Raw genomic sequence first — 144,179 nt, 5'->3', positions numbered from 1 at the left:
CCCAATACACAGTGCCCCCAATACACAGTAGTCTCCCATACACAGTAGCCCCCAATACACAGTAGCCCCCAATACACAGTAGTCTCCCATACACAGTAGCCCACAATACACAGTGCCCCCAATACACAGTAGCCCCCAATACACAGTAGCCTCCCATACACAGTAGCCCCCAATACACAGTAGCCCCCAATACACAGTAGCCCCCCATACACAGTAGTCTCCCATACACAGTAGCCCACAATACACAGTGCCCCCAATACACAGTAGCCCCCAATACACAGTAGCCTCCCATACACAGTAGCCCCCAATACACAGTAGCCCCCAATACACAGTAGCCCCCCATACACAGTAGTCTCCCATACACAGTAGCCCACAATACACAGTGCCCCCAATACACAGTAGCCCCCAATACACAGTAGCCTCCCATACACAGTAGCCCCCAATACACAGTAGCCCCCAATACACAGTAGCCCCCAATACACAGTAGTCTCCCATACACAGTAGCCCACAATACACAGTGCCCCCAATACACAGTAGCGCCCAATACACAGTAGTCTCCCATACACAGTAGCCCACAATACACAGTAGCCCACAATACACAGTAGTCTCCCATACACAGTAGCCCACAATACACAGTGCCCCCTATACACAGTAGCCCCCAATACACAGTACCCCCTATACACAGTAGCCCACAATACACAGTGCCCCCTATACACAGTTTTCACCCCACCCCGTACCTCCAACCTCCCATAGGCGCTTCGTCGGCTGCTTCGTTATGCCTCTCCTTGCGCTGCGCGACAGGCCCTTTTATAAGGTTGCGCCCCGTGCGTAATGACGTCACACCCACAGGCGCAACCTTATAAAAGGACCTGTCGTGCAGCGCAAGGAGAGGCATAACGAAGCAGCCGACGAAGCGTGAACATCTCCAGCCTGCGGATCCCGCTGTGCTGGATAGTTCCATGAATGTCCCGCAATGCGGGACATTCATGGAACTATCCGGGACAGCGGGACACGCCATAAAAAGCGGGACTGTCCCGCAAAAAGCGGGACAGTTGGGGGGTATGCTTTAGAAGATGGCTTTTCCATAATTCGGAACCTTATGGATAATGGATTTCCAGATAAGGGATCCCATACCTGTACCAAATGTAGCACCACCAATGCACGGACTCATTACAGCTATACACAGAGACTTATGAATTACTGGAAATTGCTGAACATGAATTTAAAAGGTGGAAATACACCAGCCCTCCTATAGTTTGAAACGTTTGCCCTTTTGGCGTTGGTTAATGTTTACAGGCCAGGCTGATAAAATACCAGACAGGTGGCAACATTACCCACTATTACAACAGAATTACCACCACTTCCCCTTTAAACCAGACATGGGGGTTATGTAATAAAAGGTGCTAAGTTGCCCAGGAGCAATAACCCATAGCAACCAAACAGCAAGAAGAAATTACTGATCACCTGTTTTATTGGTTGCTATGGGTTACTGCTCCTGGGCAAACTTGGTGGCTTTTATTACATGTGGGGGATAATAGTATATATTTACCTTGCATGGCTTGATAACAGTTATACTTTATAGGGGTGGAAATTGTAATATCAGAGGTAATATTCACCCTCTCGTAGGTTCATCTCAGAGGCCTGCTGTTCTGTCAGCAAAATGTACTGGAGCAGGGAATCCAGACTCATTGTGATGTCTCCCTATATCTCCTGCCTCTCCTTATAGACTAATGTTCCTCTTCACTGCAACAAAATGTCTGACAGGATTCAGGCCTGGGCCCTCCCACTGGCTTACCTAGGCCTCGTTGCCAGGGCAACACACAGCAAACATCAACAAAACTGCAGGGAAACTGCATATATTGTATATATATATATTTTTTTTTATTGATATAGCATGAATACTTTCACAAAAGAATCAAAAGCTTGTTTTCCCAGTGAATAAATATATAATAGATATTCACTCCTCAGTCAGGAATGGGAGAATGTAACTGTTTGTTTCTTGAGGGAGCTGGGAAAAACTTCCTTCTTCATGTCTATCAATGTCTATCAATAACATTGACATATATGGCGTATGTACAGTGTAAGTATATATATGTCATAATTGCTACCTGCACTGGTGCATTTTTTGACATTGAATAGTTGATGTTGAACTACAACACTGCACCCAGGTCACGGATTTTTGCTTGGTTCGTGCCCTTTGTGCCACATTATATATAGATATATACAAAGACATATGTGTGCGCTGTGATCCCAAACAGTAGCTACTTCGGTTTCCAGTCACATATGATAATGACTTTGTTATATATATATATATATACCGATAAAGGAGCAGCTGAATCCCAGGCACTAAATCTGAGCAGTATTTGTATCATATATAATTCCTAATTGCCTACATTGACATGGCTGGACTGGATTTGATTTAAGGCGCTATTCATTTTCCATATGATGTAGAGCCCTGTAATATCATATCGACGTGTGCATTAAATGCAGAGCAATTTATTTGATATTCACTGCCGTCCTGAGTAAAAGCCGTAGATTGAACGTCCTACTGGAAGGGGCCCTGCCATCGCCCGGCGCTTTATCATTTCCGCCTCAAGGTCACAGTTTGTCTGCAGTCCACAAATTAGTAAGTGGGGTTTTGTGCATCGCTGCCCAGAACGGGGCAACTTCATTCCATGGCTCTGCACCCCCACAAGCCAATACATATACAGTAATATTCAGCATAAGCCCATTAAATGCAATTGAATTGTACAGAAAAAAAAAAAAAAACTTTTAAAAGTAATAGTCCCTTACCCATCCCCTTTTACTGTACTTACATATTTAAATAACCGATCAGTATAATTATACAGGCTGGTCTGATATAAATATTAAGGGATACATTCATAATTCTTTCTTTTGCTTTATTGCCTTTGTTTGCAGTTTCAGCTTTGTCTAATCTGCCATTGTTTTAACCTTCCGAATCCCTCCTATTGTGTTATAATCCTATTACAAGCCCAGCAATCTGTGGCCTGGCACAGGTATAATTACAGCCAGGGGCCCTGCTGCCATGAGATGGGGCATCAGCCCTGAAGTTACCAGCGGTGGCAAAATGCCGCTCCTTGTAACTTAAACAGCTGAAATTCTGCTTTATAAAACGGAATCGACCATGGGGGGTGGTACCGCATAGGCTGCCTCAGGATGGCCGGAATGCCCCTGATTTCAGCAATCAGAATGTCTTTCTCATAGCCTCTATATCATTATACTAAAAAAATGAGACTAGGGGGCACATTTACTAAGACACGAATCTGAACCGAATTGGAAAAATTCCGATTTGAAAACGAACATTTTGCGACTTTTTCGTATTTTTTGCGATTTTTCGGCGTCTTTACGACTTTTTCGTTACCTATACGATTTGTGCGAAAAAACTTGAGTTTTTCGTAGCAATTCCGAAAGTTGCGCAAAATCTGCCGATTTTTTAACGCTACGAAAAATCGCCAGATTTTGCGCAACTTTCGGAATGGCTACGAAAAACTCGCATTTTTTTGCACAAATCGTATTGGTAACGAAAAAGTCGTAAAGACGCCGAAAAAATCGCAAAAAATACGAAAAAGTCGCAAAATACCGATCATTACGAAAAAAACACAATCGGACACATTCAGCCCGTTCGTGGCTTAGTAAATGTGCCCCTAGGTGTTCCCCTGTACTAAGCACAATTAAGTAGGAACAGCTGCCTAAGTTTGCTCATAGCCTGTACAGAGAGATACCATAAAACTATGGCACATAGGGATTCCCCTGTACTAAGCACAATTCAGCAGGAACAGCCCCCTAAGTTTGCTTATAGCCTGTACAAAAAGATACCATAAAACTATGGCACATAGGGATTCCCCTGTACTAAGCACAATTCAGCAGGAACAGCCCCCTAAGTTTGCTCATAGCCTGTACAGAGAGATACCATAAAACTATGGCAGCATAAGGATTCCCCTGTACTAAGCACAATTCAGCAGGAACAGCCCCCTAAGTTTGCTCATAGCCTGTACAGAGAGATACCATAAAACTATGGCACATAGGGATTCCCCTGTACTAAGCACAGGTCAGCAGGAACAGCCCCCTAAGTTTGCCCATAGCCTGTACAGAGAGATACCATAAAACTATGGCACATAGGGATTCCCCTGTACTAAGCACAATTCAGCAGGAACAGCCCCCTAAGTTTGCCCATAGCCTGTACAGAGAGATACCATAAAACTATGGCACATAGGGATTCCCCTGTACTAAGCACAATTCAGCAGGAACAGCCCCCTAAGTTTGCTCATAGCCTGTACAGAGAGATACCATAAAACTATGGCACATAGGGATTCCCCTGTACTAAGCACAATTCAGCAGGAACAGCCCCCTAAGTTTGCCCATAGCCTGTACAGAGAGATACTATAAAACTATGGCACATAGGGATTCCCCTGTACTAAGCACAATTCAGCAGGAACAGCCCCCTAAGTTTGCCCATAGCCTGTACAGAGAGATACCATAAAACCATGGCAGCATAGGGATTCCCCTGTACTAAGCACAGTTAAACAGGAACAGCCGCCTAAGTTTGCTCATTCAAACTTAGGAAGTCAACTTGATTATTAATTTTTTATAGTTTTTAAATTATTTGCCTTACACTTCTACATTTTTCCAGCTTTCAAATCGGGGTCACTGACCCCGACAGCCAAAAACTATTGCTTTGTGCGCTTACAAATGCATTGATATTGTTAGTTTTTATTACTTATCTTACTATTCGGCCCCTCTCCTATTCATATTCCAGTCTTTAATTTAACCCACTGCCTGGTTGCTAAGGTAAACAAGACCCTAGCAACCAGATAGCTACTGAAATTCCAAACTGGAGAGCTGCTGAACAAAAAGTTATGTGACTGAAAAACTGAAAAACCACAAAAAAACAAAAGAATGAAAACCAATTGCAAATTGCCTCAGAATATCAATGTCTACATCATATTAAAAGTTAATTTAAAGGTGAACAACCCCTTTAGTATAACGTGATCAATTTAATGCCAATGCCATCCATAATAACCACAGGACTCATTGCTCTGGTTACAGCCTGGGACTGATGCAATTTGGCTGAATGCGGCTTCAGTTCAGTTGAATGTTGCCGGCAGAGGAATAATTAGCGACTGGGTATCAGACGACTCTGTTAACACAAATTAGTAGATTGGAACTTCTCACATTTTACACTTAATTAAGGCCTAATTATTTTAGTTGATGGTTTTGGATTAAATTCCCCCTCCCATCAGTAGTGAGTCAGTCGCACAGACCGGGGGCAGAGCCGGCACACACAGCACTGGCAGGCAGCACCCCTATAATACAGAGGGATTTCTGCGGATCCAAGTGATTATTATGGGTGGCACTGAGAGCTCGATGGGTGCTGAGCCCTAGGAAATCACAGGGTTTGTCCCAAATCCCCGCAGGGCTGAAAGCAACAGATGGAGGGGATTATGTGGCTTCTCTTGGTGTCGTCTGGTTAGAACTTCCTGGGGGCAATGGATATCCACTTGCACATTAAGCCCCGGTGCTTGTTTATGGTTTTTGTAGCACTTTGCTGCCGGCCTCACACAGATGTTTGAGTAATGGGAGCCGCACTCAGATGGTGGGGTCAGAGCCAGGTTTATATCCACAATGGAATTTAGTTGGACAAATATTACACACAGACAGCAGTATTCTAATACTGGCATTCATTTTTAAGGGTTTTGAATGAATGATATTAAAACTGCTATGTGGTTGCTAGGGCTTAATTTCCCTAACAACGAGACAGCAGTATGGAAGTCAGAATGGGAGATGAATAGCAAAAGGCCTGAATAGAAAGATAAGCAGAAAATAATACAAATAATGATACAAATGGAGTCTCAAAAACCATATGTATTTATGGCTGGGGTCAGTGACCCTGACGACCAAACTTGAAGGCTGATCAATTGAAAACTATAAGGAATGAAGACCAATTGAAATGTCATTTAAACAAAGTCCATCAGTAATGTACTAAACTTTATTTATTCAAGTCAGGGGTCCCTTGGCAGAAGGGGACCCCAAAGTATGAAACTGTGGGATTCAAGCCCCTTGTTGGGGTGGGCTGGTTTGGCTGATTGTGGGTGGGGTTTTGGTATAACAGGGCATGGCTTGGTGAGTTAGAGGCATGACTAATGCTTCCCTGTCCCTTTTATTCTCATTGGGGCCCCATTCTAATTGTTGGCGGGGCCCACAACCCAGGGGACCTAGATGAACGGTGGACTAATAATTGGAGGCTGCTGGGGGGGTAGGGCTATGGTTGCCACCTCTGCCAGCTTGTTTCTCTGGGTAAGGGGTGGGCAGTGACGTCGCAATGCGCAGGGAGGTGTGGCCAATGGCGTTACAGGGCAGGAAAGGGACGGTTTGGTGATGTCACGGGGCAGGGTTATGACGTTGCGATTGGCCGATAGCCGCATCAATCACAGCGAGTCATACCTGGTTTTCCTAATTTAGAAGGCAGGGCAGGCAGTTTTGACCCAGACAGCCCTTCTGAAAACCCAGCCGTTCGGGTCAAAACTGGACAGGTGACAGCCCTAGGTAGGGCTCTCTTAACTAAGGAGTGTGGGGCCCCACAGAATTGAATAAGTCGGTCAACCTGGTTGTAACCTCAAGTAATTACCTTCCATGGGCATAGCTGCAGCTGGAGGGTATATCTTAATGTACAGAATGCCCTAATGCCCTATATATATTAATAATGGGGGTGCAGAGGGGCTCTTGTTGTTGCCCATAACTGCAGCTGGAACAGGAATATTCTCTACTGGCCCTTTAAGAGCAGGGAGATGAGAGGAAGAGATAAAATACACATTAGTTAAGAAATAATTACATTTCTGTCCGTTCATGTTTCCACTTGAGTTTTTATTAGCCAAAGTGCAGAGTTTATCAGGGCGGCTGCTGCTATAATTTCCCACATGCAGGCGGCTGCCCGGCATTAAATAACACACGTGACACCCCAATACCAAGGTGTCGGGGAGATGGAAATCTCAGAGTGATGGCTAATTCATCCAGATAAAGATCCCTTTCAGCTCCACCGGCTCCTCTGGGCTTCAGCTCCTCTAGCAAAATGCTGCAATTCGATTAGAGCAGCGCGGCCGCCATCGCAGGTCTGAAAAAATGCATCCTGCATCTAACCCGCTGCGTAATTGGCCTCTTATTTCTCTCTCTGAGAAGGTCCCTAAAAACCTGAAATGTCTGAACCCTGCAATTTGCTTTCCAAGAGACCTGCAATTATTTTATTTATAGCTGCTGGCATTCTGTTTCTATGGGCCTGTGCCATACGCAATAGGGGGCACCCAGAGCTTACGCTCTTTCCTCTTAGGATTCTGCCTTTTCATTTCTCTCATGATCTCTGAATAATCTCTGTCATAACCTGTGTATAGTGGCCTCTGGGAAGGGACTGGGGCTGTGGGATAGCAGGTATAGTAGGGAGAGATGGTGCCTATAGTAGCAGTGGGATAATAGCCTCTGGGAAGGGACTGGGGCTGTGGGATAGCAGGTATAGTAGGGAGAGATGGTGCCTATAGTAGCAGTGGGGGGATAATAGCCTCTGGGAAGGGACTGGGGCTGTGGGATAGCAGGTATAGTAGGGAGAGATGGTGCCTATAGTAGCAGTGGGGGGATAATAGCCTCTGGGAAGGGACTGGGGCTGTGGGATAGCAGGTATAGTAGGGAGAGATGGTGCCTATAGTAGCAGTGGGGGGATAATAGCCTCTGGGAAGGGACTGGGGCTGTGGGATAGCAGGTATAGTAGGGAGAGATGGTGCCTATAGTAGCAGTGGGGGGATAATAGCCTCTGGGAAGGGACTGGGGCTGTGGGATAGCAGGTATAGTAGGGAGAGATGGTGCCTATAGTAGCAGTGGGGGGATAATAGCCTCTGGGAAGGGACTGGGGCTGTGGGATAGCAGGTATAGTAGGGAGAGATGGTGCCTATAGTAGCAGTGGGGGGATAATAGCCTCTGGGAAGGGACTGGGGCTGTGGATAGCAGGTATAGTAGGGAGAGATGGTGCCTATAGTAGCAGTGGGGGGATAATAGCCTCTGGGAAGGGACTGGGGCTGGGGGATAGCAGGTATAGTAGGGAGAGATGGTGCCTATAGTAGCAGTGGGGGGATAATAGCCTCTGGGAAGGGACTGGGGCTGAGGGAGAGCAGGTATAGTATGGAGAGATGATGCCTATAGTAGCAGTGGGGGGATAATAGCCTCTGGGAAGGGACTGGGGCTGTGGGATAGCAGGTATAGTAGGGAGAGATGGTGCCTATAGTAGCAGTGGGGGGATAATAGCCTCTGGGAAGGGACTGGGGCTGTGGGATAGCAGGTATAGTAGGGAGAGATGGTGCCTATAGTAGGCAGTGGGGGGATAATAGCCTCTGGGAAGGGACTGGGGCTGTGGGATAGCAGGTATAGTAGGGAGAGATGGTGCCTATAGTAGCAGTGGGGGGATAATAGCCTCTGGGAAGGGACTGGGGCTGTGGATAGCAGGTATAGTAGGGAGAGATGGTGCCTATAGTAGCCAGTGGGGGGATAATAGCCTCTGGGAAGGGACTGGGGCTGTGGGATAGCAGGTATAGTAGGGAGAGATAGTGCCTATAGTAGCAGTGGGGGGATAATAGCCTCTGGGAAGGGACTGGGGCTGTGGGATAGCAGGTATAGTAGGGAGAGATGGTGCCTATAGTAGCAGTGGGATAATAGCCTCTGGGAAGGGACTGGGGCTGTGGGAGAGCAGGTATAGTATGGGAGATGGTGCCTATAGTAGCAGTGGGGGATATTAGCCTCTGGGAAGGGACTGGGGCTGTGGGATAGCAGGTATAGTAGGGAGAGATGGTGCCTATAGTAGCAGTGGGGGGATAATAGCCTCTGGGAAGGGACTGGGGCTCTGGGATAGCAGGTATAGTAGGGGAGAGATGGTGCCTATAGTAGCAGTGGGGGGATAATAGCCTCTGGGAAGGGACTGGGGCTGTGGGATAGCAGGTATAGTAGGGAGAGATGGTGCCTATAGTAGCATTGGGGGGATAATAGCCTCTGGGAAGGGACTGGGGCTGTGGGATAGCAGGTATAGTAGGGAGAGATGGTGCCTATAGTAGCAGTGGGGGATAATAGCTCTGGGAGGGACTGGGGCTGTGGATAGCAGGTAAGTAGGGAGAGATGGTGCCTATAGTAGCAGTGGGGGGATAATAGCCTCTGGGAAGGGACTGGGGCTGTGGGATAGCAGGTATAGTAGGGAGAGATGGTGCCTATAGTAGCAGTGGGGGGATAATAGCCTCTGGGAAGGGACTGGGGCTGTGGGATAGCAGGTATAGTAGGGACAGATGGTGCCTATAGTAGCAGTGGGGGGGATAATAGCCAGTGGGATGGGACCCCTAAGATTACCCCATTGTCTGGGGCTCAGGAGTAGAGAGGGTCTGATGAGGCCCTGATTGATGTGGTTTCTTCATGTGACAGACATATCCATGCTTCTTGCATTCCTTTCTGCTTTCCTTTATTTATAGTACAATATCTGGAAGGAAAATGCTTAGTAAGATATATTCCACCCCATCCCTAATATTGCAGAGACCCACAGACTCCTACAATCCCCACTTGAGGGCGCTGTTGGCCAAGCACTGAGCGAGACCCAGTAAGCAAGAGCCCAATCTGCAATAGACGAGCCGCACACAGGGGATGCTATGAATCATTAACCCAAATTAGCAACATGTTCCCCATCAATTAAACCCTGATGTGCCTGTGAGCATCTTTGGGGGAATATGGATAAAAGGGAGATAATGGAGGTCTCCTCTATTTGCCTGTAATGAATTGTCGAGTCTCAGCCGCATAACAGCCCTTCATTTAATAAGTGTGTTAAGTGGATGGAAAAAGAGACTTGTGGAAGTAAATGAAGTGAAGGCGCAATGGGCGGGGCTCGGTGTGGCCCTAGGACCTGACACTAATAACTTTGTAATGGCGCATATAGTGCAATGTCTATAGGTATCCCAGCTGTAACCAGTGGCTAAACTACTCCCACACCCCACCAACAACAACTACACTCAGATTTTTGGACCTAAGTGAGGCCTAATGGCCTCCCCCCCATCCTTCCCACCCGTGTATGTGGGGTGCCGGGACCCAGAGCAACTTGAATTATTCAGTCACTTCACATGGTTACTATATTAGATGGTACTGTGCACAGGCAGAGTATCAGTTACACCCACCGGTAGAACTCACTTATTGGTGAACTTGTCCCTAGCTAATGGATGGACGGGCCACACCACGGGGTCCTAACCCTTCTGCTCTCCTCATTGGAGCCTTTGGTTGCTCTACTGACTACCCAGATCCTGCCTCTCACTCAGGGTCGGACTGGGTCAGCAGAACACAGGGAAACAACCCAATGGGCCCCAGGACCCAAGCCTGCTTCCCTGTGGCACTGCCATAGTTCCCCCCACAAGTACGGTAAAACAAATATGGCATAATGGCTACGGCAGTGGGGAAGGAAGGGGGTTACTTTGAAAGGGGGACCCTTGATGTTGCAACAGAGGCCCTTGAAGTCGGAGCCCCAGTGGGACCCCAGCTCTCCAGCCCGAGGCTGCTCTCATAAGGCACCCCACCTCTGGTGCAATTACCCTTTATAGGGTTGCCAATTGGCCTGTAGGGTTGCTTGATGCCAATGTTATTAATAGGGAAATTAAAAAAAAATAAAGTAAGGGGCAGGTATTTTTTACCCAGGAAATATGGCACCCCTACCTTTATGTAATACAGCAAATACCCTGTAGCCGCAGTATTACCCTTCCCAGTGGGGTAACTATATATACAGCAGACCCCGGGTTTGTCGGGGGGGCAGGGCAGCAGGGGGGCTGTACCTACGTCCCCCCCTCCTCTGCACCTCTCTTAAGTCGGGGCTGGGAGGGGGGACAGGGGAGGAGAGACTGGTCACGCCGGACCCTCTCAAATTTTTCTGCAGGGGGGTCCAGAGCGACCAATTTACTCCCCTTTCCTCCTGCTGAAAAGACAGAATATTTTGGGGAGCATTCAGCCTAGAACCCACCCCACCCCACTGGGATAGGAGCACGGACTCAGCACCATTCCTTAAATTGATAGAGAGATAAAACTTCATTAAACAGAATTCTATAAATTTATAGCGGCTCTAATAAATCTGTAAGGGCTGCAGTTAAGGTCAGAGAAATACAATGGGGGGTTGTCTCCCATGATTTAATGATCACCTCATTATTATGCACCAGGAATGGGATAATGAATCTCCAGCACAGTCCAATGACTCCCCCCCCCACCCCCCCATATCCCTCACCTGCGCGGCTTCATATAAATCAGTCCGGTTCCTTTGATTCCATCACTAACGGGAGTTTTGGGCAATTAAATTATTCAGGCACGGAGGGAAAGTGCGGCACAACCGGTTGCCTAAAGTTTATGGGGCCCCCTAGAACCCTCTGCGCCCCGAGTCCTATAATTATAGTGTTGATACAATAAAGGGCACAAAAACTATTGGGTCACTAGGACTCCACTTTCCCTAGCAACTCGCGATGAGTGAATCTGTCCCATTTCCCTTTGGCAAAAAATTTGAAAATGGCAAAAAATTTCCAAAACACAAAAAAATTCAAAGATTAAAAAGTTGCACACATCAAAAAGGTTGCAAATTTTGCACCACAGCAACATAGGACAGATTCGTTCAACACCAATAGCAACCAGTGGGTTGAAGGGCAGAAGATGCATAGGAGAGGGGTTGTATACAAAGACAAGAATAGGAGGGCAAATATAAAGCTGGAGGGCAAATATAAAACTGCAACTGCCAGAATGTCAGTGGTACTGGTAGAACTAAGGAAAAGGTACTGCAGCACAGTAAGGATGGATACCGGTAACTGCTCAGGAGGAGGGGGGGCTGGAACAAATTATGAACCCAGATCCCCCTCATTATAGTCTCCAATTAAAAGTCCAATATCACCCTTTGCGGTGCAGCATGGCAGGGGGGGGGGATATCACTCCAACTTGCAGCGCAGCAGTAAAGTGTGCCTGAGTCTGAGCTTTCAGAAGGAGCCAGCGCTAAACATTAGAACTGCTTTCAGCTAACCTATTGTTTCTCCTACTCCCATGTAACTGGAGGAGTCCCAAGCCGGACTTGGATTTCTTACTATTGAGTGCTATTCTGATACCTACTGGGAGCTGCTATCTCGCTGATCGGCTGCTGGGGGGGATATCACTCCAACTCGCAGCGCAGCAGTAAAGTGTGAGTGAAGTTTATCAGAGCACAGGTCACATGGCTGTGGCACCCTGGGAAATGAAGAATATGGCTAGCTCCATGGGAAAAACAGATTACAATGCAGGATTCTGCTGGAGGAGCTCTATTAACTGGGACACTGGGGGGGCTCATGTAGCGACAATAGGGAAGCAGAATACATCTGTATGTATAAACCTTGGCACCGGCGCTAATTTTGCACCCTACTGAAATAAAGTGGAGCCCTTTCCCTGTATTTCCCTTTGGCAGCTGAGTGGTTAATGTTCCTTAGGAGCCATCGCTGTAACGTGAGCAAGAAGTGCTGACTAATTAGCGAGCGGCAAGGTTATATTATGCATGGAGCTAATTAGCACGGGGTGGGCCGGATTGGGATGAAGTAGCGCCCGGTGAGCGGATCTTCCCAGCGAGTTCTGGTTCTGTACCGGGGAGCAGAGGAGCGGGTCTCTGGGGGCCCCTGAAGGATTCATCCCTCCCTTGTTTGTTCTCCTTATTAGCCGGGATTTACACCGACTCAGCATCTCGCTCCCTACAGATCCGCTGCCTTTTCTTGCCAATTACAATTTATTTTGGCAACCGGAGAAGTTGCGAGGGCGTACGAGCGTGAAGGGGAATATTTATGGGAGGGGAGACTGCAGACTCTGACTCTTACTCAACTCCCTTGTGCCCCTGCTGCCCTGGGATGGAGCTCAGTGATTGGATAAAACACAACCCCGGGCCCGGGCTGGCAATCTGTGGGTCTGGCAAATCACAGTCCAGACCTGCACAACTCCACTGGCAACCAGACTGGGGTGTGATGGGCCCACTGGGGCTGAAACCACAGCCCCCCCCCCCAACCAACCACCCTATCACTGGGATTGGGTGAGGGCGGTCTGTGGGGGTCTGTGCGGCAATGCTTCGGATCTGGTCTGGGTCGGTGGGGCCCACTGGGTTTTCTCTCCTGGTTCCCACTGGCCCAGTCCGACCCTGACAATGAGTCTGCCCTGTTAGGTGTTTGGGAGGCACCGGCAATATTGCAGCAGTTATTGATGAGTATGGTATTTGGCTGAATATATATATATCTGGGGGTTACGCTTTGCCTATATATTATACAGTTACTGTGTGTATAGGATATGGGGGTTACACCTATATATTATACAGTTACTGTGTGTATAGGATATGGGGGTTACACTGTGCCTATATATTATACAGTTACTGTGTGTATAGGATATGGGGGTTACACTGTGCTTATATATTATACAGTTACTGTGTGTATAGGATATGGGGGTTACACGTGCCTATATATTATACAGTTACTGTGTGTATAGGATATGGGGGTTACACTGTGCTTATATATTATACAGTTACTGTGTGTATAGGATATGGGGGTTACACTGTGCCTATATATTATACAGTTACTGTGTGTATAGGATATGGGGTGTTATATATTATACAGTTACTGTGTGTATAGGATATGGGGGTTACACTGTGCCTATATATTATACAGTTACTGTGTGTATAGGATATGGGGGTTACACTGTGCCTATATATTATACAGTTACTGTGTGTATAGGATATGGGGGTTACACTGTGCCTATATATTATACAGTTACTGTGTGTATAGGATATGGGGTTACACTGTGCCTATATATTATACAGTTACTGTGTGTATAGGATATGGGGGTTACCGTGCCTATATATTATACAGTTACTGTGTGTATAGGATATGGGGGTTACACCGTGCCTATATATTATACAGTTACTGTGTGTATAGGATATGGGGGTTACACTGTGCCTATATATTATACAGTTACTGTGTGTATAGGATATGGGGGTTACACCGTGCCTATATATTATACAGTTACTGTGTGTATATAGTGACAGTTACATGGGGGTTACACTGTGCCTATATATTATACAGTTACTGTGTGTATAGGATATGGGGGTTACACTGTGCCTATATATTATACAGTTACTGTGTGTATAGGATATGGGGGTTACACTGTGCCTATATATTATACAGTTACTGTGTGTATAGGATATGGGGGTTACACTGTGCCTATATACTATACAGGTTATGATATGGGGGTTATGATGATTTTGATGCGCACTTCCCCTTTAATACTGTTGCTGCCACTAATCTTCTTTATTTGCTAAACTGACACAAACCCACACTGTAGATATTTCCGTGTCGGCACAATAATGACTCCAATACCCAGCTCGTTGCAGTCGCGGATGCGGTTCCAGAGCAACGATCTGCCTGTTTCTTGGCTCGCAGACATAACGAAGCGCTCGTCTCAGAAACTCTCACAATCTCCCTTATTGCAGCCATAAATCTTGCGGCAGAGCACTCGCACAGATAGCCTGGTTATTTCAATGGATGAGAAAATGACATCACAAATCAAACATGGCTCCCTCCGGACTTTTGTGGACAACGAGTTAAGGAAGAAAAGGAAGATATTAGAGACTTTCTCTTTCGCACCGGCGGGTCTCTGGACTTAACCCTTCGCTACCCATGGTGCGGTCAGGAAGCCAAATCAACTGACTTTTGGGGCTACGGAGTGTGGGATAAATAATGGGTGCAAAGCACCTTTCCCTGTGTCTAGCACCCATAGGCACAAGTCTTTTAGTATGTTATAGAATGGCCAATTCTGAGCAACTTTTCAATTGGTCTTCATTATTTATAGTTTTTGAATTATTTGCCTTCTTCTTCTAACTCTTTGCAGCTTTCAAATGGGGGTCACTGACCCCGGCAGCCATAAAACGAATGCTCTGTTAAACTATGGTATAACTGTTATTGCTACTTTTTAGTACTTATTTTTCTATTCAAGTCCTCTCCTATTCATATATCAGTCTTTCATTTAAACCACTCCCTGGTTTCTAAGGTAAATTGGATCCTAGAAACCAAATAGCTGCTAAAACTCAAAACAAAAACTGAAATAATTAAAAATAATACAGTACCAAGAGGCACAAACAACCCCCCCCCCAGCCCAATAAATAGTGACTGTCTGTGGTACCTTACAGCCCCCCCTAGCATTCCCAGTACCCAGAGGCACAAACAGCCCCCCCAGCCCAATAAATAGTGACTGTCTGTGGCACCTTACAGCCCCCCTGGCATTCCCAGTACCCAGAGGCACAAACAGCCCCCCAGCCCAATAAATACTGACTGTCTGTGGCACCTTGCAGCCCCCTGGCATTCCCAGTACCCAGAGGCACAAACAGCCCCCCAGCCCAATAAATAGTGACTGTCTGTGGCACCTTACAGCCCCCCTGGCATTCCCAGTACCCAGAGGCACAAACAGCCCCCCCCCAGCCCAATAAATAGTGACTGTCTGTGGTACCTTACAGCCCCCCCTAGCATTCCCAGTACCCAGAGGCACAAACAGCCCCCCCCAGCCCAATAAATAGTGACTGTCTGTGGTACCTTACAGCCCCCCTAGCATTCCCAGTACCCAGAGGCACAAACAGCCCCCCCAGCCCAATAAATACTGACTGTCTGTGGCACCTTGCAGCCCCCTGGCATTCCCAGTACCCAGAGGCACAAACAGCCCCCCCCAGCCCAATAAATAGTGACTGTCTGTGGCACCTTACAGCCCCCTGGCATTCCCAGTACCAGAGGCACAAACAGCCCCCCCCCCAGCCCAATAAATAGTGGACTGTCTGTGGTACCTTACAGCCCCCCCTAGCATTCCCAGTACCCAGAGGCACAAACAGCCCCCCCAGCCCAATAAATAGTGACTGTCTGTGGCACCTTACAGCCCCCTGGCATTCCCAGTACCCAGAGGAACAAACAGCCCCCCCCCAGACCAATAAATAGTGACTGTCTGTGGTACCTTACAGCCCCCCTAGCATTCCCAGTACCCAGAGGCACAAACAGCCCCCCCAGCCCAATAAATACTGACTGTCTGTGGCACCTTGCAGCCCCCCTGGCATTCCCAGTACCCAGAGGCACAAACAGCCCCCCCCCCAGCCCAATAAATAGTGACTGTCTGTGGCACCTTACAGCCCCCCTGGCATTCCCAGTACCCAGAGGCACAAACAGCCCCCCCCCAGCCCAATAAATAGTGACTGTCTGTGGTACCTTACAGCCCCCCCTAGCATTCCCAGTACCCAGAGGCACAAACAGCCCCCCCAGCCCAATAAATAGTGACTGTCTGTGGCACCTTACAGCCCCCCTGGCATTCCCAGTACCCAGAGGCACAAACAGCCCCCCCCCAGCCCAATAAATAGTGACTGTCTGTGGTACCTTACAGCCCCCCCTAGCATTCCCAGTACCCAGAGGCACAAACAGCCCCCCCAGCCCAATAAATAGTGACTGTCTGTGGTACCTTACAGCCCCCCCTAGCATTCCCAGTACCCAGAGGCACAAACAGCCCCCCCAGCCCAATAAATACTGACTGTCTGTGGCACCTTGCAGCCCCCCTGGCATTCCCAGTACCCAGAGGCACAAACAGCCCCCCCCAGCCCAATAAATAGTGACTGTCTGTGGCACCTTACAGCCCCCCTGGCATTCCCAGTACCCAGAGGCACAAACAGCCCCCCCCAGCCCAATAAATAGTGACTGTCTGTGGTACCTTACAGCCCCCCTGGCATTCCCAGTACCCAGTGGCACAAACAGCACCCCCAGCCTAATAAATAGTGACTGTCTGTGGTACCTTACAGCCCCCCTGGCATTCCCAGTACCCAGAGGCACAAACAGCCCCCCCCCAGCCCAATAAATAGTGACTGTCTGTGGTACCTTACAGCCCCCCCTAGCATTCCCAGTACCCAGAGGCACAAACAGCCCCCCCAGCCCAATAAATACTGACTGTCTGTGGCACCTTGCAGCCCCCCTGGCATTCCCAGTACCCAGAGGCACAAACAGCCCCCCCAGCCCAATAAATAGTGACTGTCTGTGGCACCTTACAGCCCCCCTGGCATTCCCAGTACCCAGAGGCACAAACAGCACCCCCAGCCTAATAAATAGTGACTGTCTGTGGTACCTTACAGCCCCCCTGGCATTCCCAGTACCCAGAGGCACAAACAGCCCCCCCCCAGCCCAATAAATAGTGACTGTCTGTGGCACCTTACAGCCCCCCTGGCATTCCCAGTACCCAGAGGCACAAACAGCCCCCCCCCAGCCCAATAAATAGTGACTGTCTGTGGTACCTTACAGCCCCCCCTAGCATTCCCAGTACCCAGAGGCACAAACAGCCCCCCCCCAGCCCAATAAATAGTGACTGTCTGTGACACCTTACAGCCCCCTGGCATTCCCAGTACCCAGAGGCACAAACAGCCCCCCCCCAGCCCAATAAATAGTGACTGTCTGTGGCACCTTACAGCCCCCCTGGCATTCCCAGTACCCAGAGGCACAAACAGCCCCCCCAGCCCAATAAATAGTGACTGTCTGTGGCACCTTACAGCCCCCCTGGCATTCCCAGTACCCAGAGGAACAAACAGCCCCCCCCCAGCCCAATAAATAGTGACTGTCTGTGGCACCTTACAGCAGCCCCTCTGGCATTTGCCAGACCCACAGGTTGCCAGTCCGGGCCCGTTGGGGCCAATGCTGCCACAAAGTGAATCCGGTTGGCTCGGAGCCTGTCTGTCACTTTCTCACATTCCTTTTAAATCTCAATAGAACAAGAGATAAAGGCAGAGGAAACATCCAAGCTGTGGCCCTAAAGCATCTGCTTTCCCAGACACTCTGGGGACCTGGGGGGGCCTACATGTGCGTCTCACCGACCCCCCTGCACTTGTCATGTTCAGAGCAAGCTCCTCCCCCTTGGAAGGGGCCCCCGACCCGCCAGCTCGGCGCTGATACCATAACGCGGTCTGGAGGCTGCATCTGTTTATCTCACCCCCATACCCCGAGCAGGACCGGTACCATATTGCAGGAATAAAATGAATAAATATGAAGTCAAATCAATACCTCCGGGGCCCATTAAAATAAACAAGCCATCTGGATCGGCGGAACATCCGGCGCTGGGAAAGGCGGCGTCGTTCCCTCAACTTCTCGCTTTTCTGTGTCATTTTGGGCGGAAAGTTGATAAAGTAGCCATCTATATATATATATATATTTTTTTCTACAAAGTCCTTTTGTGTGCGGTACTCTGTCTGTCTACTAAATTGTTCGACCAGCACCAAGGGCATTTGCTGTATTTATAGGGTGTGCTCCTCTTTTGTTTTTGTATATATATATTTATATATATATCTCCCATGCTTTATAAACCCCCTGGGCAGCACAGGCCTCGTTTTTATTTCAGGGAAACCAGAGGAAATTGATGAGGGTCGGCCTGTGCGGCTGGAAGAGAAGAACTTCCGTATCATTAAAGGGGATTGATAAACGAGATTAATGACTTCTTACAGCAGCAATAGAACTTTTTAGAACAGTGTTAATTACAGCACTGCTGCCCGGAGATGCCTAGCTAGGATAAGAAAGCTTAGCAGCAGAAAGGCAATATATGAATAAAATGTGGCATAAACCCATTGATCTATAAGAGATACAGCATCTCTAGGGGGAAGAGGGGCACTTTCTTACCCCCCCCAACCGCCGCTACCAGATCAGCTGTTTGTCCGAGCCTGAGGATTAAAGGGTCTCTCTGCTTTCACTAGGGCCCCTGTGATTGTTAAACTGCAGGGGATGATACTAAATACCTTTCTCCATGGGACTGGCATGTACATTCTCTATGGCTGGTCCCCCTCACCCCCCCAGGACACCCACCCCGGCACCCCGGGAACCCAATTAAAAGGAATCAGCTGCTGCAGAACGTCTTGTCAACATCTTATTCAGTCTCTCTTTTTAAATCTTCTCCTCTCTACAGAGTCAGAAGCAGAGATTTGGTTACGGAGGTGTTGATAGGAGATACTGCCCCGGGCTCTGATCATACAGGGGCCACACAGAGCAGTAGCTGGAGGCACAATGAGTGGGGCATAGTTAGGCATAGTATTATAGGGCTGTCACGGTCGGCACCCAATACCAGAACAAGTGCCGAGCACCCTGGTCTCGGCTCGTGCTTCGCCAGTAGCGTGACCGCCTTTGGCTTCGGGAGGAGCCCTCAGCTACTCGGATGCCACCTGGACTTATACGAGAGGTGCAGAGCAGGAGTTCTGGCTAGCAATGGGGCACGACAGTATAAAAGTCTTAAGGCCGATGGTCACGGTACAGAAAAGGATAGGCAAAATACGTGGTCAAACTTGCAGGGTCGAGGCGGGCGGATAACTAGGATCGTCAGGCAGGCAAAGGGTCGAACCGGGTAAACAATCAGACGGATGAGGCAGAAACAGTAGTCGGGAACAGGCACGGATCAGGATACGGAATAATCGGAATCGTCAAAGCCAGGCAGGGTCAAAACAGGAACAAACAGAAGCTTTAAGCACAAATTCAGGCACCAGGAGTAAACCTATCACGGGCAATGAGTAACAAACGAAAAGCCCTTTAAATAATTCAAATTTGGCGCCATTGCGCGCTGACGTCATGCGCATGCGTCATGACGTCATCCGTCAGCGCGCCTGCGCCTTTAACAATGCGGAAGTGCGCGCGCTCGCACACTAAGAAGGAGCCGGCTTAGAGAGAAACCGGCGCGGCGGGCGTCCCCGCCGATGGCAGCGCGGCGGGCGTCCCCGCCGCGCTGGTAAGTTCTTTTTTATTACAAGGGCAGTTTGGTGACAACGTGAGTAATGGAGACAGTAGGACAAGATGGAGGCAGTAGGGCAAGATGGAGACAGTAGGGTAAGGTGGGGGTCAGTAGGGAAAGATGGGGGTCAGTAGGACAAGATGGAGACAGTAGGGCAAGATGGAGGCAGTAGGGCAAGATGGGGGTCAGTAGGACAAGAGGGAAACAGTAGGGCAAGATGGAGGTCAGTAGGGCAAGATGGGGGTCAGTAGGGCAAGATGGAGACAGTAGGGTAAGATTGAGACAGTAGGGCAAGATGGAGACAGTAGGGCAAGATGGGGGTCAGTAGGGAAAGATGGGGGTCAGTAGGACAAGATGGAGACAGTAGGGCAAGATGGAGGCAGTAGGGCAAGATGGGGGTCAGTAGGACAAGAGGGAAACAGTAGAGCAAGATGGAGGTCAGTAGGGCAAGATTGAGACAGTAGGGCAAGATGGAGACAGTAGGGCAAGATGGGGGTCAGTAGGGAAAGATGGGGGTCAGTAGGACAAGATGGAGACAGTAGGGCAAGATGGGGGTCAGTAGGACAAGAGGGAAACAGTAGGGCAAGATGGAGGTCAGTAGGGCAAGATGGAGACAGTAGGGTAAGATGGGGGTCAGTAGGGCAAGATGGAGACAGTAGGGCAAGATGGAGACAGTAGGGTAAGGTGGGGGTCAGTAGGGCAAGATGGAGACAGTAGGGCAAGATGGAGACAGTAGGGCAAGATGGAGGTCAGTAGAACAAGATGGGGGTCAGTAGGACAAGAGGGAAACAGTAGAACAAGATGGAGGTCAGTAGGGCAAGATGGAGACAGTAGGGCAAGATGGAGACAGTAGGGCAAGATGGAAACAGTAGGGCAAGATGGAGACAGTAGGGCAAGATGGAGACAGTAGGGCAAGATGGAGACAGTAGGGCAAGATGGAAACAGTAGGGCAAGATGGAGACAGTAGGGCAAGATGGAGACAGTAGGGCAAGATGGAAACAGTAGGGCAAGATGGAGACAGTAGGGCAAGATGGAAACAGTAGGGCAAGATGGAGACAGTAGGGCAAGAGGGGACAGTAGGGCAAGAGGGGACAGTAGTTCAGAGACCAGTGCTGCCCAAAGACTGCTTTCCCAGACCCTGCCAACCAATAAACATTGCCCCAGTCACCTGTGCCCTTGACAGACTGGCTGTGCCGGTAATAGAAGCCGCCCTGTGTGTGAGGAGATTCCGGAATCCGCCCCCTGGGGGGATAAGAAGGAGTGAATTCCTGGATAGACTTTCACTGTAACATAAAAAACCACCCAAGAACATTTTAGCAACATTTCTCCTCTTTTGTTCCTGTGTTTGGGGACGAATTTGATCTTCTCTGGAGAATCTATTCCAGCTCTGCAGAACAATATTCCCTAAATAGCCCCGGCTGCCCCCCTGCCCTAAAGCCCCGGCTGCCCCCCTGCCCTAAAGCCCCGGGCAGTAACAGTGTAATGGTGCCCATAGATGGGCAGGTTTGAGCTGCTGATTTGAGTCCTTTAGACAATTCAGCAGCTTATCTGCCCATGTATGGGGCCCCCATGGGGAGCCGCCCGATATATGGCCGAAAATCTATTGGACGGGTTTGATTTTCCCATTGGATTGAAGACCAATTATTTTCTATTTTTTTTTTTTTTTTTTCAATTTACCTTGTTTGATTTGCAGCTTTCCAGCTTAGTAAATAAACTGCTGCCTTGTTGCTAGGGTCACTGACCGTAGCAACCATGTATCAGAATGAGAGAGAAGGTATAAACAAAATGATGATCAATTGCAAATAGTAATAACAGCAACATGATAATGATCATGATAAAAATATATTCTCTTAATTAAGCGGCCGTTTGGTTGCCATGGGGTGCTGACCCTAGCAACCAGAATGCATTTTAACTGAATGAATAAATTGAAATTAAAAAAAAATATATATTTCAATAAATTAAACTGAATGTAAAAATAAACTGCACCACGAAATACTGACCAACTGCAATTATGTTACTTGTCTGCAGCATGGTAACGGTTCATTCAATGGGGGGGGCAAGATAAGGGTTGAAATTTTTTTTATGGTTGTCGAACTGCAACTCCCAGCCACTCCTAGGGCTGCAGGGGGTACTACTCCTAGGGGCACAATGGCTGAGGGGGGCCCTGAGAGACACAAAGGTACAATTTGCAGGGGCGGGGCCTCATGGGGGAGTGGGCGTGGTTGTGGCATAATGGGGCGTGTGATTTTCATCTTATTGGAGGGACCCCACCACCCACTGGGGAAGGACCCAACAAACTTACTAGTATGGGGCCCCTACAATTACTTTTGGGGACCTGCCGCACCCCTTTATTAACAGCTCTAGGATGTGAAGTGAAATGAATGTGATTGGCTATATGTGACCCCCCTTGCCCCTCCCATGGGCATTTTGGGCATCATTTTCCCCTCAGCGGACCTGGGTGTGGGCGGGACTATTTTAGTAATTAAACGCAGTCGCTGAATGACTGGGGCAAAATTAATTGCGTTTAATTCTGGCGCAAATTACATATCACAGGGGTCGGGGATTAAAGCTGGATCCGAATAATCTCATTTTATTAAATGAATAAAAGAATATGGTTTAATGTATTTGTTCTACATAGAAGGGACGGAGATCTGAGCCCTACAATTGCCCCGGGGCGGGCAGTACAGGGCACTTCTAACTGCCAGCAGCAATTTCCTTATCTACCTTTTGCATGACTGGCAGTTACATAAAAGACAGTTGCTCCCCTGAAGGCGGGCTCCTATTGGCTGGAGGGGCCACACACAGCCTGACCCCCTTGGTCTTAACCTTGAATTGAATTTGAACCCCTCCAATCAGGAGCACCCGTTTTAGAACCCTTTGCCCCGCCCCCTCCCCCATTAAGGGGTGTCGTGGGGGGTAAGAAACCTATGTCATTGGAAGTTAAATGGCATATTATAGAGTAGTTATTGCCCCCTTAAGCGTAAGTGGAGGCAGCAGGGGGCAATACCGGGCACCTGGCCGTAAAGCATCTGTGTGGGAAAAGCCTAAAGTAAAAACAGCATGGCAGCTCCTCACTGTCTTTTTATCCCATCATTGTTCTTTAATGGCAAATAAAACCGCCCGGACTTGGCTCAGAAGCTGGCCTATTGAGTGCAGAATGCACTGGGGGTTAAAAGTAACCCCCCCCCTCCAACCTGCAGTTATCAGAATAAGTTCCAGCTCTGCAGGATCTCCGAGTCCCAGTACCGACTCCTACAGGCACATACGGACCCCCAATGGCAGTACGGCGGGTACCCGGCCTGTTACACAGTGAATATAGAATTTCTCCTGAGCAAACACAGGGAACATATGGTGCCGCCTCTGGGCAGATGGCGAGGGAGTCGCAGGGGCCGGGGCTCTCTCTGATCTACAGAACTGATGTGTATAATAAGCACCACTCCCTCCCTGGTCCCCTTGCCTTACTGCCCACACAGTACGGGGCATCCCGGCAGCTTGTCATTGAGAAGGTTAAAGGGGAAGTGTCCGCACATAATTGGTAATTTAATATATAAAAGAGCTTTAGCCTAGGGGGGGGGCAGAGGGACTTTGTAACCTATTAGCGCCTTTCTCAGAGCAGGGGCTGCTGGGATTTGTAGTTTTAGTAGTGGGATGGGGAGGGGCGGAGGTGGCCTTGGCAGGTGTGCTTGCACTTTTATACCTGCTGGGACTCTATAGAACAGAGCAAGGGTTTCATGTTCCCTCCACTTCCTTGTGTAACTGTATCTCTCGCACCCCGGATGTGCAGTCACTTTATCCCCGTTACCCCGCCGCACCCTCAGGCTTTTCCTGTTCTGTAATGAATGAACAACCCTAGATCCTCAGGGATTTCTCCTGCTCATTCAGCCAATCAGCTCCTATCTGGGGGGGGGGGCTCTACAGATACACCTGGGGCTCCTCTAATTACAGCTCCCCCACTAACGTTTCTTTTTCTATAGGAATTATTCTCAATCATGTTGGTTATATATATATATATAAATAAATAGGAGACTAATGTATAATGATATTGCTGTTGCCGGGTTTCCCTAATTTCTATAAAGGAGTTTCTGATTTTTTTTAAAATGTATTATTTATTATTTTTTTTAATTTTTTTTTTTGGCGGGGGGCGGAGTTTGGACAGGGCTCTATACAGATAAATACAGGCAATCGCTCCCATTGGTTCCTAATAAATTGCCAACAGGTGATTCAGATGATGAATGGCGGGAAAATTCCCAACATTTAATTGCGCAATGATGGGGCCGCCTGCATACAGACCGACAGAATCGCAGCCTATGACGCCACATGACTTTGGACCCCTCCGCCATGGGACCCCCAGGACTCAGGTAATTATTGGCCTTCTCTGCTTAATAAAACTGCTCGAAATATACATAGAATATAGATCTATCTATCATGTATCTATCTATCTATCTGTGTATGTATGTATCTATGTATGTATCTATGTATGTATCTATGTATGTATCTATCTATCTACTGTATCTATCTATGTATGTATGTATCTCTCTATGTATGTATGTATGTATCTATCTATCTATCTATCTATCTATCTATCTATCTATCTATCTATCTATCTACCTATGTACCTATGTATCTATCTCTCTACCTATGTATCTATCTCTCTACCTATGTATCTATCTCTCTACCTATGTATCTATCTCTACCTATGTATCTATATATATATCTTTCAATTAAAAAACAATCGAGGGTCCAAAGAAATGTGATATATATACACTGTACTTAACTTGGGAACTTAATTGATGAACTCTGCTACAAATACACTTTTTCCAAAGGCCAACCTCCCCTTTAGGAAGTAGAATATACAGTATAAAGCACTGGTTTGGGAATTATTTACATTGTCCCGCACAACAGGATTTTGTTGCCCCCCCAGGAAAAGAATCCGACATTAGTAATTCCCGGCCGGTGCAATACCCGCCCTTGGCCAGTAGGTGGAGCCCCAGAGCCGTAACACTTGCTCCCTGTTGCAGGCGTTTGCGCTCAGTTAGGATCCATTGTGTTGCGGGGCCGCACCTTGGTGCATCTCCCAAATCCCCATGGGGGGGGGGGCTGGGGGCCCTAAACATTCGAATTCATTCGGGAAAACGCGAAGCTTTAACCTTAATCCCTTTTGGGAAAAGAGAAACTCCAGGCACAAAACATATGGAAAGGTCTAAACATTAATCCTAAAAGCCTTTGTACAGAGAGGGGCCGGGAGTCCTTGGGGGGACCCTATCCTATTAGGCTGCTGCGCTGATCTATGAGCCATTTACTGTAATTAAGCGCATACAGGAGGCTGGGATTGGGAGGGGGGGGGGGGTAATGGGAAAGATACAGATCTGCTTCTCGGTTCCAGGGCATCGGTGCCAGTTTGTGCAGCTAATGGGCCGGGTACATAAATGCCCTTTCTATACAGTCACTTTCTCATTCCGCCACATGTACAAACCATGACGCAAAAAAAACAAAAATCATTGAAAATGCCCTTTAAAATGCCAATTACTGTATATCTGTGGCTCCCAAACCGAGGGACTGAACACAAAAAGTCCAACAGCCCCTGGGGAGGCTGCACAGGAACCCCCCCCCCCCTCCCCAGGCTAGTGATGTACCAATGTGGGGTGTTTCTGCTGTACCCTTTACTGTCATTCTGCAGATAGATATGGGAATACTTTCATAATACACTCAATAGGCCACTTAAGGGTTTGTATATATTATACAGTTACTGTGTGTATAGGATATGGGGGTTACGCTGTGCCTATATATTATACAGTTACTGTGTGTATAGGATATGGGGGTTACACTGTGCCTATATATTATACAGTTACTGTGTGTATAGGATATGGGGGTTACGCCTATATATTATACAGTTACTGTGTGTATAGGATATGGGGGTTACGCCGTGCCTATATATTATACAGTTACTGTGTGTATAGGATATGGGGGTTACACTGTGCCTATATATTATACAGTTACTGTGTGTATAGGATATGGGGGTTACACTGTGCCTATATATTATACAGTTACTGTGTGTATAGGATATGGGGGTTACACTGTGCCTATATATTATACAGTTACTGTGTGTATAGGGTATGGGGGTTACACCGTGCCTATATATTATACAGTTACTGTGTGTATAGGATATGGGGGTTACACTGTGCCTATATATTATACAGTTACTGTGTGTATAGGATATGGGGGTTACACCGTGCCTATATATTATACAGTTACTGTGTGTATAGGATATGGGGGTTACACTGTGCCTATATATTATACAGTTACTGTGTGTATAGGATATGGGGGTTACACTGTGCCTATATATTATACAGTTACTGTGTGTATAGGATATGGGGGTTACACCGTGCCTATATATTATACAGTTACTGTGTGTATAGGATATGGGGGTTACACCGTGCCTATATATTATACAGTTACTGTGTGTATAGGATATGGGGGTTACACTGTGCCTATATATTATACAGTTACTGTGTGTATAGGATATGGGGGTTACACTGTGCCTATATATTATACAGTTACTGTGTGTACACAGAGGAACAAATGCAATTAAACCTAGCCCCAGTTATTCCGCAGATGGGTACCAGGCAGCCAGTGCCAGTGAGGGGCAATGCCAGAGCCCAGCTACTCCCTGCACCTCATGGAATAATTAGCCCCAGTAGGGGGTAAGAGGGACACAGTATGGGGAAGAGACAGTAGCTGAGAGGCAGATTCTGCCTGTGTGGGACCGACACCCTGAGTTTATATATAGTCGCTTGAGTGGCCCCTGTGTGTAACTTGCCCCCCACAGTAAGACGAGCCCTACTCTCACTGCCCTTCCACACTGCACCAAACCTCTCCTTGCCCTCTTTGTATCAAAGCCTCAGCCTCCCTCCTCCCCCCCCCCAACCCCAAACCTCCCCCTTCCCTCCCCCTGTGCCTCCTGCCCCTGTCCGGCTCTCACTCCGCACAGAGCTGCGGCTGTCGCTGCCTCGGATCTACGGTCGCTGCTGACTCCGGGCTGACTCGGCTGCTGTCGGTTCCGTGTGGCATCTTCATCCTCTTTGGGTTTTGGTTTCTGCTCTGGGATCCGCTCCCCGACTTGGGCTTTATTTGTTTCTCTGTTGGGATCTGATACCCTGTGCCAGCCTGTGTGCCAGTCTGTGTGCCAGTCTCTGGGTAGTGCTGCCAGGCTGCTCCTGGGTTTGGATTTGACTTCTTTTCCCTGTGGATATGGACTTGCTGGGTTCGGATGATACTCTGGGGATACTTACCGTCTGAGCTGATTTGTGGGGAGAGTGGCACCTAAACCCCCCTTGGCACTAATCCCAGCGCAGCACCATGTTCCATGTTACCCTCTACTTCGTGTTGCCTTTAATGGGTAAGTACCTGTGATTGGCACCGACTGAAGGGCATCTCTGGGTCTGTGTGGGGGTTCGGGCGGGTTGGGGGTAAGTAAAGCTTGTAAGGTCCGTAGCGGGGTTCTGGGCACAGAACTCTGTCTCTTGGCATAAGCTGGGTCAGTGCCCGGCGTGTCTGTGGGTGCCTGTGGGTCAGTACGAGGGGCTTTGTGCCTTATACAGTCTGGGTCGGTTTTGTTGGCTCTGTGGACCAAGCGGATTCGGGTCTTGGTTAGATTATGGGTACAAACTGGGTCAGGTCTCGGTGTTGTCAGAAGTCAGTCAGGTCTAGAGGGACTGTGGGTACTATGGGCACAATGTGGGTTAGGTCTTAGGCTATGGGTACAATCTGGGTCAGGTCTCGGTGAGTCTGTGGGTACAAGCTGGGTTAGGTGGCACTTGTGGGCACAATTGGGGGTGTGACTTGCTGAATATGTCTGGGTGCAAGCTGGTCAGGTCTTGGTAGGACTTTTGGTACAAGCTGGTCAGGTCTCGGAGCGTTTGTGGGTACAAGCTGGGTTAGGTGGCACTGTGGGGGGGCACAAGCTGGGGTATGACTCGGTGAATATCTGTGGGTACAAGCTGGGTTAGGTGGCACTTGTGGGCACAATTGGGGGTGTGACTTGCTGAATGTGTGGGTACAAGCGGGTCAGGTCTTGGTAGGACTTTTGGTACAAGCTGGTCAGGTCTCGGAGCGTTTGTGGGTACAAGCTGGGTTAGGTGGCACTTGTGGGCACAATTGGGGGTGTGACTTGCTGAATGTGTGGGTACAAGCTGGTCAGGTCTCGGAGCGTTTGTGGGTACAAGCTGGGTTAGGTGGCACTGTGGGGGGGCACAAGCTGGGGTATGACTCGGTGAATATCTGTGGGTACAAGCTGGGTTAGGTGGCACTGTGGGGGGGGCACAAGCTGGGGTATGACTCGGTGAATATTGTGGGTACAAGCTGGGTTAGGTGGCACTGTGGGGGGGCACAAGCTGGGGTATGACTCGGTGAATATCTGTGGGTACAAGCGGGTCAGGTCTCGGTGGGACTTTGGGATCACACTGGGAAAGGTACCGTTGGGACTGGTACATGTTCCGTCGGTATCATTGGCACTGTGGGTACAAGCGGGTCAGGTCTCGGTGGGTCTGTGGGTACAAGTTGGGTTAGGTGGCACTGTTGGGGGCACAAGCTGGGGTATGACTTGGTGAATCTGTGGGTACAAGTGGGTCAGGTCTCGGTGGGACTGTGGGTACAAGTGAGTCAGGAGTCGGTACATCGGTGTTTATACTCATACGGAACCGACACTGGATGAGAATCCTTTCAGGACGAGAGTGGGGGTTCTGAGAGTATAACGGGACCGGCTGTATCAGAACAAAGTGTCGGGGATCAGAGTCGGGGATCAGAGTCGGGGATCAGAGTCGGGGATCAGAGTCGGGGATCAGAGTCGGGGATCAGAGTCGGGGATCAGAGTCGGGGATCAGAGTCGGGGATCGAGCGATCGGTACGGGAGATCCACTGAGCGTTAGTACTTTGTATATTCAGGAAATCCATATATTCCCTTTTATAATAAATATGGAACACGTGTTCTACCCGGGGAAATGGCACAACGGGTCCGGGGCAGTTTCTCTGTATTTGCCCCTCCCTGTGGCTCGGCTGCTGGGGCACTGATATTTATTGCCCTTATGTACATAAACATTCATTTGCGCTGCACATCGTACCCGGGCGCAACGCTGTATCCAGCAATGTATCTGTTATGTACTATCAGCGCATAGAATGTAATAACTGGATACAGACTGCGCTGCTACAATGGGACCAGGCACAGGGTCACTGCGTCTCCCCGACCCCCTTATATTAAATACTGAATGTGTAATAAGTACCCAGTTATGTTCCACTGCGCCTATTCGCCCAATAAAGTACATAGCGCAGAGTCCCGTGTTACTGAGGGAGAACTGGCGGTGTGTTCGGTTCTGTGTTACCCGTATCCAACTACTGTGCTACTGTCGCATCAGGCAGACCAGCTACACTTTGACCGTATATACAGTAATAGGTGACTCTATATAGTGTATCCCCTGCGCTAAATTCTCTGTACCAGATACATGCGCTATAAATTGTTATATAGACGCACTCACACTCATCTCTCACTCAGTTTAGTGGGACGTCTGTTCATATTGTGCCTGTTCATCTACGTGCGGTGTGTGTGCACATATAGTTCGCTTAGGTGAGTTAGCATTGGATATCGCGATTAGAGTATTTAGATAGCAGTAGCCAGGCATTATTGGGATGGAGTTGTAGATCCGACATAGTGGACTGTTAGTAGTCCGAGTGCACAGGGATCGTTCGATTTGGAGATCTCACTTTTCACGGTCCCTGCGGAATGTATAGTATGAATGTTGTGGCACTAATTATTGGGTTGCTATAGAGAGTTATAGGGGTCACTATACCCAGTGTATCAGGTACTGGCACTATATATTGTGCTATAGAGTTATAGGGTGCACATAGCGGCTAGCAGTGTAGTGCTGGCATCAGCACATGGCCCGAGTATATATGTGTGTCTAGATCGAGTTATCGAGGTGCTGACTTACGGCAAGTGATATGCTGGGAATACATGGCACTAATATATATTGGTGCTAGTAGCGATTGATGTTATAATAGGGCGGAACAAGTATAAGGCGCGGTGGCAGACTTTGACACGCGACACGATGAGATAACAAGAAGGAGGCAATTAATCCTGTCGGATGCCATTTATGTGAAGATCTGTGCCATTGTACAGAGCACCAGTTTTGTCAGCGCGCAGCTAGATCTTAGTAGTAGATGTATCTAGTGATGGATCGTAATACGACTTGGGATGATTGGTGATCCGGATGCCGTAGCTGTGCAGTATGGACACAGGAAATAGCAGTTGATGACTGATATAAGTAGATCATAAGGCATAAGATTCCGTATGTGAGTTATGGGGTAGAGTGATGATAAGTAGATTGATCAGATCTTTCGATGCTATCACTAGAACTTTTGTAGGATCGATTGATGATTGGTCGAGCAGTCTGATTGGCGATCGGCTGTGCTGAGTCGGATTGTGTATAATTGGCGTGTTCTGCGTGATGTCTTTCTATGTCTTCGCGCGCTAAGTATTAAGCATTGGTGCGTGGATAACGGCTCTCACTCTCTGACGTTGTAGTAAAGATGCCACATGTCGAGACTGCAAGCGCTTATTGTTTGGGTGCAGTGGGACTGGGTGTTGGGTTGGCGCTATGGCACTGCTCCTGGCACTGCACTCGCGCGATGAATATGTCTTGATTACTTATGATCTTGACGGTTATATCTATACCAGCTCTGAGTTATCTCTGTGAGTCGTGAGCTCTCACGCACTGTGTACGAGATACAGGTGGCGCACTATACGAGGTCATGAGATATATATATGTGTGCGGTTCTTCGTTCATAATGTGCTATCTCTACTCTGCTTGTATGCGGAGACGGCGCGTTGGTGTGTTGGATAGGTGGTTAGATATTGATACTTCATTGTGAGATATGCGGAGATATATAGGTGTGGTGGTTAGTAGGTATTATGGTTCAGATGTTCTAGTGGTGTTTGGAGCTCTCTGCCAGAGCTCTCTCTCACAGACTCGATGCAGTAGATCTAGGCACAGTGATAGGGTGGGAGACTACTCTCTCTGTGTGAGTGTGTGTGGCGTGTCTTCGATCAGGATGGTGACTGTTGTACGCACGCGCGTGTAGTAGGACGGATGGACGTCGCGCGCACGTGACCCTGCTGAGTTGACACTGATACTTTGTGACAGCTGATATTATATGTATTATTATATTCCAATGGGTGCGTTTCTTTTGACAGTATGTGGTTGTACTCTGACGTCTACTCTCATGATGCTAGTAGAGACGATCGCGATGAGCTATGCGTGACATAGACGATATGGGTCTTGCTGCTCTCATGATGTGTATGATAGCAGTAGTTGTCGTGATATAGGTCTCAGACTTCTACACATCGGATGACTCATTGTGATGGACGACACCGGACGGGCTGTGCTACGACATATTTGGATCACTGCGAGAGCTGCATCCTATATTGCTGTGCATGTGGTGGATGTGTGACTCTCAGCACATGGTGTGGTGGGATATATCTTATACACACATTGTGTGTGTGAGATCTGCATATCGATTAGGAGAGCTGTGGATATTGGTGTATTTGGCGGATGAGGGCGAGCTCTTACCTAGTATGGCAGGTGATTTGTAAGAGTCATATGAGAGGAGAGATCGCGCTGTGCGATTTCTAGTCTGTATCTCTCTCTGGTATAATGTATGGAGGTGTCGACCTGCAAGTCATATGATCTGCTAGTGCAGTATGTGCGCAGATTGAGAGAATTCTCACCACATTATATAGCAGATGATGACACTGTCTGCTCACTCACCAAGGAAGCTATGGATATGGAGTGTACTCGCTGTGTGTGAGGATTTTGTTATAGGGCTCTCTTCCCCTCCTGTATCTCAGATCTGTGCGATTGCTTGTTTAATATGTTAAGCTGCCTTGTAGAAGTGTAATGCTCTAGTTTGGTAGCAATGTATATACGTACGACTTATAGCTCTGTGTTATATATATAATTATCTTGTACTTCCCTGATAAGGTATATATATATTGGTGGTCGTGTTTGTGCGAGGTCAGGGTGCGTGGTCCTACTCAGTGGGTTCGTGGTGAGATATAGTGGTGCTCACTTATATATATGTGAGCGGGAAGATCCACAGTTTTGTGTGCTCACGCACGCTGTACATAGCAGACTTTCATGTGAGATATGCTCCTCATACTGCGTTGAGTGATTGGTGTGAGATTTCTCGCTCTGGTTTTGTGTAATATTAGTGAGCAGCATGAGGCTATTCTTCAGGTATATATACGTATAGATATATAAGTGTGATGCTCTTGAGGCATGCATAATGTGCATTGATAGATGTTTCACTTGTGTGTGTTTATAATTATTGTGTGAGTTAGCGTTGTATAAGGCACGCGTGTGTTGTAGTGAGAGATCGTTATATACATCACTACTGATTAGATATCTATCGACTCACTCTCTCGTGTGTGTTATTAGTCGCGTGATTGCACGCTCGGATATAATGTGTGATTAGGTCGACCTCTCCTCTCGTTAAGCTTTGTGTGTGGGGTGCTGCTCTCTCTTATATTATATAACATAATCTAGTGTAGAGTCACATTGCGATGTTGCATACTGTCAGCAGCATTAACATATATGCTCAAGTTGATATAATTGATGAGTAGTGATAGACTTCGTGTCTTCTTTGTACTGTGTGTGGGTGTGAGGTGTCGTTATATAGCTCACAGGTCGGATATATATAGATATATACGCGTATATATATTTGCGTGAGTGAGCATATTCTCATCGGATCGATAGTGTGATAGTAGTGTGTGATGATATTAATCTACTCGCACGGTGCTTTGCCTCTCTGATATATAGTGTGTGTGGGGGTGTGATATATCACTTATATATAGTGTGTTCATAGTGGATCTCTCGCTCTATGTACTTCACTCACTCTCTCCGATGCGTGTAATAGGAAGTCTTTTGATATCTTCAGTGAGTGCGCGGCACAGTTGCTCGCGTAAGCAACTACGCGACATTGGATGCTGTATGATAAGCTAGTGTGTGTGTTAGCTAGCTGAGGTACTATAGAGTCTGTAGCTTCCCTGGTTAATGATTGCTATTGGATTTTCGAGGCCTACGCAATGGTGATCTTTGCCAGCGGGTCTGATAATATAGATCTGTGTTGAGTGCGCTTATATATAATGTCAATATGATATATATATATGTGTGCTACATTGTTCTGTCTCTCTGTTGTGAGACTGCGCATATATTATGCTGGCGCTAGCGAGTGAGCTCCTCGCTCTCCGTAGTCATATAGCTTGGTGCTCTCGCTCTCTACTCTCGCTCTACTCTTGACGCTCGTCACGCTCATCGTATTATAGAGTGTTGTTCTACGATACGTAGACGCTCTCATAAGTAGAGTAATACTGATTGCTGTGTGTGCATATATCTGTGAGACTCCTGCTGAAGTCAGCTCATCTTGTATATATATAGTCTTCCGTTATTCTATTATTCGCACTCTACGCACCTCTTATACTGAGTCGTGTAGCAGCTTCGCAGGCGTTCTCACTCACTCTCTCTCACACCTCATGGTGGCGTGACTTGTTGAGACTCTGGTGCGTCATTATCGTGCTGTTTATAGGGCTGTGTGGAGCTATATTAGTGCGCACGACTCTCAGACAGTACTGTGATGTGGTGCGTCTCGCGCGCGCTCTCGTGTTCTCTCACGTATAATAGATTCACACTCGTGCGCTAGTATGTCATACGATTGTGTGAGCAGTGGATGCACGACGCTCGCTGCGCGCTCTCTATATAGATATAGATTTGGATATTTATTAGGTGTGTAGTGGGCACGACTCGCCCTGCTCTCACGAGGATGATGAAAGCGTGTGTGACGAGTTGTGTATGTCAGTGATAGTTCACAGTGAGTTGGAAGATATATATATTATAAATGTAGCGTCGACGGGTGTGGGGATGGTTTGATTGTTGAATATATACCATGTGTGATATGGCGAGGACCCATGTCTTTCCTGATTATATGTACAGATGATATATATGAGCGTACGGACGTACATTGTTTTATCTAGTCTGGATCGAGTCCAGGAGCTCTTATTCACCAATCTCACTCTCTGCTGCCAGCACATTCTCGTAGCTATACAGATGATAACTGGGTTCTCGAATTAATAGTATATATTCTACACCTGGGCAGAGGATTAGTAGTATGCGATGAGAGCGGATGTTTTGTGCTCATCTCAGATACTCACTCCTTATATCGGAGAGTTTATACATTAGAAAGTAGATCATAATACTTCTCGCTAACATTAGAGTGTGCTCGCTCGCACGATAGTGTAAACGGACTGTCAGATATAAAGTAGGCTGCTGGTGATATTATCAGCTTGACTTCGCGTTGTCCGATGACAGTATATATATAGATGTGTACCTTGCGCTTTTCTTTGAAAATTCGCATTAAATACTCACTCACGGATACAGATATATATTCACTTAACTAGTGTATGGTTCAGCAAGCAATACATTTCTTTGCTCCTTTGTTTGATACAATAGTTAACCATTTCGGCCCCATGTTTTCCTTGTCCACCGGGGGTGCTGTTTTTCTTCAATACCAATGGCAGCTCCACCGAGAAGAACAAAACCACTGTAGAGTAGGATAACCCCATGGAGTAAAAGGGAGCTGATTTGTATATATGACTATAAACCAGTCTATTTACCCTTTAAATTCTTTGTTTTAACACTCGGCTACATTAGGGGCTTTCTGAACGGGCTTGGGGGAGCCTATGACCCCCAGACCTGCATAATCCTAGGAAAATAATCCTCATTCTGGGGCAGGTAATGTCGATATGTGTCAGATGATCGTGGTAGCTTGCATAGCGTGTATGTATTTAGCGTACTCCCGCAGATTGTCATAGATTGTGGATGAGCGTAGTACTCTAGCTCACTTACATATCTCCGACTCTCTCTCTCACTCACTGACAGCACGTGTGTGTCGCGCGCTCCACTATGTGCACACAGGTATGGTCTTGCGGGAGTCGGACATCTCTCATCGCGAGATTGTGTGTGGTGTGTGTGGTGAGGAATCAACTGACGTGATTTCGGGTTTTCGCTGGGCAGTGGTAGCAGCAGCGCGCCACTCTCTCGAAGTCTTGTGCGATATACTGAGATGATGTGTGTAGGAGCTGATAGGGTGAATATATAAGAATGTATATATAGTGTGTGCTAGAGAGTGAAGGTGTGTGGTTTAGATTACTGAACTAATCGGATATATTTCTTATGCGCGCTGAGTATATATTGGCGGTGACGTGTCTCGCTGAGACGCGCACTCTCTGCTGCGACTTGTGCTCTATCGTCGTGATGGTACCTGCATTGTTATGTAGAGAGATAGATACTCTCTAAAGATATGTGAGGATTGCATATGCTCCGCTCTCTCACTCGTCAGACACGCGCTAGATTAGTTCTTGCGTGATAGATAATTATGTATATACGTATCTGCAGGACGTATATCAGAGATATATTTAGATGAGAGTTCTCTCTCGCGAATTTGTGTGATATATATATAGAGTGCTCACCAGTGAAGACGGTCTAGCTGAGTCTGAGGATAGCGAACATTGCGTGATCGCGCCTCATATATATATATGACTACATGAGATTAACGATCATTGAGTATATATATTTAGAGAGATAATGTGTGTGTTCTATTACGAGTGCGTATATGTTTGCACGAGTAGTGTGCGACTAGTATTGATGCCTAGTCTCCGCGTAGATAAAGTTAGGCCGTTATATCGGAGGAGATGCATCATATATAGAGTTAGTGAGTTGTTGGAGTGATCTAGCTGTAGGCAAGACGTGGTTATATATATAGTAAGGATATATTGATATTGGCTACAACGTTGCTGACACGCATTACCACGCATGTGAGCAGTTGTGATCGGGTCAGAGAATCAGGTAGAGCTTAGTAGTTAACGGGTGAGTGTGAGTGTGAGTGTATTCGCGTGTGTGGGAGAAGTAGATCGATTAAGTGGATCCCTCAGCCACACTCACTTGATGTTGAGGTCTGTCTAGAATCTCCAGCGCTGGAAGCAGTGTGCAACACACGCCCTGATGGAAACTTACTAGTGTGAAGCGCTCAACGTCGCTGCGTATGACATAAAGATTCACTGTATATGTAGGACTTCAAGACTGTCGCTGCAAGCGGGGAATGAAGAAGGAGAAGAACTGCCTGCGGATCTACTGGAGCATGTACCAGAGCCTGCAAGGTGGGTAACACCGGGCTGCCCAATGGGCCGATTCACTAAATCTATTCTGGCAGTGATCGGCCGATTTATAATGTGTGTTTTTTCTTTTTACAATTTTTTAAAAAAATATATAATTACATTTGCCCCTGTCCCATGATTCTTAGCTCTGTAGGCCTGGGCGCTGTCTGTCTGTTAGTTTCTCAGCAGTATCCGAGCGGTACTGACCCAGTGTGAGATCAGCTGTGCTGCAGTACCGGCTTCTACCGCTTGGTGGTGACTGTAAGCATACCTGTGCATCTGTTACACGGAATGGGTTAGTTCTGCTACACAGGCAGTATGGTCTAATTTCCCCTCTGTCATGTTGGGGTACGGCTTATATATTGTATATTATGGGGGTTACTGTGTGTATAGGATATGGGGGTTACACTGTGCCTATATTTTATACAGTTACTGTGTGTATAGGATATGGGGTTACCTGTGCCTAGCATTATATTGGTGTGGATGTTTCATGATAGATGATGTGCGGATGGTGAGTAATAAGTATTGATCGACGCTCCATAGAAGATATATCATTCGCTCGTTAGTGTGGTCTCTGTGTATTTAGGGATGGTGTGAGATTGTGATATATATTAGGATTACATACTACAGAGGAGCGTTGGTTCACATTGCATAAGGTGATATATGTATGTTCTCGGAGGATAGGATATAGCTATGCTAGATATATATAGTAGTGATTGGCATTCGGTTACGTTATTGATCGCATATATATACGTGTTACTCTGGGCGTGTATATATATCGAGTAAGGGTAGTGCTAGTATATGTATATACAGGTTACGCTGTGTGTATAGGGATATGGGGGTTACCCGTGCCTATATATTATACATGTTACTGTGTGTATAGGATATGGGGGCTTAACACTGTGCCTATAATATATACAGTCTGTGTGTAATAGGATATGGGGGTTAACTGTTGCCTATATATTATACAGTGTACTTGTGTGGTATAGGATTATGGGGGTTCACACGTGCCTATATAATTATACAGTTACTGTGTGTATAAGGAATAATTGGGGTTACACAGTGCCTATATATTAGATACAGTTATGTGTGTATAGGATATGGGGTCAAGTCAAGAACGTACACTGTGCCCATATTTATATTATACAGTTAATAGTGTGTATAGGATAATTAGGGGGTTACACGTGCTATATATTAATAGACAGGTTACTGTGTGTATAGGATATGGGGTTACACGTGCTATATAATTATACAGTACTGTGCGTGTATAAGGATAATGGGGTTACAACGAACGTAACTATATATTTAAGACAGTTAGCTGTGTGTATAGTATATGGGGGTTACACGTGCTATATATTATACAGTTACTGCTGTTGGGTATAGGATACTTGGGGGGGTTAACTGTGCCTATATATTATATCAGTTTACTGTGTGTTAGGATATGGGGGTTTAACTGTTCCTATATATTATATTTACGTCTAATGCGATACGTGTGGGTCTCCGTATGTATTGTTATGAGTGGAATGTATGCTATCACGCCGTGGGCTTTAGATCTGTAGCACTCAGCTCTCCGCTCTCTCGCTCTGCTGCTCTCGCGCTCTGAGTGTACGGCGGCTCTACATCACGGTGATATATATATATATTCATGTCGGTAGTCATTAGTAGCGTCGCTCTCGTGATATGGTAGTGTGAGGGTGTGTGAGTTAGCTCCCGCTCGCTCACTCATTTAATATATACCGGATAGTGACTAGGATATTATGAGTAAGATGTGGCATCACGCGGTGTGACTGACACTCACGCTCTATAGTCATATTTTATAATTTGCATTTTATCGCTCGCTCGTCATAGGGAAATATAGGGGAGGTTTACACGTGCCCTATATATTATACAGTTACTGTGTGTATAGGATATGGGGGTTACATTGCCTATATATTATACAGTTACTGTGTGTTATAGGATATGGTTACACTGTGCCTATACATTTATACAGTTACTGTTGATGTATAGGTCATGTGGGGTTACACCGTGCCTATATATTATACAGTTTACTGTGGTATAGGATTATTGGTTACACCGTGCCTATATATTATACAGTTACTGGTGTATAGGATATGGGGGTTACACCGTGCCTATATATTATACAGTTACTGTGTGTATAGGATATGGGGGTTACACCGTGCCTATATATTATACAGTTACTGTGTGTATAGGATATGGGGGTTACACCGTGCCTATATATTATACAGTTACTGTGTGTATAGGATATGGGGGTTACACTGTGCCTATATATTATACAGTTACTGTGTGTATAGGATATGGGGGTTACGCTGTGCCTATATATTATACAGTTACTGTGTGTATAGGATATGGGGGTTACACTGTGCCTATATATTATACAGTTACTGTGTGTATAGGATATGGGGGTTACACCGTGCCTATATATTATACAGTTACTGTGTGTATAGGATATGGGGGTTACACCGTGCCTATATATTATACAGTTACTGTGTGTATAGGATATGGAGGTTACACTGTGCCTATATATTATACAGTTACTGTGTGTATAGGATATGGGGGTTACGCTGTGCCTATATATTATACAGTTACTGTGTGTATAGGATATGGGGGTTACGCTGTGCCTATATATTATACAGTTACTGTGTGTATAGGATATGGGGGTTACACCGTGCCTATATATTATACAGTTACTGTGTGTATAGGATATGGGGGTTACGCTGTGCCTATATATTATACAGTTACTGTGTGTATAGGATATGGGGTTACGCTGTGCCTATATATTATACAGTACTGTGTGTATAGGATATGGGGGTTACGCTGTGCCTATATATTATACAGTTACTGTGTGTATAGGATATGGGGGGTTACACCGTGCCTATATATTATACAGTTACTGTGTGTATAGGATATGGGGGTTACACTGTGCCTATATATTATACAGTTACTGTGTGTATAGGATATGGGGGTTACGCCGTGCCTATATATTATACAGTTACTGTGTGTATAGGATATGGGGGGTTACGCCGTGCCTATATATTATATAGTTAAAGATTTCCCAACTACACAGACAACAATAATCCCGTTAGACACAGAGAATCACATTCCCCCGACTCTCCCTGTTAATAAAGGAATAGGCTGTGCCCCCCCAGGGCCCCACACATTAATCTTACTGTGTCTGAGTCGGTTCCTAACCCCCAGGCGAGAGCAGTTCTGCATTGGGAGATCATTGTCTTCCCTGTGACCCCCCCTGCTCATACGCCCAGGAGATTCTCATGTTTAATGTTATTGAGAGCGACAGCAGATCAGTCAGACCCCCGGCACATTGTCAGGTTTGTATAAAGTGGGGGCCCCGGGGGGCCGGTGGCCTTGGGGCAAGCTGGGTGCAACTCAAGGCGGCCTTTTGTAACCGATTTTCTAACAATTTGACCTCATAATTCCATTCTGGCATGTGTTGCTTTTCAGCTGCGGGATCCGGGGGTCTGTCTTCTGTCCTTGAACAGATGGCCGTGGGTCTGGTGTTGGCGGCCAGAACTCTCTAAGGGTCCCCTGGGGGGCCCCGACCTTCCTAAACCCATGTCAAATGATTCGCCTGTTAGCAGTTTAGAAGTTAAATAACTAACCCCCCCCCCCTCTAGGTTGGGCCAATAGAATTGTGTCCATATTGATCCTTGCCATTGGTCTTCATTGTTTTTCTGTTAGTTCACCAGTTCTTCAGTTTGGAATTTTAGCAGTTATCTGGTTGCCAGGGTCTTATTTACTCTAGCAACCAGGCAGTGGTTTGAATAAGAGACTGGAATATGAGTAGGCGAAGAACTGAATAGGAAGAAAAGTCATAAAAAGTAACAAAATACAAATGTAACCTCTGAAAGCTAGAAAGAGGCAGAAAAAGCAAGGCAAATAATAACAACAAAAACAATTATACAAAATAAATGAAGACCAATTGCAAAGTTGCTAGGGCGTTCTCTAACATACTAAAGGGGTTATGTAATAAAAAGCACTGTTTGCCCAAGAGCAGTAACCAATATTCTGCCTGCTGATTGGTTGCTATGGGTTACTGCTCTTGGGCAAACATAGTGCCTTTTATTACATAACCTTAAACTACCCTTTTAAACCTTAATAGCACCTGATGGAATTTGCCTCTTTGCCCCACATTTCTGTTTCAAAGAATATAATATATGGAGTAACACATCTTACACCTCTTTAGTGTACAGTGTATATATATATATATATATATCTATATATTGGGGTGTTCAACTTGCCCCATAGATATTTATGAAAGATCTATAAAGCTGTTTACGTGTATATAGAAGCCATAATGCAGACTGGGGCAAATTTACTAACGGGTGCTAAGTTGCATTGACGCATTGCTCCAGGTTACTGCCCCAGCTTGTGTACAGGTATGGGACCCATTATCCATAATGCTCGGGACCTGGGGTTTTCCGGATAAGGGGTCTTTCCGTAATTTGTATCTCCTACCTAAAGTCTGCTAAAAACATTTTTTGTGCTGTTCTGCCCCAATAAGATGTAATTATATCTTAGTTGGGATCAAGTACAGGTACTGTTTTATTATTACAGAGAAAAGGGAATCATTTAACCATTAAATAAACCCAATAGGGCTGTTCTGCCCCAATAAGGGGTAATTATATCTTAGTTGGGATCAAGTACAGGTACTGTTTTATTATTACAGAGAAAAGGGAATCATTTAACCATTAAATAAACCCAATAGGGCTGTTCTGCCCCCAATAAGGGGTAATTATATCTTAGTTGGGATCAAGTACAAGTACTGTTTTATTATTACAGAGAAAAGGGAATCATTTAACCATGAAATAAACCCAATAGGGCTGTTCTGCCCCCAATAAGGGGTAATTATATCTTAGTTGGGATCAAGTACAAGTACTGTTTTATTATTACAGAGAAAAGGGAATCATTTAACCATGAAATAAACCCAATAGGGCTGTTCTGCCCCAATAAGGGGTAATTATATCTTAGTTGGGATCAAGTACAGGTACTGTTTTATTATTACAGAGAAAAGGGAATCATTTAACCATTAAATAAACCCAATAGGGCTGTTCTGCCCCAATAAGGGGTAATTATATCTTAGTTGGGATCAAGTACAGGTACTGTTTTATTATTACAGAGAAAAGGGAATCATTTAACCATTAAATAAACCCAATAGGGCTGTTCTGCCCCCAATAAGGGGTAATTATATCTTAGTTGGGATCAAGTACAGGTACTGTTTTATTATTACAGAGAAAAGGGAATCCTTTTTAAAAATGTGAATTATTTGATTAAAATGGAGTTTATGTCCTTTCCGTAATTCAGAACTTTCTGCATAATGTCCCTCTATCCACTTGCCCCTCCAGTAAAGCTGCTCCATGAAAGAAAACAATTGCCCTAATTAGGGACATTTTTATGGGTTTTTTCTTTTACGCTCATTGATTTTCCCTAACCCCAGAAGAGTAATAAAGGGCCCGATTGACTAAACTGTAACCAAACCAACCTGTAGCCAACGCAGTAGGACTAGTGATACATGAGCAGCCACTACTAACCCCCCACTATAACCAGTTACAACCTTTTACCCATCACCCCTTCTAGGAGGTATTTGGGCAGCTGTTGGGTATTGTCTGATTAAAGGGGAAGAAACCCTGAGATTAAAACAAAGGAAAGTGGCAGACTGAGGGGTTTATGTTGCACAAATCACAAAGGAAGGTGAATGAATAAACAGTTGGAAAGGCTTTTTGACTTGACTTCTATTTATGGGTATACTATGCCTTTAAATATTTGGGTATACTTTCCCTTTAACCGTATATGTCCGTAAACGCTGCCACTGCTTATGTTACACACGGGCACGGAGACGCCAGCGCCACTCGCAGAGAGACAGGAGCCTGCGGGGAATGTTATGACAGTCCCTGAGATCTGTTGCAGCTTCATCCCACGGAAACTCCCCGCAGCCTTACCCTTATTTATGTAGCGCCAGCGAGTTATGACATAGTAGGGTAAACTGCATGGGGGGGGCACATAACTCTTCCCTGGGGTCCCCTGCCAGGAATGGGCCACATTGCAATGAGGGGGGCCTCGAGGGGTGGGTAGGAAGGGGTCATGGAGGCCGGAGAAGGAGCTGTGTGATACTGTGTGTGTAGTAAGGCAATAGTGTGTATAGCACGTGTAGTAAGGCTACAGTGTGTGTATAGCAAGTGTAGTAAGGCAATAGTGTGTGTATAGCAAGTGTAGTAAGGCAATAGTGTGTGTATAGCAAGTGTAGTAAGGCAATAGTGTGTGTGTATAGTAAGTGTAGTAAGGCAATAGTGCGTATAGCACGTGTAGTAAGGCAATAGTGTGTGTATAGCAAGTGTAGTAAGGCAATAGTGTGTATAGTAAATAAGCCAATAGTGTGTGTGTATAGTAAGGCAATAGTATGTGTAGTAAGGCAACAACGTGACTATTTCCCAGTATCGGCTGATAGCCAAAGGCAAAGCTAGGCCCTGACGCTGCTGACCTATAACTCCCAGCACCCTATGGCTGGCAGGGTAGCATTTTTGAAATATTTGGTCTGTTTATATACATATAATCCTCACCTACCCATATCTGGCCTATGGAGTGTAGCAGCTCTCACTATCACAGCAGCCCCCCCCCCCCCCCCCAATGGTTATTGGTCAGTTAACTCCTGCATTGCCACGTGCCAAACGCACTTACAGACCCCTCCAGGCAAGCTGGGCCCCCAACCAACACAGATCTGGGCTCGGCAGAGCCAATAGCAACAACCGAGACATCAAAATCGGGATCTCAAAGGAAACCTCTTCCTATTTATGGGATGGAAATGAGCAGCGCGTCTGTTTCATTGAAGCTGCTCTTGTTTGAAAGGCACCTGGGGGAGGGGAGGGGGGGGGGTCGTTATATCTGACGAGATCGTTATTTCTGATGAGGTCACTCTTCGTTACAGTTGTAGTGGGACCTGGGCTTTGTCCTGTAAAGTTTCCATCCATAAATATATCGGCTCTGGTACTGCCAGTAAGCACCCTGCCCAGTGTTCCCATCAGCCCCTGCCCCAGTGAGCTTACAGTCTAAGGTCCCTATCACATTCCCATCAGCCCCTGCCCCAGTGAGCTTACAATCTAAGGTCCCTATCCCATTCCCATCAGTCCCTGCCCCAGTGAGCTTACAATCTAAGGTCCCTATCCCATTCCCATCAGTCCCTGCCCCAGTGAGCTTACAATCTAAGGTCCCTATCCCATTCCCATCAGTCCCTGCCCCAGTGAGCTTACAATCTAAGGTCCCTATCCCATTCCCATCAGTCCCTGCCCCAGTGAGCTTACAATCTAAGGTCCCTATCCCATTCCCATCAGCCCCTGCCCCAGTGAGCTTACAATCTAAGGTCCCTATCACATTCTCATCAGTCCCTGTCGCAGTGAGCTTACAATCTAAGGTCATAAGAGGGCTGCTGTACTGGTTTTTGTCTACAGCAGCTGTTCTCCTATAGCCACAAACCTTCTAGGTGGCGCTGATCATGTGTTACATGTTTCCGTAATGGGGGCATTGGGGGCCTGGGTTTAACCACTACTCAGATAAAGTAATACGACTACAGAATTCTTTCTTTTCCAAATGGGTGGCGCTGTTCTGCTGTGCTGTCAATAGGGATTTTTGCCCAGTGGTAATGAGCGGTACTGCAGCCCCTCCAGTGATAGTGAATGAACCCCTCGCTGTGTGGCTGTAGATTATGATATTAATATGTACCTACCCTCTGTGTCACCTACAGGCAATGAGCTGCTGGAGGATTCCCCGTATGAACCAGTGAATAACCGACTCTCCGACATCTTCAAAATGGATTCCCTTTTGTCAGGTACGAGAAGCTGATCTGTGTTTGTACAGTGATTATATATTTGATAGCGTTGCCCCTCGACACCAATAAAATCCACAACCTGATTGAGTGAAACTGAGACGCCGCAGACTGTACTGGTTTCTGTGCTGCTGGGTGAAATTTGCAAGAAAAGATATTCTTGGTGTTTTCATGTTGTGCCTTTTTTATTGATTTTATATTTACAGTAGGGGGTACATTATCCCTTATAATACATGAGTGATACTCAGAGTTCCCTGTATAACTCAGCCTGCAGCCTTGTGCCTTTATATGGGGGGCACAGAACCCCTCAGTGACTGCTAATATCCTTATCATTTACAGTAGGGGGTACATTATCCCTTATAATACATGAGTGATACTCAGAGTTCCCTGTATAACTCAGCCTGCAGCCTTGTGCCTTTATATGGGCACAGAACCCCTCAGTGACTGCTAATATCCTTATCATTTACAGTAGGGGGTACATTATCCCTTATAATACATGAGTGATACTCAGATTGTATAAATGGTCACAGAGCTTCAGGCTGAGAGTGTTGGGCAGGGATTCAGGTTCATTTTCCTGCACTGTTGTGCAGAGCCTGTAGGTGGCAGTGTTATTCCCTGCTGAGCTGCCCTGTTGGCGGTTAAATAACCAGTCTCCCTTTCTTCTGTCTGTCTGACTCCCCACTCTCCCCTCTCTCTGCACAAAGAGACTCCCCGTCTGCTCAGATGTCTCTCTTGTTGTGCCAAGTCCTCACTCGCCCGCAGTGCTGTGCAGCAGTTCAGAGGAATATTTCTCTATTTCACCCCCCAAACACCATCCCTTGAGAATAGAGACAGACAGAGAGGGGTGCAACAGGGTGATTGTATCTTGGCAGCCCATTGATCCTCCCATTGGGGGGCATTACACCGATGGCTGCGTCTCCGCACTCCCCGCGTCTCTATGTAAAGAGTGAATCCAATTCCCTTGGAAATGTCCGACCGCTTTCCTGTCCTTCACACAAACATCCGACAGATTGATATAAGGGGGAATATTGCCGAAACAGGGCACAAACGGTAAACGGAGAGGGTGCAGGGGGTTATTAATCCTGGCAGGAGAGAGCGAACTTGCCCTCATTACAAATGGTAACACTACACTACAATTCCCAGCATTCCCTGGCAGCCCCGGCTGGTAGCATTCATTCACAGAGATACTGCCAAAACGTAGATGTTGTTGGTTTCTATAGAAATACATGGCAATAACTGGCCTACTGAGTGCAGCAACGCACAAGTACAATGCTTTTCTCACCCACACAAGTGGCCATTGCAATAATATTAAATAATAAAACTAGACTCAATTCTGGTTGCCAGGGTCAGTGCCCCCGGCAACTAGACGGTATTTCATATTTCAGATCAAAGGGAGGGCGGAGTGACAAATATAAATATATAAAGACTACGTGCAATGGGAATGGGGCCCTTGCGGCTGGCTAAATCTGCCATTGGGCGAGGATTGCCCGGTCCTGTTGATCCTCGGCAGGGGCCCCAGTACTGAGCCAATAGTTATCTGGGAAACCCAACGCGTTGGGCAAAGATCAGATGAGCAAATCTTGGCCTTTAATTTAGTAGGACCCTCATCCTCACAGGAGGTCCCCATTATTGGCCCACTGGGCCCCCAGTTGCCAGAAAATAAATTTATGCCCAAACCCACCCATGATACCCCCCAAACCCCTCACAAGCTTAACCCATAACCCCTTGGGGGGGCTGCATTCTGTACCCCCATGGTGGCAGCCCTGGGGTAAGGGGGTAACTGCCCTTCCAGCCCTACAGCCATGATTTATTGTTTAACCCCTTAATAATTTCGCCTTGTATCCCGCACCCCATTATTTTCCCATGGAAATCCGAGAAAGAGAATAAAATATGGAAATATTCCGCGCTCTCCGTATGGCGAATAAATCTCCGGCAAAGAACCGTTTTTCTTCCCATTTGTGAATTTGTGCCGATGTCAAGCTGCTCTAATAGGATTTGTATGGAGCGCCGAGGCTTAATATTTCATGGGAACTTGCATTTCTCCCAATAATAACCCAAAAAATCCCCATACAGTAACCTGGGGGGGGTGTTACTCTCTATATAAAGCCTGAGCCACATGTGCCCCCCCTGTATGACTAAACTTTGATTTCTGCTATAGGGGTTTTATAGCATTTTATTTGCTGCACTCGATAGGCCAGATCGGTTCTTTTACAGCTGATTGGGGACTGTAGAGATAATCATGTGAACAAGATAGGTCCTTATTGGTCTGTCCCTTTAACTATGCCAATCAGCTAATAGCAGGTCTTTGAAAGCAAACATCTGATTGGTTGCTATGTGCTACAAGACCTGGGCCTTTTGTTGTTGCTTTCTATAGGTTGGTAACATTGTAGCGCAGCATAAAGAATATTCCCCCCTCTCCCATGATATTGCCCTGCTGCCTTCTGACTCGGCCTCGGCCGCCCCCTCCCCATCGGATGCCCCCAGAGATAAGTAATTAATATAATTCATCAGCCCGAGTGTCCCCTGGGCCCCGGTGTCAGGGGGAATCAAGAGGAAAAAATATATGAAGCCTGTTAATCAACCCCCCTCAGTCAGCTGTTTGGGGTGACTTAGAGCTGTCTTTTGGGGTGCTGATCACAATTCAGCAGGAACAGCCCCCTAAGTTTGCTCATAGCCTGTACAGAGAGATACCATAAAACTATGGCACATAGGGATTCCCCTGTACTAAGCACAATTCAGCAGGAACAGCCCCCTAAGTTTGCCCATAGCCTGTACAGAGAGATACCATAAAACTATGGCACATAGGGATTCCCCTGTACTAAGCACAATTCAGCAGGAACAGCCCCCTAAGTTTGCTCATAGCCTGTACAGAGAGATACCATAAAACTATGGCACATAGGGATTCCCCTGTACTAAGCACAATTCAGCAGGAACAGCCCCCTACGTTTGCTCATAGCCTGTACAGGCAGCATATGTTTCTTATTGTATTTACAGTAAGAGAAGCAGCCTTTGCCCCCCAGTCTGGATAATATCATTATAAAGTAATTTAGATAAAGGCACAGAAAGGAGGATCATGGGAAGAGCTGGCGTGGGATTTGTATTTCTTTATTAGATTCCCGCTATTGCGACTCTCCGTGCTGCACAATAATGATCCCCCCCCCCTTCCCGCTTGGGCCCACAAGTTATTTCATTGTTGGTTCCGGCACGACACCCCGGGACTGGGAGCCAGGAAAGTCTCTCTTTGGGTGACAGTAATAGATTCATGGAGTCTACACTACAACTGTCACCCAAGCTGCCTTGGCAAAGGCTTCAAACAGGCGAGCGCAGAGCCCTGCCAGGCGCAGATAAGATAAAGGGCCCCCGGGGGGAGGGGCCCCAATACCTTCCCGTATCGTGTAGCTCCGATGTCTGCCTTCAGCGCCGCGTCTCACCCAATCCTTATTCTGCCTCCTAGGAACACAGCAACCTACCTAGTGCTACCAACCCCTATTTCTGTAGGGAAATGAGAGCAGGGCAGGCAGTAACCCTTCCAACACTTTCCCCTGTCTCTGCCCCTATATATTAGGTACCTACCTAGTGCTACCCACCCCTATTTCTGTAGGGAAAGGAGAGCGGGGCAGGCAGTAACCCTTCCAACACTTTCCCCTGTCTCTGCCCCTATATATTAGGTACCTACCTAGTGCTACCAACCCCTATTTCTGTAGGGAAATGAGAGCAGGGCAGGCAGTAACCCTTCCAACACTTTCCCCTGTCTCTGCCCCTATATATTAGGTACCTACCTAGTGCTACCAACCCCTATTTCTGTAGGGAAAGGAGAGCGGGGCAGGCAGTGCAGTAACCCTCCAACACTTTCCCCTGTCTCTGCCCCTATATATTAGGTACCTACCTAGTGCTACCAACCCCTATTTCTGTAGGGAAATGAGAGCAGGGCAGGCAGTAACCCTTCCAACACTTTCCCCTGTCTCTGCCCCTATGTATTAGGTACCTACCTAGTGCTACCAACCCCTATTTCTGTAGGGAAATGAGAGCAGGGCAGGCAGTAACCCTTCCAACACTTTCCCCTGTCTCTGCCCCTATATATTAGGTACCTACCTAGTGCTACCAACCCCTATTTCTGTAGGGAAAGGAGAGCAGGGCAGGCAGTAACCCTTCCAACACTTTCCCCTGTCTCTGCCCCTATATATTAGGTACCTACCTAGTGCTACCAACCCCTATTTCTGTAGGGAAATGAGAGCAGGGCAGGCAGTAACCCTTCCAACACTTTCCCCTGTCTCTGCCCCTATGTATTAGGTACCTACCTAGTGCTCAATATGCTCAGTATATAAATATACAATATAAAACACAAGAGGGGGTTTAGCTGTGCCAGTTATTACAGTAGAAGGAATCTCAGGCATTTCATACAGAAGCTTCCGGCTGTGGGGAAAGCAGAATACAATCAGTTCTCTTACTGGGAAGGTGGAAAGGGATCTTTCCTGACCAATGAGTTTCCCCAAAACCCCATGGGGGGGTAAATAATTATACACTGTGGTGTATTATACTGCTATATCTACTGAGTTAATGGCTGTGCTGGGAGGGAGAGCAGTATCGGGGAGTAGCACGGGGCAGGGATTGTATCTCAACTGTTATTAGGAGTCACAGTGAGGGAGATGGGGGGCCGTAGGGGGGGCACCAGGAGGATTCTTAATATCAGTGTCCTGAAACTGCCAGGGTGGAGAGAGTAGGAATGACAGCTTCTCCTGCAGGAAAGTATCCATTTATCTAAATTAAATTATTTTACAGCTTGTGTGCCCAGAACATTCCTTCTCTGTATATTTGTATTTATACATATGGGTAGGGGGTGCCATAGTGTTTCCCTTAGACAGTACAGTATGGGGTTACAGCTTATTGTGTGCCCAGAACATTCCTTCTCTGTATATTTGTATTTATACATATGGGTTAGGGGTGCCATAGTGTTTCCCTTAGACAGTACAGTATGGGGGTACAGCTTATTGTGTGCCCAGAACATTCCTTCTCTGTATATTTTGTATTTTATACATATGGGTAGGGGGTGCCATTAGTGTTTCCCTTAGACAGTACAGTATGGGGGTACAGCTTATTGTGTGCCCAGAACATTCCTTCTCTGTATATTGTATTTATACATATGGGTAGGGGTGCCATAGTGTTTCCCTTAGACAGTACAGTATGGGGTACAGCTTATTGTGTGCCCAGAACATTCCTTCTCTGTATATTTGTATTTCATACATATGGTAGGGGGTGCCATAGTGTTTCCCTTAGACAGTACAGTATGGGGTACAGCTTATTGTGTGCCCAGAACATTCCTTCTCTGTATATTTGTATTTATACATATGGTAGGGGGTGCCATAGTGTTTCCCTTAGACAGTACAGTATGGGGGTACAGCTTATTGTGTGCCCAGAACATTCCTTCTCTGTATATTTGTATTTATACATATGGGTAGGGGGTGCCATAGTGTTTCCTTAGACAGTACAGTATGGGGGTACAGCTTATTGTGTGCCCAGAACATTCCCTCTCTGTATATTTGTATTTATACATATGGGTAGGAGGTGCCATAGTGTTTCCCTTAGACAGTACAGTATGGGGGTACAGCTTATTGTGTGCCCAGAACATTCCTTCTCTGTATATTTGTATTTATACAAATGGGTAGGAGGTGCCATACTGATTCCCACAGAGTACAGTATGAGGGTACCCAGCCTGCCCATACAGACAAGCCCACCATTAGCAGTACAAGGGCACAGTGACCTAGCCCCCCATCAGATCAATAACAGTGGGGAGCAGAACTTGCCAGTTATTAGCATTATTCTCACAGGGCAGGTCCAGCTTTGGGTTACACACGGATCTATAATATACATTGGATTTCATGAAGTTCACTTCTCTTGTTTCTGGGTTATGTTGCAGTCTGTGGAGCCGGCGCTGGGCCTGTAAATGCCGAGAAGATATTAAAGTTTCACCATAACTCATAGATTGTAAGTTCTTTGGGACAGGGGCCCCATTCTAAGTCTGTGTGTAATAATTGTCAATGCATTATATATTATATCATCTGATACAATGTAAATGCTTATTTGTGCCCTGGGTACCCCTGGAACTATAGCAGGGTGACTGTTACCCCAATGTTTCTATATATCTGTAACCTTGTTATGGGCTAAGGGGGCCCAGCCTGAAGGCCAGTTAGGGGGGGATTTGGGGTGAGTGCTTATTTGTGCCCTGGGTACCCCTGGAACTATAGCAGGGTGACTGTTACCCAATGTTTCTATATATCTGTAACCTTGTTATGGGCTAAGGGGGCCCAGCCTGAAGGCCAGTTAGGGGGGATTTGGGGTGAGTGCTTATTTGTGCCCTGGGTACCCCTGGAACTATAGCAGGGTGACTGTTACCCCAATGTTTCTATATATCTGTAACCTTGTTATGGGCTAAGGGGGCCCAGCCTGAAGGCCAGTTAGGGGGGGATTTGGGGTGAGTGCTTATTTGTGCCCTGGGTACCCCTGGAACTATAGCGGGGTGACTGTTACCCCAATGTTTCTATATATCTGTAACCTTGTTATGGGCTAAGGGGGCCCAGCCTGAAGGCCAGTTAGGGGGGGATTTGGGGTGAGTGCTTATTTGTGCCCTGGGTACCCCTGGAACTATAGCGGGGTGACTGTTACCCCAATGATTCTATATATCTGTAACCTTGTTATGGGCTAAGGGGGCCCAGCCTGAAGGCCAGTTAGGGGGGATTTGGGGTGAGTGCTTATTTGTGCCCTGGGTACCCCTGGAACTATAGCAGGGTGACTGTTACCCCAATGTTTCTATATATCTGTAACCTTGTTATGGGCTAAGGGGGCCCAGCCTGAAGGCCAGTTAGGGGGGATTTGGGGTGAGTGCTTATTTGTGCCCTGGGTACCCCTGGAACTATAGTGGGGTGACTGTTACCCCAATGTTTCTATATATCTGTAACCTTGTTATGGGCTAAGGGGGCCCAGCCTGAAGGCCAGTTAGGGGGGGATTTGGGGTGAGTGCTTATTTGTGCCCTGGGTACCCCTGGAACTATAGCAGGGTGACTGTTACCCCAATGTTTCTATATATCTGTACCCTTGGTATATAAAGCTGTTGCTATCAGCCAATAGACAGTAACAAGCTGGGACCCTAATTGGTTCCAGGCAGCAGGTTCGGCTTGATGGCTAAAAGGCTTAAATAAGGGAGAGCACCCACAGTTACCACTAAACAAGACTACAGACAGGTATATATAACAGCAATTAATACATAACTTTCAGTCTGCTGGAACCACTCGGTGTAATTGGGTTGTGGTGCCGATCCCTCATACTAATGGCGGCAGCCACAGGCAGGACCCATGAATAAATTAGCACCTCTGGGTCTCTCCTCAATCTGCCGTTATCTAGCGGGTTCCCTGAATAATGCACGCGGGTGGAACCATTCAGCACTGATATATGGAGCAGGCCTGGGTTTTATCGTTTGGTTTACATAATGTTAATAATTAATTCTATTCATTTAAATACAAGACTCGGTTACAGAACCGTACGAGGATGATGTATGTGCCCGGCGCTGGGCGCTCTAATGCTGTACTTATGGGCCAGTGAGTCGGCGCCGCGCGTTGCCAGGAGACTCCAAATGGGCTGGAAATTCATATTTCCTTATGGCTGTTCTGCCTGTGTGAGCGACCTACAGGGATCAGATGGGAGATGCCCAGAGGCCGGGGGCAGTTTGTAGGTGCCAGCACCCCTTATTTTATTTGTTTCTATATATCTGTAACCTTGTTATGGGCTAAGGGGGCCCAGCCTGAAGGCCAGTTAGGGGGGGATTTGGGGTGAGTGCTTATTTGTGCCCTGGGTACCCCTGGAACTATAGCGGGGTGACTGTTACCCCAATGTTTCTATATATCTGTAACCTTGTTATGGGCTAAGGGGGCCCAGCCTGAAGGCCAGTTAGGGGGGGATTTGGGGTGAGTGCTTATTTGTGCCCTGGGTACCCCTGGAACTATAGCGGGGTGACTGTTACCCCAATGTTTCTATATATCTGTAACCTTGTTATGGGCTAAGGGGGCCCAGCCTGAAGGCCAGTTAGGGGGGATTTGGGGTGAGTGCTTATTTCCCCTGGATATTCTCGGGGTTATTGCTGGTACAAGTGTTTCTGTGTATATTACCTTGTTATCGGCTCTGGGAGGTTGTGATAAAATGATGAAGCTGAAAGGGAAATTGAACCAAGAGATTAGGAACAAGCAGTCAGTTGGAGCTTTAGAACAGTCACAGTAGAATTATTAACAGAACCAACCTCCAGGCCCAACAGTAACGGCAGCAGAACCCTCCTATATCTAAAGCTTCATCTATTCAGCTTGTTCTTTCTATTGATTTCTCTCTGTTTCCCGGGGCAGATTTCTCGCTTTCAGTTTGGGTTTTTGCTGAACTAAAGAAGCTGCAGAATAAATGTTTATGGTATGTTTGTATTTAATGATCAATTTATGTAAAAATACCCCAAACTGTGCTATAAGTTTCTGCACAAAATTAACCCATGCTTACCTGTTTATATGGCGCCGTTTGTGGCTGATACGGAGGGAAAGTGACCCTGTGGTTTCTTGTATAATCTGTGCGGAAGGAATACATATCTGCATGAAATGCGTGATGTTCCGGGTATAAGGCACGGCCATGCTGCAATAGCCCTGTTTCTCTAATGTGGGACATCATACGCTGTTTAGGAGTAACCATGAATTGCATTATTATAGGTGCATCTCCTTATTATACATGTAGCACAGGAAGGGGAATTCACCTGGTCGGAAGCAGAGAATTCTGGGGGGCTGAGGGCCAGGACGTTGCTGCTGACTGTTGCCCCTATTTAGAGCCACACCTATGTATCTAGGATTTAGTTTATTCCCTGTTCCTTTTGTCTCTCTCCTTACATCCACTTTCCCTTCTGTCTCTGTGTGATTTTCTTATTTCTCTCCTCTTTATCTTTCTCCTCATTCCACCTTTTCTTCCTTTCTCTTCGCTTTTCATATTCACCTTCTAATTTCTCTTCTCCTCTTCTCTCCGCAGGGACATTTTCTTTTTTTGGTTTCTTACCCTCTTTGCTTTTAACGTTGTCACCATTGGTTTCCCCGTTCTCCTTCTCCCCCATCTTTACTCCCCTCTTATTGGCTCCCCATTTCCTATTTATGTTCCATTGTTTCCTTCTACTCCAATGATCCCCAACCAGTGGCTCAGGGCAACATGTTGCTCCCCAACCCCTTGGATGTTGCTCTCAGTGCCCCCAAACCAGGGAGTTATTTTTGAATTCCTGACTTGGGGGCAAGTTTTGGTTGAATAAAAACAAGATTTCCTACCAAATAAAGCCCCTGTAAGCTGATAGGGTGCATAGAGGCCTCTAATAGCCAATCACAGCCCTTATTTGGCTCCTCCATGAACTTTTATGGTGCTTGTGTTGCTCCCCAAGTCTTTTTACATTTGCCTGTGGCTCCCAAGTAAAGGTTTGGGGTCCCTGTTCTACTCTTATACTGTCTTCCCTCTTCTACTCTCATTTGTTCCCTTTTACATGTCCCCTTTTGTCCTCTCCTTTTTCTCTTTGTATCAACTTTCTTCTTTTCCATTATGTTCTATTTTTCACTTTTTGCTCTTCCACCTCCCATTTCTCTCCTTTTTATCCCTTTCTTCCTCCCACTCTATCCACTTAAAATCAGCCCTGTTTCCCCCCCTCCCTTATTTTGCCCCCCACTTAAGGTGGCCATACACCGGCCAATTAACACTGCCCAACCAGACGAGCAGATCTTTCCACCTACATGCCCACTTTGGGTGGGCAAATTTTGCGAATGTCATCATTTGGCCCTAGGGATTGGATTTCAATGAAGGGGATCAAACAGAAAAATCAAGCCTGATTGACTGACATCTGGCAAATTTTTGGCCAATTATCATATCAGGGAGGCCTGTTGGAGGGCCCATACATGGGCAGATAAGCTGCTAAATGGTCTGATGGACCTCAATCAGCTGCTTAAACCTACCCGTGTATGGGCACCACTAAAGTCAGCAGCCTATTGGCCCCTGTGTGGGGCTAAGTGGCTTAGTGTATATGTGGTTTTTACTTCAGTAATTATATTTTCCTACTGACTTGGTGATTCTCTCTCTGCCCTTGGGCTTTAACTACGCAATTCTCTCATGGCTCCCGTGCAGCTCTTGGCGCATTGGCTGCAGTATTTTTACCCATAGTGATTGTGAATGAGTCCCAGTGTCTCATAGATCTGCTGTGCTCTGCGACTGGGCTCATAACCCAAAGCCTTGGCAGAACAAGTGCGGGTCAACCAGAGCCAACAAACAACCATCGGGTAACGGGAGCCGCCTTATTGCCAAGCGCATCGTTGGAAGTGAGGAAGGAACAGGAAACAGTAATTATTTACTTCATCAGAGCGTTACATGATAGTCCGGAGAGGGAAGGCTGCTTGGTCGGGCCGCTCGCTTACTGATTATAAGCAGCGAGGCAGCTCCTATAGCAGCGCATTCTCTGAAAAGGGAAAATAAGGGCTACTGCTTACTGTGTGCCCAGAACATTCCTTCTCTGTATATTTGTATTTATACATAGGGGTAGGGGGTGCCATAGTGTTTCCCTTAGACAGTACAGTATGGGGGTACAGCTTATTATGTGCCCAGAACATTCCTTCTCTGTATATTTGTATTTATACATATGGGTAGGGGGTGCCATAGTGTTTCCCTTAGACAGTACAGTATGGGGGTACAGCTTATTATGTGCCCAGAACATTCCTTCTCTGTATATTTGTATTTATACATATGGGTAGGGGTGCCATAGTGTTTCCCTTAGACAGTACAGTATGGGGGTACAGCTTATTGTGTGCCCAGAACATTCCTTCTCTATATATTTGTATTTATACATATGGGTAGGGGGTGCCATAGTGTTTCCCTTAGACAGTACAGTATGGGGGTACAGCTTATTGTGTGCCCAGAACATTCCTTCTCTGTATATTTGTATTTATACATATGGGTAGGAGGTGCCATAGTGTTTCCCTTAGACAGTACAGTATGGGGGTACAGATATAACTTTTTAAACAACGTAGCCCCCCCAGGCAATCTAGGGCCTTAGCCCATAGGGCGTAGAGAATAAAAATCCAGCAAACAATGCGGCAGCCCGCGCCTAGCCCCTCCCACGGGGGAATGAGCTCAGTGCGCCCCTCTTGTCTCCGCAATAACTTAACGCCCCCCCTCGCTCCCTTTCTAAGAAATTGCCTGAAACGGCTGGAGAGGGCGGAAGGAGCGGACGAGTTATTTCTGCTTTTATAGTGATTGGCGCTATAGGGGGGCTCCCTGCCTTTCCTGCTGCCTGAATCATCCCAAGGCCCTCGCTCGGCGCAGGTCGCCAGAAATACGCGCGGCCCCCATTTCTATCGCTCCACTTTGTGGAATTAATGATGGCAAAGCAATTTCCCCACAAAGCGTTTCCTATTGGGCTGTCAGCGCAGAGCGATTGCACTTTCCTCCGCAGCATCCGTATTGGCGGCCGCCCAGATTGTATTGTATGGGGAGCGGCGCGTTCAGTTGGGTACGCCGGGAAAGCTGTGCCGGGCATAGAGGGCTCTGTGTCTGTATTGTCACTGTCACAGCAAGAATAACCTGTAAATATCCTGAGCCTGCAGCCCTGTGCCTTTATATGGGCACAGAACCCCTCAGTGACTGCTCATATCCTTATCGTTTACAGTAGGGGGTACATTATCCCTTATAATACATGAGTGATACTCAGAGTTCCCTGTATAACTCAGCCTGCAGCCTTGTGCCTTTATATGGGGGGCACAGAACCCCTCAGTGACTGCTAATATCCTTATCATTTACAGTAGGGGGTACATTATCCCTTATAATACATGAGTGATACTCGGAGTTCCCTGTGTAACTCAGCCTGCAGCCTTGTGCCTTTATATGGGGGGCACAGAACCCCTCAGTGACTGCTAATATCCTTATCATTTACAGTAGGGGGTACATTATCCCTTATAATACATGAGTGATACTCAGAGTTCCCTGTATAACTCAGCCTGCAGCCTTGTGCCTTTATATGGGGGGCACAGAACCCCTCAGTGACTGCTAATATCCTTATTTACAGTAGGGGGTACATTATCACATAGGATGTTCATTAATTTCTGTGTTTCTTCCCCAAGGTACATAGAAATATCAAATAGAAAAGATCCAATTCCACATAAATATCTGATATTATTGAATGATTTGCTGGATCTGGGGATTGTTAGTAGGACACACAGCAGATTCGCCATTCCCTGGGGGCATTGGGTAGGGTGAGGGGAGTATTGCCGAGTCCCAGCACTGATTTATTTCATTGTCAGGGGATATGGAAGGGGGGGGGGGGGGCTGCTTTTAAATCCCCCCATTTCCATGCGCAGACAAACACACGGCAGGAGGGTGTAGCAGCGACAGGGGCTGATTAATTGGTTTCGTGTCAAAGTTGGCAAAAAAAACTTCAGCTCAAGCAAAATAAAGGTCAGGATGCAAATTGCACTGTAGGTTCAGACTGTCAACGAAACTCAAATATAGAGTGTAGTAAATTAACGTGGAAATGCTTAGCTTGATAAATAACATTATAAGCTTCATATTTGTATTTCTGTAATGCTATGAATTGGTATAATATGTTTAGGAGCTGCCATATGGATTCCCATAAACAGTAGGGTCCAAGGGTACAGCTTATTGTGTGCCCAGAACATTCCTTCTCTGTATATTTGTATTTATACATATGGGTAGGAGGTGCCATAGTGTTTCCCTTAGACAGTACAGTATGGGGGTACAGCTTATTGTGTGCCCAGAACATTCCTTCTCTGTATATTTGTATTTATACATATGGGTAGGAGGTGCCATAGTGTTTCCCTTAGACAGTACAGTATGGGGGTACAGCTTATTGTGTGCCCAGAACATTCCCTCTCTGTATATTTGTATTTATACATATGGGTAGGAGGTGCCATAGTGTTTCCCTTAGACAGTACAGTATGGGGTACAGCTTATTGTGTGCCCAGAACATTCCCTCTCTGTATATTTGTATTTATACATATGGGTAGGGGGTGCCATAGTGTTTCCCTTAGACAGTACAGTATGGGGGTACAGCTTATTGTGTGCCCAGAACATTCCCTCTCTGTATATTTGTATTTATACATATGGGTAGGGGGTGCCATAGTGTTTCCCTTAGACAGTACAGTATGGGGGTACAGCTTATTGTGTGCCCAGAACATTCCTTCTCTGTATATTTGTATTTATACATATGGGTAGGAGGTGCCATAGTGTTTCCCTTAGACAGTACAGTATGGGGGTACAGCTTATTGTGTGCCCAGAACATTCCTTCTCTGTATATTTGTATTTATACATATGGGTAGGAGGTGCCATAGTGTTTCCCTTAGACAGTACAGTATGGGGGTACAGCTTATTGTGTGCCCAGAACATTCCTTCTCTGTATATTTGTATTTATACATATGGGTAGGAGGTGCCATAGTGTTTCCCTTAGACAGTACAGTATGGGGGTACAGCTTATTGTGTGCCCAGAACATTCCTTCTCTGTATATTTGTATTTATACATATGGGTAGGAGGTGCCATAGTGTTTCCCTTAGACAGTACAGTATGAAACAATGGAAGGTTCCTTGGCTGGAGGGAAGTACATAGGCCCTTGCTATATAGCTCTGATAAAGGGCTGACAGTTACACATGTGGCCTTTTCACTTCTACAAATGATTTGTTTGGTTTAGTTCCCCTTTAGAATCCTGCCTTTGCTTGCCAAGGGGAGTAACTGTATCTCTTCCGTATTCGGTGGGGGCATAAATGGTCTTTTCACGAAAACAAGGCCGCAGGGAGTTGTAGGTCGGGGTTATTTCAGCGCCTGTCAGCGCACTCCATCCCGCCTGGGACGCGCTTCCCTTACTATTCATTAGTGCGCGGATATTTGCAGTGAGAAAGCGGCGATTCAGCAGATTCCCGCGCTCCTACAGGTAATTACACGGGTGCGATGCTCCCGACTCGCTTAATACTCTGATTCTTATTGCATTATAATTCTGCTGCTGCCTGTACCGGCGAGATGCGCTTGTCTGTGGGTTGTGCCTCAGAGACTGGGGGGTAGTGGGGTGGGATTTTATTTGCGTCCCCCCCAATTAAAGGGTTGGTTCATGTCTAAGTTCAGGATGTTGTTAAATACCCATTTCTAAGCATCTTTTCAATTGGTCTTCATTTATTTTTTTTATAGTTTTTAAATTATTTGCAGCTTTCAAATGGGGGTCACTGACCCCGGCAGCCAAACCCTATTGCTCTGTGAGGCTCCAGTTTTATTGTTGTTGTGACTTTTTGTAACTTTCAAGCCCCTCCCCTATTCATATACCAAATTCTCATTCAAATCACTCCCTGGTTGCTAAGGTAACTTGGAACCTAGCAACCAGATAGCTGCTGGAACTCCAAAGAGCTGCTGAACAAAAATCGACGTAATGAAAAAACTACAAAAAATAAAAAACGAAGACCAATTGCAAATTGTCTCAGAATATCACTCTCTACATCGTACTAAATGTTAAAGGTGACCAACCCCTTCAAGTGGGATCCGTTGGCTTTCTGACTAAAGCGACTCCAGACCAAATGTATGTTGAGACAGAGCTTCCCCTGTTTGTGATAGGACAGGTGACTGGGGCAGTTGGATAAAAGGACACTCGATGTACCTGCTTACAGAGCAAATTTGATGCCATTTTGACATTTCTTTCATCTGTTTACTTTCCTTACTTCCTGTTAGTCATGTGACTTGTTTTTCTCAGTTTGCAGCCTTATTCGATGTTCATCATTCCCATAAAGAGGGGTAACTGGCCACTTCCTCTTGTCACTCTCCAGCTATGGACTACTATTCCCAGCATGCATAGCTAGCCACGGCCAAGGGTAAACTCTTTGTGAGAGGATTTGGCCCCTTTAGCAGCCATCAATATACCTGCCAAGGCCCGGGCTGGCAATACAAAGTTACTAGTAGGATTGCCACCTTTCTGTGACTGATACCAGCCTGCGGGTTGGGTGGGGTGGGACGTGACATCATTTGGGGGCAGGGCTATGACATAAGGGGCAGGAAATCTGTGGGGCTGGGTAGGAGGAAGTGGAGGGGTTGGGGAACTGTGTGGGGTTATGGGCGGAGCAGAGCTGGGCCAATAGTATAGGCCATTACAAATTTACCAGAAAGTACATTGCCAGTATAATGGTAATGGTGGCGCCGACTCATCTGGTGATATAGTGGCTAAGCCGGTTAATGGTGGCGATTTACTTGCCTGAAAAACATGGGCAGATTAATACTGGCATTGGCCTTGGGCTGTGTCCCAGCTGTACCCCGGCCCTGGCTCCCTCCCTGGTCAAGCTCCCCCCTGTACCCCTCTCCCCTGCCTTAGCCCCCGGCCCCTGCCCTAGCCCCCCCTTCTTGGAACTGATTACCCCAAGTTGCCCATAGGGTAGCCCCCACTGAATCTGAATGGAGATCAAATGATTAACCCCAGTCAGTTGGTTCCTCTCATTCCAAGTGTTTATACAGGTATGGGATCCGTTATCCGGAAACCCGATATCCAGAAAGCTCCGAATTACAGAAAGCCCGTCTCCCATAGACTCCATTGTAATAAAATCTGATTTTTAAAATTGATTTCCTTTTTCTCTGTATTGGGTTTATTTAATGGTTAAATGATTCCCTTTTCTTTGTAATAATAAAACAGTACCTGTACTTGATCCCAACTAAGATATAATTACCCCTTATTGGGGGGCAGAACAGCCCTATTGGGTTTATTTAATGGTTAAATGATTCCCTTTTCTCTGTAATAATAAAACAGTACCTGTACTTGATCCCAACTAAGATATAATTACCCCTTATTGGGGGCAGAACAGCCCTATTGGGTTTATTTCATGGTTAAATGATTCCCTTTTCTCTGTAATAATAAAACAGTACCTGTACTTGATCCCAACTAAGATATAATTACCCCTTATTGGGGGCAGAACAGCCCTATTGGGTTTATTTAATGGTTAAATGATTCCCTTTTCTCTGTAATAATAAAACAGTACCTGTACTTGATCCCAACTAAGATATAATTACCCCTTATTGGGGGCAGAACAGCCCTATTGGGCTTATTTAATGGTTAAATGATTCCCTTTTCTCTGTAATAATAAAACAGTACCTGTACTTGATCCCAACTAAGATATAATTACCCCTTATTGGGGCAGAACAGCCCTATTGGGTTTATTTAATGGTTAAATGATTCCCTTTTCTCTGTAATAATAAAACAGTACCTGTACTTGATCCCAACTAAGATATAATTACCCCTTATTGGGGCAGAACAGCCCTATTGGGTTTATTTAATGGTTAAATGATTCCCTTTTCTCTGTAATAATAAAACAGTACCTGTACTTGATCCCAACTAAGATATAATTACCCCTTATTGGGGCAGAACAGCCCTATTGGGTTTATTTAATGGTTAAATGATTCCCTTTTCTCTGTAATAATAAAACAGTACCTGTACTTGATCCCAACTAAGGTATAAATAATCCTTACTGGATGCAAAATAATCCTATTGGGTTTGATTAATGTTTTATGGTTTATGATTTTTTTTTTTTTTTTTTTTAATAGTAGACTTAAGGTATGAAGATCCAAATTATGGAAAGACCCCTTATCCATAACACCCTTGGTCTCGAGCATTCTGGATAATGGGTCCTATACCTGTACTGAAGCCCAGACAGTGCTGAGCATGGAAATTCTTGTACTGGGACCAAACGGTCCTTTGTCGGGTCTGTTCCATATAAAGCTGAGCGTTACTGCCCCACTCTCACCCCGGGCACCGGACTCTGCGCTTGGGTTCTGATGTAGAAATGTGTTCTCTGCCTTCTCAGCGCTGTTATTTACAGATTTAATTAGAGATCTGTTATAGCCACTCATAAATGTGTAATGGGAGTTGTCTTAAATCTCCCTGAGGAATGTGGGAAGTTACTGGTGCGCCCACAATATGTCCCGTGCTGCAACAACCTACGGAATCCTCTCTCCTCATAATATCTCATTACTGAGGGGTTCTGTGCCCCCCATATAAAGGCACAAGGCTGCAGGCTGAGTTATACAGGGAACTCTGAGTATCACTCATGTATTATAAGGGATAATGTACCCCCTACTGTAAATGATAAGGATATTAGCAGTCACTGAGGGGTTCTGTGCCCCCCATATAAAGGCACAAGGCTGCAGGCTGAGTTATACAGGGAACTCTGAGTATCACTCATGTATTATAAGGGATAATGTACCCCCTACTGTAAATGATAAGGATATTAGCAGTCACTGAGGGGTTCTGTGCCCATATAAAGGCACAAGGCTGCAGGCTGAGTTATACAGGGAACTCTGAGTATCACTCATGTATTATAAGGGATAATGTACCCCCTACTGTAAATGATAAGGATATTAGCAGTCACTGAGGGGTTCTGTGCCCATATAAAGGCACAAGGCTGCAGGCTGAGTTATACAGGGAACTCTGAGTATCACTCATGTATTATAAGGGATAATGTACCCCCTACTGTAAATGATAAGGATATTAGCAGTCACTGAGGGGTTCTGTGCCCATATAAAGGCACAAGGCTGCAGGCTGAGTTATACAGGGAACTCTGAGTATCACTCATGTATTATAAGGGATAATGTACCCCCTACTGTAAATGATAAGGATATTAGCAGTCACTGAGGGGTTCTGTGCCCATATAAAGGCACAGGGATGAATTTGTCAACCACAATCTACCAATATTCATGGTATATTTTTATATTTGTCAGATTTTTTCACATCTGTAAGGAAGCACCAGGGGAGATGGAACAGATCCATCAAACTGTTATTACCCTGCTAAACATTGCAGTTGTGGGTAATGGAAGTGCTGACCTACATTTAACCGATCTCTAAATTGACTCTCTAACTCTCGCTATAAGACCCAAAATGCCCCCGTCACCGGGACAAATGGAGACGATTCTAACGAATGGACCCCCCGTGGGTCAGTCCCGTTCATTGGCTCACATAGAATCCATTGCTCAGGGTAAATCTTATGTAATAATGGGGTAATTATCAGGAGTTGGCAGGGGACAGATAATCCTTACTGTAAATAATTTATATATTTCCTTAACTCCCTGTCTAAACCCAATACACGGGGTACAGCCATGTCCGAGAGGGGAGTCACTGAACGAGCCATTGGCACTCAATAAAGCCACATTCTGTTATCCAATCATTGACCAGACTCTGTTGGAGAGATTTCATTGGTCGATCTGTTGAGGATCAATATGGCAGCTTTGTTTTCTTCCCTTCATTTTCCTCCTAAGGGGGCCCTTTAATGCTAATTTTGCCCCAGGGCAATTGCTGCCCGTGTAAGGAATGAAGAAGTAGCTGATATAAGGCTTTTTCTCAATCCCATCATCTGGCTGGAAAAGGTCCCACAGAATCTGGTTTCATTCAAAATATATTCTGGGAATGCACAAACAAACAAACAGCGGCAAATTGTTTATCACATGTTTATAAGGAGAGCCCCCCCCCTTGTACCCCCATATCGGTCCATTCACTTTCCCTGGAGCAACGGCTGCAGATGAGCACCACATGCTGAATAATGAGCTGCTGGAATTCTTGGCCAATGGTCAATTAGTGAGTGTGAGTATAATTAGCCATTAGGCCGAGGCTTCTTTCTCTTCCTTCCCATAAATTCCTCTTCCAACCAGTTTGGGATTTGCTTCACCCCCACTTCCAAGTAGTTGACCTTGAAAACAGACTCATCAAGTCCAGCCTATTAGATCGTATAATCCCATGGGAGGGTCATTAATACATTTACAAATACAGCCAATTCCATGTATAATACCCACAGCAGATAAATACAGTGCCAATTCCATGTATAATACCCCAGAACCCACAGCAGGATAAATACAGTGCCAATTCCATGTATAATACCCCAGAACCCACAGCAGGATAAATACAGTGCCAATTCCATGTATAATACCCCAGAACCCACAGCAGGATAAATACAGAGCCAATTCCATGTATAATACCCCAGAACCCACAGCAGATAAATACAGTGCCAATTCCATGTATAATACCCCAGAACCCACAGCAGATAAATACAGTGCCAATTCCATGTATAATACCCCAGAACCCACAGCAGGATAAATACAGTGCCAATTCCATGTATAATACCCCAGAACCCACAGCAGGATAAATACAGTGCCAATTCCATGTATAATACCCCGGAACCCACAGCAGGATAAATACAGAGCCAATTCCATGTATAATACCCCAGAACCCACAGCAGGATAAATACAGAGCCAATTCCATGTATAATACCCCAGAACCCACAGCAGATAAGTACAGTGCCAATTCCATGTATAATACCCCAGAACCCACAGCAGGATAAATACAGTGCCAATTCCATGTATAATACCCCAGAACCCACAGCAGGATAAATACAGTGCCAATTCCATGTATAATACCCCAGAACCCACAGCAGATAAATACAGGGCCAATTCCATGTATAATACCCCAGAACCCACAGCAGGATAAATACAGGGCCAATTCCATGTATAATACCCCAGAACCCACAGCAGGATAAATACAGTGCCAATTCCATGTATAATACCCCAGAACCCACAGCAGATAAATACAGGGCCAATTCCATGTATAATACCCCAGAACCCACAGCAGGATAAATACAGGGCCAATTCCATGTATAATACCCCAGAACCCACAGCGGGATAAATACAGTGCCAATTCCATGTATAATACCCCAGAACCCACAGCGGGATAAATACAGTGCCAATTCCATGTATAATACCCCAGAACCCACAGCAGGATAAATACAGCGCCAATTCCATGTATAATACCCCAGAACCCACAGCGGGATAAATACAGTGCCAATTCCATGTGTAATACCCCAGAACCCACAGCAGGATAAATACAGCGCCAATTCCATGTATAATACCCCAGAACCCACAGCAGGATAAATACAGTGCCAATTCCATGTATAATACCCCAGAACCCACAGCGGGATAAATACAGTGCCAATTCCATGTATAATACCCCAGAACCCACAGCGGGATAAATACAGTGCCAATTCCATGTATAATACCCCAGAACCCACAGCAGGATAAATACAGTGCCAATTCCATGTATAATACCCCAGAACCCACAGCGGGATAAATACAGTGCCAATTCCATGTATAATACCCCAGAACCCACAGCAGGATAAATACAGTGCCAATTCCATGTATAATACCCCAGAAAACACAGCAGGATAAATACAGTGCCAATTCCATGTATAATACCCCAGAACCCACAGCAGGATAAATACAGTGCCAATTCCATGTATAATACCCCAGAAAACACAGCAGGATAAATACAGTGCCAATTCCATGTATAATACCCCAGAACCCACAGCAGGATAAATACAGTGCCAATTCCATGTATAATACCCCAGAACCCACAGCAGGATAAATACAGTGCCAATTCCATGTATAATACCCCAGAACCCACAGCAGGATAAATACAGAGCTAAATATCTAATGCTAAAAATCTTCACCCCAGCTGAGGTAGAGATAAGATCTGTCCGGCTGAAGTCGCCATGTCGTGCCGACGCTGCGTGAGTCGGGGCAGGAAACAGGTGGTGCTGATACAGAGCAGGGGCTGACATCAGGCGGCAGGCATGATAAATTGTGCCCTTCTGCCCTCTTTATATAAGGCTCCCTCTGTGTGGGGCACAGACCCCAATTGTATCGGCACACACTGGCGCTTATAGAGTCTCTGCTCTCCCTTATGTCTCACATCAACTGAATATTCCTGCACTCACTCACTGAGCAATTCAGTGGGTTCCTCTGAGTGTCTCTTAACAGTGTCATATTATATGTGAGTTATGTGTGTGAGATCTGTTCAACCGAAATGCTCTGGGCACATAATAAGCTGTACCCCCATACTGTACTGTCTAAGGGAAACACTATGGCACCCCCTACCCATATGTATAAATACAAATATACAGAGAAGGAATGTTCTGGGCACACAATAAGCTGTACCCCCATACTGTACTGTCTAAGGGAAACACTATGGCACCCCCTACCCATATGTATAAATACAAATATACAGAGAGGGAATGCTCTGGGCACAGTGCAATGTGTAAGTTAGAGTTTGCTGAAGATTATAGTATATATGTAGAACACCTAGAGAATATGTCGGTATTTAGTGGGCAGAAAGGTTGGTTGATATAAATGCTCTTTTTTCTGTTTATCTTCAGTTTTTCTGGAGCCAAATCCTAATGACATTGTGTTAATATTTAATCTGCATGAGGTCTAAAGTACAGTATATAATAATCAGGCTTTCCGTATCTCCGCTTTGTTATTAACGTCTCTTTTATTCTTCAGTTATTAAAATATGCAAATCCTAGCCGCGCTTTCTTAATGTAATCCCCCGTGCGACTGGCGAGGCGAAGGCCCCACTCTGTAAGTCGCCCACCGCTGTGCCCAGATTATGCCCGGCGCCATGGCGCCCTCTGAGCTGGCGACTTCAATCAGCCTCAATAAATGGATTTATTATCTGGAAAGGTAGTGGCGGACACTCCTGGAATTCATACACTGTAGGGGGGGGGGAAAGGGGGCCAATATCTGCCTTCTGGGGGGGCAGCGGGGAGCTTTGTGTCATGTGTTTACTTGGAATAAAGGGTTACATGTCAGTAATCGGAGCAAAGAACCCTAAAATCACTGGGTGTATGTGGGACTCGCTGTATATGGGACTGGGTGAATATGGGACTCGCTGTATGTGGGACTGGGTGGGTGATTATGGGACTGGGTGGGTGATTATGGGACTCGTTGTACATGGGACTGACTGATTATGGGACTCGCTGTGGATGGGGCTGGGTGGGTGTTGGGGCTCGCTGTGGGTGTTGGGACTCGCTGTGTATGGGACTGGGTGGGTGTTGGGGCTCGCTGTGGATGGGACTGGGTGGGTGTTGGGACTCGCTGTGGATGGGACTGGGTGGGTGTTGGGACTCGCTGTGGATGGGACTGGGTGGCTGTTGGGGCTCGCTGTGGATGGGACTGGGTGGGTGTTGGGACTCGCTGTGGATGGGACTGGGTGGCTGTTGGGGCTCGCTGTGGATGGGACTGGGTGGGTGTTGGGGCTTGCTGTGTATGGGGCTGGGTGGGTGTTGGGGCTCGCTGTGGATGGGACTGGGTGGGTGTTGGGACTCATTGTGTATGGGACTGGGTGGGTGTTGGGGCTCGCTGTGGATGGGGCTGGGTGGGTGTTGGGGCTCGCTGTATATGGGGCTGGGTGGGTGTTGGGACTCGCTGTATATGGGGCTGGGTGGGTGTTTGGGCTCGCTGTATATGGGACTGGGTGGGTGTTGGTGCTCGCTGTATATGGGGCTGGGTGGGTGTTTGGGCTCGCTGTGGATGGGGCTGGGTGGGTGTTGGGGCTCGCTGTATATGGGACTGGGTGGGTGTTGGGGCTCGCTGTGGATGGGGCTGGGTGGGTGTTGGGGCTCGCTGTATATGGGGCTGGGTGGGTGTTGGGACTCGCTGTATATGGAGCTGGGTGGGTGTTTGGGCTCGCTGTATATGGGACTGGGTGGGTGTTGGGGCTCGCTGTATATGGGGCTGGGTGGGTGTTTGGGCTCGCTGTGGATGGGGCTGGGTGGGTGTTTGGGCTCGCTGTATATGGGACTGGGTGGGTGTTGGGGCTCGCTGTATATGGGGCTGGTATTAATATTCGGAAGCATAATTTCTCAGAGTTGGTTCCTGCCCCATATTCTCTATAACAGAGAAGTGTGTGAAGTGTCTGCTCTGGGGCCCCCAGCATAAAGTAATGGGGGGGGGGTGAGGAATCACTTATTGAGCGCCAGTCACATTAGGGCTGTTTGTGCCGAGCGTTGGGGAGAGGGGGCTCCATTTAGAGGAGCATTAATGCCGGTGCTAATCGCGGCTCTCAGTGGGGACATTGCTGTGCCCCTGGGTGAGCCGGAGTCGGGCTAATGTGCTACGGACAGTTGGATGCCACGCGGCCCCCACACTCGCTCTAGAGATGCTACAGCAAATCAATAGAGACTTCTTTAAAAATACATCAGTAGGACTCGCCAATTGCGTTTAAGTGAATATCAAAGGCAGCCCAAACACTCGGCCCACCCCCCCGCGCCCATTGCATCACTTTATATCACTTCTCCCCTTCTGGGGGTAAGTGGGCAGGAGAGAGATTTACACTTCAGATCCTGGGCCATTTAGGCCTGGAACCCCCATAAACCGGCCAGTATTCCCAGTAATATCTGGTAATGTTCTTTCAGGCTGTTTCTATTTAACAGAGCTGTCGGTAGGGGCAACAGTGGTATCTACATAATGACCCCCCCCCCCCAAAGGAGCAGTTATAGGTAGTTGGGTACAGAAAGTATAGTAGGGCAATAGGCACAACAAGATGGAGGCGGTAGGGCAAGATGGAGGCGGTAGGGCAAGATGGAGGCGGTAGGGCAAGATGGAGGCGGTAGGGCAAGATGGAGGCGGTAGGGCAAGATGGAGACTGACTGAGACTGTAGGGAAAAATAACAGTAGGGCAATTAAGTGACCTTAACACCTCGGTGTCGCCCAATTTTCAACCCTTTAGGACTTTGCTGGATCTGTACAGCCCGGGCGCTGGAGACCCTCTTCCCCTCTTGAAAGGAAGACCCCAAGTTAGAGAGGTGAAGCCCTGACGTTCATTATATACATTAGGTGGGTGTAACCAGAGGGGCCCCACAGCAAAGTCATTTTTGGCCCCTCCCAGAGGTTGGCCTGTTTACCCATATTTAATTTCCTCATTAATTAGAGCTTCGTGTGGCCCCCTATGCACTGCAGCTGCAGGGTCTGCTGCCTCTATAGTAACGCCCCTGGGTTACAGTCTGGCCTATCCCGTGGGCCCCACACACCCCTAAGCAGGACATTACATTCCCGGGGGCTGCGCTAAGCCTCCCGCTGTTTCTACCCAAGGGAAACATCATTCCTTCAATTTTTTGGCCCAACACAAATGCACCGACTCCGCGTCCTTAAGGCTGGACAGACTTTTTGCTTAAAAATAACCTTTCCTTGGGTTACTTAGGGCTGGGACTGGGTCCAACGCAAGCAATCTGCTGAGTACAGCGCCCACTAAAACTTATTGCTCTCTCATCGCCAACAGAATGTTCTGGGGCGCATCCATCACTGTTCCGCACAGGTTCGCTTGGGTCCGACTGTCAATTACAAGAGGCGCGTTTTCTGGTTGAATTATTTCCGTCCTGCAATGAGATTCGCCGCAGCCACGTCACATGTGATGGATCCATAGTGAGGCTACAGCTTATTGTGTGCCCAGAACATTCCTTCTCTGTATATTTGTATTTATACATATGGGTAGGGGGTGCCATAGTGTTTCCCTTAGACAGTACAGTATGGGGGTACAGCTTATTGTGTGCCCAGAACATTCCTTCTCTGTATATTTGTATTTATACATATGGGTAGGGGGTGCCATAGTGTTTCCCTTAGACAGTACAGTATGGGGGTACAGCTTATTGTGTGCCCAGAACATTCCCTCTCTGTATATTTGTATTTATACATATGGGTAGGGGGTGCCATAGTGTTTCCCTTAGACAGTACAGTATGGGGGTACAGCTTATTGTGTGCCCAGAACATTCCCTCTCTGTATATTTGTATTTATACATATGGGTAGGAGGTGCCATAGTGTTTCCCTTAGACAGTACAGTATGGGGGTACAGCTTATTGTGTGCCCAGAACATTCCCTCTCTGTATATTTGTATTTATATATATGGGTAGGAGGTGCCATAGTGTTTCCCTTAGACAGTACAGTATGGGGGTACAGCTTATTGTGTGCCCAGAACATTCCTTCTCTGTATATTTGTATTTATACATATGGGTAGGGGGTGCCATAGTGTTTCCCTTAGACAGTACAGTATGGGGGTACAGCTTATTGTGTGCCCAGAACATTCCTTCTCTGTATATTTGTATTTATACATATGGGTAGGAAGTGCCATAGTGTTTAAGTTACAGTTTGCAGCCACAGCAATGTATTTTCAGGGCCGAATGGGAAAAGCCAGACTATAATGCGGATAAACAGGACGCAGGGCAATAACAGACCACACAGACCGCATCAAATAAAAGCAGATGTGGATATTAACTGCCCCCTGTTCCCAGACAAACACTGCAGCTCGGGGTAATTAAGAGTAATCAGGCTGCGGGCGGATATGGGGTACGGTTTAGAGGTGAGGGTAAATAATACATGAGCTGGCTAATGCCCTAATTGATCACGGGGAGATTTATATCTAGTAATTGTGCTCAGGTGCCGCGCAGCGCTGGAAGGAACCCGCGGCCTCGAGGCACAACCATTAAGGCCTCCTCGGCTGCCAAAGCAGAAATGAGCTGGGAAGGCAGCCACGCCGCCATTTAGTGCGCCCGTCCCATCCCAGAGATATACGGCCGGTACTGCCGGCCAGCCTGAAAGCTCTTATGCATTATCAGATATGGGGCCCTTTCTTCTGCACAGCAGTGCATTGTGGGTATCTTAGAAACACCATAGTGCCTATTAGGGTACCACCTCACTGAGTCCGGCCACTGACTCCCTCTGTGGCTACAGTTTCATACAGAACTTCGGGGTCAGCCTCTGTCATGATTAAGGGGCACTTTTTATTTTTAAATGACACTGTTACACAGAAAATAATTCCCTCTGCCATTTAACCTTTTATTCTTGTACCAACAAATGTATTTGTAGCTGTAATATTGGTGTGTAGGCGCCATCTCAGTGCCTTGTGCCTGAGTCTGAGCTTTCAGCCAGCGCTACACATTAGAACTGCTTTCAGCTAACCTATTGTTTCTCCTACTCCCATGTAACTGGAGGAGTCCCAAGCCGGACTTGGATTTCTTACTATTGAGTGCTATTCTGATACCTACTGGGAGCTGCTATCTTGCTCCCTTCCCATTGTTCTGCTGATCGGCTGCTGGGGGTGAGGGGGGGGGGATTTCACTCCAACTTGCAGCGCAGCAGTAAAGTGTGCCTGAGTCTGAGCTTTCAGCCAGCGCTACACATTAGAACTGCTTTCAGCTAACCTATTGTTTCTCCTACTCCCATGTAACTGGAGGAGTCCCAAGCCGGACTTGGATTTCTTACTATTGAGTGCTATTCTGATACCTACTGGGAGCTGCTATCTTGCTCCCTTCCCATTGTTCTGCTGATCGGCTGCTGGGGTGAGGGGGGGGGATTTCACTCCAACTTGCAGCGCAGCAGTAAAGTGTGCCTGAGTCTGAGCTTTCAGCCAGCGCTACACATTAGAACTGCTTTCAGCTAACCTATTGTTTCTCCTACTCCCATGTAACTGGAGGAGTCCCAAGCCGGACTTGGATTTCTTACTATTGAGTGCTATTCTGATACCTACTGGGAGCTGCTATCTTGCTCCCTTCCCATTGTTCTGCTGATCGGCTGCTGTGAGTGTGAGTGAAGTTTATCAGAGCACAGGTCACATGGCTGTGGCACCCTGGGAAAGGAAGAATATGGCTAGCCCCATGGGACAAACAGATTGCAATGCAGGATTCTGCTGGAGAAGCTCTATTAACTGATGGGTTTGTAACAAACATGTTTTCCAATGACAATAGTATCATATAGTAAGCTCCTTTCCATCAGTACAGCCTGTACGTTACTACCTGCTCCCCCGCGGCGCAATGAAGGCTCTGTATCCAGAGCTGCCACCCTGCTGAGCCCGTTATCAAGGTGAGGAGAGCGGCTGAGGTTAATGGAAAATGTAATGACTGCACCTGCCTCTGTGGCACTATTAATCATTTGCAACTGCAACTCCCAGCGCAACGTAACAATAAACACTACACTCCGAATGGGACCCCATAGGGGAATCCCAAGGAACCTATCATTATCCGCAACTCAACCCAGTGAGAATGAGGAATGAATGGATATTGGGGAGTTGTATCAGGAGTCAGAACCAGCAGTGCAGGGAAGGGAAAGGGACAGACACAGTGACAGTTACACATAACTATAAACCCAGTGAGAATGAGGGATGAATGGGTATTGGGGAGTTGTATCAGGAGTCAGAACCAGCAGTGCAGGGAAGGGAAAGGGACAGACACAGTGACAGTTACACATAACTATAAACCCAGTGAGAATGAGGAATGAATGGATATTGGGGAGTTGTATCAGGAGTCAGAACCAGCAGTGCAGGGAAGGGAAAGGGACAGACACAGTGACAGTTACACATAACTATAAACCCAGTGAGAATGAGGAATGAATGGATATTGGGGAGTTGTATCAGGAGTCAGAACCAGCAGTGCAGGGAAGGGAAAGGGACAGACACAGTGACAGTTACACATAACTATAAACCCAGTGAGAATGAGGGATGAATGGGTATTGGGGAGTTGTATCAGGAGTCAGAACCAGCAGTGCAGGGAAGGGAAAGGGACAGACACAGTGACAGTTACACATAACTATAAACCCAGTGAGAATGAGGATGAATGGATATTGGGGAGTTGTATCAGGAGTCAGAACCAGCAGTGCAGGGAAGGGAAAGGGACAGACACAGTGACAGTTACACATAACTATAAACCCAGTGAGAATGAGGAATGAATGGATACTGGGGAGTTGTATCAGGAGTCAGAACCAGCAGTGCAGGGAAGGGAAAGGGACAGACACAGTGACAGTTACACATAACTATAAACCCAGTGAGAATGAGGGATGAATGGATATTGGGGAGTTGCTTAGAATTAGATTTTATTTCATTAGACAAACACTTCCCCTACCCAGATGGTTGTAGCACAAGTAGGATGTTAAAGCCCCACTGGTGGGTTCCTGATAGTGGTACCACTATGACTCTAACACACGTATTACAATGGATTATTAGCAGCCTGATAGTTGTTGGAGGGTCGGGCTGAGCCCGGCAGGTCCTTATCGGCCACAGTCTGTACTTATATTATTGAGGGGCATTGTGGCAAGGTTCTTAATACTGGGAGCTACAGAACTACAACTCCCAGAACCCCCTTCCCAGCCATTATACTCTCTCTCTCTGTGCCTTAGCTCTTCTCTTATCTCTTTACTCACTCAGCTCTGGGAAATTGAGCTGCAGGTATATCTGTTCCTAAGGAAAATGAGTTGAAAATATCTGCAAGGATGATTAATGGTCTCTGCCAGCGAGAGTGTTACGGGCTGCTCTGTAGCACATGCTGCGCCTCAGGGAGCTGTTATAGAGCTGTCTCTTCCTCACCTTCTGTCTCTTTGCCTCTTACTCTCTCTGGCTCTCACTCTTTACTACTTAGGTTCCTACCTAGTGCTACCAACCCCTATTTCTGTAGGGAAATGAGAGCAGGGCAGGCAGTAACCCTTCCAACACTTTCCCCTGTCTCTGCCCCTATATATTAGGTACCTACCTAGTGCTACCAACCCCTATTTCTGTAGGGAAATGAGAGCAGGGCAGGCAGTAACCCTTCCAACACTTTCCCCCGTCTCTGCCCCTATATATTAGGTACCTACCTAGTGCTACCAACCCCTATTTCTGTAGGGAAATGAGAGCAGGGCAGGCAGTAACCCTTCCAACACTTTCCCCTGTCTCTGCCCCTATATATTAGGTACCTACCTAGTGCTACCAACCCCTATTTCTGTAGGGAAATGAGAGCGGGGCAGGCAGTAACCCTCCCAACACTTTCCCCTGTCTCTGTCCCTATATATTAGGTACCTACCTAGTGCTACCAACCCCTATTTCTGTAGGGAAATGAGAGCGGGGCAGGCAGTAACCCTTCCAACACTTTCCCCTGTCTCTGTCCCTATATATTAGGTACCTACCTAGTGCTACCAACCCCTATTTCTGTAGGGAAATGAGAGCGGGGCAGGCAGTAACCCTTCCAACACTTTCCCCTGTCTCTGTCCCTATATATTAGGTACCTACCTAGTGCTACCAACCCCTATTTCTGTAGGGAAATGAGAGCGGGGCAGGCAGTAACCCTTCCAACACTTTCCCCTGTCTCTGCCCCTATATATTAGGTACCTACCTAGTGCTACCAACCCCTATTTCTGTAGGGAAATGAGAGCAGGGCAGGCAGTAACCCTCCCAACACTTTCCCCTGTCTCTGCCCCTATATATTAGGTACCTACCTAGTGCTACCAACCCCTATTTCTGTAGGGAAATGAGAGCAGGGCAGGCAGTAACCCTTCCAACACTTTCCCCTGTCTCTGCCCCTATATATTAGGTACCTACCTAGTGCTACCAACCCCTATTTCTGTAGGGAAATGAGAGCAGGGCAGGCAGTAACCCTTCCAACACTTTCCCCTGTCTCTGCCCCTATATATTAGGTACCTACCTAGTGCTACCAACCCCTATTTCTGTAGGGAAATGAGAGCAGGGCAGACAGTAACCCTTCCAACACTTTCCCCTGTCTCTGCCCCTATATATTAGGTACCTACCTAGTGCTACCAACCCCTATTTCTGTAGGGAAATGAGAGCAGGGCAGGCAGTAACCCTTCCAACACTTTCCCCTGTCTCTGCCCCTATATATTAGGTACCTACCTAGTGCTACCAACCCCTATTTCTGTAGGGAAATGAGAGCAGGGCAGGCAGTAACCCTTCCAACACTTTCCCCTGTCTCTGCCCCTATATATTAGGTACCTACCTAGTGCTACCAACCCCTATTTCTGTAGGGAAATGAGAGCAGGGCAGGCAGTAACCCTTCCAACACTTTCCCCTGTCTCTGCCCCTATATATTAGGTACCTACCTAGTGCTACCAACCCCTATTTCTGTAGGGAAATGAGAGCAGGGCAGGCAGTAACCCTTCCAACACTTTCCCCTGTCTCTGCCCCTATATATTAGGTACCTACCTAGTGCTACCAACCCCTATTTCTGTAGGGAAATGAGAGCAGGGCAGGCAGTAACCCTTCCAACACTTTCCCCTTTCTCTGTCCCTTCTCCCACCCTCACCAATTTAACCCTATTAATCTTGTTTTGCCCCAGACATCCCCCTGTCACTCTTGAGTATATAATAGCAATTCACTCAGCTGCTTTATTGCATTAAATTCTTAAAAAGAGGAGGTTGAACTATATCAGGTGCTGGATATTCCGGTATTGGTTCAATTTCCCATTTGGTTTGGCTGCACTGTGTGTTGGTGGGTAAGGCAGATGCATTTAATCTCTCTGTATTCATTTCAGCAGAATGACTGGGGGATTACGCCATTAGGGAAATTCTATTCCGCTGTTTAGCAGCTGTGTGTGATCTGCATGACATAGAAAGCTCTTCATATGAAATATAATCACACGGCTACAGCGAATATTTATCGTATATACCCCACTATCGGCTCCTCAGAGGGGCTTGGCTTACACATTAATGCATATGGTTCTGGCAGGCAATGGCATAAAGAAATCATCACGTGTAACTGGAGATTCCACTAAAACAGCCCCAATCAGCCAGAATTCCCCCACCCTGATGTATAAACACTGATATGTTTAAAGGGGAACTGTTTAAAGACGAAATTAAATGGTGAAATAAACTATAATACTTGTGCTGTGACAGAATGCTCTGTTATACAGATAGCTAGAATCTCAGCCATAAAGCAGGGCAGGACTGCTGCTTACAATGGGGGGATCAGATAGGATCTGTGCCACTGTGACAGAATGCTCTGTTATACAGATAGCTAGAATCTCAGCCATAAAGCAGGGCAGGACTGCTGCTTACAATGGGGGGATCAGATAGGATCTGTGCCACTGTGACAGAATGCTCTGTTATACAGATAGCTAGAATCTCAGCCATAAAGCAGGGCAGGACTGCTGCTTACAATGGGGGGGGGATCAGATAGGATAATTGCCACTGTGACAGAATGCTCTGTTATACAGATAGCTAGAATCTCAGCCATAAAGCAGGGCAGGACTGCTGCTTACAATGGGGGGGATAGGATCTGTGCCACTGTGACAGAATGCTCTGTTATACAGATAGCTAGAATCTCAGCCATAAAGCAGGGCAGGACTGCTGCTTACAATGGGGGGATCAGATAGGATCTGTGCCACTGTGACAGAATGCTCTGTTATACAGATAGCTAGAATCTCAGCCATAAAGCAGGGCAGGACTGCTGCTTACAATGGGGGGATCAGATAGGATCTGTGCCACTGTGACAGAATGCTCTGTTATACAGATAGCTAGAATCTCAGCCATAAAGCAGGGCAGGACTGCTGCTTACAATGGGGGGGGGGATCAGATAGGATCTGTGCCACTGTGACAGAATGCTCTGTTATACAGATAGCTAGAATCTCAGCCATAAAGCAGGGCAGGACTGCTGCTTACAATGGGGGATCAGATAGGATCTGTGCCACTGTGACAGAATGCTCTGTTATACAGATAGCTAGAATCTCAGCCATAAAGCAGGGCAGGACTGCTGCTTACAATGGGGGGGGGATCAGATAGGATAATTGCCACTGTGACAGAATGCTCTGTTATACAGATAGCTAGAATCTCAGCCATAAAGCAGGGCAGGACTGCTGCTTACAATGGGGGGATAGGATCTGTGCCACTGTGACAGAATGCTCTGTTATACAGATAGCTAGAATCTCAGCCATAAAGCAGGGCAGGACTGCTGCTTACAATGGGGGATCAGATAGGATCTGTGCCACTGTGACAGAATGCTCTGTTATACAGATAGCTAGAATCTCAGCCATAAAGCAGGGCAGGACTGCTGCTTACAATGGGGGGGATCAGATAGGATCTGTGCCACTGTGACAGAATGCTCTGTTATACAGATAGCTAGAATCTCAGCCATAAAGCAGGGCAGGACTGCTGCTTGCAGGATACTCTGCCCTAGGAATATTGGCCAGATATTGGAATTTCAGCCTGCAGAATAAAATGCCCTCTCTGAAATAAATCTTGAATTTTTGCCCTAAGCTTGTAACATTTAAGGAGTCATTTAAAAAAAAAAAAATGAATCTCAGTCATAAAATCTTATATTTTCAGTTACACAGCTGAGCCTAAAATACCGGGAAGTGGAAAAAGCTGTGAAGTGATAATTTAGTAATAACAGTTTTTAGCATTTTTATTATCACTGCCAGGATATAAATGATATAAAACCAGCGATAAAGATAAAAAAAGGATCAGCATAAAGTCAGTGTCGGGGTCAGTCTTAGGGTATTTATATGCCTGTACCCCAATGTTTCTATATATCTGTAACCTTGTTATGGGCTAAGGGGGCCCAGCCTGAAGGCCAGTTAGGGGGGGATTTGGGGTGAGTGCTTATTTGTGCCCTGGGTACCCCTGGAACTATAGCAGGGTGACTGTTACCCCAATGTTTCTATATATCTGTAACCTTGTTATGGGCTAAGGGGGCCCAGCCTGAAGGCCAGTTAGGGGGGGATTTGGGGTGAGTGCTTATTTGTGCCCTGGGTACCCCTGGAACTATAGCGGGGTGACTGTTACCCCAATGTTTCTATATATCTGTAACCTTGTTATGGGCTAAGGGGGCCCAGCCTGAAGGCCAGTTAGGGGGGGATTTGGGGTGAGTGCTTATTTGTGCCCTGGGTACCCCTGGAACTATAGCGGGGTGACTGTTACCCCAATGTTTCTATATATCTGTAACCTTGTTATGGGCTAAGGGGGCCCAGCCTGAAGGCCAGTTAGGGGGGGATTTGGGGTGAGTGCTTATTTGTGCCCTGGGTACCCCTGGAACTATAGCGGGGTGACTGTTACCCCAATGTTTCTATATATCTGTAACCTTGTTATGGGCTAAGGGGGCCCAGCCTGAAGGCCAGTTAGGGGGGGATTTGGGGTGAGTGCTTATTTGTGCCCTGGGTACCCCTGGAACTATAGCGGGGTGACTGTTACCCCAATGTTTCTATATATCTGTAACCTAGTTATGGGCTAAGGGGGCCCAGCCTGAAGGCCAGTTAGGGGGGGATTTGGGGTGAGTGCTTATTTGTGCCCTGGGTACCCCTGGAACTATAGCGGGGTGACTGTTACCCCAATGTTTCTATATATCTGTAACCTAGTTATGGGCTAAGGGGGCCCAGCGTGCATATAATATATCAGACCATGGGGTTAATATCTAGAAGAGGGGAGTTGGGTTCTGGTTCCTCTCAGTCAGTACTTTGCTCAGTGAGGTTCCGTGAGTGTTCTGTAACCAAGCGACTCCGGGTCGCCGGTACCAGCGAGTGAGAAGCCGGAGCTGAAGTGGATCCTGAAGAGGAGAAATTAGGGGAGAGATAATTATTTCAGCGCAGATAACAAGCAAAGCTCTAATGACACCAATATATTTCCTCTTCTGCGAGTTTTAAATTGAAGAAAAGAAATTACAGCCAAACATTTAATTATTCTGCAAACTGAAATGATTTCGTTACGTTACGGAGAGCTCGCGGCTTGGCGGGTAAGTGTTGGTAATAATTGGAATAATAGCGAGTGATTAGATGAAAGGAGAGGGGCGGCCACCTGAGTTTGCTCCTCGGCAGAACAATAGGGGGATAATGAGACGGACTTTGGTTCTGTTGGGCGAGAGGCACTGCTGCAGAACCTCTTGGCACAGAAATGCCATTGTCTTTCTTTCTGTTCTAAATCAGAAAAATAGCAAAAAAAAGTAGGAAGAGTCTGCATAGCAGTTTAAAAAGAAAGAGCTTAAGACCACAAGGGAATATGGAGATATTAGGGCAAGATGGGGCTCAGTAGGGCAGGATATGGGGCTCAGTAGGGCAGGATATGGGGCTCAGTAGGGCAAGGTGGGGCTCAGTAGGGCAGGATGGGGCTCAGTAGGGCAGGATGGGGCTCATGAGGCTCAGTAGGCGGATGGGGCTCAGTAGGGCAGGATGGGGCTCCAGTAGGGCAGGATGGGGCTCAGTAGGGCAGGATGGGGCTCAGTAGGGCAGGATGGGGCTCAGTAGGGCAGGATGGGGCTCAGTAGGGCAAGATGGGGTCAGTAGGGCAAGATGGGGACAGTAGGGCAAGATGGGGCTCAGTAGGGCAAGATGGGGCTCAGTAGAACAGGATAGAGACAGTAGGGCAAGGTTGGAGACGGTAGGATAAGAGAAGATGGAGACAGTAGTCATGATGGAGCTGGCAAGGCTAGGTATTTGGTAGTTGCTATCAATAGGTCCTATATACAGTATCTTGCCGTAGGAATCCAGTTCTTGTGGCTTCATCCTATTCATTCCCCTCAGACTGTTCCACCTCCAGTACCTGCTCCAGTTCCGTACCTTCTTCCTTAACCCCTTGGATAAACCTTTGTCCATGACCCTTCCCTACTCAGTGATCTTGTTTTGGTTCTCCTGTGAGACTTTATCCAACCCAACTCTGACATCTTTGTCATGGTGCAACCCAAATCCATAAGTTACTGTTATAGGGAATAGAACACACCGGTTCTTTCTGCTCCGTCAGGGTTAGGGTCATCTTATCATTCACAGCCATGATGTTGGGCATCGATGGGGATCCTCGTAACTATTGGAACTAAATTCTCCATTGGGGTCTCCCAGTTATTGTCACTCAACAAAAAAAAAAACAGAACAGAACACAAGATTGGTCACAGCGCTCAAAGGAGTAACATAGCAAAAACAAAATGGCGGCTGCTTTCCCCCAGGAGACCCAGAAACCTGCATCTGTTCAGTGCAATACAGACAGATGTGAGTGCCTCTATATTTCATTTGGGGTTATTATACTAGTGATTGGCTGTATCCTGGCGCTATTCCTTCAGGAATGTGATGTAATGCTTATGTCACGCGGCGGATTTTGATAAATGATGCGCGGCGCCGGGAGACATGGGAGCTCCTATCAGCCCCGATTGTGTCTCTGATCAAGATGAACGGTCTAACGAGCTGCCATATCATTTATTACATTCCGGGCGCTAAAGGAACCGACTGAAATACCCGGAAAAACAGCGGAAAAAAACAAAAACTTGCCTTTTGGTTACAACTCCTTGTCCGACGGCGGAACATTGTAATTGGCTCGCGCGTTGTTTGCCTTACTGGCAATAGTAATTATGTAATTACTCAAATTACACACTAATTAGTGTTCTCGGCGAATATCCGATAACTGCGTACCCTGCAGATTGCTCCGTAATTACAGAGATTTCTGCATTTCTGTGTGGAATTGAACCGCACAAGTTGCTGACGGCAGGGCATTTTGTTTGCGGCGGGTTCAGCGGGGGCATTTTACCCATTTAACTCCTTCCCTGCCCAGTCTGTTCCCCCTTAATGGCCTGGTATTGTGGGGAGAACTAAGGATAAGTGCAACGGGTTATATACTGAGAAATGACTGGAGTTGGCCTTGGCCAGTAGGACCCAGCTCCGCCCCTATAATACAGACAGCCCATTGGCCTATTTGTATCTAACATTGCCAGGGCCAACCAGGTTTTCCCTCTGAGTCCCACCGGCCTAGTCTGGCCCTGTACCTGATACCTGACCGAGATTCTGGTATTTCCCTGGTACCCGACCCACTACAGGTCACTGATGCTGAAACAATAGTGATTATATGGAACGAGTGTCTGATACCTGTATGACGAATTTCAAGATTTGGGATTTTTACGGCACAGTCAGAATTATAGGGGTAGCAGATTGTTTGACTGCTTGGGGTCCCTGGCGTTATAAGGGGCCAGTGGGGTGCTGACTGGAAAAGAAGTCTCCAGAGTTTAGAAACCCCAAACATTTCTTCTAGTTCACTAGTGGGCACAACTATGGTCCCATCAAGCTCCAATCTTATACCCAAGCAGAACCCTGTTTCCCCTCCCACTTTTCATTCATCTGCAAAATTGAATTTCTAAATAAAGATCTTAGTGGCAAATCTAATATTTTTTGTGTTGTTATCCCGCAGAGCCCATAATCCCCAAAGGGAACGATTGCCTAGACGCAGCTAAGGCGTGTAACCTGGACGACACGTGCAAAAAGTACCGCTCGGCCTACATAAACCCCTGTACCAACAGCATGTCCAACGAGATCTGCAACCGGCGCAAGTGCCACAAAGCCCTCCGGCAGTTCTTCGACAAGGTGCCGGCCAAGTACAGCTACGGGATGTTGTTCTGCTCCTGTAAGGACGTGGCCTGCACTGAGAGAAGGCGCCAGACTATTGTACCGCTCTGCTCGTATGAGGAGAAGGAGAAGCCCAACTGCCTGAACTTGCAGGAATCGTGTAAAACAAACTACATCTGCAGGTAAGGGAACAGCCAGACCTCTCATCTCCCTTCTTCTGCCGTAGACTCCTTCAGGTTAGATTCAGGCCTTAGAAGTCTGTGGAAGCAATCTGTTTTAAGGGATTATGGTTTATCTTGGTTTATCTTGATCTGATGGCTGAGAAAGTTGGGGCCTTTGATGTCTGAAGCTTTTGCAGCAATGCCATATTTCAGGGATTTTAGAGAGGGGAAAAAGCTTAAACATCAGCAGCTCGTTGATCTTATGGTCGGAGAAAGTCTCCACTGTAGTATCAGAGTGGTGGGGACTGGGCAGGGAGCAGGGCAGAATATTCCGGTATCGTAGGGGCGACCATTTATGCTGCCAATTGCTGAATAATGTGCCTTATGTTCAACCTTTTGTAACAAGAATTCATAATCAGCATCTTACTGACCATATAGAGGGGAAGAATAATATAATAAGGAATGGTGTCAAATGAAGCCTCATGGTATAATGCTGATAAAAACCTGGGGAGGCCAAGTCAAGAGTAGAGGAGGGAGTGCAGAGATCTCCACATAGACCTTAACAATAGGACTACAGACCTTGGGCATGTTAGCCACAATATGGTAACATGGCTGAAGCAGAGGAACATGGCAACAGGAGACCAACATATTATCAGTAGAGTAAGATGGAGAACATAGGGCGAGGAGAAGACCGTAGGGCAAAATGGTTAATGTACAACAAGATTTTGATAGTAGGGTTAGTGGGATAACGAAGAGACAGCAGGCTAAGATTATTGCAAGGTGTCATAGTATAGCAAGATGGAGACAGTAGGGCAAGACAGACATTGGGGCAAGATGGCAAAAGGAAGGAAAGATAGACAGGGGCACGACAGTAAGACAATATGTAGACAGAACAAGATACACTAGGCCAAGATTGATACTATGGGGAAAGATAGAGAGTAGTACAGCTTGTTGAAAATAGGATAAGATTGAGTTAGTGGGATAACCAAGAGACGGCAGGCTAAGATTATTGCAAGATGGGGACAGTAGGGCAAGATGGGGACAGTAGGGCAAGATGGGGACAGTAGGGCAAGATGGAGACAGTAGGGCAAGATGGGGACAGTAGGGCAAGATGGGGACAGTAGGGCAAGATGGGGACAGTAGGGCAAGATGGGGACAGTAGGGCAAGATGGAGGAAGTTAGATAAGATAATGAGAGCAGGATAACCGAGAACGCGGCCAGATGTAGATATTATAACAAGAAGGTAGGACAAGGCTTAGACAGTGGGGCAGATTAGAGATAGGACAAGATGGAGAAAGGAGAGCAGGATGATGACAGTAGGGTAAGATTAAGGGATTACAAGAAGTTGGGAAAGATGGCATCAGTAGGACAAGGTTATACAGGTATAAGATCTGTTATCTGGAAACCAGATATGCAGAAAGCTCGGAATTATGGAAAGCCTGTCTCCCATAGACCCCATTTTAATGAAATAATTCAGATTTTTAAAATTGATTTCCTTTTTCTCTGTAAAAATAAAACGGTACCTGTACTTGATCCCAACTAAGATATAATTACCCCTTATTGGGGCAGAACAGCCCTATTGGGTTTATTTAATGGTTAAATGATTCCCTTTTCTCTGTAATAATAAAACAGTACCTGTACTTGATCCCAACTAAGATATAATTACCCCTTATTGGGGCAGAACAGTCCTATTGGGTTTATTTAATGGTTAAATGATTCCCTTTTCTCTGTAATAATAAAACAGTACCTGTACTTGATCCCAACTAAGATATAATTACCCCTTATTGGGGGCAGAACAGCCCTATTGGGTTTATTTAATGGTTAAATGATTCCCTTTTCTCTGTAATAATAAAACAGTACCTGTACTTGATCCCAACTAAGATATAATTACCCCTTATTGGGGCAGAACAGCCCTATTGGGTTTATTTCATGGTTAAATGATTCCCTTTTCTCTGTAATAATAAAACAGTGCTTTGTATTTGATCCCAACTAAAATATAATTAATCCTTATTGGATGTAAAATAATCCCATTGGGTTTGATTAATGTTTTATTGATTTCTTAGTAGACTTACGTAGGTATGGAGATCCAAATTACGGAAAGACCCTCTGTAATACCCTTGGTCCCGAGCATTCTGGATAATGGGTCCTATACCTGTACTTGCTCCATACCTGTACCGGTATTGCCGGTACAGTGTTGCCCAACATGCAGCCCCACAGCTCACTACAGCACACTGCACCCGCTCCTACAGCTGAGGATATGGGATCCCCCCGTGCCGACAGACTGCCCCGCCACCGAGACTGCATGTTCCTTGGCTCTCTCACATGCACTTTGTAGGCAGTAATCCTAAGACATGATGAAATCAATTACTCTACTGAGTAGGGGCCAGTGCAGTCTGGAGCTTTATTTACACCTAATATATCGGGTTTAGCCGCTGTGAACTCATTTCTTATCATTACCAGAAGCGATACCTCATATTGATCCTACGAGTGAATAAAAAGCCTGTGTGGGGACGCGTGACAGATGTCACTGGTGAGATGTCGGCCTCTGGGGGCCCCGCTCAATACCGTCAGCAACTGATAAACACACACTGATATTCTGCATTTATTTTCTTTTTTAGCTTAGGGTAATTGGAATGTCATGTAACGCCAATCAGTGTTCCACAAACTGCCTGTTTCTGCCACTCAGCTGCAGGGATTATAGGGGGAGAAACGGGGGGGAAAGGTCTTTATTACATCACTTTGTAGGTTTTTTCTTGGTTACGCCGTGCCTATATATTATACAGTTACTGTGTGTATAGGATATGGGGGTTACACTGTGCCTATATATTATACAGTTACTGTGTGTATAGGATATGGGGGTTACACCGTGCCTATATATTATACAGTTACTGTGTGTATAGGATATGGGGGTTACACCGTGCCTATATATTATACAGTTACTGTGTATATAGGATATGGGGGTTACACTGTGCCTATATATTATACAGTTACTGTGTGTATAGGATATGGGGGTTACGCCGTGCCTATATATTTATACAGTTACTGTGTGTATAGGATATGGGGGGTTACGCCTATATATTATACAGTTACTGTGTGTATAGGATATGGGGGTTACGCCGTGCCTATATATTATACAGTTACTGTGTGTATAGGATATGGGGGTTACGCCGTGCCTATATATTATACAGTTACTGTGTGTATAGGATATGGGGGTTACACTGTGCCTATATATTATACAGTTACTGTGTGTATAGGATATGGGGGTTACGCCGTGCCTATATATTATACAGTTACTGTGTGTATAGGATATGGGGGTTACGCCCTATATATTATACAGTTACTGTGTGTATAGGATATGGGGGTTACGCCGTGCCTATATATTATACAGTTACTGTGTGTATAGGATATGGGGGTTTACACTGTGCCTATATATTATACAGTTACTGTGTGTATAGGATATGGGGGTTACACCGTGCCTATATATTATACAGTTACTGTGTATATAGGATATGGGGTTACACTGTGCCTATATATTATACAGTTACTGTGTGTATAGGATATGGGGGTTACACTGTGCCTATATATTATACAGTTACTGTGTGTATAGGATATGGGGTTACACTGTGCCTATATATTATACAGTTACTGTGTGTATAGGATATGGGGGTTACGCCGTGCCTATATATTATACAGTTACTGTGTGTATAGGATATGGGGTTACACTGTGCCTATATATTATACAGTTACTGTGTGTATAGGATATGGGGGGTTACACTGTGCTATATATTATACAGTTACTGTGTGTATAGGATATGGGGGTTACGCCTATATATTATACAGTTACTGTGTGTATAGGATATGGGGGTTACACCGTGCCTATATATTATACAGTACTGTGTGTATAGGATATGGGGGTTACGCCGTGCCTATATATTATACAGTTACTGTGTGTATAGGATATGGGGGTTACAGCTGTGCCTATATATTATACAGTTACTGTGTGTATAGGATATGGGGGTTACACTGTGCCTATATATTATACAGTTACTGTGTGTATAGGATATGGGGGTTACACTGTGCCTATATATTATACAGTTACTGTGTGTATAGGATATGGGGGTTACGCCGTGCCTATATATTATACAGTTACTGTGTGTATAGGATATGGGGGTTACGCCTATATATTATACAGTTACTGTGTGTATAGGATATGGGGGTTACACCGTGCCTATATATTATACAGTTACTGTGTGTATAGGATATGGGGGTTACACCGTGCCTATATATTATACAGTTACTGTGTGTATAGGATATGGGGGTTACACTGTGCCTATATATTATACAGTTACTGTGTGTATAGGATATGGGGGTTACACTGTGCCTATATATTATACAGTTACTGTGTGTATAGGATATGGGGGTTACACTGTGCCTATATATTATACAGTTACTGTGTGTATAGGATATGGGGGTTACACTGTGCCTATATATTATACAGTTACTGTGTGTATAGGATATGGGGGTTACGCCGTGCCTATATATTATACAGTTACTGTGTGTATAGGATATGGGGGTTACGCCGTGCCTATATATTATACAGTTACCCTGTGGGGGGGGTATATTATAGGGAGTTACCCCGTTACAGTGTTTGACTGATGTTGGATATAGGAGTTATACATTCATTAGACTCGAATGGAGATGTTAACATAACAGTTATACTGTAAGAAAAAATGACATTAATATTGGGGGGGGGGTTAATCAGTTAATAGAATTATCCGGGGATGGTGAATATTTAGAAGGAATATGAGTTTACAAACTGCTCGGGGCCTATGACAATTCCTCCCTGACGGTTGAGCAGTGAAACCCTTGGAACTATATAAAATGAACAGAAGTCAGGAAAAATCAGATACTTCAAACCAGATCCCCGGAAGAGCAAAGCAATTAATCTAATTATCATCTGATTCATACTCTGTTTGGATCAAACATTAAATAACCATGCACGCACGAGGGCTCTGCAGAGGAAGGAATTTAATGGGGCTAATTAGGGCGCAGAGCCGTGTGTTGGCTCCATCTCTGAGGTCATGTGTCACTTTCACCATCAGGCCTAAATCTGAAGGGAAAAGTAGGGGATTAAAGGGCAAGTAAACACTGCTTCATGTCTTATAGTGTTAGTTATGGAGTTTGGTGGTTACGCCGTGCCTATATATTATACAGTTACTGTGTGTATAGGATATGGGGGTTACACTGTGCCTATATATTATACAGTTACTGTGTGTATAGGATATGGGGGTTACACCGTGCCTATATATTATACAGTTACTGTGTGTATAGGATATGGGGGTTACACCGTGCCTATATATTATACAGTTACTGTGTGTATAGGATATGGGGGTTACACCGTGCCTATATATTATACAGTTACTGTGTGTATAGGATATGGGGGTTACACCTATATATTATACAGTTACTGTGTGTATAGGATATGGGGGTTACACTGTGCCTATATATTATACAGTACTGTGTGTAATAGGATATGGGGTTACGCCTATATATTATACAGTTACTGTGTGTATAGGATATGGGGGTTACACTGTGCCTATATATTATACAGTTACTGTGTGTATAGGATATGGGGGTTACACTGTGGCCTATATATTATACAGTTAGCTGGTGTGTATAGGATATGGGGGTTACACTGTTGCCTATTATTATACAGTTACTGTGTGTATTAGGATATGGGTTACACTGTGCCTATATATTATACAGTTACTTGTGTATAGGATTATGGGGTTACACCGTGCCTATATATTATACAGTTACTGTGTGTATAGGATATGGGGGTACACCGTGCCTATATATTATACAGCTTACTGTGTGTATAGGGATTGGGAGGTTTACACCGTGCCTATATATTATACAGTTACGTGCTGTATAGGATATTGCGGGCGCTTACACTGTGCCTATGATATATTACAGTTTACTGTGTGTATAGGATATGGGGGTTACACTGTGCCTATATATTATACAGTTACTGTGTGTATAGGATATGGGGGTTACACTGTATATAGAATCAATATGAGAAAACATGGACTTGTAATCCCCCCCCCCTTTCAGAATCCTGCAGTTTGCCCTCAGCTCTGGGGGTTAAGGATTCCTGCCCCCAGTCGTCACTCACTGACATAATGGTAGATATAACAAGGGATGGGAGACATCTGTGGATGGGATAGTTGGATTCCCACAGGTACCAATCCAAGAAACCCTTACACCCTACGAGAAGTCGTGACGCGGGGCCCCTAATTGATTTCCTAGCTATCGGGTTCCCCTCATAAAACCAAAGCCGTAGGGGCTGCTGTGCCGGGGGGACGGGCTGTGGGAAGCGACACATGTTGGGGGGCTGAGAGAGCAGAACTGGCAGAGACGGGGAATGTCCTCATCGCTCCTGGACACCAGATTGTATATTCCGTCCGGCCAACAATTGTGTCATTGTAAATATATTGCGCAGGGGACATGATGTAATGGGGGGGTCGGAGCTATTGGCACCTCTCGGCATTACGGCGCGGATCCTCCAGCTGGGGAAGAAATCCGAAACGCGCGCTGTAACCTGCTGCACAAGGCAAATGAAGGTCACATCCCATTGGCTTGAATACAACAGACGTCTATGGTCTTTGCAATTGGTCTTCGTTTTTTTATTACTTGGGGTTTTTAAATTATTTTGCTTTTTGTTCTTCAGCTCTTCAATTTGGAATTTAACAGCTTTATGGGCTATTTGCAGCTTTCAAATGGGGGTCACTGACCCCGGCAGCCAAAAACTATTGCTCTGTGAGGCTCCAGTTTTATTGTTACTTTTTGTAACTTTCTTTTCTATTCAGCCCCTCCCCTATTCATAAACAAGTCTCTTATACAAACCACTCCCTGGTTGCTATGGTAACTTGGACCCTAGCAACCAAATAGCTGAAATGTTGAGGGGATACATTAATTTCTACTCTGAGGGGACAGGATGAAGGTTTAGGGCAGGTCCTATATTGAGGGGACTGGATGAAGGTTTAGGGCAGGGGCGGGTCCTATATTGAGGGGACTGGATGAAGGTTTAGGGCAGGGGCGGGTCCTATATTGTGGGGACTGGATGAAGGTTTAGGGCAGGGGCGGGTCCTATATTGAGGAGACTGGATGAAGGTTTAGGGCAGGGGCGGGTCCTATATTGTGGGGACTGGATGAAGGTTTAGGGCAGGGGCGGGTCCTATATTGAGGGGACTGGGTGAAGGTTTAGGGCAGGGGCGGGTCCTATATTGTGGGGACTGGGTGAAGGTTTAGGGCAGGGGCGGGTCCTATATTGAGGAGACTGGAGGAAGGTTTAGGGCAGGGGCGGGTCCTATATTGAGGAGACTGGATGAAGGTTTAGGGCAGGGGCGGGTCTTATATTGAGGGGACTGGATGAAGGTTTAGGGCAGGGGCGGGTCCTATATTGAGGGGACTGGATGAAGGTTTAGGGCAGGTCCTATATTGAGGAGACTGGATGAAGGTTTAGGGCAGGGGCGGGTCCTATATTGTGGGGACTGGATGAAGTTTAGGGCAGGGGCGGGTCCTATATTGAGGGGACTGGATGAAGGTTTAGGGCAGGGGCGGGTCCTATATTGTGGGGACTGGGTGAAGGTTTAGGGCAGGGGCGGGTCCTATATTGAGGAGACTGGATGAAGGTTTAGGGCAGGGGCGGGTCCTATATTGTGGGGACTGGATGAAGGTTTAGGGCAGGGGCGGGTCCTATATTGAGGGGACTGGATGAAGGTTTAGGGCAGGGGCGGGTCCTATATTGTGGGGACTGGATGAAGGTTTAGGGCAGGGGCGGGTCCTATATTGAGGAGACTGGATGAAGGTTTAGGGCAGGGGCGGGTCCTATATTGTGGGGACTGGGTGAAGGTTTAGGGCAGGGGCGGGTCCTATATTGAGGGGACTGGGTGAAGGTTTAGGGCAGGGGCGGGTCCTATATTGTGGGACTGGGTGAAGGTTTAGGGCAGGGGCGGGGGGTCCTATATTGAGGAGACTGGATGAAGGTTTAGGGCAGGGGCGGGTGAGGGGACTGGATGAAGGTTTAGGGCAGGGGCGGGGTCCTATATTGAGGGATGAAGGTTTAGGGCAGGGGCGGGTCTATATTGAGGGGACTGGATGAAGGTTTAGGCAGGGCGGGGGACCTTTGAGGGGACTGGAGGAAGGTTAGGGCAGGGGCGGGTCCTTTATTGAGGGGACAGGAGGAAGGTTTAGTGCAGGGGCGGGTCCTACATTTGAAGGGACAGGACAGGGGTTTAGGGCGGATGCAGGTTTAGGGGCGGGTCCTACACGGAGGGCACGGGATGCAGGTTTAGGGCAGGGGCGGGCGGGGCAGGTTTAGGGCAGGGGCGGGTCCTACACGGAGGGGACGGGATGCAGGTTTAGGGCAGGGGCGGGTCCTACACGGAGGGGACGGGATGCAGGTTTAGGGCAGGGGCGGGTCCTACACGGAGGGGACGGGATGCAGGTTTAGGGGGGGCTACGGGGGCCGTTGGCGGGGGTCCTACACGGAGGGCACGGGATGCAGGTTTAGGGCAGGGGCGGGTCCTACACGGAGGGGACGGGATGCAGGTTTAGGGCAGGGGCGGGTCCTACACGGAGGGGACAGGATGCAGGTTTAGGGCAGGGGTGGGTACTAGTGCTATTATGTAGGCTATTAGGCAATGAAGGACAGTATGGCACCAGGCAAAAGTATATTTTCAGTTTCTGTCACCCAGAAATATGACGCCGGCTCATTTATTCATAACATGCTGCCAACAAACAGGGCGAGAAAGGGTTAAGTTAAAGACAACTTCCAATCCGACTCCGTAGCCCGCCCTGCCATTACCGGGCCAGCTCTGCGCCAGGAGTCACTCTAAGCCCAGGCTCATAAATAACCTCTCTAATAAGCAGCTGTGGGTTGCTAGGGAGAGTGCGGGTCAGTAACTGCAAATAGACTCCAGCAGCCCATACACTCCGGTACCTTCATAACGGGCTCAGAACCCAAACGCACATTACTCTATCGCTGAATTGGCTGTTTATACTCTGTTCTGTGAATCGCAGGCAATAAAATCCAATTTATAAACCCCCCTTGTTAAAACTACAACTCCCAACTTCCAATGTGACTGTTACGGTGAGTTGTAGTTCAGTGTATGCAGACTGATTCATGGCTTATAGTCTGGTTGCCTTTGGCCCGGGCAGGAGATCCATATAGTAAGATTAATACAGACTACGTGGAATGGACAATGACTATATATATTTTAAAGAAGACCAACTGCAAGGTGACAGGCTGAGCTCTCTATCTCCCCCCTGCCAGGACATTTATCAGCTAATAGGATGTTAATGCAATAAGGGCCCATTATACTCGGCGCTGCCCAGATGCTCTCCTTGATCTCCCTGCAGCAGAATCTGGGTCATGTTTCTCCTTATCATAAACCCCTCTATCCTGGGGGGGTCCGACGGCCACATCTGAATCCCACACACATTTATCTCTGACCTTCGGTGCCACCACTCGCTGATACAAAGCCCCGTTCTATTCAACCCCTCTCCTATTCATACTACAATTATTCATTAAAACCACTGCCTGGTTGCTAGGGTAATTTAAACCTTAGCAACCAGATAGCTGCTGAAGTTCCACTTGCAGTACTAGCGCTCACCACTTGAGCTGGGAGGCAGATCCTTTTACACAGGCTGCAACAGAACAGCGCCACTGGCCAGGATTTATGCTGAATTGAACTGCACGGACCTTTTTTTCTTTTTTTATTAAAGGTTATACTTTCCCTTTAATTCCATCCTGCAATATCTCAGCCCCCGGTAACATTAACTCCAGCAGCAATTGTTATTCTGTTTATTCAATGTTGGGCGGCCAGGCTGCCGCTGCTCTGGGCAGATAAGTCTGAATCCATTGCAGAGTGATTAAGGGCAGGCCGGCCCGGCTCCGAGTAGCGGGGAGATGAATTCCCTCACTCCCTCCTGGAAGGAGAGGCCATTAATCATGATCCAAGCGGGGGATTGTGTGTGTGTTATACACTGAGATTATCTGCCCCACTGCCAGGGTCCTGGTGGGATCCGGGGGCAGAACAATATAAACTGAAGAGCTTGTATCAGGAGTCAGAACCAGCAGTGCAGGGAAGGGAAAGGGACAGACACAGTGACAGTTACACATAACTATAAACCCAGTGAGAATGAGGGATGAATGGATATTGGGGAGTTGTATCAGGAGTCAGAACCAGCAGTGCAGGGAAGGGAAAGGGACAGACACAGTGACAGTTACACATAACTATAAACCCAGTGAGAATGAGGGATGAATGGGTATTGGGGAGTTGTATCAGGAGTCAGAACCAGCAGTGCAGGGAAGGGAAAGGGACAGACACAGTGACAGTTACACATAACTATAAACCCAGTGAGAATGAGGGATGAATGGGTATTGGGGAGTTGTATCAGGAGTCAGAACCAGCAGTGCAGGGAAGGGAAAGGGACAGACACAGTGACAGTTACACATAACTATAAACCCAGTGAGAATGAGGATGAATGGATATTGGGGAGTTGTATCAGGAGTCAGAACCAGCAGTGCAGGGAGGGGAAAGGGACAGACACAGTGACAGTTACACATAACTATAAACCCAGTGAGAATGAGGGATGAATGGATATTGGGGAGTTGTATCAGGAGTCAGAACCAGCAGTGCAGGGAAGGGAAAGGGACAGACACAGTGACAGTTACACATAACTATAAACCCAGTGAGAATGAGGGATGAATGGATATTGGGGAGTTGTATCAGGAGTCAGAACCAGCAGTGCAGGGAGGGGAAAGGGACAGACACAGTGACAGTTACACATAACTATAAACCCAGTGAGAATGAGGGATGAATGGATATTGGGGAGTTGTATCAGGAGTCAGAACCAGCAGTGCAGGGAAGGGAAAGGGACAGACACAGTGACAGTTACACATAACTATAAACCCAGTGAGAATGAGGGATGAATGGGTATTGGGGAGTTGTATCAGGAGTCAGAACCAGCAGTGCAGGGAAGGGAAAGGGACAGACACAGTGACAGTTACACATAACTATAAACCCAGTGAGAATGAGGGATGAATGGGTATTGGGGAGTTGTATCAGGAGTCAGAACCAGCAGTGCAGGGAAGGGAAAGGGACAGACACAGTGACAGTTACACATAACTATAAACCCAGTGAGAATGAGGGATGAATGGGTATTGGGGAGTTGTATCAGGAGTCAGAACCAGCAGTGCAGGGAAGGGAAAGGGACAGACACAGTGACAGTTACACATAACTATAAACCCAGTGAGAATGAGGAATGAATGGATATTGGGGAGTTGTATCAGGAGTCAGAACCAGCAGTGCAGGGAAGGGAAAGGGACAGACACAGTGACAGTTACACATAACTATAAACCCAGTGAGAATGAGGGAATGAATGGATATTGGGGAGTTGTATCAGGAGTCAGAACCAGCAGTGCAGGGAAGGGAAAGGGACAGACACAGTGACAGTTACACATAACTATAAACCCAGTGAGAATGAGGATGAATGGGTATTGGGGAGTTGTATCAGGAGTCAGAACCAGCAGTGCAGGGAAGGGAAAGGGACAGACACAGTGACAGTTACACATAACTATAAACCCAGTGAGAATGAGGGATGAATGGATATTGGGGAGTTGTATCAGGAGTCAGAACCAGCAGTGCAGGGAAGGGAAAGGGACAGACACAGTGGACAGTTACACATAACTATAAACCCAGTGAGAATGAGGAATGAATGGGTATTGGGGAGTTGTATCAGGAGTCAGAACCAGCAGTGCAGGGAAGGGAAAGGGACAGACACAGTGACAGTTACACATAACTATAAACCCAGTGAGAATGAGGGATGAATGGATATTGGGGAGTTGTATCAGGAGTCAGAACCAGCAGTGCAGGGAAGGGAAAGGGACAGACACAGTGACAGTTACACATAACTATAAACCCAGTGAGAATGAGGGATGAATGGATATTGGGGAGTTGTATCAGGAGTCAGAACCAGCAGTGCAGGGAAGGGAAAGGGACAGACACAGTGACAGTTACACATTGAATGGGAGCCCAGCTGGGTCAGTAGATGTGACTGAGACACTTTACCAATTTCCCTTCTTCATTTCAGATCTCGCCTTGCTGATTTCCTCACTGACTGTCAGCCTGAGCCACGGTCTCCCAGTGGGTGTCTGAAGGAGAACTATGCTGAATGCCTGCTTGCCTACTCCGGCCTTATAGGTAATGGACCTCTTGTTTATTAAAGCGTAGTGGAAATGTCCATTTGCTTTTCTTGTTGTATTATTACAACATATTATTAGATCCTAAATTTGCTTAGTTTACTGCCCTTTTTCCCTACTATCTCCATCTTGTCCTACTGTCTCCATCTTGTCCTACTGTCTCCATCTTGCCCTCCTTTCTCCATCTTGTCCTCCTTTCTCCATCTTGCCCTACTGTCTCCATCTTGCCCTACTGTCTCCATCTTGTCCTCCTTTCTCCATCTTGTCCTACTGTCTCCATCTTGCCCTACTGTCTCCATCTTGCCCTACTGTCTCCATCTTGTCCTACTGTCTCCATCTTGCCCTACTGTCTCCATCTTGCCCTACTGTCTCCATCTTGCCCTACTGTCTCCATCTTGCCCTACTGTCTCCATCTTGCCCTACTGTCTCCATCTTGCCCTACTGTCTCCATCTTGCCCTACTGTCTCCATCTTGCCCTCCTGTCTCCATCTTGCCCTCCTGTCTCCATCTTGCCCTCCTGTCTCCATCTTGCCCTCCTGTCTCCATCTTGCCCTCCTGTCTCCATCAGCAACAAAATCTTATGCTCTGTGTTTCATATTGGAATATTCTCTTGGTTTCCAGGTACAGGGATCACCCCCAACTACATTGGTTCCACCAGCCTGAGTGTCTCCCCCTGGTGCGACTGCAGCAACAGCGGAAACTACATTGACGACTGCCTGAAGTTCTTAAACTTCTTCAAAGATAACATCTGCCTCAGTACGTGGTTTGGGGTCTTTTTGTGTCAAATACTTGAGGGTTGTAGTATACCATAAAATGCTGGGGGGCCAGGCAATACTATGAAATACTGGGGAACAATGAAACAAGGGAGAGATTGAGAGGTGAACAGGCAGCCCCCCATGGCCTGCAGCCAGCAACACCCAGTTTAGGGGGGGGGGGGCTATGGTATCTTTGTTGGCAATTGTACCCACTGGGGTGTCATAGGATATACCCCCTGTCCCCTAAAACTACAGTGGCACGGCCATGCATCAGAGATATTATTCTGTTTGCTGTTGGTGCCATTGGGGGGCACAGTCTCCCCCACTTATTAGCAGACTGCAGAGATTTCCCAGGCTGCCCTGCTTCCCCTGTACAGTACAATGCAATGGACCAAAGCGCCATCAGTTCTCCCCTATTGCGCTATAAATCTGATGCCTGCGCGTCCCCCAAGAACTGATTATAACTGTGTTGTGTTCATTTACCGGAGGGGGGGGCAAATGTAACGGAGCTCAGGTAATTGCCTCCGACTCCAAAGCCAATCTGTGGGAAATTGCTGCAATCCCTTAAACCTCCTCTCTGGAAACTTTCATCATTTACTTTGTAGCAGTAATTACAGTCCGGCGGGGGGGGGGGGGGGGGCAGCGCGGGGGGAGAATGTGTCCCCAGGTACCGGGGGGGTTGCACTTATACTCACGTAGGAACAATCCGACCCTTTGCTTAGGTGGTGATACAGTTTGGGATTAAAGAAGATATTTGCTCTGCCCGGGGGGGGGGGGGGCTGGTATGTGGCACCTCAGCAAAATATGCCTTTTCCCCTCTTTTCCCTGATCTTTTCCCTTTTCCACTTACTCCCCCCTCCACCCCCAGTCTCTGTTCCTGCTCTATCAGCCCCTTTGCCCATTTCCATTCAGTGTCCCCCTCCTTCCAGCTCCTTCGCCAATAACTGTTCCACCTCCTCTCTGTTACTTCACCAATAACTCTTACTTGTCCATTTTCTTTAGGCTCCTTCCCTGATATCCATTTTCCCTCCAGCTCCTCCTCTAATCCTGCTTCCCACATCGCCATTACTGCTCCATTACCCAGTCTCCATTCTGTCCCCAACACCTCCTGCTCCTTCTCTCCATTCTGTCCCCAACACCTCCTGCTCCTTCTCTCCATTCTGTCCCCAACACCTCCTGCTCCTTCTCTCCATTCTGTCCCCAACACCTCCTGCTCCTTCTCTCCATTCTGTCCCCAACACCTCCTGCTCCTTCTCTCCATTCTGTCCCCAACACCTCCTGCTCCTTCTCTCCATCCTGTCCCCAACACCTCCTGCTCCTTCTCTCCATTCCTACTCAGCCTCATCCAAACTCCTTCTCTGACCTCCCTGTGCTCCTCCTCAGCTTCTTCTCTAATCTCCATTCCTTCTGCACCCCTTACTGCTTGTTTCCCAACCCCTGTTCTCTATCCAGCTCCTTCTCTGACCCCCATATTCTCTCCCCACTTTCTTCCCAGTCTCTATTCCCGATCCATCTCCTCCCAGTATTTGTCCGATATTCATTCCCCCTCTCTCCTGCTCCTTTATTGATCCTCATTCAGTCTCTACTTCCCCCAAGCTCCTTCCCTGATGTCCATGTCCTCTCTGCCTCCTTCCCTGATCTCTCTGCCCCCCAATCTCTCCTCCTATCTTCTTCCTGATCTGTCTGCTTTTTCCCATTCACTTCCCAATCTCTATTCCTTCTCCTCTCAGCTCCTTCTCTGATCTCTATGCACTTTACCCCTTTCCTGCTTCTTCTCCAGTCTCCTTGCCCCCCTTTTCTCTGCCCCTATATCCCCTGACCCGAAGCCATTGCCCTGTGGCTGTGAGTCCAGAGATTTTTGCTTTCAGAATCCCCCATTGGCTGTCACTTACATGATGAGCCCCCAGTACTTAGCTCTGGAGTAGGATCCAGTGGGCAAACCTTTCCAGCTGATATCCGTGCCCCCATACAGCAAATGCATCCTCCTGCTAACATTCAGTGCCCTTCCCTCCTCTGCCCCTCACTACATTCCCTCACTGGTCTCCCTGCCCCTCACTACATTCCCTCACTGGTCTCCCTGCCCCTCACTACATTCCCTCACTGGTCTCCCTGCCCCTCACTACATTCCCTCACTGGTCTCCCTGCTCCTCACTACATTCCCTCGCTGGTCTCCCTGCTCCTCACTACATTCCCTCACTGGTCTCCTGGCCTGCCCTCACTACATTCCTCAACTGTCTCCCTGCTCCTCACTACATTCCTCACTGGTCTCCCTGCTCCTCACTACATTCCTCACTGGTCTCCCTGCCCCTCACTACATTCCCTCACTGGTCTCCCTGCTCCTCACTACATTCCCTCACTGGTCTCCCTGCTCCTCACTACATTCCCTCACTGGTCTCCCTGCTCCTCACTACATTCCTCACTGGTCTCCCTGCTCCTCACTACATTCCCTCACTGGTCTCCCTGCTCCTCACTACATTCCCTCACTGGTCTCCCTGAATGTTCCTGGTCGTCTCCTCCGCTCCTCTCAGAGCCTCCGTCTCTTTACACCATCCACACCCACTGCGCTCTCTCGTCTTAACCCTTTCCATCTCACTGCCCCTTCCCTCTGGAACTCTATCCCTGAATCCCTCTGTAGGGAAAACTCACCCACTCTCTTTAAGATAAAACTCAGACTGTACCTTCTGGGGCACTAAAACATTATTTTGCCCAGTCCTGCGCTTAAGGGCAAATGCCCATACCTGGTGCCTCTTACCTTCCAGTTTGTGCCTGTATGTTACCCAACCACTCAGATTGTAAGCTCTACGGGGCAGGGACCCCCTTCCTACTGTGTCTCACATCACATGGCACTTACTCCCTGTGTATTTATACTTATTTATTGTATTTATTTTAACACTTGTCCTCCCTGTGTGTAATTGTGTATATTGTAAGATTGTACAGCGCTGCGTATCCTTGTGGCGCTTTATAAATAAAGTTATACACACACACATATACACATACTATTGCTAATATACTTGTCTTTGGCTGCCCCCCAACTTCTATCAAATATATTTCTCATTTTCATTTAGTGAAATATTTCTTATTGTTTAGAAAACGCCATCCAGGCCTTTGGCAATGGCACCGACGTGCGGCTCCAGCCCGACCAACCGGTACAAACCACGACGGCTCCGCCCCCTGTGAACCATAAACCCAAGGGGGGGGGCACCGACGTGTTCCAAATCACCAATGAAATCCCCACCCACAACGGGCTCCCGGCCTGCGCCAACTTACAGGTAAGCGTCACTGCCAGCGAACCAGTCTGGGGACTGAGACGGCACATTAATAATCATTAATTAATATAAATACCCAATTCATTTAGTTTCACTCACATAAGCGACTGTCGGGCACTATAAGGATTTCCCGTATGGAATGATATGTGGCTGCGAATCTGCAGCGTCGGCGTTTCCCGTAGCCGGGGGGGTCGGACAGTTTCAGGGACAATAGAGAAATATGAATAATATACATGCGTTTTGCTGTTATACCTTCATATACTAATGGTTCTGCGCTCAGCCCTGCGGCGTTGGCAGCCGACAATCATCATATATATATATAATATAAACAAAAGGATATAAAGCACCAGAGTTCTAGGCTATACTGGGAAATATCATTTATTACAGATACTGTTTAAATAATAAGAGAAATTGTCAGCGAGTGTCACATTCATCCGAGTGCCAGAGGAGAATGCAGACTGCGCCGGAGTATACGGAGCCACGAGATTGGCAGCCAACAATCATTATATATAATATAAACAAAAGGATATAAAGCACCAGAGTTCTAGGCTATACTGGGAAATATCATTTATTACAGATACTGTTTAAATAATAAGAGAAATTGTCAGCGAGTGTCTCATTCATCCCAGTGCCAGAGGAGAATGCAGACTGCGCCGGAGTATACGGAGCCACGAGATTGGCAGCCGACAATCATTATATATATAATATAAACAAAGAAGATTATAAAGCACCAGTGTTCTAGGCTATACTGGGAAATATTTATTATAGATACTGTTTAAATAATAAGAGAAATTGTCAGCGAGCGTCACATTCATCCCAGTGCCAGAGGAGAATGCAGACTGCGCCGGAGTATATGGAGCCACGAGGTTCATTATTGCTCTGATTTAATTGGGGAGATTTCCTATTATCTGATTATTTCTGTATTATTATTGCTATTAATGCTGTGACATAATGGGGGAAGCTCATTGGGTGAGTGACGGGGGAACTTTCTGTGCGTTAATGACAAGCAATATGGTAGTATCTACATATGGGGGGGTCATTTGCTGAGACCCTAGATATAATGCAGCATAGGGGTGCCATTTACGGGTTAGCCAACCCTTGATCAGCACAGCTTGACCTTTCTATGACAAGATATTGACCTGCAGGGCCACTGTGAGGAATCATAGGGCCCCATTTGACTTAGAACAGGCCCCCCCCCCCCCATTTATTAAGCCATTGGTCGCCCGGCCCACTATGCAAAGGGTCCACCCAACAAGCTGAATGGGGCTCCAATGAGAAACAAAAAGGCTCAAGGTACCCACAACCATGGCTCTGCAATCACAAGCACCCCAGCCACGCCCTATTCTGCCGAAACCCCGCCCATGACACCAAGCCCTGCCTTTTCCCATAAGCCCTGCCCCTTTATGACCAACAAATCACAATTTTTCATCTTTTGCAATGGGTTCCCCCGACAACAGTACTCCCCCTTCCCCAAAGGTGCCCCTATTGACTTGCCTGCCTAGGAGTGTCCCAGATGCCCCTACCAACATGGCGGCCCTGGTAGTTAGAGATGCTGGGATCTTACTACTCCCCCCCCCCCACAATCCCATGAGATGTTTTGTATTTTTATTTTTTTTAGTGTGTGAATTTGCTGATGGGATAAATGAGGTGTTCGTTAAGGTGTCTCATTAAGAACTTCTGGTGCCACCCACGCGAGATAAAAGTTCCTTAGGTGTAGGTACGCGGGTTCATATTGGCTTATAAATAGGACCTTGGGGGGGGGGGGTTCATACTGATTTATAAATAGGACATTCACTAGTCATTATACCTATCAGGGAACATCTGATTTTGTATTTATTGTGCAATTAATTTTGCTTAATATCTTTATACTGGGGGAGGGGCATGAGAAAATAACCCCTGCAGCTATTATATGATAGATACTTGCTTAAATCACTGCTTGGAGTCTGTAGTCCCCCCCCCCCAAGTGTAGTAACTAGAACTTACTAAAGGGGGATCTGCTGTCCCCAAAATAAACTCTGAGCTGAGAACCTGAGAAAGTAACCCCTGCAGCTATCATATGATAAATCCATGATCATAGGCTTGAATGGGATCAATAATTGCACCCTGCAACTCCCTGCAGTCCTTGGTGTATCTCCCCCCCAGTGTGATTTAAAGTCTGATCTGAGAACCTGAGAAAGTAACCCCTGCAGCTTTCAAATGATAGATCCAAGTGTGATGTAGCTAAAACTTTCTAAAGGGGGATCTGCTGTCCCTAAGATAAACTCTGAGCTGAGAACCTGAGAAAGTAACCCCTGCAGCTATCATATGTTATATCCATGATCATATGTTAGATTTGTGTGGGATCAACTCCCTGCAGTCCTAGGTGTCCCCTACCCCCCCCCCCCCATGAGACGTAACTAGAAATGACTGAGGGGGGGGGGTCTGTTGTCCATTAGATAAACCATGCAGCAGAGAACTTGAGAAAGTAACCCCTGCAGCTATCATATGATAGATCCATCGTGGGGGGCCACTGGTTGGAATCTGTAGTCCTTTGGTGCCCCCCCCCCCACAAGTGTGATGTAGCTAAAGCTTACTAAAGGGGATCTGCTGTCCCTAAGATAAACTGAGCTGAGAACCTGAGAAAGTAACCCCTGCAGCTATCATACGTTAGATCTGTGGTCATATGTTAGATTTGTTTGGGATTAATAATTGCACCATGCGACTCCCTGCAGTCCTAGGTGTCCCCCCCCCTCATATTTACATCACATGGGTCTGTTGTCCATTAGATAAACCATGCAGCAGAGAAAGTAACCCCTGCAGTTATGATACGTTAGATCCATGTTCATATGTTAGATTTGTGTGGGATCAATAACCTCACCCTGCAACTGTCCCCCACCCCCCCATGTGATGTAACTAGAAATGACTGAGGGGGGGGGGGGCGGTTGTCCATTGGATAAACCACGCAGCAGAGAACTTGAGAAAGTAACCCCTGCAGCTATCATATGATAGATCCATCGTGGGGGGCCACTGGTTGGAGCCGGCAAATCTCCCCCCCCCCCACCCTTGCACTTCAGCTTGAGGTTTATAATAATTGTAGCTGTCATGTTTATGTACAGAGAGATTGGGGACAGGGAAAGTGATCGTCTCCGGAGTCGCAACTGGGACCCACAGGGGCAACGGCTGAAAGGGGTAATGTTTGTGACAGCTTTAAAGTTCACCGAGCCAACAGCTGTCACCCTGAGTCAGGGCAGAACTGCCGCCTCCTACATTGTAATAATTGGGCTACGGAGTCGCAACTGCCGCTCCGCTGCTAAACAGCCATTTAGGTCATTTTTATCAGAAAATTGCAAAGTTGTTGGTTTTTTTTGTGGTATTTTTTGTTCATTTCTGGATCCCGGTGCCGGGGGGTCCGTGCCAACGTGTTTGCAGATGGAAGGCTGAATCGGCACAAATTCCAGCTGATGGAAATAAATATGCAAAGTCGGCATCCTCGTATCTGAAGGCAAATCCTCCGTGTCCGACCTGTGATCTGCCAAGTGCCCCCCCCCTCAGTCTATTACATGGGGGGGCAGAACCACTTATTTACTATTTACCCCCTAAACAGCGGGAAGCAACCTATATACCTGTTGTGTCAGATTTGATTGGCTCTTTCTCTCAGCCATTCCCATAGCCATTCCAGTGTGACGGGGGGTGTCTCTCATCCCCTCTCCTTTCCTTTTCTATTCCCCCCCCCCCCCAACTGTTTGGCCTTACTCCCCCCCATCCTCCCTCTTCTCCCCCCTTCTATATTTCCCCTCTCCCCCCATTTGTCTCTCTACTCCCCGAACCCCCTTTCCCTTCCCCTCTCTCCTTCTGTCTCTCATCCCTCTCCTTTCCTTTCTATTCCCCCCCCCCCCCCAACTGTTTGGCCTTACTCCCCCCATCCTCCCTCTTCTCCCCCCTTCTATATTTCCCCTCTCCCCCCCCATTTGTTCTCTCTACTCCCGAACCCCCTTTCCCTTCCCCTCTCTCCTTCTGTCTCTCATCCCCTCTCCTTTCCTTTCCTATTCCCCCCCCCAACTGTTTGGCCTTACTCCCCCCATCCTCCCTCTTCTCCCCCCTTCTATATTTCCCCTCTCCCCCCCATTTGTCTCTCTACTCCCCGAACCCCCTTTCCCTTCCCCTCTCTCCTTCTGTCTCTCATCCCCTCTCCTTTCCTTTCCTATTCCCCCCCCCCCCAACTGTTTGGCCTACTCCCCCCATCCTCCCTCTTCTCCCCCCTTCTATATTTCCCCTCTCCCCCCATTTGTCTCTCTACTCCCCGAACCCCCTTTCCCTTCCCCTCTCTCCTTCTGTCTCTCATCCCTCTCCTTTCCTTTCCTATTCCCCCCCCCAACTGTTTGGCCTTACTCCCCCCATCCTCCCTCTTCTCCCCTTTCTATATTTCCCCTCTCCCCCCCCCATTTGTCTCTCTACTCCCCGAACCTCTTTTCCTTCCCTCTCTCCTTCTGTCTCTCATCCCTCTCCTTTCCTTTTCTATTCCCCCCCCCCCAACTGTTTGGCCTTACTCCCCCATCCTCCCTCTTCTCCCCCTTCTATATTTCCCCTCTCCCCCCATTTGTCTCTCTACTCCCCGAACCCCCTTTCCCTTCCCTCTCTTCCTTCTGTCTCTCATCCCCTCTCCTTTCCTTTCTATTCCCCCCCCCCAACTGTTTGGCCTTACTCCCCCCCATCCTCCCTCTTCTCCCCCCTTCTATATTTCCCCTCTCCCCCCATTTGTCTCTCTACTCCCCGAACCCCCTTTCCCTTCCCCTCTCTCCTTCTGTCTCTCATCCCCTCTCCTTTCCTTTTCTATTCCCCCCCCCCCAACTGTTTGGCCTACTCCCCCCCATCCTCCCTCTTCTCCCCCTTCTATATTTCCCCTCTCCCCCCCATTGTCTCTCTACTCCCCGAACCCCTTTCCCTTCCCCTCTCTCCTTCTGTCTCTCATCCCCTCTCCTTTCCTTTTCTATTCCCCCCCCCCAACTGTTTGGCCTTACTCCCCCCCATCCTCCCTCTTCTCCCCCCTTCTATATTTCCCCTCTCCCCCCCATTTGTCTCTCTACTCCCCGAACCCCCTTTCCCTTCCCCTCTCTCCTTCTGTCTCTCATCCCCTCTCCTTTCCTTTTCTATTCCCCCCCCCCAACTGTTTGGCCTTACTCCCCCCATCCTCCCTCTTCTCCCCCCTTCTATATTTCCCCTCTCCCCCCATTTGTCTCTCTACTCCCCGAACCCCCTTTCCCTTCCCCTCTCTCCTTCTGTCTCTCATCCCCTCTCCTTTCCTTTTCTATTTCCCCCCCCCCAACTGTTTGGCCTTACTCCCCCCATCCTCCCTCTTCTCCCCCTTCTATATTTCCCCTCTCCCCCCATTTGTCTCTCTACTCCCCGAACCCCCTTTCCCTTCCCCTCTCTCCTTCTGTCTCTCATCCCCTCTCCTTTCCTTTTCTATTCCCCCCCCCCAACTGTTTGGCCTTACTCCCCCCCATCCTCCCTCTTCTCCCCCCTTCTATATTTCCCCTCTCCCCCCATTTGTCTCTCTACTCCCCAAACCCCCTTTCCCTTCCCCTCTCTCCTTCTGTCTCTCATCCCCTCTCCTTTCCTTTTCTATTCCCTCCCCCCCCCACTGATTTTAGAAGAACTATAACACCCCAGATGCATTATGGGAGGGCAGGAGGCTGTAGTCAGACTAGTTCAGTTTGATGGACAATGGAGTCCCAGGCAAGGCTGAAGCTGCAGTGTATATCTGTACCACAATAGTTGAGTTCAGTTTGGGACAGAAGCCGAGGCTGAAATTTAGGGCATTTCTCCCATGTTCCCCACGTCGGACCTGGTACAGATCGGTACAATTCTGAGTCCCGGCCCAAACCCGCTACAGAGCTTTCTGCCTGCGCCTCGCTGTTCTGCTTTACTCTCTGACTCTCCCAAATGTGTCGGTTCCGCCCAATCAATAACCTGCAGTGAGTAACTGATGATCAGTTCTTGCCCAAGACGATTAGGGGTCTCCGCTATGGATAGTAAATGGCACAATGGGACCAATTTAATTCCGTCGCTAACGATTTACACGGCAGCAACAAACCTCTCGTTAGTCTGTGTGAATGTGGCGCTGGGGGTTGGCTCCTTCATTTGCCAAAACATCCATTGATCGCGTAGAAATGAATAACGATGAGGTGTAAATCTATAGGTGGGGCGGCCATCTTTACTTCTGGCGACTAACGAATCACGGAGCCCCCAAGTAAAGCTCAATAACTTGTGTATATGGGACGAGGGTTTGGGTGAGAGAAAATGGGCCCGGCCAATGCATGGAGTCTGGGGGGGCCAATGTAAATGGTATTATTGTGTCCTCTGAACATTCCGTCACTATCTACTTCAGAGAATAATAATAATACATACCCCTCATATTGGGACTATCTAGCTGTTATCTATGTCTGTCTGTCTGTCGTCTTCTTATCACTATCTGTCCGTCCATCTACATCTCTGTCTGTCTTTTTCTTTCTCTTTATCTGTCATTCTATCTTTCTAGCTATCTGTCTGCCTATATATGTATTTATGTCTATCTATCTATCTATCTATGTCTGTCAATCTACATCTGTCTTTTTATTTCATTTTATCTGTCATTCTATCTGTCTGTGTCTGTTTGTCTTTCTTTATAAATCTGTCATCTATCTATATATCTATCTGCCTGTCTGTCTCTCTTGGTTTGCCTGTCTCTCTTTGTCTGTATATCTGTTTTCCATCTCTCTCTCTGTCTGCCTGCCTATGTCTATCTCTCTGTGTATGTTAGTTTGCCTGTCTACATATCTGTCTTTTTCATTCTCTTTATCTGTCATTTTATCTTTCTAGCTATCTGTCGGCCTATATTTCTATTTGTCTGTCTTATTTTATATCTATCTATAATTTATTTATGTCTGTCAATCTATACTGTCAGTCTTTCTATCACTGTCTTTCTGTCCATCTACATCTGTCTTTTTCTTTCTTTTTATCTGTCATTCTATCTTTCTGCCTATATTTCTATCTGTTTGTCTTTCTTTATATCTATCTGTCTGGCAACTTCTCTGTCTCTCTCTTTGTCCGTATATCTGTTTGTGATTTCTCTCTGTCTGCTGCCTATTTCTATCTATCTGTCTGGTAGTTTGCCTGTATGGTAGTTTTTCTTTCTCTTAATCTGTCATTCTATCTTTCTAGCTATCTATCTGCCTATATTTCTATTTGTTTGTCTTTCTTTATATGTGCCTATCTAGATATCTATCTATCTATCTGTCTATCTATCTGTCTATCTATCTATCTATCTATCTGTCTATCTATCTGTCTATCTATCTGTTTATCTCTATCTATCATCTACTGTATCTGTCAACTATCTATCTGTCTATCTATGTCTGCTATCTCAGTGTCTGCCTCTTTATCTCTCTATTGGTCTGTCTCTCTGCATCTGTATATCCATGTTTTCCCATCTATCTGTGTGTTAGTCTGACTTTTTACATTACTTTGTCTATCTTTCTGTCTGTCTGTCTTTCTCTATATGTATGTCTAACTCTGTCTAACTCTCTGTCTGCCTATGTATCTCTATTGGTCTGTCTTTCTCTCTGTATATCTATCTTGTCCCTCTTTCTGTGTCTGTCTATCTGTGTTTATTAGTCTGTCTGTCCACCTCTCTGTCTGTCTGTCTCTCTCTTTGTCTGTATATCTGTTTTCCATCCCTCTCTGTCTGCCTGTCTATCTGTGTAATTTAGTTTGCCTGTCTACATCTCTATATATGTCTGTCTGTTTTTCTCTTTATCTATGTCATTCTATCTTTCTAGCTATCTGTCTGCCTATATTTCTATTTATGTCTGTCTTTCTTTATATGTGCCTGTCTATCTCTATGTATCTATCATTTATCTATGTCTGTTTGTCTTTCTTTATATGCATCTATCTATCTATCTATCTATCTATCTATCTATCTATCTATCTATCTATCTATCTATTTTTTATCTTATCTACTGTATCTATCTGTCATCTATCTACGTTTGCTGTCTCTCATTGTTTGCCTCTTTATCTCTCTATCGGTCTGTCCATCTATCTGTCTCTGCCTATTTATCTCTACTGGTCTGTCTTTCTCCCTGTATATCTATCTTTTCCCCTCTATCTGTGTCTAGTAGTCTGTCTGTCCATCTCTGTACCCCGTAGGCCAGACACAAGTAGAGTTTCGGCCAATAGAGTTTCAGGATTTTGGCACAGGGGGCGATTATGTACAAACTGATCCCGAGTAACAAACAGTGACATTGTGAGTAAATTAGTATTCAGGAGCGGATCCCCGGCGTCTGGAGTCGCAATCGTCCAATTCTCAGTGTTTATAATGCGCGGAGGCAAGGGTTTATTCTGCGCGCATTAAATGCATATTAAAGTTCCGTACTTAGCATAAAAAAGAGAATAAAATCCCCATTAAGTTATATAAAGCAGCGCTGCGTTTGCTGCACAAGGAATCATTTCCACATATATTTTCTTACACTAAAATATAATGAAATCTGTGGAGCAGCTTCGTTATAATTAGCCAAATTAAATTTCAATGTTTAGTCGCCTTAGCGAGAGAAAAAGAAATACTTATATTTTTGGTCAAGCTGTAGAGGAGTAGCGTAGAGGTAGGGACCCTTGTCGGGAAGCTGGGACTCAGGCATTGGGTATTTCATGGAATATTAAGGTAGAACTGACCAATCAGGGGGGGTTTAGAGATATAAGTCCCACCTCCTCTGTTTCCTCATCCTTCAGATCTATAGGAACAGGGAAAGCGGAGATTGGCTGCAGCCCCCCCAGATCTGCCCTTATGGCTGAATATGGGAAATGTTGGGGTGACAGAGTTTGGATCATTCCCTGTAGATTAGGAAACTGAAGGGTTAAAGAGCTCTGCGCGCCCATCAAGTGGCGAAAAATTTACATGATCACGTGATTGTAATGATACAGTTTGGCCGGGAGTGTGGGTTTGGACGAATCAGAGTGTCAAGAAAAAAAAATGGCCCCCACTGACCCCCTACCCCCACCTCCAGGTAACTGCTTCCCCTCCCATCACAGCCACAAGGGGTACACGAAAGTGTAGCAGCTCCCGACTAGGGTGGGGGCCCCCAAAGCAGTGACTCCAATGGGCCCCCACCCAGGTCCAACACTTCAACTGGGCCCAAGAGCATCAAGTTGTGCCTAGCCCTTTGTAACTGCTTCCCCTCCCATCACAGCCATAAGGGGTGTAGGGGTACACGAAAGTGTAGTAGCTTCCAACTAGGGTGGGGGTCCCCAAGGCAGACTCAGATGGGCCCCCACCCAGGTCCAACACTACAACTGGGCCCAAGAGCATCAAGTTGTGCCTAACCCTTTGTAACTGCTTCCCCTCCCATCACAGCCATAAGGGGTGTAGGGGTACACGAAAGTGTAGTAGCTTCCAACTAGGGTGGGGGTCCCCAAGGCAGACTCAGATGGGCCCCCACCCAGGTCCAACACTGCAACTGGGCCCAAGAGCATCAAGTTGTGCCTAGCCCTTTGTAACTGCTTCCCCTCCCATCACAGCCATAAGGGGTGTAGGGGTACACGAAAGTGTAGTAGCTTCCAACTAGGGTGGGGGTCCCCAAGGCAGACTCAGATGGGCCCCCACCCAGGTCCAACACTGCAACTGGGCCCAAGAGCATCAAGTTGTGCCTAGCCCTTTGTAACTGCTTCCCCTCCCATCACAGCCATAAGGGGTGTAGGGGTACACGAAAGTGTAGTAGCTTCCAACTAGGGTGGGGGTCCCCAAGGCAGACTCAGATGGGCCCCCACCCAGGTCCAACACTACAACTGGGCCCAAGAGCATCAAGTTGTGCCTAACCCTTTGTAACTGCTTCCCCTCCCATCACAGCCATAAGGGGTGTAGGGGTACACGAAAGTGTAGTAGCTTCTGACTAGGGTGGGGGTCCCCAAAGCAGTGACTCCGATGGGCCCCCACCCAGGTCCAACACTGCAACTGGGCCCAAGAGCATTAAATTGTGCCTTTGTGTAAAATGACTCTGAACTCAACAAGAAATCCACCGTCTCCCCCTTATTGTGTCAGTTTCCCATACACCGGGCGGAAGCCATTAGCTGGTTACTGGGGGGGCGCAGAACGCCGGGGTGAATTATAGCTACAACCAGCTACAACCAACTCACCCACTCGCGGGATCAATATTGCAATCACAGTGACACCGGCTCCTAAATTGGCTCATAAATTATCTATATTATCTGGCTGAGGTGCCCATGATGTGTAGGTTAATGGGGAAAAATGACCCAGCGACACTTTGCATCGGGAAACACTCATAAGAAAGATGCGTTGTTGTTGTTGTTATTACTACAGGGAACATGGGGCTGGGGGCCAGACTGAGATTCACAATAGCCCTGGGCCCAACAACCCCCAAAGGCCCAAAACCCCCCAGTGGTCACAAAGCAAGTGCTTATTTTTGAATTCCTAGTTTGGAGGCAAGTTTTGGTTGCATAGACACCATGAGTACTGCTAAAAAGGACATCCTATAGGCTGTCATCCACATAGGGTCTATCAAATAGCCAATAGTAGCCCTTATTTGGAACCCCAGGAACTTTTTTTATTTTATGTTTGTGTTACTCCCCAACCCTTTTTACCTTTAAATATGGCTCCAACCCAATAGCCAATTACAGCTCTCTTTTTGGCACCACCTAGGAACTTTTTTCATACTTGTGTGGCACCCCAGCTCTTTTGATATTTTAATGTGGCTCACACATAAAAAAAAAGGTTGGGGTCCCCTGGTCTATGGCATCTTACAACAGGCATTTGCCAGAATCCACAGCTGCCAGTTAGGGCCTACCGGTGGCTTTAGAAGAGTAGAGGCAAGTATCTGGGGCAGCGTGGCTGAGTATGAGTGTATGAGTATGGAAAGAAATGCTCCCCAAATACTTGGCTTAGTCTCCTCTTTAGAGAAGTGAGCCCTACTTTACGAAGAACTACATCTAAGCCTTCCATGCTCCAAGAAGAACTAGATCTAAGCGTTCCATTCACCAAGAAGAACTAGATCTGAGCCTTCCATGCACCAAGAAGAACTAGATCTAAGCGTTCCATTCACCAAGAAGAACTAGATCTGAGCCTTCCATGCACCAAGAAGAACTACATCTAAGCGTTCCATTCACCAAGAAGAACTAGATCTAAGCGTTCCATTTACCAAGAAGAACTAGATCTAAGCGTTCCATTCACCAAGAAGAACTAGATCTGAGCCTTACATGCACCAAGAAAAACTAGATTTGAGCCTTCCTTATACCAAGAACTAGATCTGAGCCTTCTTTGTACCAAGAAGAACTAGATCTGAGCCTTCCATGCACCAAGAAGAACTAGATCTGAGCCTTCCATGCACCAAGAAGAACTAGATCTGAGCCTTCCATGCCCCAAGAAGAACTACATCTAAGCCTTCCATGCACCAAGAAGAACTAAATCTAAGCGTTCCATGCCCCAAGAAGAACTACATCTAAGCCTTCCATGCACCAAGAAGAACTACATCTAAGCCTTCCATGCGCCAAGAAGAACTAAATCTAAGCCTTCCATGCGCCAAGAACTACATCTAAGTCTTCCATGCACCAAGAAGAACTACATCTAAGTCTTCCATGCACCAAGAAGAACTACATCTAAGCCTTCCATGCACCAAGAAGAACTACATCTAAGCCTTCCATGCGCCAAGAACTACATCTAAGCCTTCCATGCGCCAAGAAGAACTACATCTAAGCCTTTCATGCACCAAGAAGAACTACATCTAAGCCTTCCATGCGCAAAGAAGAACTACATCTAAGCGTTCCATGCACCAAGAAGAACTACATCTAAGCCTTCCATGCCCCAAGAAGAACTACATCTAAGCCTTCCATGCACCAAGAAGAACTACATCTAAGCCTTCCATGCCACAAGAAGAACTACATCTAAGCGTTCCATGCCCCAAGAAGAACTACATCTAAGCCTTCCATGCACCAAGAAGAACTACATCTAAGCCTTCCATGCGCCAAGAAGAACTACATCTAAGCCTTCCATGCGCCAAGAACTACATCTAAGCCTTCCATGCACCAAGAAGAACTACATCTAAGCCTTCCATGCGCCAAGAACTACATCTAAGCCTTCCATGCACCAAGAAGAACTACATCTAAGCCTTTCATGCACCAAGAAGAACTACATCTAAGCCTTCCATGCACCAAGAAGAACTACATCTAAGCGTTCCATGCCCCAAGAAGAACTACATCTAAGCCTTCCATGCACCAAGAAGAACTAAATCTAAGCGTTCCATGCCCCAAGAAGAACTACATCTAAGCCTTCCATGCACCAAGAAGAACTACATCTAAGCCTTCCATGCGCCAAGAAGAACTAAATCTAAGCCTTCCATGCGCCAAGAACTACATCTAAGTCTTCCATGCACCAAGAAGAACTACATCTAAGTCTTCCATGCCACAAGAAGAACTACATCTAAGCCTTCCATGCGCCAAGAACTACATCTAAGCCTTCCATGCGCCAAGAAGAACTACATCTAAGCCTTTCATGCACCAAGAAGAACTACATCTAAGCCTTCCATGCGCAAAGAAGAACTACATCTAAGCGTTCCATGCACCAAGAAGAACTACATCTAAGCCTTCCATGCCCCAAGAAGAACTACATCTAAGCCTTCCATGCACCAAGAAGAACTACATCTAAGCCTTTCATGCACCAAGAAGAACTACATCTAAGCCTTCCATGCGCCAAGAAGAACTACATCTAAGCGTTCCATGCACCAAGAAGAACTACATCTAAGCCTTCCATGCCCCAAGAAGAACTACATCTAAGCCTTCCATGCCACAAGAAGAACTACATCTAAGCGTTCCATGCCCCAAGAAGAACTACATCTAAGCCTTCCATGCACCAAGAAGAACTACATCTAAGCCTTCCATGCGCCAAGAAGAACTACATCTAAGCCTTCCATGCGCCAAGAACTACATCTAAGCCTTCCATGCACCAAGAAGAACTACATCTAAGCCTTCCATGCGCCAAGAACTACATCTAAGCCTTCCATGCACCAAGAAGAACTACATCTAAGCCTTTCATGCACCAAGAAGAACTACATCTAAGCCTTCCATGCACCAAGAAGAACTACATCTAAGCCTTCCATGCGCCAAGAAGAACTACATCTAAGCCTTCCATGCGCCAAGAACTACATCTAAGCCTTCCATGCACCAAGAAGAACTACATCTAAGCCTTTCATGCACCAAGAAGAACTACATCTAAGCCTTCCATGCACCAAGAAGAACTACATCTAAGCCTTCCATGCACCAAGAAGAACTACATCTAAGCCTTCCATGCACCAAGAAGAACTACATCTAAGCCTTCCATGCGCCAAGAAGAACTACATCTAAGCCTTCCATGCGCCAAGAACTACATCTAAGCCTTTCATGCACCAAGAAGAACTACATCTAAGCCTTCCATGCACCAAGAAGAACTACATCTAAGCCTTCCATGCGCCAAGAAGAACTACATCTAAGCCTTCCATGCGCCTCACTTTTGTCCATAGGAACGCACCAAGTAATAAGTATCTAGAGCTTTAAGCCATCTGCTTCTACATAAGCCATTTAACTACAACAAAAATAATACGCTGTGAATGCCGCACTACAACATCAATATATCATCTCCCAGATATAATGAGCTGCCAACAGACTGTTCCAGCTAATTAATACAACTAATCATGCTAGCTTATTCTTTGTGTTTAGCTGTGTAATTAATTTCAATATCTCAAATGGAAATCCTATAGTCAGTAATGTTTTGTGTATCTCCTAAGGGCCGCGGTACAAAGGAATCCTCTCCATTAGGTGCCAGCGACTGGTGGCATATGCCTGCCGCTAATCAAAAGATTCTAGTGTCTCAATTAATGACTTTTTTTTCTCCATTTATTTTTTCCAGGCACAAAAAAGCAAATTGAATATCTCTGAAGACCCTCAAATGTGCGTCGTTGAGGTAAGTGCTCAATGGTGTATAGAAATTGTTTGATCAGTAACCGTGTTGTTGCAAGCCCGGGGTATGACTACAGCCAGTTGGAGCTGGCCCATACAGCCTGCCTGATTCTGGATCTGGTTGGGGCCTAGGCACTTAACCATGATCCTACCTTATGGTTTCAATTTGTACTATTGTTGTGGTTAGAGACCCCCCCACCATTCTATTATTTGGCTTATGACTTTCTCCGATTAGAAATTGCCTTGAAGGTCATCGCCCATTTTTTGTCTTTGCAACAGCAGACTCCGTCAAAGTAGGGCATCTATAGAGAAGAAGAGACAAAGGCTGTGATTGGTCATTCATTCCTCCAGTCCATGAATAACTATTTATACTAATCCAGTTGAGTGCCCATTAACTGTCATCTGGTGATTTCCCACAAGCCAAGCAATGGCTAGGACCATTTAGGTCCTACCAGAGAACCAGATATCCGAGCACCTTTCTACCAACAATGAGATGAAGGCAAAGTTAGATTTAATAGGTGTTCACTGGGAGAGGTCAATAACTGTCATCTGATGATCCCCCACAAGCCAAGCAATGGCTAGGACCATTTAGGTTTTACCAGAGAACCTGATATCCAAGCCCTACTCTACCAACAATGAGATGTAGACAGTGCTTTATGTAATATATGTTCACTGAAACAGGTCAATAACTGTCATCTGATGATCCCCCACAAGCCAAGCAATGGACAGAACCTTTTAGGTCCCACCAGAGGACCTGATATCCAAGCACTACTCTACCAACAATGAGATGTAGAGAGTGCTTTATGTAATGTGTTCACTGAAACAGGTCAATAACTGTCATCTGATGATCCCCCAAGCCAAGCAATGGCTACAACCATTTAGGTCCCACCAGAGAACCTGATATCCAAGCACTACTCTACTAACAATGAAGACGAAGGCAGAGCTAGATTTAATAGGTGTTCACTGGGACAGGTCTACATCTGTCATCTGATGATTCCCCACAAGCCAAGCAATGGACAGAACCTTTTAGGTCCCACCAGAGAGCCTGATATCCAAGCACTACTCTACTAACAATGAGATGAAGGCAGAGCTAGATTTAATAGGTGTTCACTGGGACAGGTCTACAACTGTGATGTGATGATTCCCCACAAGCCAAGCAATGGACAGAACCTTTTAGGTCCCACCAGAGAGCCTGATATCCAAGCACTACTCTACATAAAGCACTGTCTACATCTCAGTTGGTAGAGTAGTGCTTGGATATCAGGTTCTTTGGTGGGACCTAAAAGGTTCTGTCCATTGCTTGGCTTGTGGGGGATCATCAGTTATTGGCTTGTTTCAGTGAACACATATTACATAAAGCACTGTCTACAAGTGAATAACTGTCATCTGATGATCCCCCACAAGCCAAGCAATGGCTGGGACCATTTAGGTCCCACCAGAGAACCTGATATCATTGCTCTACTCTACTAACAATGAGATGAAGGCAAAGCTAGATTTAATAGGTGTTCACTGGGACAGGTCTTGACATTATGGATGAGGGACGGTACGCTGCTGGATGCAGTAAGGGGGTATGAGGGGGGCCAGGAGTTCTTTATAGAATAGCAGAATGATGGTTTATAAAAGATCTGATGGGAAATGTCCCACAAGACTGTGTGCCGAATGGCTACAACTGTTTAGGTCCTACCAGAGAACCTGATATCCAAGCACAATGAGATGTAGATGGTACTTTATGTAATGTGTTCACTGAAACAGGTCAATAACTGTCATCTGATGATCTCCCACAAGCCAAGGGATGGCTACAACCATTTAAGTCCTACCAGAGAACCTGAAATCCAAGCACCTTTCTACCAACAATGAGATGAAGGCAACGCTAGATTTAATAAGTGTTCACTGGGACAGGTCAATAACTGTCATCTGATGAGTCCCCACAAGCCAAGCAATGGCTACAACCATTTAGGTCCCACCAGAGAACCTGCTATCCAAGCACTACTCTACTAACAATGAGATGAAGACAAAGCTAGATTTAATAGGTGTTCACTGGGACAGGTCTTGACATTATGGATGAGGGACGGTACTCTGCTGGATAACAGTATGGAGTATGAGGGGGGCCAGGAGTTCTTTATAGAATTGCAGAATGATGGTTTATAAAAGATCTGATGGGAAATGTCCCACAAGACTGTGTGCCGAATGGCTACAACTGTTTAGGTCCTACCAGAGAACCTGATATCCAAGCACTACTCTACTAACAATGAGATGTAGACGGTGCTTTATGTAATGTGTTCACTGAAACAGGTCAATAACTCATTTGATGATCTCCCACAAGCCAAGGGATGACTAGGACCTACCAGAGAACCTGATAGCCAAGCACTACTCTACTAACAATGAGATGAAGGCAAAGCTAGATTTAATAAGTGTTCACTGGGACAGGTCTACAACTGTCATCTGATGATTCCCCACAAGCCAAGCAATGGACAGAACCTTTTAGGTCCCACCAGAGAACCTGATATCCAAGCACTACTCTACCAACAATGAGATGTTTCAGTGAAGACATATTACATAAAGCACTGTCTACAAGTCAATAACTGTCATCTGATGATCCCCCACAAGCCACGGGATGACTAGGACCATACAAAAGGGCAATACTTGTTCCAATGAGGTAAATAGAAGTTTTGGGGCTCAAACATCTTGATTTTCTCTCACTTTTCTATTTTGTATCTTTCCAGCACACTCGTGGGACCAATACCATTGGGCGCATCTCTGATGATTCCTCGGCCAGTCTCTCCAGTCTATGCACGCTGCTTCTCACCATTGCCACCACACAGTCACTGCTGATCACTCTCCTCCCTGCTCTACGGTTATAGCCAAACTCTATTGATGGACCTGTACAAAACCAAATGAAGTATATATATATATATATATATGATTAATATTATTCACTTTCCTATCCTGTCTGCTCCGTCCGACCTTACAGAATTCCCAACAAACTATTCCGGACTCTCACAGAGGAAAAAACAAACAAATGGTATTTAGGGGGGCGTTTATCACTGCGGTGCCACGTTCTACACCCCAAAGGATTCTGGGCATGCCACGTATTTCATATCGATTGTGTTCATTTTTGTTTCCTATTATCTCAAGTCTTTGTATAAAACCTCTGCCTTTTATTTTTAACACTTTCCTGGGAATTGTTTTTCTTCCTCCTGTCCCCGTAGCCGTCTGTCATTTTCAGTTCAACCCACCTTGGAGGTCTCACCTCTGGTCATAACATGGTTACAGATATAGGAAGGGATCAGGTCTCAGTCAAGAGAATATCTATAACCGCAAATATGTATTTACCCCAAAATTGCACCCCAACTGGCCTTCATTGTGTGCTTATAGGGGTATCTAGGAGAGCAAATTGCCATATTGTCCTGTTCCACCCAAGATGGCAGACACCTTCTTCCACTGCTCCCATCATATCTATACTTACATCTCCTCTTCTCTCTTCCCTTAGAAGCATTTTAAACAACTGAGGATGAGATTTGGGGTGAGTGCTTATTTGTACCCTGGGTACCCCTGGAACTATAGCAGGGTGACTGTTACCCCAATGTTTCTATATATCTGTAACCTTGTTATGGGCTAAGGGGGCCCAGCCTGAAGGCCAGTTAGGGGGGGATTTGGGGTGAGTGCTTATTTGTGCCCTGGGTACCCCTGGAACTATAGCGGGGTGACTGGTGTTCTATATATCTGTAACCTTGTTATGGGCTAAGGGGCCAGCCTGAAGGCCAGTTAGGGGGGGATTTGGGGTGAGTGCTTATTTGTGCCCTGGTACCCCTGGAACTATAGCGGGTGACTGTTACCCCAATGTTTCTATATATCTGTAACCTTTTTATGGGCTAAGGGGCCCAGCCTGAAGGCCAGTTAGGGGGGATTTGGGGTGAGTGCTTATTTGTGCCCTGGTACCCTGGAAACTATAGCGGCGGTGACTGTACCCAATGTCTATATATCTGTAAGTTAAGCCTGAAGGCCAGTTAGGGGGGATTTGGGGTGAGTGCTTATTGTGCCCTGGTACCCCTGGAACTATAGCGGGGTACTGTTACCCAATGTTTCTATATATCTGTAACCTTGTTATGGCTAAGGGGGCCCAGCCTGAAGGCCAGTTAGGGGGGATTTGGGTGTGAGTGCTTATTTGTGCCCTGGGTTACCCCCTGGAACTATAGCGGGGTGACTGTTACCCCAATGTTTCTATATATCTGTAACCTTGTTATGGGCTAAGGGGGCCCAGCCTGAAGGGCCAAGTTAGGGGGGATTTGGGGTGAGTGCTTATTTGTGCCTGGGTACCCCTGGAACTATAGCGGGGTGGACTGTTACCCCAATGTTTCTATATATCTGTAACCTTGTTATGGGCTAAGGGGGCCCAGCCTGAAGGCCAGTTAGGGGGGGATTTGGGGTGAGTGCTTATTTGTACCCTGGGTTCAAGCAGGAAACTGCTTTGGCTGAGAGGTTCCATCTGACAGTTAAGGGGTGCTGAGCCGTACCATGTTGCATTTAGACAAGGGAGGGCAAATTCAGCCTTATGATATACTATCTGAAAAGTCAGTGAAGGGCAGATTAAAGTACTTTTGAATCTTTTCCCCCGTTCCTATTTGGGAATAGACACCCCTGTATGTATAAAACCCTAGATCTGACAAAGACCTGCTCCCCCTTTATTCATTTTGTACACCCGCTGTTCCCATACTGTATCGTATTTATTGGGTATTTTCTGCAAAACGTGACTGACTTTTGCCTTAATGACAGAGAGGCGGCTGCTGCCCACTGCGAGGGTCTCTTGCCCAGAGGTGGCTCCATGTATCCACTACTACCTGGTATTAGTCCCAGACAGGTGATTGATTTCGAGGCACAAGGGCTGCTCGTGTACATAACAGGACTGATAATGAGTTGGAGGAGCTTTTATAGTTTTGTTTTCTAAGGGCGCGTTGCCATGGTAACTTTGACCCAATCAAGTTCCCGGTTCTTTTTATCTTTCCTCATCCACTTGGGTCAATATTTAAAGACTGTTCCTTGGAAAAATGGCAAGTTAGCGCCAGGTTGACCGTACGTTCCCGCTTTCTCTTGCTCCGCCTCCTAGCGTCCAGTTGGGTTGGAATCTCCGCTATCGATGCTGTAGATAATGGAAAAATCCAAAAGTTACCCATGGTAGTAAAGGACATCCGTGTCAAAATGTGTTTCCATAGCAACAGTGATAACGCCATCTTTATTCTATTTTGTATGCCATCTTTGCGCATGTTGGCCTTCCGACGAGGGGCGAGTAAAATGGAGGCTGGAGTTACAGTGTATATACTATATATGTATACAACCTACACCCGCATCTGGAGCATTGGGAAGCGTAACTAGAGTGGTATTGAGTATCATTTATCAAGCACAGCCATCTTCGCCAGGAGAATCTTTCACGCCAATATCAATGGACTATGGATGGGATGGATTCTAAGACTGTTCCTTCTGGAACATCCCACCGATCCTATTGCACTTAATCTGAATTAACTTTGTTTGAAAAAAAAAAAAAATGGACTTTTGCTTGGACGTTGGGATAAACCAAAGCAGGGAGACCTACGTGCTGTTGGATATATATTGGTGACCCCCCCCCCGCCCTTTGCCAAGGAGACAAATGGAACGACCCAATGGTTGAGTCCAATGAACGACCCCAATGGTTGAGTCCAATGAACGACCCCAATGGTTGAGTCCAATGAACGACCCCAATGGTTGAGTCCAATGAACGACCCCAATGGTTGAGTCCAATGAACGACCCCAATGGTTGAGTCCAATGCAAAGCTATTTTGGCCTGTAGAGTATAAATCTAAGCCCAGAGTCATTCTCCAGATCATTCACTTATTTTTTATTATTAGTGATTATTATTATGATGATGATGTTAGTTACTTTTAATAAAAGTGGACAAAAAAAGAGTGATTTTTCTATTTTTTATGGATGTTTGGGGCCATGAATGCCAGTTACCCAACCCAGGGCAACGGAAGCAAATGAGAAGTAAAAGGGAGTCACGTGACCCCCCCCCCCCCAGTCCTTCGAATATGAACTAAAGGGGTTATAAAGTAGCCAATGAAAACTTCAGGCTCTACAGACCAACTCAACAGCTTATTGGCTGGTTTTACGGTCTTCATGACCTTGTTGGGTGAGGATAACATGAGCATGATGATGTCCCCGTCTGATGGGTCTATGTTTGCAACCATTGTAAACTAATAGTTAGCTCAGGGGCCAAATGATGAGGTCATTCTGACTTGTCCCACCTAATTGGCTAAATGTTGACTTGGCAACCTTGACAAACAAGTGGATCTAACATTGTGTTGCCAGTTGAATGAGGACCCCTAGAAGATAGGTTTATGGTATGTCTCTGTACAGGCTATGGGCAAACTTAGGGGGCTGTTCCTGCTGAATTGTGCTTAGTACAGGGGAATCCCTATGTGCCATAGTTTTATGGTATCTCTCTGTACAGGCTATGAGCAAACTTAGGGGGCTGTTCCTGCTGAATTGTGCTTAGTACAGGGGAATCCCTATGTGCCATAGTTTGATGGTATCTCTCTGTACAGGCTATGGGCAAACTTAGGGGGCTGTTCCTGCTGAATTGTGCTTAGTACAGGGGAATCCCTATGTGCCATAGTTTGATGGTATCTCTCTGTACAGGCTATGAGCAAGCTTAGGGGCAATAAAATGTATATAACCAGACTAAGGGCAGTGCTATTTCTGGCTAGCAGCACATACAGACGTAATACCCCTCACAGGCAGTTCAGGCCAATACACCAGACAGATAATTAAGCTGAGCCCGCTATGTAAAAACCACTAATTGGCATTTCAATCTTTAAACAGGGCTAACAGATCGGCTCAAGCGTAATTGCAATTAAACAAGAAAGAAAACAAAGCAAATCGCTGTTTGCCGGACACCCGAGCTCCAAACTGCCACTTACAGTACAAACGCCGCATTGTACGCCGCGCAGCTCCGCGTGGCCTGAGCCCGATTGGCCCCCGGGGAACAGCAAATCCCCACGCTTTTTGTTTGCATAAATAATGCGCAGTCTCGAATAAAACGTGTATTTGTGTTTCCAACATCTCCGCGCCCGGCTGAGCAGCCCAGGAGAGATTACTGTAATGGGCACCGGCGCCTCCAGAACTGCCATTACTGAACCCACCGTGCAGCCTGCAGAGTATTACTGGTCTGTCTTTGTTTTCTATTAGAGAGTAGGGAGAGATGGTGCCTATAGTAGCAGTGGGGGGATAATAGCCTCTGGGAAGGGGCTGGGGCTGTGGGATAGCAGGTATAGTAGGGAGAGATGGTGCCTATAGTAGCAGTGGGGGGATAATAGCCTCTGCGAAGGGACTGGGGCTGTGCGATAGCAGGTATAGTAGGGAGAAGATGGTGCTATAGTAGCAGTGGGGGGATAATAGCCTCTGGGAAGGGACTGGGGCTGTGGGATAGCAGGTATAGTAGGGAGAGATGGTGCCTATAGTAGCAGTGGGGGGGGATAATAGCCCTCTGGGGAAGGGACTTGGGGGCTGTGGGGGATAGCAGGTATAGTAGGGGAGAGATGGTGCTATAGTAGCAGTGGGGGGATAATAGCCTCTGGGAAGGGACTGGGGCTGTGGGATAGCAGGTATAGTAGGAGAAGATGGTGCCTATAGTAGCAGTGGGGGGATAATAGCCTCTGGGAAGGGACTGGGGCTGTGGGATAGCAGGTATAGTAGGGAGAGATGGTGCCTATAGTAGCATGTGGGGATAATAGCCTCTGGGAAGGGACTGGGGCTGTGGGATAGCAGGTATAGTAGGGAGAGATGGTGCCTATAGTAGCAGTGGGGGGATAATAGCCTCTGGGAAGGGACTGGGGCTGTGGGATAGCAGGTATAGTAGGTAGAGATGGTGCCTATAGTAACAGTGGGGGGATAATAGCCTCTGGGAAGGGACTGGGGCTGTGGGATAGCAGGTATAGTAGGGAGAGATGGTGCCTATAGTAGCAGTGGGGGGGTAGTAGTGACAGGGAGTGTGGGGAAGGTACAGGCAGGGCTGGTACTGCTGACTGTGCTTCTCCCAAACCCCAATTAAACCTGAGCGGAGGAGCCAACTCATCCTTTTTGTTGCACAGAATGGAGTCAGCGCTTTTTGGCTACGGCACATTATACATTTCCTTCTCCCCAAGGTTCATCTCCGCTTTAATATTTAAAGTTAAAATATTCAGTACAAAAAAAAACAACCGCTCTCGGCACGTGCCCCCCCCCCCCCCCCCCCCCCCCCCCCCCCCCCCCAAATCCTTACACGTTTCCCATTAACCTCTTTATTCCGTCTCTGGGGGACTCATTTAAATCCGTTTTGTTCAACCCAGGGCCCTCCTGCTGCTGCTTCTTCCAATTATTATTGGGGTTTTATTTCCCATAGCAGCCCCCCTGCAATAATGGGGCCCCGGGGCATCGGCTCTGTGGCCCTAAAGCAAGGGGGGGGGACAAAGGTAGGTAATGTCCCTGGCAGCCATTGGTTCATTGGCAATTAGATTGGGGGCCCCCATAGGCACCTGGCATGGTTGGGGGCCTGGGTTTGTTTAATCAGGACTCTCCCTCCCCGGCAATTGTAAAAGTCAAATACAATATTAAAAGAAAACAATGGGCCAATTAAACCTGCCTGTTTATGGACCTCCCTAATGACTATAGATTCACTGGGGCGGAACCGGTTCTGTGGATAAAATGAAGGTTTATTGAACTGCAACAGCGAGATAATGAAATCAATAACGAATCAAAGGGGAAACAATGCAGCGCTCAATTAGTTAACTCCCTTATATTGTACAGCTGGGACCAACGGGAGCATTGGGGGATATGAACCCACCAATAGGAGAGCTCTACTGCGTGTATGGGATGGGAGAGGGGTATTATAAGGGATAATGTACCCCCTACTGTAAATGATAAGGATATTAGCAGTCACTGAGGGGTTCTGTGCCCCCCATATAAAGGCACAAGGCTGCAGGCTGAGTTATACAGGGAACTCTGAGTATCACTCATGTATTATAAGGGATACTGTACCCCCTACTGTAAATGATAAGGATATTAGCAGTCACTGAGGGGTTCTGTGCCCCCCATATAAAGGCACAAGGCTGCAGGCTGAGTTATACAGGGAACTCTGAGAATCACTCATGTATTATAAGGGATAATGTACCCCCTACTGTAAATGATAAGGATATTAGCAGTCACTGAGGGGTTCTGTGCCCCCCATATAAAGGCACAAGCTGCAGGCTGAGTTATACAGGGAACTCTGAGTATCACTCATGTATTATAAGGGATAATGTACCCCCTACTGTAAATGATAAGGATATTAGCAGTCACTGAGGGGTTCTGTGCCCCCCATATAAAGGCACAAGGCTGCAGGCTGAGTTATACAGGGAACTCTGAGTATCACTCATGTATTATAAGGGATAATGTACCCCCTACTGTAAATGATAAGGATATTAGCAGTCACTGAGGGGTTCTGTGCCCCCCATATAAAGGCACAAGGCTGCAGGCTGAGTTATACAGGGAACTCTGAGTATCACTCATGTATTATAAGGGATAATGTGCCCCCTACTGTAAATGATAAGGATATTAGCAGTCACTGAGGGGTTCTGTGCCCCCCATATAAAGGCACAAGGCTGCAGGCTGAGTTATACAGGGAACTCTGAGTATCACTCATGTATTATAAGGGATAATGTACCCCCTACTGTAAATGATAAGGATATTAGCAGTCACTGAGGGGTTCTGTGCCCATATAAAGGCACAAGGCTGCAGGCTGAGTTATACAGGGAACTCTGAGTATCACTCATGTATTATAAGGGATAATGTACCCCCTACTGTAAATGATAAGGATATTAGCAGTCACTGAGGGCTCTGTGCCCATATAAAGGCACAAGGCTGCAGGCTGAGTTATACAGGGAACTCTGAGTATCACTCATGTATTATAAGGATAATGTACCCCCTACTGTAAATGATAAGGATATTAGCAGTCACTGAGGGGTTCTGTGCCCCCCATATAAAGGCACAAGGCTGCAGGCTGAGTTATACAGGGAACTCTGAGTATCACTCATGTATTATAAGGGATAATGTACCCCCTACTGTAAATTGATAAGGATATTAGCAGTCACTGAGGGGTTCTGTGCCCCATATAAAGGCACAAGGCTGCAGGCTGAGTTATACAGGGAACTCTGAGTATCACTCATGTATTATAAGGGATAATGTACCCCCTACTGTAAATGATAAGGATATTAGCAGTCACTGAGGGGTTCTGTGCCCATATAAAGGCACAAGGCTGCAGGCTGAGTATACAGGGAACTCTGAGTATCACTCATGTATTATAAGGATAATGTACCCCCTACTGTAAATGATAAGGATATTAGCAGTCACTGAGGGGTTCTGTGCCCATATAAAGGCACAAGGCTGCAGGCTGAGTTATACAGGGAACTCTGAGTATCACTCATGTATTATAAGGGAAATGTACCCCCTACTGTAAATGATAAGGGTATTAGCAGTCACTGAGGGGTTCTGTGCCCCCCATATAAAGGCACAAGGCTGCAGGCTGAGTTATACAGGGAACTCTGAGTATCACTCATGTATTATAAGGGATAATGTACCCCCTACTGTAAATGATAAGGATATTAGCAGTCACTGAGGGGTTCTGTGCCCATATAAAGGCACAAGGCTGCAGGCTGAGTTATACAGGGAACTCTGAGTATCACTCATGTATTATAAGGGATAATGTACCCCCTACTGTAAATGATAAGGATATTAAAAGCCATTGAGTGACCTTTAAGTTGCTGAAATTGTGCTTCAGATAAAGGGACTGCATTGTTGGAAAAATCACAGTGATTTATATTTTGTACCAGGCCTGGACTGGCAATCTGTGGGTTCTGGCAAATGCCAGGGGGGCTGCTGTAAGATGCCACAGACAGTCACTATTTATTGGACTGGTGGGGGCGCTGTTTGGGCCTCTGTGTAATTGCAATGCCAGGGCCTATTTTGACCCCCCAGTCCAGGCCGGGCTTTGCTCCATGCCCTGCAGTATTTGGCTGGGAGATCCAGTACAGTTGCTGTAGGAGCAGAACCTCGCATGAAACAATGCCGTTGCGCAGAGCAGTTATTAAGACTGCATTACACATTCTACTTCCAGATCAAAGCCACAGAGTGACTGTATAGAGCGGAGCGCTGTGCCTAATGCTGACTGGGGGGGCGGGGGGGGGCTGTTTGGGCTCGGCTGAACATTAGGCAGATCTGTGCCTTTTGATTCTCAGGTTCTGTGCCGCTCGCAGCGCATTTATATGGAGAGAGAGAATCTCGTTAACTGAGGCAGAAGGGAAAGCTCTTAGGCCCCCGGAATGGAACAAAGGCTTCTCCTGCATGAACAGAATGGGGGGATAAAAGCCGAAAGCGGCTGACAATATTCTGGGTTTGGAGCTTGGGGCCCATTTAGGAACCCCCAGTTTTCTACAGGCAGTTTGTTACCTAATGCCCCCCGGTACAGAGCAAAGAGACCCTCCCTTTGTAAAATGCCTCTGTTTCATTTCTAGAGCGTTGGGGGCAGATGGTTGGGGGCAGATTTCTATGCACCATTGGCTTCTTGATCCATTTCAGCCATCTCTGTTCTCTCCCTCAGCCAACTAGGGACAATATATTCTCACTAATCTACATGCCCTAATTGCTATTCGTGCTGGTCAGCCAATCAGACTGCTGTGTGCTTTTACTTGCCCATAGTTAGCTTGCACCGGCCAACCCTTCAAAATATTGACCCCATTATATTGTCCCTTTAGGTTGGTCCAATGTCCTGAGCAATCTGGCCTGATGGGTAATGAAGAGGATGTGCAGCTATGGTGCAGATGAACTGCCCCAGGGCAATATTGCAGGGCGGTCTGACCTGAAGCTAAAGTGACATTTAGCCAGACAGTTGGGCAGTTTGGAGGAAGAGGGGCAAATCTGGGCCTGTATGGGCAGCCCGAAGCCATAATCCCTTACCTTATTATAATGCAGAATTCTGGGAAATTCCTCCCTATCACTGATCCTGTAACAGAACCCCTAAAGCCTATTGCGCCTCAGCACCCCTGAAATACCGGGGCTCCCCCTAAGCTTCATGCAAGGGGCTGTTGTTCCATTCATTTCCCACTGAGATTCCTAATGAACCAGGGAAAGGGACATTTTTTTTCCAATTTTGGTTGCACTTTCCCTTTAATTAACTTACCCTTTTCACCCGTCGGACCATAAGTCAAATATCCAACCCACCGCCCCCCCCCCCCCCCCAGTAATTTATAGAGACTCACAGTCTTAATTAGGAACCTCCGTGCAGAAGGGTCATTTCTATAATCCCCCCCCCCCCCCGGGACTGGAACTGTCGGGGAGGAAAAAATGGCTAAAGGTGGGGGGGGGGGGGCAGAGAATTCACATCAGTCTGATAGTGCGGGGGGGGGGGCTTTAACCTTCTAATTACCTCCCATTCTGATTCCCAGATCTCCCCGGGCCGGTACCCCCCATTCTGATTCCCAGATCTCCCCGGGCCGGTACCTCCCATTCTGATTCCCAGATCTCCCCGGGCCGGTACCCCCCATTCTGATTCCCAGATCTCCCCGGGCCGGTACCCCCCATTCTGATTCCCAGATCTCCCCGGGCCGGTACCCCCCATTCTGATTCCCAGATCTCCCCGGGCCGGTACCCCCCATTCTGATTCCCAGATCTCCCCGGGCCGGTACCCCCCATTCTGATTCCCAGATCTCCCCGGGCGTACCCCCCATTCTGATTCCCAGATCTCCCGGGCCGGTACCCCCCATTCTGATTCCCAGATCTCCCGGGCCGGTACCCCCCCATTTCTGATTCCAGATCTCCCTGGGCCGGTACCCCCCATTCTGATTCCCAGATCTCCCCGGGCCGGTACCCCCATTCTGATTCCCAGATCTCCCCGGCCGGTACCTCCCATTCGGATTCCCAGATCTCCCCGGGCCGGTACCCCCCATTCTGATTCCCAGATCTCCTCGGGCCGGTACCCCCCATTCTGATTCCCAGATCTCCCCGGGCCGGTACCCCCCATTCGGATTCCCAGATCTCCCCGGGCCGGTACCTCCCATTCTGATTCCCAGATCTCCCCGGGCCGGTACCTCCCATTCTGATTCCCAGATCTCCCCGGGCCGGTACCCCATTCTGATTCCCAGATTTCTCAGGGCCGCGTACCCCCCATTCGGATTTCCAGATCTCCTTGCGGCCGGTAACCCCCCATTCTGAATTCCCATCTCCCCAGGGCCGGTACCCCACCATTCGGATTCAATTCCTTGGCCGTATCCCATTTCTGATTCCCAGATCTCCTTGGGCCGGTACCTCCAGTGGGGGTCCCTTGGAGGGGTGTGGGGAAGCTAGTGGAAGCCCGGATGGGTCCTGTACCCCCCAGTCCAACCCTGGACCTGAGTGCGGTGCTCTGTCCTGCCCGGGGACCCCCAAATCCCCCCGTAAATAACAAATGAGTGTGGGCGGCTCCAGACTGGGAATCTTCCTCAGATTTCATAGAAAAGTGAAAGGGTAAAGATACATCAAACTGCTAAAAGCGCAATATAGCAACTTGCAGCGACATTACGCATTTTGTGCCGTTCCCCCAATGCTTTATTTGCTCCTTTCCAGCCTCCTCCCCCCGGCAGGGCTGCATTTCCATATCAGTACAACATCCCATAATTATATGGTGCCAATAGCGGCTATTAATTAGGAGCTTCTGAACTCATTTAAAAGCTGTCAATGACTTGTCAAGGAGTTCATTAAGTGCTGCTAATAAGCCCGGGGTTGAGGGGCTTTACGCTCCGACTCCTGAAGCAAAATAGCAGCGCGTTTCACTCGTTTCCTTTGTTGAACGCACAGCAGAGCGATGGGAATAAACTGCTATGTAGCCCCGGGGGCAGCCATTCAAGCTGGATAAAGGGAGAAAAGATACAGGTTACATAGCAGATAACAGATAAAACACCATTGTATTCTATAGAGCTAATCTGTTATCTGCTATGTAATCTGTGTCTTTTCTAAACTTGGAATGGCTGCCCCCGGGGCTACACAGCCATTCCTGCACCGGTACAGCTGGGGTGGTTTGTACAGAAACCCTACTATAGTTTATATAAATACCCCGCTGTGTAGCCCCGGGGGCAGCCATTCCTGCACCGGTACAGCTGGGGTGTTTTGCTACAAGAAAACCCACTATAGTTATATATTAAATACCCCGCTGTGAGCCCCTGGGGGCAGCCATCCATTGCATGTACAGCTGGGGTGTTTGCTACAGAAAACCCTACTATAGTTATTAAATACCCCACTGTTTAGCCCCGGGGGCAGCCATTCCTGCACTGGTACAGCTGGGTGTTTGCTACAGAAACCCTAGCTATAGTTATATAAATTAGCCCCGCTGTGTAGCCCCGGGGCAGCCGTTCCTGCACTGGTACAGCTGGGTGTTGCTACAGAAACCCTACTATAGTTTATATAAATACCCCGCTGTGTAGCCCCGGGGGGCAGCCATTCGCTGCACTGAGTACAGCTGGGGTGTTTGCTACAGAACCTACTAATAGTTATATAAATACCCCGCTGTGTAGCCCGGGGCCAGCCTTCCTGCACTGTACAGCTGGGAGTGTTTTTGCTACAGAAACCCTACTATAAGTTTATATTAAAATACCCGCTGTGTAGCCCCGGGGGCAGCCGTTCCTGCACTGGTACACTGGGGTGTTTGCTTACAGAAACCCACTATAAGTTTATATTAAATCCCCGCTGTGTAGCCCCGGGGGCAGCCATTCCGCCACTGGTACAAGCTGGGGTGTTTGCTACAGAAACCCTACTTAGTTTATATAATAGCTGTGTAGCCCCGGGGCGCCATTTCCTGCACTGGTACACACTGGGGTGGTTTTGCACAGAAACCCTACTATAGTTTATATAAATACCCCGCTGTGTGCCCCGGCGGCAGCCATTCCTGCACTGGTACAGCTGGGTGTTGTGCCTACAGAAAACCCTACTATAGTTTATATAAATACCCGCTGTGACCCGGGGCAGCCATTCCTTGCACCTGGTACAGCTGGGTGTTTTGCTACAGAAACCCTACTATTAGTTTATATAAATACCCCTGCTGTGTAGCACCCGGGGGGTGCTAAATGGCGCGGGTACTGGTGTACAGTGGGCAACTGGTGCTAAAAAATGCGCGGTACTGGGTGCTACAGGTGGGCACTGGGTGCTACAGGTGGGCACTGGGTGCTAAATGTGGGTACTGGGTGCTACAGGTGGGCACTGGGTGCTACAGGTGGCCACTGGGTGCTAGGGGTGGCCACTGGGTGCTACAGTTGGGCACTGGGTGCTACAGGTGGGCACTGGGTGCTACAGGCGGGCACTGGGTGCTACAGGCGGGCACTGGGTGCTACAGGCGGGCACTGGGCGCTAAAGGTGGGCACTGGGTGCTAGGGGTAGGCACTGGGCGCTAGGGGTAGGCACTGGGCGCTACAGGTGGGCACTGGGCGCTACAGTTGGGCCCTGGGTGCTAGAGGTGGGCCCTGGGTGCTAGAGGTGGGCCCTGGGTGCTACTGGGCACTGGGTGCTAGGGGTGGGCCCTGGGTGCTACAGTTGGGGCCCTGGGTGCTAGAGGGGGGCCCTGGTGCTACAGTTGGGCCCGTGCTACAGTTGGGCCCTGGGTGCTAGAGTGGGCCCTGGGTGCTAGAGGTGGGCCCTGGGTGCTAGTGGGCCTGGGTGCTAGAGGTGGGCCCTGGGTGCTAGAGGTGGGCACTGGGCGCTAGAGGTGGGCCCTGGGCGCTACAGGTGGGCCCTGGGTGCTAGAGGTGGGCCCTGGGTGCTACAGTTGGGCACTGGGTGCTAGGGGTGGGCACTGGGTGCTAGAGGTGGGCACTGGGTGCTAGAGGTGGGCCCTGGGTGCTAGAGGTGGGCCCTGGGTGCTAGAGGTGGGCCCTGGGTGCTACAGGTGGGCCCTGGGCGCTACAGGTGGGCCCTGGGTGCTAGAGGTGGGCCCTGGGTGCTACAGTTGGGCACGGGGTGCTAGGGGTGGGCACGGGGTGCTAGGGGTAGGCACTGGGTGCTAGAGGTGGGCCCTGGGTGCTAGAGGTGGGCCCTGGGTGCTACAGGTGGGCCCTGGGTGCTACAGGTGGGCCCTGGGCGCTACAGGTGGGCACACAAACTTCAAATGTGGTTTGGCAGTTGCACTGACTGTGGCCCTACTGCTCATCAGGATTCACAGGGCCCCATACTAAAAATTGAAACCAGGAACCCCCCCTTCAAAGGTAGGTCCCTATTATTAACCCATTAGTCACTTACTGTGCCGAGATGGGGGCCCTGGGGGGCCTATATGCAAATCCGGACCTCACTATAAATTTAGCATTGGAGGGAAGTGGGAGGAGCCTTGGCCCATGGGCCGAATCACACTAATGATTTGACCGTATGACCAATGGATTCCACCTTAATTACTGACCCGGCAAAGTGAGCCTTCCCGATATATAGATGGGGCATCAGCAGATTTGCTCAGTAGGATTTGCCCCTAGACATTTGTGACATTTGGCCAATGAGAAGCAATGGAACCAACCAATGTAGCCCGACATGCCCCGGCAAAGGGAGCCTGACAAGCTTGGGGGCTCAGAGCGTTTCTATGGTTACTGTAACCCTGGTGCCACTGCCAGTCGCCCGTATGAGCCAATAATAAGGAGTCTGATCATTTCATCATCGCAGCAATTAGTAAGCACCTTGCCAGCCCTTTAATTAGTCTCAGTCACAGGCTGCTAATTACTTTCTGATGATATATGGGCGAGAGCGCCGGGCGTAAATCCTGCCCACTGACGGGCACTCGCTGTAAAGCAGCTCCATTGTGTTCCTATAGGTGCCACTTGCCCTTGCGCTGCCAGACCCGGTGCAGAGAGGCAACTGGGCTTTTAGCCGCGTGTTTTACCGCTTGGGAAATGGGGAATCGGTGGGAATTCAACTGCTCCTCCCACATTTAGCTAAAGTGGGTGCCCCAGTGATCACAGTGTCACCCTCCTTTTGTTACAGACTCCCTGCCCCTCCCCCTGTAAGCTTCCATCACAGTGTTTTAGCCCCACCTACTGCTTGAGTCACAGACTCCCTGCCCCCCCCCCTGTAAGCTTCCTTCACACTGTTTTGGCTCCACCTACTGCTTGAGTCACAGACTCCCTGCCCCTCCCCTTGCAAGCTTCCATCAGAGTGTTTTAGCTCCACCTACTGCTTGACTCACAGACTCCCTGCCCCCAATAAACTTCCATCAAAATATTTTAGCCCCACCTACTGCTTAAGTTACAGAATCCCTGCCCCTCCCCCAGAAAGCTTCCATGCAGAGTGTTTTAGCTCCACCTACTGCTTGAGTCACAGACTCCCTGCCCCTCCCCCCTTATATTTTGCCATCGGTTTGGTTCAGTTCAGCTCAGCAGCAGAATTTTAGGACACAGCAGCTCTATAAATCAGAATTGTTTGATTTCTCTATAAATCCCAACACAACAAGCCGTTCCATTATATTAGGGAACAGTAAATCCGGTAACTAAAGAGCAACTTTCCCCTGAGTTCCCATTGTGGCGTCACTGCTCTCTTTCCATCCGTGCTGATTGGCTGCTGAGCTCTGTATCCCCACAAGCGCTTTGTTGTACATCTCGCCGTGCCCTGACCGGCTCTGATTCCCCCCCCCCCCCCCCCCCGGGGCCAGACAGGAATCATTAGAAGGTGTCAAGGCCACGGAATCAGCTCAGACAAACTCAGACTCTCAGAATCCGACTGGGGGGGCAGGAATGATTGGGTTAGTCAAGTTTGGTGCCGAGAAACCCAGAAGCGAAGATTAACTGACAGCACCGAACCATATGGGGTACACAGAGAGTATGGGGTACACAGAGAGTATGGGATACACAGAGAGTATGGGGTACACAGAGAGTATGGGGTACACAGAGAGTATGGGGTACACAGAGAGTATGGGGTACACAGAGAGTATGGGGTACACAGAGAGTATGGGGTACACAGAGAGTATGGGGTACACAGAGAGTATGGGGTACACAGAGAGTATGGGGTACACAGAGAGTATGGGATACACAGAGAGTATGGGGTACACAGAGAGTATGGGGTACACAGAGAGTATGGGGATACACAGAGAGTATGGGATACACAGAGAGTATGGGATACACAGAGAGTATGGGTACACAGAGAGTATGGGGTACACAGAGAGTATGGGGTACACAGAGAGTATGGGTACACAGAGAGTTGGGGTAGACACAGAGAGTATGGGATACACAGAGAGTATGGGGTACACAGAGAGTATGGGGTACACAGAGAGTATGGGATACACAGAGAGTATGGGATACACAGAGAGTATGGGGTACACAGAGAGTATGGGATACACAGAGAGTATGGGGTACACAGAGAGTATGGGGTACACAGAGAGTATGGGGTACACAGAGAGTATGGGGATACACAGAGAGTATGGGGATACACAGAGAGTATGGGGGTACACAGAGAGTATGGGGATACAACAGAGAGTATGGGATACACAGAGAGTATGGGGTACACAGAGAGTATGGGGTACACAGAGAGTAATGGGGTACACAGAGAGTATGGGATACACAGAGTAGGGATACACAGAGAGTATGGGATACACAGAGAGTATGGGATACACAGAGAGTATGGGATACACAGAGAGTATGGGATACACAGAGAGTATGGGGATACACAGAGAGTATGGGGTACACAGAGAGTATGGGATACACAGAGAGTAATGGATACACAGAGAGTATGGGATACACAGAGAGTATGGGATACACAGAGAGTATGGGATACACAGAGAGTATGGGATACACAGAGAGTATGGGGTACACAGAGAGTATGGGATACACAGAGAGTATGGGATACACAGAGAGTATGGGGATACACAGAGAGTATGGGATACACAGAGAGTATGGGGTATTATTATTATTATTAGCCTTTTTGTCGCACCAACACCCCCCCCCCCCCCCCACGTATATAATCTGAGGGGGAGAATATCCGGGTTGAACTTGATGGTCTTTTTTCAACCCTATGTAACTATGTAACTATGTATGAGATTAAGGAGAGATAAAGACTTGGAAGCCAGGCCCGGATTCGTGGCGAGGTCTTGGGGGGCGGAGCAGGGGGTGGGCCTATGGGCGCCCTATAGGGAAATCCGGCGCTGATGGCATCACCAGTTCTATCCAATTCCTGATCCTTCCCCCCGATAAATATAATTGTAAATAAACCCTGAACTGCCATTTGCCCCCCATTATTGGCTCTTGGACTCTCTACATAGATAGATAGATAGATAGATAGATAGATAGATAGATAGATAGATGATAAATAGATAGATAGATAGATAGATAGATAGATAGATGATAAATATATGATAGATAGATAGATAGATAGATAGATAGATAGATAGATGATAGATGATAGATGATAGATAGATAGATAGATAGATAGATAGATGATAGATAGATAGATAGATAGATAGATAGATGATAGATGATAGATAGATAGATAGATAGATGATAAATAGATAGATAGATAGATAGATAGATGATAAATATATGATAGATAGATGATAGATAGATAGATAGATAGATAGATAGATGATAGATAGATAGATAGATAGATAGATAGATGATAAATAGATAGATAGATAGATAGATAGATGATAGATGATAGATAGATAGATAGATGATAGATGATAGATAGATAGATAGATGATAAATAGATAGATAGATAGATAGATAGATGATAGATGATAGATAGATAGATAGATAGATGATAAATATATGATAGATAGATGATGGACAGTGGCGCTGCCCATTAGGGAGACAGGTACCCGCCCCCCCCCATCTCCACTGTGCTTGTCTTTGAGCACAATCTCCCCCCCCCCCCCCCCCCGGCTTAGTAAGTCCGACTGTTTCCTATCAGGGTGTCACAGGCGGCAAATAACACGGAGCCCAGAGCCGGCGCTTTAAATATTTATATTCTGCCCGACACGTCCTGTTTGCCTCTCGCTATTTGTCCGGTTATTGTTTGTATTTCTGTCCAACTCAATATTTACTCTCCGAATGAAACGGAATTCAGGGACGAGGATTTTTTCGTTTTAGACTCATGGGATCTTGTCACATCGATAGATTTCTTACTCTTGAAATTATACAAAAATTATATGATTCCCCTTTCTCTGTAATAATAAAACAGTACCTGTACTTGATCCCAACTAAGATATAATTACCCCTTATTGGGGGCAGAACAGCCCTATTGAGTTTATTTAATGGTTAAATGATTCCCTTTTCTCTTGTAATAATAAAACAGTACCTGTACTTGATCCAACTAAGATATAATTACCCCTTATTGGGGCAGAACAGCCCTATTGGGTTATTTAATGGTTTAAATGATTCCCTTTCTCTGTAATATAAAACAGTACCTGTACTTGATCCCAACTAAGATATAATTACCCCTTATTGGGGCAGAACAGCCCTATTGGGTTTATTCATGGTTAATGATTCCCTTTTCTCTGTAATAATAAAACAGTACCTGTACTTGATCCCAACTAAGATATAATTACCCCTTATTGGGGGCAGAACAGCCCTATTGGGTTTATTTCATGGTTAAATGATTCCCTTTTCTCTGTAATAATAAAACAGTACCTGTACTTGATCCCAACTAAGATATAATTACCCCTTATTGGGGCAGAACAGCCCTATGGGTTTATTTAATGGTTAAATGATTCCCTTTTCTCTGTAATAATAAAACCAGTACCTGTACTTGATCCCAACTAAGATATAATTACCCCTTATTGGGGCAGAACAGCCCTATTGGGTTTATTTAGTGGTTAAATGATTCCCTTTTCTCTGTAATAATAAAACAGTACCTGTACTTGATCCCAACTAAGATATAATTACCCCTTATTGGGGGCAGAACAGCCCTATTGGGTTTATTTAGTGGTTAAATTATTCCCTTTTCTCTGTAATAATAAAACAGTACCTGTACTTGATCCCAACTAAGATATAATTACCCCTTATTGGGGCAGAACGGCCCTATTGCTGCAAAGAGTTAGAAGAGGTGTCCATTTTTGAATTTCTGGCTTGGAGGTAAGTTTTGGAGGAATGAAGACCATGTTTAATGCCAAACAGAGCCTCCTATAGGCTGTCAATCTGGGGGCCACCAAATAGCCAATCACAACCCTTATTGGTCACACCCTAGGAACTTTTTCATGCTTGTGCTGCTCCCCAGTTTTTCTTTAATTTGGATGTTGCTCCCGGGTAAAAAATAGGTTGAGTCCCAGACTATAAACTGATATTTCTGACAACCATTGACCTTCATAGAAGATCATCAGTGGACAGGAACTGGACAAGGTCGGCCAATCAGATCTGTGCTGTGTCTCAGTTCACCTTGGTTAATGTAAGTCCTTACAAGTCCTTGTGGGCAAGGTAAGTAAAACACCTCCCCCTTTGTTAATATCAATTACCCCCCCCCCCCCTGTATTCCCTACAAAGATCCTTCACAGAGAACCATTAAGTAAATTACATTAAAGATATTTTGAGCAGAATAAAAAAAGATAGAAAGCAGGAATGTCTTCTCCTGACCCAGGCACATAACGTTTATAGTATTGCCCTGACACATGTATGTTTAATACAAATACAGTAGAAGGTCCCCCTGGGTCTGGTGGTGCTGGTTCTCCATCTAGGCTTGGGGTGACCTGGGGAAAGGACAATGGAGTAAGTGTGGGTGCAAAGGGAACGGAGATGGTCAATCCTCTAGATTCCAGAAAGAGAGATGGGGGATGAGGAGATGGGACCTACAGAAACATCTCCCATGATCGAGCTTGGCAAGAAGTGAGGAGAAGCTCAGATGGTTCCAAGTGAATCCGAATGTCCCCATTGGGCTTAGGCTTAGAGCAACTGGCAAGAGCAGAGGTAAAAGGGCCGGCAAGCTGGAAGGGACAGTGGAAGCCAATCAGTATGGGAAGGCTTGTGGCAGTGGTCCCCAAACTGGAGGGCTCAACCTGAATGACAAGTAGAAAAAGATTTGGGGTGAGAACCTATTGGCTCTATTTGGTACAGCTGAAAGTCCAACATGAGGGTCAGTTACAGGGAGATTTGGGGTGAATATGTTACTCAGTGGCTGTTACCCCAATGTTTTCCTATATCTGCAGCCTTGTAATGGGCAATGAAGGGCCCAGCCTGAAGGCCAGTTAGAGGGGGATTTGGGGTGAGTGCTTATTTGTGCCCTGGGTACCCCTGGAACTATAGTGGGGTGACTGTTACCCCAATGTTTCTATATATCTGTAACCTTGTTATGGGCTAAGGGGGCCCAGCCTGAAGGCCAGTTAGGGGGGGATTTGGGGTGAGTGCTTATTTGTGCCCTGGGTACCCCTGGAACTATAGCGGGGTGACTGTTACCCCAATGTTTCTATATATCTGTAACCTTGTTTATGGGCTAAGGGGGCCCAGCCTGAAGGCCAGTTAGGGGGGATTTGGGGTGAGTGCTTATTTGTGCCCTGGGTACCCCTGGAACTATAGCGGGGTGACTGTTACCCCAATGTTTCTATATATCTGTAACCTTGTTATGGGCTAAGGGGGCCCAGCCTGAAGGCCAGTTAGAGGGGGATTTGGGGTGAGTGCTTATTTGTGCCCTGGGTACCCCTGGAACTATAGCGGGGTGACTGTTACCCCAATGTTTCTATATATCTGTAACCTTGTTATGGGCTAAGGGGGCCCAGCCTGAAGGCCAGTTAGGGGGGGATTTGGGGTGAGTGCTTATTTGTGCCCTGGGTACCCCTGGAACTATAGCGGGGTGACTGTTACCCCAATGTTTCTATATATCTGTAACCTTGTTATGGGCTAAGGGGGCCCAGCCTGAAGGCCAGTTAGGGGGGGATTTGGGGTGAGTGCTTATTTGTGCCCTGGGTACCCCTGGAACTATAGCGGGGTGACTGTTACCCCAATGTTTCTATATATCTGTAACCTTGTTATGGCTAAGGGGGCCCAGCCTGAAGGCCAGTTAGGGGGGGATTTGGGGTGAGTGCTTATTTGTGCCCTGGGTACCCCTGGAACTATAGCGGGGTGACTGTTACCCCAATGTTTCTATATATCTGTAACCTTGTTATGGGCTAAGGGGGCCCAGCCTGAAGGCCAGTTAGGGGGGATTTGGGGTGAGTGCTTATTTGTGCCCTGGGTACCCCTGGAACTATAGCAGGGTGACTCTTACCCCAATGTTTCTATATATCTGTAACCTTGTTATGGGCTAAGGGGGCCCAGCCTGAAGGCCAGTTAGGGGGGATTTGGGGTGAGTGCTTATTTGTGCCCTGGGTACCCCTGGAACTATAGCGGGGTGACTGTTACCCCAATGTTTCTATATATCTGTAACCTTGTTATGGGCTAAGGGGGCCCAGCCTGAAGGCCAGTTAGGGGAGGATTTGGGGTGAGTGCTTATTTGTGCCCTGGGTACCCCTGGAACTATAGCGGGGTGACTGTTACCCCAATGTTTCTATATATCTGTAACCTTGTTATGGGCTAAGGGGGCCCAGCCTGAAGGCCAGTTAGGGGGGGATTTGGGGTGAGTGCTTATTTGTGCCCTGGGTACCCCTGGAACTATAGCGGGGTGACTGTTACCCCAATGTTTTCCTATATCTGCAGCCTTATTGTGGGCAATGAGGGGCCCTGACCCAATGGCTTGGTGATTGGATCATGAGGGCAGCTATTGGGTGGAGAGGCTGTTGGTAAAGCCCTTTGCTTGGATATTGATGCTACTAAAGTTATAGACAGTCTGAATATATTTTCTAGACATTTCTAGGAAACCTTACAGTTGCAGAAGGGAAAGTCGAACAGATAAAACAAGGGAACTTACAACATTAAATAACGATCGGAGAGGAGTTGGGAGGGAAATTGAGATTGTTTCAAGAAAAATTGAGCCTCGACGTGAGCTGCATGAGAATGAGGAAAAGTCCCGGAGATGGAAATGGGAATGGGAAAAGGGAGAGATTGTTCTTAAGAAAAACATGGTGTTTGGAAATACCGAGGGCAACGTCGGGCTGAATAGCAATGAGCTGGAAATGTCCGGAGAAACGATGAAATGAGCAGAAATAAAGGGTCAAGATGAATTGATTAGAGATGAAATAATGTTTGGGTGGGGGCCCTATGGTCCATGGGAGAGATGGTTGGATGAAGGTGAAGGGACTGAACTGGGTGAGGGTGTAGGTGGGAGAGGGGGTGAATAAGATGGGTGGGGGCCCTATGGTCCATGGGAGAGATGGTTGGATGAAGGTGAAGGGACTGAACTGGGTGAGGGTGTAGGTGGGAGAGGGGGGTGAATAAGATGGGTGGGGGCCCTATGGTCCATGGGAGAGATGGTTGGATGAAGGTGAAGGGACTGAACTGGGTGAGGGTGTAGGTGGGAGAGGGGGTGAATAAGATGGGTGGGGGCCCTATGGTTCATGGGAGAGATGGTTGGATGAAGGTGAAGGGACTGAACTGGGTGAGGGTGTAGGTGGGAGAGGGGGTGAATAAGATGGGTGGGGGCCCTATGGTCCATGGGAGAGATGGTTGGATGAAGGTGAAGGGACTGAACTGGGTGAGGGTGTAGGTGGGAGAGGGGGTGAATAAGATGGGTGGGGGCCCTATGGTCCATGGGAGAGATGGTTGGATGAAGGTGAAGGGACTGAACTGGGTGAGGGTGTAGGTGGGAGAGGGGGTGAATAAGATGGGTGGGTGGGGGCCCTATGGTCCATGGGAGAGATGGTTGGAGGAAGGTGAAGGAACTGAACTGGGTGAGGGTGCAGGAGGGAGAGGGGGTGAATAAGATGGGTGGGTGGGGGCCCTATGGTCCATGGGAGAGATGGTTGGATGAAGGTGAAGGGACGGAACTGGGTGAGGGTGCAGGAGGGAGAGGGGGTGAATAAGATGGGTGGGTGGGGGCCCTATGGTCCATGGGAGAGATGGTTGGATGAAGGTGAAGGAACTGAACTGGGTGAGGGTGCAGGAGGGAGAGGGGGTGAATAAGATGGGTGGGGGCCCTATGGTCCATGGGAGAGATGGGTGGATGAAGGTGAAGGGACGGAACTGGGTGAGGGTGCAGGAGGGAGAGGGGGTGAATAAGATGGGTGGGGGCCCTATGGTCCATGGGAGAGATGGTTGGATGAAGGTGAAGGAACTGAACTGGGTGAGGGTGCAGGAGGGAGAGGGGGTGAATAAGATGGGTGGGGGCCCTATGGTCCATGGGAGAGATGGTTGGATGAAGGTGAAGGGACGGAACTGGGTGAGGGTGTAGGAGGGAGAGGGGGTGAATAAGATGGGTGGGTGGGGGTGGAATGTTATAAATGATAAATATATGAGAATTTGGGGCAGCTTAGAGCAAGAGACAAGTATATGGATCTACTGTCGGACGTGCCCAAGATTAAGTGGGTGAGTGAAAAGGAGCCGGGCAGAAGATTGGGGTAAGAAACTCAGCATTTACCCCGGCGATGTCTCTGCTTTGATTATAACATCTAAGACTTATTTCCATATAAAGTGACATTGTGGTACTGGGGAAGCTCAGGCCCAGCAGAACCAGCCTTCTAGGTCCCCTCAGTCACTGAAAGCAAGAAATTAGCTGGAATCTTGTATTTTGGGCAGAGGGCAGAAAAGCCCCCCCCTTACTGACCAGGGGAAAGAGTATGGCAGCTCCCACCCATACATATTGCTCTGCCCAACATGCCTCATAGTTACAGTTAATATAATAATACAGAGAGGTCCATCCCAGCTAATGTCCCTTTCCAGCGGAACAATCCAGTAACCTTGAGTCACTCTGCCCCCCACCCCCCAGATAAAGCCAATTATTTCTCTTTGATAATTATGAGCCAAAGGAAATGAATCCACATAAATCAGGTTAGACCCCTAACGGGAAATCAATTCATTAGTTCGAGATTTTTGTTGTATTAAGGAATGACCCCCCCACCCCCCCAATACAGGGTGAAGCTTATCTCCCTACAGGGCCCCTCACTGCCCCCAGAGGACACATCTGATTGGCTGTTTGTATAAAGGCAAGTCATTTCATGGTTAAAGCAATGTGCATTCATTCTGCAGGACATTAAGCCCCCACCCCCCCCTGCATATAATAAATCAAGATATCATTCAGGGCACGGCCATAACTCTCCCCCGCGGACATGTATTTACCAAGAAACAAATACGAAAATGTCTCAGGAACTTGGAGACTTGACCTTGAGGGCTGAGACTTTAGAAGCCGGAGGCCATTGGTTTAAGGAGGCGATTTAGTAACTATGATGGACAGGTACTTACCTCTGGGGGCAGTCGTTTAAGGTTTAGATGGTACAAGTGCCCTCTAGGAATCATGTGGGCAGAGAAAATATCACCTGGAGGGTGAGGGCAACAAAGCTTTTGAATCTACTCAACAGAACCATGGAACCTCCATACCAACGCCAACGCAGCCAGTATTGTGATGGGCATTTGTGTTATCTCCCACCATGTGACTGCATCACTCGCCCAAATGCTTTACCCCCCCGCATGTCAAACAATGGGGGTTGTGTCCAAGATGAAGACAGTAAGACAAGATGGAGACAGTAGGGCAAGATGGAGACAGTAGGGCAAGATGGAGACAGTAGGGCAAGATGGAGACAGTAGGACAAGATGGGGACAGTAGGGCAATATGGAGACAGTAGGGCAATATGGAGACAGTAGGGCAAGATGAAGACAGTAGGACAAGATGGAGACAGTAGGGCAAGATGGAGACAGTAGGGCAAGATGGAGACAGTAGGGCAAGATGGAGACAGTAGGGCAAGATGGAGACAGTAGGGCAAGATGGAGACAGTAGGGCAAGATGGAGACAGTAGGGCAAGATGGAGACAGTAGGGCAAGATGGAGACAGTAGGGCAGGATGGAGACAGTAGGGCAAGATGGAGACAGTAGGGCAAGATGGAGACAGTAGGGCAAGATGGAGACAGTAGGGCAAGATGGAGACAGCAGGGCAAGATGGAGACAGCAGGGCAAGATGGAGTCAGCAGTGGTGGTGGGGGAGTAGGGTGAGGGGTAGGGGCACCCTGACTGATGTAAAGTCATGACCCCAACCATTGCTCTAAGTATCTAGGAGAGTGAATAGGTATTGTGCCCAAATCTGTCCCCAGTCGGCCATCAGGCTGAGCTCCCCCAGTGATGCCCATTTGCCCCCCGGTGGGGCCAGTCCCACAGTTTGGGAAACACAGTTCCTCCATTCCGTGTGGAGTCTCGGATCTCTATCTATAAACCTGTATAATATCCGCCAGTCAGTGTCACTGTTTCTCAATGCCGCCCGGTGCCCGGGTACCCAGGGGACACTCTGTGTGGGCACAGGACAAAGCCTTGGGCGCTAATAAGCCGACTCTAATGCCACACGGGGCAACGGCGCAACTCGACAAACAATCTCGCTGCATCCTGACGGCAAATAAAGGCCAGACGCCCCCCGGGAGCCGCTTTCATTCCAGCAACACAGAGAAGTAATTGAGCTTTTTCCAGACCGCGGCGGATTATCTGTGACTTTCCGGGTGTTTGTGATTCGAAGCGGCGCCGAGGTCCTCGGGGTGAAAAGGGGCTGAATCCTGACATTCTGGAGGAAACAAACTGCAGCCAATTATCTGGCGGTTTCCCAAAAGGATCAAGTTATTTCACCAAGAGGCAAAAACAACTCAGTAGGACAAGATGGAGACAGTAGGGCAAGATGGAGACAGTAGGGCAAGATGGAGACAGTAGGGCAAGATGGAGACAGTAGGGCAAGATGGAGACAGTAAGGCAAGATGGAGACAGTAGGACAAGATGGAGACAGTAGGACAAGATGGAGACAGTAGGGCAAGATGGAGACCTGGTCCTGCTGGGTCCCCTTTCCTGGTGGCCCCACCACCGCCGCACTCCTCGTCATCTGTCATCTTGCTGGGCCCCCTACCACCCTTGATGCTTTGGTGGGCCCCTGCCTTCGGAGCTGGCACTCTGCTGACCCTTCCACCATCTGCCTAGTTCTTACTGGCATATCTGGGGTTAATATGATCATTGTCCATTTCTTACTGGCTTGTCTGGGGTTAATATGTTCAATAGCCATTTCTTACTGGTATGTCTGAGGTTAATTTACTCATTGTCCATTTCTTACTGGCATATCTGGGGTTATTATGTTTAATAGCCATTTCTTACTGGTGTGTCTGAGGTTAATTTACTCATTGTCCATTTCTTATTGGCATATCTGGGGTTAATATGATCATTGTCCATTTCTTACTGGAATATCTGGGGTTAATATGATCATTGTCCATTTATGATCTGAACTTGCCCTGTGCCTTTTGAACTTGTAAATGGCCCTTAATGCGCTCTGTAGAATGATCTCTGTCCCTGTCGTGCTGTTATGTCTCAGGTTTCTAGACAAGGAGGAGTTCCTTATACAACAGGGAAGCAAATCAAACATGGGGAGCTCCTACATTTCCTGGGGCATACATTTCCCAGCATCCTTTGCGGGACAGTGAAGCCCATATGTCTCTAGCTTTGCAGTCGGTTTCAGCAGCACCTGGGGCTCAGGTTTTATTTCCTGCGCTAAAATATAAATCAAATGCGACTATAAATCGCATTATTCACGCGTTATAGGAACAATGTGTTTGAATCCAGATAAGACTCCGGAGCTGCGGGTTGTGACAGCGTCTCATTGGCCGGATACCCGGCACCCTAATTTATAGCTGCTTTTTATAGGTGTCGGGGTTTGGTGGCGGCTGAATTTATACTGATTGGCGGTATTTATATCAACTGGCCCCTCCCACAGCGACTCACAGAGTATTATGGAGATTCCTTTACCTGCCCATATATCAGCATTACAGGCGCTGGGGGTTATCTACATTGTGCCTCTGCCCTATAAATCCCGGGGTTTTACTGCAGCGCTGAGTCCTTTCCCACCGCCTTTTGTCTCTCAGTAACAAGCCTGGAAAATACACTCATGTGAATATTAAATGCAGCAGTCCTGCCCTGCTTTATGGCTGAGATTCTAGCTATCTGTATAACAGAGCATTCTGTCACAGTGGCACAGATCCTATCTGATCCCCCCATTGTAAGCAGCAGTCCTGCCCTGCTTTATGGCTGAGATTCTAGCTATCTGTATAACAGAGCATTCTGTCACAGTGGCACAGATCCTATCTGATCCCCCCATTGTAAGCAGCAGTCCTGCCCTGCTTTATGGCTGAGATTCTAGCTATCTGTATAACAGAGCATTCTGTCACAGTGGCACAGATCCTATCTGATCCCCCCCATTGTAAGCAGCAGTCCTGCCCTGCTTTATGGCTGAGATTCTAGCTATCTGTATAACAGAGCATTCTGTCACAGTGGCACAGATCCTATCTGATCCCCCCCATTGTAAGCAGCAGTCCTGCCCTGCTTTATGGCTGAGATTCTAGCTATCTGTATAACAGAGCATTCTGTCACAGTGGCACAGATCCTATCCCCCCCCCATTGTAAGCAGCAGTCCTGCCCTGCTTTATGGCTGAGATTCTAGCTATCTGTATAACAGAGCATTCTGTCACAGTGGCACAGATCCTATCTGACCCCCCCATTGTAAGCAGCAGTCCTGCCCTGCTTTATGGCTGAGATTCTAGCTATCTGTATAACAGAGCATTCTGTCACAGTGACACAGATCCTATCTGATCCCCCCATTGTAAGCAGCAGTCCTGCCCTGCTTTATGGCTGAGATTCTATGTGTATAAATGAGATTTCAGCCTACTGGGGTTGCAGGTATAGTTTAGGCCGCTGCACAGTTTTGAGTCCTGCAGTAAATGGGATTAATTAACAAGTAATTGAAATATAAACCCCAATAGGACAGAATAACAAGTGAATTCTATAGAAGTTCTGGGATGAGAGGATTCAGTAACAGACAAACCCAACGGCAGACGAGACCCCACAGATCAATAAGATACATTATTCCATTTAAACCCCTCACAGCCGGGGACGGAGCTGATAATATAAAACAGACAGGGATTTGTATAAGCGAAGGCACTAATTGGGCGAGTTGTTGGGCGCGCAGCGCAATGGGCGCCATATACAAACAGCCCCTCGCTGTTAATGCAAATGGGACTTTATTATTTCGGAAAACAACCCGTTCGCCATTTGGTCGCCGAGCAGAGCGACGATTTTATTCCTCGATGATCAAACGAACCTGGAGAAAAGGGAAAGAAAAGCCGCCGGTTCCTTACGGCGAAATCGTGTGACTTTGTGCCCAAAGCAGATGTTTCCGACAGGAGAATTCTGTCCCTTTGCCTTAATTACCCCCGGGGCGCCATTCAGTCCGAATCTGTCAGATCTGAACCCTGCAGAACCCTATCAGCACCCAATGGTTCCAGAGGGATCATTGGAACAGGGAACGGTAATCCCTTAATGGGGTGGATCACCTTTAAGTTTCACTATGCTGTAAAAAGGCCAATTCCAAGCAACTTTTCAATTGGTCTTCATTATTTATTGTTTATAGTTTTTGAAATATATTCTTTTTCTGCCTCTTTGCAGCTTTCAAATGGGGGTCACTGACCCCGGCAGACAAACCCTATTGCTCTGTGAGACTCCAGTTTTATTGATTTTGTTACTTTTTATCATGTGTTTTTCTATTCAGCCCCTCTCCTATTAATTTATCAGCCTCTCATTCAAACTGCTCCCTGGTTGCTAAGGTAATTTGGACCCTAGTAACCAGATAGCTGCTGAACAAAAAGTGAAATAATTAAAAAACTACAAATAATAAGAAATAAAGACCAATTGCAAACTGTCTCAGAATATCCCTCTCTACATCATACTAAGAGTTAAGCAAACAACCCCTTTTCACTTATTTGCCTTCTTCTTCTGACTCTTCCCAACTTCCAAATGGGGGTCACTGACCCCGGCAGCAAAACCCTATTGCTCTGTGAGGCTCCAGTTTTATTGTTATTGTTACTTTATATTACGTATCTTTCTATTCAGATCCTCTCCTATTCATATATCAGTCTTTCATTTAAACCACTCCCTGGTTGCTAAGACAATTTGGACCCTAGCAACAAAAACTTAAATCATTAAAAAAAAAAAACTACAAATGATAAAACACCCATTTTTTGGGTGTTACCCGATTCGCTCTGAATTAGGGTGGTACCAGGTCTATTTAATAGTAGGGCCTGGGGCACATAACGCGGGCAGCCGGGGCAACAATGGCAGCTTTGCGCTGCTGGAAACGCACAGGGAGCTGGGACTCATTCACAATAAGGGAAATATTTATACTTTCACATCTTCATATTTTCATTCTTTATGTACAAAATGAGGATTTACTCTTAATTATGTATCAGCAGATTGAACGACAATGGTTCTGTATAACAGATCCCATTCCAGTATCGGGAAGCTCCTCGTATGGAAAACGTTTGGTTTGATTTTATTTTTCTAGCAAACGAATCAGCCCCATTCACTGAAAGTGTAAGTTTCCTGACGCCGTTTGTCATTACAGTCAGATTCCTATTGAGGCAGATCCCTGTCTCCCTATGGCTGATGGGAATGAAATCTACAGATCATTAATGATTATTTACTTGATTGAGAGGGAGAAATAGGATTACTGCAACTCAGTCAGACTCATCCTCTTCCTCCCAACTGATCTCTGCCAATCACTTTCCTGGAACAAATCCATTTACTTTCTTTGTAGCCCAGGAAGTGTGGGTGTAAGCCTTCTCATTGGCCAAATATTGGGGTAACAGTCACCCCGCTATAGTTCCAGGGGTACCCAGGGCACAAATAAGCACTCACCCCAAATCCCCCCCTAACTGGCCTTCAGGCTGGGCCCCCTTAGCCCATAACAAGGTTACAGATATATAGAAACATTGGGGTAACAGTCACCCCGCTATAGTTCCAGGGGTACCCAGGGCACAAATAAGCACTCACCCCAAATCCCCCCCCTAACTGGCCTTCAGGCTGGGCCCCCTTAGCCCATAACAAGGTTACAGATATATGAAACATTGGGGTAACAGTCACCCCACTATAGTTCCAGGGTACCCAGGGCACAAATAAGCACTCACCCCAAATCCCCTAACTGGCCTTCAGGCTGGGCCCCCTTAGCCCATAACAAGGTTACAGATATATAGAAACATTGGGGTAACAGTCACCCTGCTATAGTTCCAGGGGGTACCCAGGGCACAAATAAGCACTCACCCAAATCCCCCCCTAACTGGCCTTCAGGCTGGGCCCCCTTAGCCCATAACAAGGTTACAGATATATAGAAACATTGGGGTACAGTCACCCTGCTATAGTTCCAGGGGTACCCAGGGCACAAATAAGCACTCACCCCAAATCCCCCCCAACTGGCCTTCAGGCTGGGCCCCCTTAGCCCATAACAAGGTTACAGATATATAGAAACATTGGTAAAGTCACCCTGCTATAGTTCCAGGGTACCCAGGCACAAATAAGCACTCACCCAAATCCCCCCCTAACTGGCCTTCAGGCTGGGCCCCCTTAGCCCATAACAAGGTTACAGATATATAGAACATTGGGGTAACAGTCACCCCTGCTATAGTTCCAGGGGTACCCAGGGCACAAATAAGCACTCACCCCAAATCCCCCCCTAACTGGCCTTTCAGGCTGGGCCCCCTTAGCCCATAACAAGGTTACAGATATATAGAAACATTGGGGTAACAGTCACCCGCTATAGTTCCAGGGGTACCCAGGGCACAAATAAGCACTCACCCCAAATCCCCCCTAACTGGCCTTCAGGCTGGGCCCCCTTAGCCCATAACAAGGTTACAGATATATAGAAACATTGGGGTAACAGTCACCCCGCTATAGTTCCAGGGGTACCCAGGGCACAAAAGCACTCACCCAAATCCCCCCTAACTGGCCTTCAGGCTGGGCCCCCTTAGCCCATAACAAGGTTACAGATATATAGAAAACATTGGGGTAACAGTCACCCCGCCTATAGTTCCAGGGGTACCCAGGCACAAATAAGCACTCACCCAAATCCCCCCCTAACTGGCCTTCAGGCTGGGCCCCCTTAGCCCATAACAAGGTTACAGATATATAGAAACATTGGGGTAACAGTCACCCCACTATAGTTCCAGGGGTACCCAGGGCACAAATAAGCACTCACCCCAAATCCCCCCCTAACTGGCCTTCAGGCTGGGCCCCCTTAGCCCATAACAAGGTTACAGATATATAGAAACATTGGGGTAACAGTAGGTAGGACAGTTGTGGCCCCGGTACTGACACTTTGGGGCGACTCTATAGTAGATCGGACACAGACGGGCGAGACTGACGGGACCAGAATACGAGTTTATCGGGGTCTCAGTATAATTCCCGGGGGGTTCGGGCGCTGAGGGCTCAGTTTCTCTATTTACCGGTTCCTTTGTTGTTCTGTGTAATTGAATTTCTCTTTCCCATCAGGCTGAATGTCACTGTTCCAACGTGCGGAGCATAATAACTGTATCCGCCGGCCGATAAACAATGGTTCCGCCAGACTGGACTCGCTTGATGGGAACGAGTTCTGGGGGCGCAGTCGCTTGAACCGAGTCACGGAGGAGACGATTTGTCTGAAGCTCAACAAGGATTTAATGTCAGAATTTACTAATCGTCTGGGTCCGGGCGGGTTCTGCGCCAAACCCAATGGGAACTGCTCCGACATCCACTAGAACTGTGTTCCGGTGATTCCGGTGATCGGAGGGTATTCCAGCATTGTTAGAATATCTAAGAACCAACATGTTTATTGGGATTTACTTGCACATTCTGCATAATATGATCCTTGGCTTCTGTTACTCGCTCCTTCCCCACCGTGTTGTACAGTAATTACTCAGCCTACACGTCAGGCACATATTAATTACTAATAATGTATCACTGAGAAATCTGACTGTAAGGAGATCCAATATCATATACCATATGGAGAGATGCCTATAGTAGCAGTGGGATAATAGCCTCTGGGAAGGGACTGG

General features: G+C 47.1%; 1 protein-coding gene across 1 annotated transcript; it reads left to right on the top strand.

Annotated features, from left to right (window-relative positions):
* Nucleotides 1-26,855: 26,855 nt before the first annotated feature.
* On the top strand, nucleotides 26,856-115,806 carry gfra1 (GDNF family receptor alpha 1; the record flags this gene model as incomplete). The annotated part of the gene is given in 13 exon segments (NM_001103085.1): nucleotides 26,856-27,216; nucleotides 31,242-31,245; nucleotides 31,248-31,255; nucleotides 36,004-36,079; nucleotides 43,848-43,931; nucleotides 79,715-80,051; nucleotides 92,190-92,299; nucleotides 92,920-93,054; nucleotides 96,141-96,322; nucleotides 110,217-110,270; nucleotides 112,990-113,471; nucleotides 113,831-113,976; nucleotides 114,610-115,806. Coding segments are annotated over 11 exon segments (1,167 nt in total), but the record flags the coding sequence as incomplete, so codon positions are not given.
* Between the last annotated feature and the right edge of the window lie 28,373 nt (nucleotides 115,807-144,179).

Source organism: Xenopus tropicalis, chromosome 7, assembly GCF_000004195.4.
Source record: "Xenopus tropicalis strain Nigerian chromosome 7, UCB_Xtro_10.0, whole genome shotgun sequence".
Lineage (NCBI taxonomy): Eukaryota > Metazoa > Chordata > Amphibia > Anura > Pipidae > Xenopus > Xenopus tropicalis.
The sequence above is the reverse complement of the archived record's forward strand: the minus strand, read 5'-3'. Positions and strand labels throughout refer to the sequence as shown.